Genomic DNA, 141,186 nt, shown 5'->3' with positions numbered 1-141,186 from the left:
ACTACCTGATGAGGCCATAGAAACCCTTTGTGCATCCCCAATCATTCACTACCTTCCTTGTCCCCTGGGGCAGTGGTTCTTCCAGATGGTGGCCCCATCTCTCCTCCCCACCCCACTCTTGGCCTTTGCTACCAACTGTTGGTCATTAGCTAAGCATCCTCATGTCCTGCATGTGTCTGAGCTGTGAGGGAACAGAACTCAGCTGTTTACAAACTGTATTGACTATGACCAGTCTGAACAGCCTCTCTCCTTCCCTGCCCACAAACCCACAGGGCAACAGGGGGCTCAAACCACAGCGATTCCCATGCCAGCCCATCAGGGAACCTTCTTCCCTAGAAATATTCTTACAACCAGAGATGTTTCCTCCCTTACTTCACTGCCAGTTTCACTCCCAGGTTACAGTCCCCAACATAAGGCTATCCCAGTTTGAATTTCTTAAGTCGCATTGACCCTGAGTACCTGGCATTTTCCTATGAGCACTCATAGAAATAGAACAGGGCCAGGCAGTGGCTGTGGGCCAGGTTCCTGGGTGAGGGGACTTGCTGGGCGCTTCAGGTTCTGTAGCCTGGCCCGAGCTTAGCTCCCAGCACGGCGTCTTCCCATCTGCCTGATTTCGGGCCAGGCTTCAACATTTCAGAGTTTCATTTTATCATCTGCAAACAGAATAATCCCCTGCTGCATATTTTAAGACTGTTATGTACCACAAAGTGTGCTTAGGGAATTCAGTGAGTCAATGCATGGAAGTCACACAACCTGGTCCTCAGGGAATGTTAGTTATCTTCATTATGCACCATCGATAAAATTGGCTCACAGACTTGGCCAGGTATCAAAGCTACAGGCACAAGAATTTGACAGTGTGTTACTGTCTGGATCATAGTCACAATTTTACACAGTAAAACAAGATACCTGGGACCACCCAGCTGTCAGCCCACCCGACTCCCCACCCCAGGATCCCTCAATTTATCTGATTTGCTTGCTACCCCTACTTTTTGGAAAAAGTTGGCAAATCACACACAGTCAATGACTGCTAGGTTATGTCCATTCCCATTCACTCAAATTTCCCCATTTTCAGTATCCACTGTGCTGCAAAACATAGACTAATGTTCATAAAAATGACAGCAAGGCCTTTCCCGTTACACAGTCAGAGAACTACGAATCTGTCATGTTTAATATGCCATGTGACACTAAGCAAAGCAGGAAAACAGGTTTCTGTGCTTTTAGAAAGTTTTTAACAATGACGTTTGAAACTAAAAGTGTTTTTGTTTGGCCTTCAGCTAACCAGAAAATTCAATTGACTCCTATTACCCATTACTCAGGTGTCCTGGTTTGATTGTATTAGGCACTTTTTCCTCATCTCCCCAGCATGGCTTTGCTCCATCAGCACAGATGGAGTGTCTCCAAGGCTGCTCCGTGTGCATAGGCGTGTGTATGCACACATGTGCACCCACTGATTGGTGCCACTGATTCATATCCAGGAGTTGTTCTGTCTTATAACTCAAGCATTGCTTTATTATATCCTAGAAAACTGCTTTTAGATCATTGATTGAAATATACACCATCCTTTTGCCCACATTAGGAAGTGACATTTTCCAAGACACAGGTCCTGTGTGCTTGTATATATGTATAAGTAAGAATTAAATATGTATGTCATCCCCTCACATATTTAATTTGTGCCTTCCCAATTGAATGTGCACAGTAAAATCTAACATCCCATAACAGGAGAACTTTTAGGAAGTAAGAAGAAGGAATTAGCCACCATGGAGAAGACAGGATATCAAGCAGGAGTTTGGTATAAAGTCATTTATTCTAAAGCTGCTCTGGCTCAATAAATAAGTGGAATTGACATTGTTGTATCATGGCAGAGCATCTGATATTGAAGACCGATTTTAATTTACTTTGATATAAGTGGAAAATTGTGTCAGAACAGCATGGGAAATGAAGAACACTGCATCTATCTGTACTCCTGAAGTGTGTTTCAGAGCTGCTCAATTTTGAGGAAAATTATCTTGTCTGGAGACAATAGAATTATTTTCATTGTTGGAATTTTTGTAGCTCCCAGAAGCACATCTGCAGGTGATTCTGTAAAAGTCTAGAGTTGACTTAAATAGCAGTAAATTTTAGCCTATTGAAATCAGGAGATGTGAAATATTTTTGCCTACCACCACCACCACCGCCACCGCCACCACCAGGCAAGCACTTGTACACCCAGAGAGATTTCACATCAGAGGGAATGACAAAGCTGGTTCTGTTACTGAGGCCAAACTTGCTCTGCTCACTGCACAACAGTGATAAAAAATAAATCAGGAGACAAGGTTTTGGGGCAAGGAATAGTAACTTTATTCAGAAAGCTGGCAGACCAAGAAGATGGGGGACTAATGTCCTGGAGAATCATCTTTCCCAAGTCAGAATTAAGGCTCCTTTTGAACTAAAAAGGGGAGGGGATGTGGTTGGTTGTGCAAATTTCTTGCTGCCGGCATTCTTTGTTCTTGCAGCCATCCATGTGGCTCAGGCTATTGTGTCCCTGTAAGCCTGCAACAAAACAAAGGTTATTCTCTATTTTGCAACTTGCCATCTCTTCGTAAGTGCAGAAGTGCTAACATCCTTAAAGGTCAGAGCCCCAAGAATAGGCTTTCCTGTAGGTTTTAGGCTAAAGGCAACGTTGTTTTACAAAAGGTGCAGAGCCAGCAAGATTAAGCCTGGAAAACAGGGCACAGTGATTCATACTGAAGGAACAGATCCAATATGGCGTCAGATTTGTTCTCAACTACAGTTTTAGTTAGGGGAAATTTTGCAGCACAAAATCCCCTCAGTTGTTTTTCTTGCTTTGCCTGAGATCTTGTTTGCTGGGTTGTGGTCTCATGGTGTCAAAACCGTATGTTCAGATGAATACTCTTAAAATCATATGGTGCACAAAACATATCTATTCTGCTTCAAAAAATGACTGAAACATTTAGCTTTGTTTATTCCCATAGAATTTGGATTGAATCTATTCTCGACTTTCTTCTTCTTCAAACCAGTTTTTTACTGGAGGATTTAAAGCCCAAATTAAAGAATTTTGGAGAAGACTCATGTAATTTATAAGACGTTTACATCCGAATTTAAGACTGACTCATATTTGTACTTTTAATCAAAGAACACATTAAACTTTGTTAGTCGATCATTTATGACGTTTTAAACTATGTCCATGTAATCTTTTGGAAGTTGAGAAGCTTAGACAATTGATATAACAAAACAGGTATCACTGCTTAACTGTGTGAATGAAAGAATCCCAGTATAGTTTCCTGAAAGTATATTTTATTAAAAATAATAACGAATTCTTGCTCTCTAATAAAGCAACAGACAGAAGCACATACTGAGTGTTTAAAAAGAATAATACTGTGGGAAAAATTATCTAAGCAACTCAAGATAGTATAGAGAAAAAAGTATGAACTTGAAGGAAAATACATATTGTGCAATTAATATCTTATTTTTAAGAAGCAAATGATTAAAAAAACCAATTTTTAAATGATTTCTCGAAAAAGGAGTTATACAAAGCCAACTTATTTTCATAAGTGTTACATAAAACAGGGCTATCTAAATCTATATTATTAAAGAATAAAATATATGAAATATATCTCCAAGGTTAATTGATTTTCATAATATTATAATTTTTGAAAATATAACTTACATATACATATCCAAGAAGCTCTTCAGATAAACACAGTAACCTAGTATACAGTTATACCTATTCCACATAAAAAATGAAAAGGCAAGGATAAGGCCCTTGCTTATGCACTGCCACTGGACTTCTGGATATTCCTTTAGGTTAAAGACCAAAAGCAAAGTAACTAGTCTACTTTGAAGTGGTCGCTCAAGATTTTAAGATATTCACTATCTATATCCAGTTACAGGAAAGACTTAAGATTTCTGAAGTTTAAAAAAAAGAAATCAACTCCTGAAAACGAAATTCTGTAATGTCTCATGGCCATAACTATAAAGGCTCTAAATTAAAGCCCCCTTAACTGTTTTTTTACAAGCACAGGTCATGATCATCACTTTCAAATTCCATTTATGCTAGATGAATGAACGTCTCCCCACATGCTAAATTCTGAGAGTTAAGTGTGTGTGAAAGCCATCAGTCACCTACCTTATTGAAAAAACACAGTTTCATTTAAGTGGGAAACAACACTACATACATACATATGGGGAGGAACAAGTTCCAACTGGGAATTAAAGTGAAAACTGCAGGAACTTAAAATCGGCAGAGGAAAAATACTGAGAATCCAGAGTAAGTGTTTTAACTGCAAACCATTTCCCTTAACCTAGATGAACGAACGTCTTTCCACATGATCAATTCTGAGATTTAAGTGTGAGTGAAAAAAGTCAATCACGTAGCTTGTTGGGAACACAGCTTCTTTTCAGTGGGAAACTACACTACATACATATATATGAGGAGGTTCTAGCTCCAAATCTGTTTTACAGTAAAAACTGCATGAACTTCCAACAAGCACTAGGAAACATACTGAAACCAGAGTAAGTGATTCTACTGAAACTCACTTCATTTGAGCTAGATGAACGAATGTCTCTCCACATTCTATGGTCTGAGATATAAGTGTGAGTGAAAGAAGACATTCACTTAGCTCGTTAGGAAAACAAATTTCTTTTCAGTTGGATTCTACACTTCATAAATATATATTTATTGTTACTACCTCGAACTCGGGTTTACAATGAAAACTGCATGAATTAAAACCCGGCATTTCGAAACAGAATGAGAAACAAGAGTAAGTGATCCTACAGCATCCAATTCCGTTTGTGCTACATGAAAGAACATCTCTCCAAATGCTCAGTTCTCAGGTATAAGTGTGTGTGGCCATCAATCATCTAGCTTCTTGGGAACATAAAGTTTCTTTAATTTGGAAGCTACAAGACATACATATATATGGGGAGGTACAAGCTCCAACTCGGTTTTACACTGAAAATTGCATGAACTTCAAAACGGTACTAGGAAAAATACTGAGAAACCAGAGTAAGTGTTTTTACAGCAACAAATTTCCTCTGTGTTAGATGAACGAACGTCTCTCCTCATACTCAGTTCTGAGAGATAATTGTGTGTGAAAGACGACATTCACATAGTTGGATGGAAAAAAAGGTTATTTTCAGTTGGAAAAAACAGAAAATATATATATGTGGGGAGGTACAAGCTCCAACAGGGTTTTAAGGTGAAAACAGCATTAATTCCAAACCATCACTAGGAAACATACTGAGAAAACAAAGTAAGTGTTTCTATGGCAACCCCTTCCATTTCTGCTAAATTATAGAACGTCTCTCCACAGGCTCAGTTCCGAAAGATAAATTTGTGTAAAAGCCTAACTTCACCTAGACTATAGGGAACATACAGATCCTTTTCAGTTGGAAATTACACTCCATACATATATATGGGGAGTTTCTAGCTCCAACACGGTATTAGAGTTAAAAATTTAAAGTTCAAACCGGAAATAGGAAAAAGACTGACTAACAAGAGTAAGTGTCTCACCTTCAATCCGTTCCCTCTGTGCTAAATGAACGAAAGTCTCTAAACAAGCTCAGTTCTGAGAGATAAGTGTGTGTGAAAGCCGAACTTCACCTAGATTGTTGGGAACACAAAGTTTCCTTTCACTTAGAAACAACACAGCATGGATATATATAGGGAGGTACTAGCTCCAACTCAGTTTTACAGTGAAAAATACAGGAACATCAAACCGGAACTAGGAAAGAGACAGAAAAACCAGAGTAATTGTTTCTCCTGCAACCCGTTCCCATTGTGCTAGATGAAAGAAAGTCTCTCAACATACTCAGTTCTAAGAGATAATTGTGTGGGGAAGCCGCCCATCACCTAGCTTGTTGGGAACACAAAGTTTCTTTTTAGTTGGAAACTACACTGCATAAATATATACGGGGAGGTACAAACTCCAACTTGGTTTTTCATTGAAAACTGCAGGAATTTCTTACCAGCACTAGGAAACAGACTGAGAATAGAGAGTAAGTGTTTATCTTGCAAACAGTTCCGTATGGACTACATGAGCCAACGTCTCTCAATATGCTCAGGTCTGAGGGATAAGTGTGTGTGAAAGCTATGCTTCACCTAGCTTGTTGGGAACACAAAGTTTCTTATCAGTTGGAAACAACACGGCATACATATTTATGGGGAGATACTAACTCCAAGTCGATTTTACAGTGAAAACGGCAGGAATTTGAAAACGGCACTACGAAAAAGACTGATAAACCAGAGTTAGTGTTCTACTGCAACATATTCCTTTTGTGCTAGATGAACGAAAGTCTCTCCACATGCTCAGTTCTGAGAGATAATTATGTGTGAAAGCCGTCCTTCACCTAGCGTGCTGGGTACACAAAGTTTCTTTTAAGTTGGAAACTGCACTATATACATATATATGGTGAGGTACAAGCGCCAATACGGTTTTTCAGTGAAAACTGCAGGGACTTCAAACAGGCCCTAGAAACAGACTGAGAAAACAGAGAAAAATATTTTCCCTGCAACCCGTTCCCTTTCTAATAGGTGAACGAATGACTCTCAACATGCTGAGTACTGAGAGATAATTTTGTGTGGAAACCGTCCTTCAACAAGCGTGTTGGGAACACAAGATTCTTTTCAGTTGGAAACTACACTACATACATATATATGGGGAGGCACTAGCTCCAACTCGTCTTTACAGTGAAAACGGCAGGAATTTGAAACCGGTACTAGGAAAAAGCATGAGAAACCAGAGTAAGTGTTCTCCTGCAAACCGTTCCTTTTGTGCTAGATAAATGAACGTCTCTCCACATGCTCAGTTCTGAGAGATAAGTGTGTGTGAAAGCCGTTCTTCACCTAGCTTTTTGGGAACACAAAGTTTCTTTTACTTTGGTATACACACTTCATACATATATATGGCTAGGTACTAATTCCAACTCAGTTTTACAGTGAAAAGGGCAGGAATTTGAAACCGGCACTAGGAAACAGAATGAGAAACCAGACTATGTGTTTCTCCTGCAAACTGTTCCCTTCATGCTAGATGAACAAACGTCTCTCCACATGGTCTTTTCGGAGAGAGAAGTGCGTGTGAAAGCCGTCCTTCACCTAGCTTGTTGGCAACACAAATTTTCTTTTCATTTTGAAACTACGCTACTTACACATATATGGGGAGGTACTAGTTCCAACTCGGTTTTACACTGAAAACTGTAGGAACTTCAAACCGACAGAAAGAAAAACACTTTGAAAGCAAAATGTTTCTCCTTTATCACGTTCCCTTCGTGCTAGAGGAACGAATATCTCTCAAAATGCTCAGTCTGAGAGATACGTATGTGTGAAATGCGTACTTTACCTAAGTTGTTGGGAAGACAAAGATTCTTTACAGTTAGAAATTTTACTACATACATATATATTTCGGGAGGTTCTAGCTCCAACTCTGTTTTCAGTGAAAATTGCATGAACTTGAAACGGGAACTGGGAAACAGACTGAGAATCCAGTGTAACTGTTTCTACTATTACACTTTCCCTTAGAGCTTGATGAACGAAATTCCTCCACTTGCTCAGTTCTGAGAGATACGTGTGTGGGAAAGCCACCCTTCACCTAGCTCTTTGGGAACACATGGTTTATTTTTAGTTCAAACTACACTGCATAAATATATAAAGGGAGGTACAATCTCCAACTCGTTTTTTCATTGAAAACTGCAGGAATTTCTAACCGGAACTAGGAAAGAGACTGAGAAAACAAAGTAAATGTTTCTCCTACAACCAGTTCCCTTTGGAATACATGACGGAACGTCTCTCCACATGCTCAGTTGAGAGAAAATTTTTTGTGAAAGCCGTCCTTCAACAAGCTTGCTGGGAACATATAATTTTTTATCAGTTAGAAAGTACACTATATGGATATATATGTTGAGGTAATAGCTCCAATAAAGTTTTACAGTGAAAACTGCTGGAACATCAAACCGGCACTAGGAAACAAACTGAGAAAGCAGAACAATAGTTTCCACTGCAAACCGTTTCCTTTGTGCTAGATGAACGAACGTCTGTCAACATGCTGTGTTCTGAGAGATGTTTGTGAGAAAGCCGTCTTTCATATATCTTGTTGAGAACACAAAGTTTTTTTCAGATGAAAAAAATTATCTACATATGTATGGGGAGGTAGAAGTTCCAACACGTTTTAAGTTTGAAAACTTCATAAACTTCACACAGGCACAAGGAAACAGACTGAGAAACAAGAGAAAGTGTTTTCCCTGCAACCCGTTCCCTTTGTGCTGGATGAACGAACGTCTATCCACATGCTCAGTTCTGAGAGATAATGTTTTGTGGAAACCGCCTTCACCAAGCTTGTTGTGAACACAAAGATTCATTTCCTTTGGAAACTACACTACATACATATATATGTAGAGGTACTAGTTCCAAATATTCATTACTGTGGCAACTGCAGGAGCTTCAAATCGGCACTAGGGAACAGACTGAGAACCAAAAGTAAGTGTTTCCCCTGCAAGCCGTTCCCTTTGTGCTAGTTGAACGACCGTCTATCCACAAGCTCTGTTCTGAGAGATAATTCTGTGTGAAAACCGAACTTCACAAGGTTTGTTGGGAACACAAATAATCTGTTCAGTTTGAAACTACAGTACATATGTATATATATGGAGGTACTATCTTCAACTCGGTTTTAGATTGAAAACTGCAGGCACTTCAAGCAGACACAAGGAAACAGAGTGCGAAAACTGAGTAAGTGATTTTCTTGTAAACGTTCCCTGTGTGCTAAATGAACGAACGTCTCTCCACATGCTCAGATCTGAGAGATAAGTGTATGTGAAAGCCGTCCTTCACCTAGCTTGTCGGTAACACAAAGGTTCTTTTCAGTTGGAAACTACACTACATACCTATAAAAGGGTAGTTAATAGCTCAAACTCGGATTTACACTGAAATCTGCAGGAACTTCAATCCGGCACTAGGAAACAGTCTGAGAAACCAGAGTAGGTTTTTCTCCTGCAATTCATCCCCTTTTTTCTAGATGAAAAACTTCTCTCCACATGCTCATTTCTCAGATAATGGTGTATGAAAGCTGTCCTTCCCCTAGCCTGTTGGAAACACAAAGATTGTTTTCAGTTGCAAACTATACTCGATACATATATATGGGGAGGTACTAGCTCCAACTCGGTTTTACATTGAAAACCGCATGAACTTCAAACAGGCACTAGGAGACAGACTGAGAAACCAGAGAATATTTCTTTTACTAGAAACCACTCCCTTTAAGCTAAATGAACGAACGTCTGTCTATATGTTTAATACTGAGTGTTAAGTGTGTGGGAATTCTTCTATCTTCTATCTTGTTTGGAACACATTTTCTTTTCAGTGGGTAACTACACTGCATACATATATATGTGGAATTACTAGCTCCAACTCGACTTTACAGAGTAAACTTCATGAATTTCTAAAGGGCACTAGGCAAAGATTCTGAGAAACCAATGAAATTTTTTCTACCTCAATCAGTTCCATTTTTGCTAGATGAAACATCGTCTCACCACATGCTCTATTCTGAGAGATAAATGATTTTGCAAGCCATCAAAAACCTTACTTGTTTGGAACACATTTTGTTTTCAGTGGGTAACTACACTACATGAATACATGTGGGGAGGTATTGCTCCAAATCGGTTTTACAGTGAAAACTGCATTAATTTCCAAGCGGCACTAGGAAACATACTGTGAGTCCAGGGTAAGTGTTTCTATTTCAACCCTTTACCTTTGTGTAGATGAACGAATGTCTCTCCAATTCCAATTGCTCAATTCTGAGAGTTAAGTGTGTGGGAAACCTTCAATCACCTAGCTTGTTGGGCTCACACAGTTTCGTTAGAGCCGGGAAATTCACTGCTTACATATATAATGGGAAGTAATATCTCCAAATCATTGTTACAGTGAAAACTTCATGAACTTCAATCTGGCACGAGGAAAACATACTGAAAACCCAGTAGAAGTCTTTCTAGTAGAAACCATTCCATTTAAGCTAGATGAACGAACTTCTCTCCACATGCTCATTTATCAGATTTAATTGTGAAGCCGTCAATCTCCTTGCTTGTTGGGAACACACAGTTTCTTTTATGTGGGGACTACACTACTTATATATGTATATGGATGTACTAGCTCAAACTCGGTTTTATCGTGAAAACTTCATGAACATCAAACCGGCAGTAGAAAACATACTGAGAAACCCGAGTACGTGTTTCTACAAACCCGAGTACGTGTTTCTACAAACCCATTCCCTTTATGCTAGATTATCGAACGTCTCTTCACATTTTCAATTCTGACTCTTAAATGCATATGAAAGCCGTCAATCACGTAGCTTGTTGGGAACACACAGTTTCTTTTGTGTGGAAAACTAAGCTAAATAAATATATTTTGGAAGGTACAAGCTCCAGCTCGGTTTTTCAGTTAGAACTGCATGAATCTCCAACCGGCACTAGGAAAACATACTGAGAAACCAGAGCAAGTGTTTCTACTGCAACCCATTATTTCATGCTAGATGAATGAACGTCTCTCCACTTGCACAATTCTGAGAGTTAAGTTGTGTGAAAGTCTTCAATCAGCTAGCTTGTTGGGAACACACAGTTTCTTATGAGTGGGTAAATTCACTACATTTGTGTAAATGTGAAGGTACTAGTTCCAACTGGGATTTACAATGAAAATTGCATGAAATTCAAACCAGCACTAGGAAGCATACTGAGAATCCAGTGTAGGTGTTTCTACTGCAAACCATTCCCTTTATTATAGACAAACGAATGTCTCTCTACATTCTCAATATTCAGAACTGAATGAGTGTTGAAACCATCCTTCACCTACCCTGTTGGAAACCCAGAGTTTCAGTCCAATGGAAACTACGCTTCTTTCATATATATGGGGACTTTCTAGCACGGACTCGGTTTTACACTGCAAACCGCTTTTATTTGAAACCGGCTTTGAGAAACATGCTGACAACTCAGAAAATGTGTTTCTGTATATCACTTAACCTTCAATGCTGGATGAAAAAACGCCTCTCCACAGGCTTACTTCTGACATCTGAATTTGTTTTGGAGACGTCCTATACCTATCTTTTTGGAAAACCAGAGTTTCTGGTATAGGGGAACTACGCTACTTACATATCTAACGGGAGGCACTTGCTCCAACGTGGTTTTCCACACTAAATCGCTTTTACATTGAAAACGGCGTTAGGAAACATGCTGAAATTTTAGAGAATGTTTGTCTATAATACCTCTGCATTTTATGCTGCATGAAGGAACTCCTCTCAACATGCTCAATTTTCATAACTGTATGAGTGTGGAAGCCGTATTTCACCTAGCTTGTTGTAAACCCAGAGTTTCAGTCCAAGGTAAACTACGCTCCATCCATATATATCGGGACGTACTAGTACGAACTCGATTTTACACTGCAAACCGCCTTTACTTGAAACCGGCTATGAGAAACATGCTTAGAAATCAGAGTAATTCTTTCTGTATGTCCCTTAACCTTCAATGCTGGATGAAGGAACGCCACTCCACAAGTTCACTTCGGATATCTGAATGTGTCTTGAAGCCATTCTTCAACTAACTTGTTGGAAATGCAGAGTTTGTGGTATAGAGGAATTAAGCTGCTTACATATCTAAGGGGAGGCACTTGCTCCAACTTGGTTTTCCACAGCAAACCGGTTTTACATTGAAAACGGCGGTAGGAAACCTGCTGAGATATCAGAGAGTGTGTGTGAAGAATACCTCTGCATTTTATGCTGCATGAAAGAACGTCTCTCCACATGCTCAATTTTCAGAGCTGTATGATTTTAGAAGCCGTACTTCACCTAGGTTGTTGGAAAACCTGAGTTACAGTTAAGGTAAACTAAGCTGCTTTCATATATATAGGGACGAACAAGCACGAACTCGGTTTTACACTGCAAACGGCTTTTAGTTGAAACCGGCCTTGAGAAGCATGCTGAGAATTCAGAGTAAATGTTTATGTATGTCACGTAACCTTTAATGCTGGATAAAAGAACGCCTCTTCACAAGCTCACTTCTGACATCTGTATTTGTGTTGGAGCCGTCCTTCACCTAACTAGTTGGAAACCCAAAGTTTCTTGTATAGGGGAACTACGCTTCTTACATATGGAAGGGGAGGCACTCGCTCTAAAGCGGTTTTCCACAGCAAACCGCTTTTACATTGAAAACGGTGTTAGCAAACATGGTGAGACATCACAGATTGTGCGTGTAGAGTACCTCTGCCTTTTATGCTGCATGAAGGAACGCCTCTCAACATGCTCAGTTTTCAGAAATGTATGAGTATGGAAGCCGTACTTCACCTAGCTTGTTGGAAACCCAGAGTTTCAGTCCAAGGTAAACTACGCTGCTTTCATATATATGGGGACGTACTGGCACCAACAAGGTTTTTCACTGTAAACCACTTTTATTTCAAACCGACTTTGAGAAACATGCTGAGAAATCAGAGTAATTATTTCTGTCACTTAACCTTCCATGCTGGATGAAAGAACGCCTCCCCACAAGCTAACTTCTGACATCTGAGTTTGTGTTGGAGCCGTCCTTCAGCTAACTTGTTGGAAACTCAGAGTTTCTGGTATAGGGGAACTACGCTACTTACATATCTAAGGGGAGGCACTCGCTCCTAAGTGGTTTTCCACAGCAAACTGGATTTACATTGAAAACGGCGTTAGGAAACATGTTTAGAAAACAGAGAATTTGTGTCTAGAATACCTCTGCCTTTTATGCTGCATGAAGGAACGCCTCTCAACATAATCAATTATCAGATCTGTATGAGTGTGAAAGCCGTTCTTCACCTAGCTTTTTGGAAACTCAGTGTTTCAGTCCAAGGTAAACTACGCTGCTTTCCAATATATGGGGATGTACTAGCACGAACTCGATTTTTTTTCACTGCAAACCGCTTTTACTTGAAACCGGGTTTAAGAAACATACTGAGAAATCAGAGAACGTGTTTGTACATCTCACTCTGCCTTTTATGTTTACTGTGAAATGCTGGTTTCAAGAAAAATTACTTTGTTTAGTAAACTGTTTTGAATCTTGTTCCTCTGCTTTGATATGTAAATTGGGTAGTTCCCGTATTCCAGAAACTCCGGTTTTCCAACATGTTAGGAGAAGGACGTCTCCAACACAAATTCAAATGTCAGAAGTGATCTTGTGGAGAGGCGTTCTTTCATCCAGCATTGAAGGTTAAGTGACATACAGAAATACTTATTCTGAATTCTCAGCATGTTTCCTAATGCCAGTTTCTAAGGAAGAGTGGTTTGCTGTGGAAAACCGCTTTGGAGTGAGAGCCTCTTCTTAGATATGTAAGCAGCGTAGTTCCCCTAGACCAGAAACCCTTGTTCTCGAAGAAGTAATGTGAAGAATGGCTCCAACTCACATTTAGATGTCAGATGTGAGCATGTTGGGAGGCGTTCCTTCTTCCACCATTGAAGGTTAAGTGACATACTGAAACACTCACTCTGATTTCTTAGCATGTTTCTGAAATCCGTTTCAAGTAAAAACGTTTTGCAGTGGAAATGCGAGTTGGTGCTAGGACGTCCCCAAATATAACAAAGCGTAGTTCCCCTAGTCCTGAAACTATGGTTCCCAACAAGTTAGGTGAAAGACGGCTTCCATTCATATACAGATTTGAAAATAGAGCATGTGGAGTGGCGTTCTTTCATCCATCATAAAAGGCAGAGTGACATGTAGAAACACATTCTCTGATTTCTCAGCGTGTTTACTAACGCTGGTTTCAAAGTAAAAGTGGTTTGCTTAGGAAAACCGCATTGGAGCGACTGCCTCCGGTTAGGTATGTAAGTAGCGTAGTTCCCCTAGACCAGAAACTCTGGGTTTCCAACAAGTTAGTTGAAGGACAGCTCCAACACACATTCAAATGTCAGAAGTGATCATGTGGAGAGGCGTTCTTTCATCCAGCATTGAAGGTTAAGTGACACACAGAAACACTTACTCTGATTTCTCAGTATGTTTTTCAGAGCCGGTTGCAAGTAAACGCGGTTTGCAGTGTAAAACCTTTTTGGTACTAGTGCATCCCCATAGATATGTATGTAGCGTAGTTTCCCTATCCCAGAAACTGTGGGTTCCCAATTAGCTAGTTGAAGGATGGCTTCCAAACTCATACATATCTAAAAATTGAGCATGTGGTGTGGAGTTCTTTCATACAGCATAAAAGATGGAGTGACATATAGAAACACTAACTCTGATTTCTCAGCATGATTCTGAAAGCCGGTTTCAAGTGAAAGCTCTCTGGAATGGAAAAGCCTCCTGGAGATTGTGCCTCCCCTTATATATGTAAGTACCGTTATTCCCCGAGGCCAGAAACTCTGGGTTCTCAAAAACCTAGGTGAAGGTTGGCTTCCACTCACATGTTTCCAAAATGGAACAAGTGTAGAAGCATTCCTTTATCTCACCTAAACAGCAAGGCTTCATCTCAAGCACTTACCATGATTTCTCTGCATGTTTACTTGAGTAGACTTAAAGCTAAAAGCATTTTTCACTCAGAAACCTAGTTAGAGCTTATTCCTGCTGTTATATATATCGGTCGGGCAGTGCCCCAACACCACAGTTCTGTGTTTCCATCAGTGTTGGTGAAGGATGGCTTCCACACATTTTCGGTTTTCTCTCCTCCTCACTCTTCTTCTTAGACATCAATGCAGGTTGTATATTGTGGAAGCCAAGGATATTTTTTTCATTTAGGATCAGCCTCGGAGAAAACTGAGACCTGCTTCTGCTTCTTTTCCCTGCTAGATTTCCTCTTGGTGCATTACCAATCCTCAAGAGTGAGTTCCTTTAACCAAGTAATTATTTCAAAAAAATGAGCAGGTTTCCATAGGGCCATTACTTCTTTTATATTCTTGCTTTTTAATACCTCTCTTCCATCTCTTTATCTCAGGTGTCTTATTTCTATGTCCTTTGGTTTGGGCTGATGGCTAATCAGCATTAGTGTAGAAATTGTTGCTTGATATTACTGATCTACATTCTTTCCATGGATATTTGATTTATCATTGGATTTTAGGGAAGATAGTTTCTTTAAAATATTCTGGTAAGTAACTTGTGGGGGACTCTGATTCTGTTGGTCTAGAACTATAATGCTTAATTTCTGAATAAGTGATACTTTCACAGAGCTCAAAATTCCAAAGGTTTGAGTGCCACCACTGTCCCGAAGACTTTCAAACTTTTCTTTGGGGGCACTCAGAACTGAGTGTGTGTGTGTGTGTGTGTGTGTGTGTGTGTGTGTGTGTGTGTGTGTCCTTCTGGACTTAGTTAAGCCTGAAATGAGCAAAGGCAAGTACCCCCCATTTTACACAATCAACAGACGACTTTCACAATTTGATACCTTTTAAAAATATATGAACTGTAATGTTGTAGAATTTTACAAGAGGCAGTGACCTTCAGGACTGTCAGCAATGGAGGCAGAAGAGTTGGAGGGACAACAGGTGCTCGTGCTCAGTGGCTGAAGTCACACAACATCCACGGCCACCTCTGGCTAATCTTATAGAGTGGGTGCTGTCTGCAGGCTTTCAGGGCTGGGCCCCCTCCCCACCAAACATATATATTAGGAAAAGTGGTGAGCCTCAGTATGAGAAACAATAAAGTATTAGTAGGGGAAATTGAGTTTATTGTTTTTAAAAGAAAAATTAGCATCCAGGTAGCTTAATTTCAGCTCCTAATAGACTGATGTGTTGACATTCACAAGGATGCGTAAACACCTGCAAGATCATGGGGCAGGACCGGAGACTCTGAAGCAGCAATCACCACACACAACTTCCACTGCTGTCCTTGACAGCCTTATAGAATTACTTGATTAAGAAAAGGCCATAGATATTAAATATCATCATTTTGAAAAACCAGTTCTTTTGAAATCTTATATAATAATGTAACTGAATTGGATAAAGTAATGCTAAATGTGTTATAAAGTATCCAAAGAGGTAATGATTACTGAAAACACCACAAATTGAAGAGGACCACAGCATAATGTGCATATATATTTTAATGATCTGGAAGAATCAGCTCAGCAGTGTATTCAAGACATCTAGAGATGATGTCAAAAGTGGGTGTCCTTGGATAGCTTTTTGTGAATGTTAGAGTGAAGTCAGGGTCAGGTACACAAATTTAGTTTAAAAACAAAAGGTGAACCAGATTTCTTTTCAAAAATCTATTGTGTCTTGTTAGAAATCATCAAATCCAGGGTCAAGGGAAGGAAAAAAATAACCTAGTGACCATGTGACTGTTTCAGGAGCTGGTAGTAAAATGACGGTTGACAATTGTGTAAATTAGATATGATCTTGATGTCCAACTGAACCAAAGATTTTTAGTCCATGTGCCAAAAATATTTCAAGGAATAAATAGTGATCTATGTTTTATCAGGTCTGTTATCCCCCCTTCAATCCTGCATTCTGATTGGGAAACTAAGGACTTCTACTGCAGGGAGGGGGATTTTCAAAAATGGAGTGCCCCCAACCAAGAAAATAAAGAAAATGTAGCCATACACTGTAGAGACACAGGGAGATCTGTTGAGCCAGATGACACTTGCTTTATTGTCAACTAGTGGAGGTGCAGCTTTTTGATGACTTGGGTACCACGTTGCTGCCTTTCTCAAGGTGTTGCCCACGGCTCTTGAGAAGCGATGAAGTGGGGCCAAGGAATTAGCCTCCGAATGCCCTTTGACATGGATGTTGTCTCTATTCTCCACTTTTAAGCTTTAGCTTAGACAAGTTGCCGTGCCTTGCCAAGTGAGCTACAGACAGTAAGTACATCTTGAAGCACACGGCTCTTTCCTCCTCACTGCAGCAGAGAACCTCTGCATTGGAGCATCCTGAGATGTCATCGATGGTCATTTTTCATGTTAGGAATCAGTAAGGATGCTATGTCCACATGGATGAGGAGGGTAAGATTTCAGTCTCTAAAGTGGCAATGATGGGTTTACCTTGTCACTTAAAGAGTCTCACATCAACAAATGCGTGTCTGTTCTGGACCAAGAAGAAACAAGTGTTTGAAAAAGAATAGCTTGAAAGGTCAGTGGGACATGTCAGGCATCTTCTTCATGTCCTCAAGTTCGGGTATCCAACATGGTTTTCCTATCCTGAGTGATACTGACAATTTGCCCTGCTCTGTGCCTCATGTATACCAAAGGCTTTCCTAGATAAAATGTCTATAAATGGTAACATTCTTGATATCTGTTAAACAGGGGAAGATGAAGGAATTAAATTTAGTCCCTAATGTGCATTGATTCTTTTAAAGACATCAATTTTATAGAAACTTTTGAAGAATTAAAGTGACAGAAAATTGTAAAGCACTTTCTCCTTCTGGTAGAAAACTATTCTGTTTTCGTTTTTTGAAGAATGTGACATAGAATCAGTACTAATATTATTTGTATTGTGCTTAGTGTTTATAGAGTGATTCACAGATATTCTCCTATTTCATCTGTGCAATGACCTCTGGAAGATAAGATTTCCTAGTTATGCTTTTTAATGTCTGTTTCCTAACTCTGTCTAAAAGCAGATTGATTGAGCTCCATTTGCTCAATTTAGAAGGCTGGACTGATTAACTGTGTCAGAACATTCCAGGAGGCAGAGGAAAGGAAGAGACAGGGGTTCTACACGATGGAAGCTGCTCCTGAAATGATTTGACCAGCAGCCTTATCCATTTTTCCCAAGGCTGGAAAGAAATGACAACCCAAGGCAAGGAAAACAGGGAGCCCATGAGACTCCAACCTTGGCACGTAGAGTCACGGCTGTCCTCCTGTGCCTTGGAGAAGAGGAGGCTTTGTGTCTCTGTTCTATAATCTCTGTTTTGCTTTTTCTCCACAGTGTCTTGTTTTACTAGCATATGCTGAAACTTGATTTACATTTCATAGCATTAAAACAAAAATCAGGAACTCTTTATCATTTATTAACTATTTGGTAAATAGTTTTTGGTGAATCTTTAACTTTATTATTAGGACTTACCGTGGCAATGTACAACACCTACTTCCCCAGATAACAGCGGTAGCTTACACATGCTAAACTTGTATTTCCCTCTTACATAAAGAAGTCAAGCAATCGGTACCACAGGGCTGGTTTGCATGAAGGTCCCAGGGTCAGAGAACCAGATGCCTCTTATTTTCAGCCCGTCAACTTGATGGCCCAAAGTGTCTGCCTGAGGGTCAAAAATCAGGCCCACATTCCAGGCAGCAGAAAGGAGGGAAGAAAGGTGCTTCAGTTCCCTTTTGGGTTGGTTCTGTAAAGTCCCAGGTAGCTTTCCTGCTTTTATCTTGCTTTAGACAGAGGGCTGAGAGACAGCTTGCTATGAGGTAAGCTCAGCTCAGGACCAGCCATCTCCATCGAGGGGAGGGGAGGGAGGGGGCGGGGAGGCACTGCTCATCCTGCACATGGTGTAAGACACCACGATGAGAAGCCGGGGGCCTCCGCAGTCCGTCCATTGCTTTGGGCTGCACTGATCGGTTGGTAACGGTTGAGATTTTCCCGTAGAAGTGCATGTATGCTCGAACAATTGCTCGGTTCATTTAAACTAGTGGCTACCAGAGCACGTTGGAGAACACATTTGTTCTCACCTTCTAGCCAGTGACTCTCCCGCCATGTTTCTGTCCTACTGTTCATTTCCACCTAATTTTCCAAGACTCCCGGAGGAAATGTAAGCAGCCTGATGCTCAAATGCTTTTCTGTGTGATTCCCCCCTTGTTCTTTGAAGGAAAAACAAATTGCCTAGAGAACAGTGGACGAAATGCCAACCCCCCATTTCTTTAAGGGTCTGAGATTTGGTGTTAGGAAATAGAAGAAATTTCCAGAAACACCCTTAAGAAACATTATTTCTTTCAAATGTGATTTGGAACAACAAAGGACAATATATTTTATAGCACAGCTTTTAAGACAAATGAATTGGCAGTAAGTTCGCGTAATGAAACTTCCAACGTCTTTATATTTCTCCTGGAATTTCCTTGGTTCTTGGTGTAAATTTTTAATAATTAATATCAGCTTTCTATTCTTTCTCTTCCTGTAGTTATAGAGTTAACGTGAAAATAGCTTGTTGTGTCACTGAGAAAGCCTCCTGGTCAGCCTTCTAGTTAAACAGCTTGTGTGCGTTTCAGTGGCAGGTGTGCCAAATAGTAGTTTTCAGGCACTTGAGGGATGCCCATCACACCAGCACTGCGGGAGCCTATTTCTCACCCACGACAATGTGAGACCCTCCTTTCCTCCGCTGCCTCGCCCAGGCCCCCGCATTCTGGTTCTTTCTCATGACCCATTTTCATAAAGTTCAGCCCTGCACCAGCAGAGCAAGTCTTGGTTTCTCAAAGACCAGGAACTTACTTCTAGGCTTTCTGTTAAAGGACAGTGTATAAAATCAGGCAAATTGATATGTCTTTTGAGGCCTCAGGATCTCTGCATTTAAAACAAGAACTTGAGTTACAATACTATTCTTTTCCACTTTTGAAATTCTAAAGCTCCACACAATAGCTTTTTTAATTGCTAAAAGTTTTTTCTAGACTATATTTTTCGAAGATTCACAAATATCTGTTAATTTATATTTAAAGATGTTATATTTAAGAAATGGAATAATTATTTACATTTAAATAGGAATTTAAGTCAAGAAATATTTGATACTGAATGTTTACTCTGAGTTCAAGCATGTAAGCTTAATTTTTGTGGTGCTGTCGATAAACCACAAAACGTGAGAGTTGTTGGTTAAAGTTTATCTGGGGCAAAATAAGGACCAGAGCCCAGGTGACAGCATCTCAGAGAGCTCGGAGGAACTGCTCTGAAGAGGAGGGGGAGCTCAGAATTTTATAAGATTTCTGTGAAGGGGGACGTGCGGTCCAATACAAGTTTAGGCAGAGGCTGCTGCTAGTCAAGAAGCAGGTGTCTCTGTTAATGATTTTAGTGCTTTTCTAGATAGGAGGGGATGCAAGAATTTGGGCGCATAAAATTTCCTGAAAATGTCTAACTATCTGAAGACTCTTCTGCCCATTTTCCCAGAGCACAGAGCGCCCCATTCCTGATCTCCACCCTGAACTACTTTCAGAGGGTTTTGAAGGTCAGCAGCTGCAGTGGCTCATGACTTAACCAAATTAGAGGCAGATGACAAGTGCCAATTTTTAGTTGACAATATGTATATATTGTAGGACAAAATGTTACTTTCCAACCCTACCCGTGTTCTAGTTTTAGTTAGAGATCAACGGATAACTGTGTTCGATGACTTAGGTCAGACGAGGGGGCGACGGGGTCGCCTCGTGAGCCGGCCAGTGCTCTATGTCAGCCTCCTTGATCACATTCAATTTTCTTTCTCTTCAAACAGTATGCTTCTGATTTTGTGAAGTTTGGAGACTGTCCTGAGCACATGGGGTCTGGAGGTGGCCCTGTTCCTGTGGTCTTTGTTTATTCTGTGAATTATGGTGTGAATCTTTATGTGCCCAAGCTTCATCATAATTTCAAACTTAAAGGATTTAAATATGGGAGATGGATGCCACGTTCTGGGAATAGATTTTCAGGATAACAGCCAGGATTTGTAAAAAGTAGGGAGAATGGATACGGCCTTCAAAAAAGAAATGCTATTTTACAATTTCTTGTAGATAAATTAAAGTGCTTGTTGGGATTCTATCAAGAATGTTTATTTGGGAGACTTGCCTCCCATTTTCATGAAACAAAATAATTTTATTATTTGTTTAGTGCCTACTGTCTGGCAATGAAGTAGCCCCTTTGCATACAGTTTTATCATTTAATCTCTACAAAGAGTCCCAGGAGAACACATGTGTCACCGGTGAGGGAACCAAGATCATCCAGGGTATGTGGCTGGAAGGCAGATGGGCTGGAGGGTTTACCCTCCTTCAGGCTGAGACAGAGACACCAAGGTTTATTGAAAAGCATGTTGCAGAATGGTTTACTTAATACTTTGCTTCCTTGATGAAGTGGATCTCTTGAAATTGTTTATGTCTGGCTTATATTCCCCTCTCTCCTCTGCCTCAGGACTTCTCGTAAGTAGAATGAATTCAGCCTGAACTGATTCAGGAAAATCAGAAAATATAAAATTAGCTCACACAAATGTCTGATTAGTCCTTGTAATTCAGTAATTCCTAAAACTCCTAGAAATGCAAGGAAGGTGTGTTACCTCGGGGACTGAGTGCATTTGAAGAGTGAGAAATTTAGTGTGATCTGGTAAAGGCACAGGCTCTATAGACAAAGAACCGGGTTTGGATCCTGGCTCCACCAAGTACTGGAAACATGGCCACACATAGCCTCAGTTTCTTCATGTGTTAAATGGGCTGATGGAGCTCACCTCTAAGCAGTCAGGTCAAAATAAGATGGTATGAGTGACTCTCACGCAGAATGCTTGGCAAAGTGCTAGTTGCTCTTGCTGCTTTATAATATCTTCTTAGGTAATTCTGTTGTGCATTGGCTTGTAAATATCTCCTCATTTGATTTAAGAAATATAGCATGCCTTAAGAATTTTAAAATAAGGAATGAAGATTTACTGATTAATGCTTGGTGTATTTTTATAGGTCATTTATTAAAAACAAGTAGTTCTCTAAACAGAATTTATTCAGTGTGCCTAGAATATGATTCAGTTAAAAAAGATTTTCCTTTAAATTCTTTTCAGAAATTTTCTGTGATATTTTTATCGAATAGTAGTTGAAGTTTTCTGAGGAGGGGTTACATTTTGAAAAGATTATTCTAGTAACAATTGATATATTAAATAAATGATTCATATCCCTGGACAGCGTAAAGCCCTGTTTTTTTTTTAAATATATATAATTTTGGGGGTTAGTTCTATGTCATTTTATTGGGCAGAAGTATTTCCCATTTCCATTTTACAAGCAGAGAAGATGAGTCATACGATACTCATTATACAAGAGCAGCAGAGGCTGATTAATTTGGGCAGAGGAGGAAAAGTGTGTGGAGAAAAAATCCTTGATTCTCAAACTGGACACATTCGGCAGTGCTGTGCAGCTGGAACGGTTTTGAATTTGCTTCTGGGTTGTCCTAGGTTTCGGCCCATGTGCCTGGAAAGGTCTCTCGGGCAAACATGCTAATTTAAGAAGTTTGTCATTCTAAATGCTCTTAAGAGGATTAAACAAAGTCCACACAAAATAAATGAACATGTTTGGAAGGTTTTCCACCCTCATGTAATTTCCAGAAAACAGACATGATTCACTTGCTAAACCAAACACACAGGTACAATAATGAGCCTGACTCACATGACTGGACAGCACGGAGGGAGCCTCATCTATTGGCGTGGGTTACGCTGCAGTAACTGCACCTGAAATTTTAATTAGAATTTATTTCCAGCGAGTGCTGCTTCCGCGTTTTTCTCCCCAAAGTAAGGAAGCGCCCTCCTTGCCTGGCCATTAGTCTGCAGAGCCCCGCGGCTCACACACTCCCCTGCTCATCAGGAGGCTGATGGAGCCAGTTTGTTTAGACACACTTAGCTACACTTGCAGCGGGGATCATCAGTCTTTTCTGTGTGTTGATCTCCACGTGCAGGGGAGAAAATCGACTTTTGCTGCCGACAAACGCTAATTGACTACCAGTTGTTTCAGAGGGACTGTGATGTTGAAAACTGGTGTCCCATTCATTTTTATATGTTGGATGCTGACAAATTTCACGGCAACACCTGCACGGTAAGTACACCCACCAGGGAGGGTGTCGGAGTTTGAATCTGTGTGTTTTAGTATTCAGATCCTGGCACTGGTCAGCTTTCAATGTTCTCGCTGGGTTTGGGAGACTGTTTCTGGAGCGATTTCTTCGGCTTCCAATAAATTTGCAAAGCCGTCTCCTTCAGTCGAGTTCTGATGAGTTCAGTTGGGAGGGGCATGTAAAATTGGGGCGGGCAGAGAGGTGCAATGAAAACTAGCCACCATCTGGTTACCTTTCATTTTTTGTGGGCCAAAAATGCTTGTCTTCTTTTCTTTACTCCTCCATCCCTTCAGGTCAGGGAGTCGTCTTCACGAATTTCTTCCTAAAATTTAAAGTAATGATGAAGGCAGTGTGTTTCTGTGGTTGATTTCATTTGATTTGCTTTCATTGTTAAAGATTTTCTGGTGAGGTTCTTATGAGCTCTTAAAACTGGAAGAGCAGCAATACCAAGGAGAGAAAGTCAGAGAAACGAGTCAGCGGCCCCTGTGAGGTCTGGGGGACGAAGGCAGGAGGTGGGGCAGAGGCAGCACCGTGGCCTCCCCTGCAGCCCTGAGGGCAACGTGTGCATGTAAAGCCAGCGTCTCTTGTCACCATGTGTTCTACCAGGACTTCCACTAAAGGAATGCGAGGAGATTTGGGGAGGCCTTACCTTTTACCCTCTTGCCAATCATTTTTAATGCTGACTGTATTTATTCAAGATGACACAGAGATCACCTGCAGAGAGTGAGGAAGCGGTGCTTACTTCCTGTCTTGCCCGCCCCAGGCTCACTCATCAGACACCTGATTCTTGCAGGCACTGCAGTGCCCTTGGGGGGAGCTCTGCTCCTGGGGGGGTCTCTGCTCCTGTGGGGGGAGCTCTGCTCCTCGGGGAGCTGGACACGGGAGTGAGCACATTGAAGCCGGCTGCACCATCGCTGATCCCACTCCAAATGGTGAGATGAGCCCTTTGTGTAAGTAGTAGAGGTGGGATCCAGAGTCTTCCTGTCTCTAAGGAGTTCTGCATTAAAGCCAACTTGGAGGAAAGAAAGAAAATGCCTACTGTCCCATGACTGTGTCCTAAGGGTTTAAAGCTCACTGTGGAGCAGACGTGAGATCTCATTCAGTAAATACTCTGGGGTCTTGACTCTGACTTGTCTTGAATTTGGCATTCTCATGTTATTTCTCTTAAAATATATCTAAGCAATCATTTTTCTGTGATGGTTATGTGTGCGTAAGGGTCCTGAAGAAACTGTTGTGGATGGAAGTGTGGGCATCAGTGGTACCAGAAGGCCTGGTGGCCCTGGGGGCTGCCCGAGCTCCACACCATTTGTTACCAGCAGTCTTTCAGATTGCATCTTATTCCAGAGCTCATCGGGGCTCCCATCTCTCACTAAGTGTCTTGAGAGAATATTTGTTCAGAGGGGAGGGGACGGGGTGCTTCCAAGTTTGGGTTCTGGGGTTCCCTGTCTAAAGGTGGCACTGGCACAAATCATTAATTCATGGAGTAATGAAGCCCCCCAGTCTCGTGGCTAATTGGGACTCCCTGTCCTTCTTCATGTTAGGAGCTGGAGGGCTTGGGTCAGGCCCCCAAAGCTGTTTTTTGGTGAGATTTCAGCCCTATCACACCACCTGGGTTGTCCCGTTTCAGTCACATGACTTTGATTTTTGCAGGTAGGTGTGAATCCTGGATAGTGCCTGGGACTTCCAGGTTTCCCCTACAGTAGGGACACTGAAGAAAGTTCACCCCATAAGGTGTGTTCGGGGGCCTCGAGGACAAGTAGGGACCCACAGACAGATGTCTGGATGGGTGGCGATCAGGCCCGAGTCTCGGAAGAACAGAGATTCCATTACTGTTTTAACAGTGAAATTGAAGGAGTAATTCTGGAAGCTCTGATGCAACTGAGATTAAAATTATTATATGGTTTTTATTGTTAGCAGGAGTGGTTTTTAACCCTTAGACCCAGTCCCCCCTATTTATAATAAATATTTTGTAACCTTTCTTTTCTGGTGCCCGGAAGTGAACGTCATAGACAATGTAACCTAACTATAAATATGATAAACAAATAGACAGGTAGATGGAAAGATGTGGTGTCTAAATTCTTATATTATGGGGTATTTTATATTCTATGCTAATTAGTGACCTCTCAGGACAAAAGGCACAAACAAAGGGAGTCACTTCTAATAAACTATTTTTCCAAGCCTTACCTAACTGGGAAACAAGTGGCTTCAGAATGTTAGAGCACCTCCCATGTCCCCGGGGAAATCTCCTTGTCAGAGTTACACTTGCTGATGGTGTCCTGTGCTAAGTGCAAGCAAATGCGGTTCGGAAGCTGCCCGGAGGCTGACTCCGGGGATTCCTTCTCTGTCGCAGCTGTGAGGGAGCCTTGTCTTTCCTGATCACAACCACAGAGGCGATTTTGTATCTCTTAAAACTGCCATACCAGTGTATATCACAACCCTCACAAGATACGTTGAATAAAGTAGAAAACTTTAAGTGTCTCCTTTAGGATAGAAATAGGGTATAAAAGAAATAAATTAAAAAATTCTAGTGCCCGAATAAGTGCTACATTACACTGGCTGCATTATAAGGTTAGAAAACTTCATTACCGCTTTACATACCACATCTTGTAGTTAGATTTTATTTATCTTTTTTTCCTAAAGAAAAAACAATCATTTGATGAGTTCTTGTGTCAGAGGTGACGAGCAGAGAGCAAGTGTAAAACCGGGAATCGTGGTGCTGGTTAGTCTAAGACCATCACCGTCACTGCGCAGATCATCTTTACTCATTTTACTGCACTTTTTGGAATCACTTTCTCACTTGGAAAAACCCCTGTGTCAGTTGGATTTGCTAGTAAAACAATTATTTTCTTACCTAGAACATCAGTGATGTTTTCAAGATGATAAAAAAAAAAAATTGCCCATGGCATTTAAACAGTTGCTTGTTCTCGTAACTCATGGCTCACGGTCTCGTATTTGTCACAATTGGAGAACTGTGTTTTCTTTGTGCAAATTCTCATTGCTTTGGTGACGCAGGGACACTTGTCCTTACTGGATGGAGTATGATAGTAGTTTTTTGTATTCTCTCCCTAAATCTGGAGTCCTGTGTTATGTTTCCTGTTAACTTAAAAAATAGGAATATTGTTATTTACCTAAATATCTAACCTCACACCAGTGGTGCATATCAAATTGGTCCAAATAGGAATTCCAATGTTAAATGAAACAGTAATTTCACAACCCACTTTTCCAAAAATTTGGATTGATGGTTCAATTATACCAGGGACATTAGCTGTTTTAATTGAATCAATCATTGCTTTCTTCAATAAAATTTTCCATTCCATCTGCTCTTTTGGTTTATTGTTCTTCAGTGTTTCATTTGCTTTCTTTCCCAAAAATATATGATTTTGGCTTTTGTCATTGAAAACCCTTACTGGTTTTGCTGCCTCATGCTGGAGAGGAAGGCTTGTGACTGTTTTATAGTCACTGGTTTCATGGTTGTATGAGTGCTTAATGCCACGTTGCAGGGGTGTGGAGACCTAATGAATTGTGTACATAAATGCTTAGTCTACACTGAGTTCAGGGTTAGTGTTCGCAGCCCATGTCATCAGTATCATTATTAATCCATTACAATCATCCTCTATTAATCAGTGTTTTCCTTCTAACATCTCCAGGAGAGGAAATGTAGTAGTCTAAATGCAAATCTTTGCCAAACTTTCAGTCAATTCAAAACCTTTAAAGCTTTGCTGTCAATAGGACTGTGTGCCTACTATCCCTAATTCTGGTCCTCCTGACCCAGGACGCGGTCTCCACAGCTGGTGATCCATGAGACACTGGGTTCTTGATCCCTTAGCTCTGTGTGTTCTGAGACATCTGGGGACTTCAGCACTGTTTTAGGGGCTTTGGGTCCCACCTCTTCATAGCATTGCTGAGATGAGATCTGTGGGTTCACCCTCATTCTTGAGTGTATGGTGCATTTTTTCTAGAACCAACACACGCCACCGTGGCAGCACTGCTTTGACCACGTGCTGGGGCAGCGTGTGCTTCAGTTCTTGGGTTTAAATTTTCTGTTCTAATTTCTATAATGGGGTATATTGACAGATACACTCCATGTAAACAGAAGCTCTGTGGGGTTTTCAGCAACTTCTAAGAACATAAATATTCCTGAAGCAGCTAATCTTCCTCCCAACAAGTGAGGAGCAAGCCGGCAAGTCCTGGGCGCCTGTGGCGGCCAAGCTGTGCAGCCCAGGCTGCTCACCGAGGAACAAGGAGAAAACCTTAAAAACCTACTTCCATGCTGTCTTTCACAGAATCTCAGAAATGAACATTCTAATATCTAAAGAGGGGTGATTTTTTAAAATAAATTTTTTATTTTATTCCTTTTTCAGTTTTATCAGGTAGAATTTTTACAGTTCAACGTCGCATACACATATTGCATGTAAATACATGTATAGAGCATACTGCATTTTTCAGTTTACATATATGTACTAATTATTGTTTCTAAGAACAGATTAGAGCTTTAGATTTTTAAAATTAGTTACCAGAGGAATAAGGACATCTACAAAAGAATAAACAGAATATGGTAATCCAATCACAAAGGACAGTCAGATGTGCTTGCATATATTCAAGAAATCAAAACAATATTTATTTCATTTGTGGTCTTATTATTATTGCTATTAATTTTAGATTCCCCATAAATGAAGTCATATGGCATTTTTCTTTCTCTTTCCACCCCACTTCACTTAGAATGACAGTCTTCATGTCCATCCATGTTGCTGCAAATGGCATCTTTTATGGCTGAGTAGTATTCCATTGTATATATGTATCACCTCGTCTTTATCCAGTCATGTGCTGATGGACATTTGTGTTGTTTACATGTTCCTTGTTCTATGTCCCTTCTGGCAACAATTACGGATTTTAAATATTTTCCACCTTAAAATCCTTCCTGAAGGAGATGTGGTAACTGGAATCAAAAACAGTTACAGCACAGGGTTGTTTGTGATGGGCCCTGGGGGCTTGGTAGAAAGGTTGGCAGAAAGGATTTCAGATTCTGATCAAATGAGTCCTCCTCTTGTAGCCCTGCTGACCGCCTCTCTCACGGCCTGCCCTACAAGTCTGACCAGTCCCTTTTGTGAATCCTACAGTATTGTGCACAAATTTTGTCCAATTAGTGTCATCCAGTAGGGACCTTAAGTGAGGCACCCAAGCTCCTGTGTTGGTTTCTTCCATCAGCCCTTAACTTCCTTGGGAGCCAGGACTGTCTCATTGCCCCAAGGATCCCTAATGCCTAGTGAGATGCCTGATAAAGCTGGTACTTAACGAGCACATGGGTCAAATGGAAAAACCTGATCAAAAAAAAGCCCTCATTTTTCAGACATGCCTACTTGAGCACAGAGGGTAAAATGACATGTCTTCTTGGATTTGCTGTCAAATACTTCAACAAAGGACAAATAAAAGAACAAAGGTCTGAATAAAGGAAATTTGGAAAAGTTTGTGAATTCCTTAATCTGGGTGATGGGCTGATTGTACTATACTTACTGATGTATACTTAAGTTAGTTTATAATTTTACTGTCATTAGCTGAATAGCAAGTATTAATACGTATTAATTGAAAACCTTAGAACTGAACAAACTTACCCCACACAAAATCCTTAATATCCTAGTAGTTTGTCTTTCAGAAATCTTTTCCCACAAAGACAAGAAAAAAGGGAAAGGCAGATCCGTGCAGTATTTCCACGTTGTCAAAAGACCAAAGGCCGATACAAAAGAAGAGATTGTAAAAAAGATAAAGAGGCTGAAATCAATGTCCGGAAAACCTAGCTAACAATCCTAAATGGCCCAACTTAACTAACCTCAGCACTGCTGCATCAAGAATGGGGCAAATAGCACCTAGTGGATTTTTTTTTAATAAATAAATAATAATCCAGTTCCTACCACAGGCAATTATGATAAGACTGAGTATAATTTCTAACACCAACTAGTGTAAAATCATAATTTCTACTTGATTCAAACTGCTTCTTCTATAAAATTTGAATCTTTTTATTCTTAAGACAGATTTGTGGCCTATGACCTAGTGATAAAATTTTCAACTCGCTTGTATTCAAAAAGTTCACCATAGTGAGAGTTTATTACATCAAGTATTCCTTTTTGGGAAACCCATGTGCCTTGTCACTCTCTTTCATAAGATTTCCTGTGGAAAATTCAATCCTTCATTCAGGAAAAGGCTGAGCAATATATCTCATGGAAAACCTTCATAAACTGCAACACAAGAAAATGAAAATGACAGTGAGCATCCCGTGAAGCCGGCAGACACACAGTGCACGGCTGTGTTCCCGCCTCAAATTTATGTAACCAGCAGAGAAAATGTGCATTTCAAGTAATAGACATAAACACTTTTCAGGACCTGAGCACACAATTTCCCTTTCAGGGTTTAGTGGGCTTCCATTTAATTCTATGAGAAATGTTTAAAACAACAGAACAACAGCTGAGATAGGGTTTAAAGTAACTTTTATGTCTTAGTGAAAATAAAGCCAACTGATAGTTTTCATTTTTACTTTATTTGATCTAATTCTCTTACTTTACCTCCCCAACCTCCTCCACAAAATGATGGTGAACATCCCCTCCTGGGTCAGAAGGCTAAGTAGAAAGTACCAATCAAATGGAGGTGTGCTTTGTTGTTTTATTTTTCAAAACAAACAAGTTTCATTCATATGATTTAATAATTAACATCAGAAACAAAGTCTACTCAATAAATGGTAGCCAAAATATGTCATCATAGCTGCTCATCAGGTTTGGCCCCACGTTACACACTTTTACATGGACATGTGCCATGTGCTGTCATGGGAAACGATGAGTGGGGACAGGGCCTCTGCTCTCACAGGGCACACAGCCTGGTGGGGGAGGTGGTGTTCAATCATTGCCCTTTTTTTTAATGTACTTACAAATTATGGGAAATGCTATTTAAAAAGAACAAAATGAGTCAATGAAAGTGAAAAATACAAGGACAGTATTTAGGCTGAGGGAAGACAGGAAACCTCTTTGAAGAGCTGACACTCCACTGAGACCCAAAGGACAACTCCGGTGCTGCAGGTGAAGGGCAGGGACACATTGATAAAGGGCTGATATCCAGAATATACCAAAAACTCTTTAAACTCAACAAGAAGGATGAACAACCTGATTAAAAAATGAGCAAAATGCCTGAACACAGACCTCATCAAAGAAGAAATCTAGATGCCAAAGAAGTCTATGGAAAGATGCTTCACAGCATCTGTCATCAAGGGGATGCAGACTGAAACAGCGAGGTACCACTGCACACCTGTCAGAACTGCCAAAACGCAGAACACTGACAGCACCGAATGCTGGTGAGGACGTGGAGCGTCAGGAATTCTCATGCATTGCTGGTGGGAATGTAAAATGGCCCAGATACTTTGGAAGACGGTCTGGCAATTTTTTACAAATCTAAACTTACTCCTAACATATGATCAGGCTACTGTGCTCCTTGATGTTTACTCGACAAAATGGAAACTTATGTCCACACACAAAACTGCATACAGACGTTAATAGCAGCTTTATTCATAATCACCAGAACTCAGAAGCAACTAAGCTGTTCTTCAGTAGGTGAATGGATAAACTGTGGTCCAGCCAGAAAATGGACTATTATTTGGTGCTAAAATGAAATGAGTTATCAAGGCATGGAAAGACATGGAGGAACCTTAAATGCATATTACTAAGTGAAAGAAGCCAATCTGGGAAGGTTCCGCAACTGTCTGATTCCAACTGTATGGTGTTCTGGGAAAGGGAAAACCACAGAGACTAAAAGATCAGTGGCTGTCAGAGGCTAGAGGGGAAGGAGCAATGAATGAGGTGCAGCACGGAGCATTTTAAGGTCACTAAGACAGATTACTCTGTATGATGCTGTGACGGTGGATACATGTCATTGGACATCTGTCCAAACCCACAGAGTGCACACCACCAAGTGTAAATCCTAGTGTCAAGTCTGGGCTCTGGGTGATGATGACGTGTCAGTGCAGGTTCACACATTGTCGCAAATGCAAGCTCTGGTGCAGGCGTCAATAGTGAGGAGGCTGTGGGGACAAAGTGCAGTTCATACACCAAATCCAGCCCCAGCCACCGCTGTTAATAATGCTCTGTGGGTGTGTGGAATGTCCGGCTGCTCTGGCGTCTGAACAGCAGAGCTGAGCAGCTGCACCAGAGATCAGGAGGTTTGCAGACCCTGAAATACTTACTCCCAAGTCCTTGACAGAAAAAGTCTGCTGAGCCCTGTTCTAAACGAATCAGAATTCACCCTGATGAGACAGGACAGCAGGGCCCAAACCAGGCATGGTTAAAGGGACTGAAGCAATGTTTTAGTTCCAACACCTTTGCTGAAGTCCTGCAGATCCAGCGACAGACTGTAGCCAGGAAGCGTCTGCAGAAGTAGTCGGTAGCAGGCCTTCCCGCCAGGCTCCGGGATGCTGGGGGCCACGCGCTGCACGGGGGCCACCCGCTTGAAGAAGGCGGACTTGCGGTGGAAGCCGATCAAATCATAGATCTCGGAGAGGATGCTGCACTGCTGAATTCTCTCCTAGGAATGCTGAATCACAGGGAGAAAAGCAACAAGCATCTGAACGAAACATGTAATTGAAAAAAGACCCGTAAATATTTTCCCTTAAAACAGAGACCCAACGACACAGGAAGGAAAAGAATGGCTGACTTCATGCACTGATGGGACCGGATGCAGAAATGCAGGGAAGCAGCGCTGTGCAGATGCTCCAGACCTCCTCTGGGCCCCACCTTTCCGAGTTCCGCCTCTCCTTTTACTAGAAAGGTCCGTATTCCCTGAAACAGAGGAATCTGCTACCTAAACATGGGACACAGAGATGGGAATGAGGAAAAGGAAGGGAAAGTAAAGGAACAACAGTTCATCTAGACCCTAGGGTTTGGGCGGGACTTTCACCAAACACACAACCTCTCAAAGCACAGAGCACATAGTGAGAGGCTGACAGAGTGTCTGCGACTTCTGCTCCTTAAACACCAGCTACCTGCCAGCACGCTGTGCCCGTTACTGAATCATTACAATCATTTCAGAAACTATTACTACCCCGGCTCTCAGGCAAGGAAATCTGAAACTCGGGGAGGAATTATTTTCATCCTGGACAAATTCCCACGGCGCAGAAGTGTCAGAGCCTCCGGCAGACCCTGGACTAAAATGCTCCTCATCACCACGGGCCCTGAGCCTCAGGCTGAGGCCACGTCAGGCCTGCACTGGCCCAGAGCACGAGTCTGTGTGACAGGGAGTGGTCCCACTTGAATTGCCAGGCCAAGGCACTCAGGAACCTATGTAATGAAACCAAATCCCCAAACTCATTTCCAACACACTGCCCTGTCCGGGAGGACTGCTCGGCACATCTGGCTTATGACCTGTGCACAGGCTGTGCAAGGGGCCCAGACATTGACGTGACGTCCCAATGGAAGTGGCTCAGAGAACGCTTCATCACAGGACAGACTCTCCCGGCTTCCAACGTTAACTCTCCATTCCATTTCCAACTGGAAAGTAAGTTTAGACTTGTTTTCCTCTCCAGAAACAAAGACAGTGGTAACATCAGAGGGAAACTCAAGACTGAGGAAGAGTCTCCTGGCCATTTGGAAGGATAGGCTGGGGAGGGAACACAGACAGGGATCAGAAAGACCCGTGTTTCAGTCCAAAGTCTGCACATCATTCGCTTTGACAGTTTCCTTATTAATACAGGTGATAAAATCTAATTATGATTGTTGGGAAAACTAAATGAAATAACGTATGCCACTAGCATAGGTGTAAAATCCTCAATGAGTGTTCCAGAAATGGACGTGACCATGGTTAGATACTGTCTGCCAAGTCTTGGGTGCTAAGTTCACATCAGCCAGCCAGAGATGTGCCAGAGAATGCCTCAACAGCCAGCAGCCTTCTCCAACTTGGAAACTCACAGTGTCCGAAGAACAGGCAGTGGTGGATGCTTTGGGACACTCTGGAGGTAGCACTCCAGTGATGACATTAAAAAGCTGGGGAGAATTTAGGGGACCATACAGTTCAAATACAGAAAACTCATTCCATGTCTACAAATATTCATCTCGAGCCATGATGTTTCAGATAGGAAATACATATTCAAACGTACATCATTTTCCCACATAAGTGCATCAAAACAATTTGGAAAGAATGTAACTTTCTTCTCTAGATCACACAGTGGGTATTACAAGGTTTGTACTGAAAGCCCTACGTGTAAATCATCTGCAAACGTAACTGGGTCCATTATCAGTCATCATCATTCTAAGGGAAGGATGGAAAAGAACAAAGCCAAGCTAATATGCTCTGGTATTTTGTTGGGTTACGATGTCACAGAGGAGACGGACAGGTCATCAAGAAACCACCCTGCCGTGATCACGGAGCCGGGGAGCGGGATGGGCGGCAAGATATATGGCGCAGCCATAGCTGTGCCCGCGCTTCTAGGCAGGTACCCAGTCACTTTGACAAGGTGTCAAAAGTGTATGCCCACGTCCTCATCACCTGTCATGCACTAAAGAGAAATGGAAACCGATAAACGGCCAATAACCTCGGTGGGTACACCGTCCAAAGAGCAAAGTCACAGTTTGACAACTGGCCATCCCGGTTCCCTGGGATTCATTCTTGGAGAACCTTAAAAACCACTCCTCTGTCCTCAAGAAGAGCTGGTACTTGTCCAATCTTTGGCTCAGGGATACAGCACGTTCACGTGGACTTTAATGTCTGCACAGATTTGACTGTCTTTCTCCAGGTTCACTTGTCCATTCTGAAGAGCCCTGAGTTAAGTCCAAATTCCATAAGATCAATTCCCTCCAGAGACAACTCAACGATTCTGCAATTACAAACCATCTGAACAGGACTGTCCTCAGCTAAAAATGTCACCCACCCTTCACTGTTTTCTTAATCTCCTCTCCTGGCTATTTGCAACAGACTAACACCACCCTCCACCAAGTTCCCCAACTATGTCAAATAGAAAGTAAGGTCCATAAAAGAGGAGACAACTCCATAGTCACCTCTGAATTCCTAGCATATATTAATGTCAATAAATAGAACTATGATTATGGCTTCTTTCCTTTAAAACTTTTCTGGTTATTTAAATGAGACCATGGAAGGGAGGTGTTTGGGTCCAGTATCTTGATCCAGAAGACTCTGGATACATTTTTCGGAATGGCTGCCCACTGATTCATTCAAAACACAACTTCTCTTTCCGGGAGGAGCTGTGATTTTCTGCCAGGAGTTTGTTGTCACTCTCATGCCAGAACAGATTTAAACTAAATGCTTACATTAGATATGTTATTTTTCCCCGCTTCCAAAAACATTGACTTTCCTTACTTCCTTGCCTTGAGGAATGCTTTTTTACTTTTCTTTCTAATTCACCCTTTTATAAAGCAGGATTCAGGATGTGCTTGGCCTTACATAAGAACAGCCATCCAACTCCCAGTATGAGAGGCCTGGGGCTCACCTCCTACCCTCCTGTCAAGGCAACTGAAACTCAGCTCAGGGGCCAACTGGCCCCCAGGGCTTCTAAGGCTCACGTATCTCCCAGAATCCTTGCTTTCTGGTTTGACTTGGATTCTGAGGATTTCCCCTCACTTTCTTGACAATTAGCTGTGCAGCTTGTAAGATGAAGAAGGAAGGTCTTATTTCTTAATCAGCATTTTAAGGAACTTATGTAATGAAGGTTTTCAAGAGTTTCTAGAACCCTCCATTGCCGAGACAGAAAACACACTAGATATTTTCTATGTTTAGCTATCATGTGTATTTTTTCTTTTGTTTTCTTAACTGCAAACAGACATCTTTTAATTAAAAAAAATTAAGGCCCCAAATAGGATAGAGAAAGGGCATACAAAATTAAAGGGCAAAGACAGAAAAATGATAAGTACTCTACAAGGTTAATATAATACTTACTCGATGGATCAGATCAGCAATTCTCAGTAACAGCTATTTGAATTATGACCATGAGGTAAAAGGTCTCCATTGTCAGGAGATAGCTAATAGAAAATAGAATTAAATCAACAAACTAAAATTCTAAGTCTGGCGAGGTACAGAAGGCTACCAGCAAAATGTGTCGTCTTCTGGAAAGGAGGGAGGCTCACCAGCTCTTTACTGTGGAGCCTGAGCCCATGGGAGGACGGTGAAGTGAGCTCTGTAAGTACCCAATTAGCAAAGTGGGTGATGAATAAAGAGACGTGAGCTTTGATGACAGAGATGATACTACTATTCACTTGTCCTGTAAAGTATGTCTTCACGTTCAGTGATCACTACCTCAGCGTCCTCAGGGATTAAGTTTATAGGAAAATTCACAGCCTGGGCCCAGACCTCCTCTTTGAGCTCGTGACGCTGCACTTAGATGTCGCAAAGGCAACTCCAACTCCACCTGCAAAGAGCTGACTCATGATGCTCCTCCCATAGCCATCCTGCCCCCAGGGGGCAAGGTCTCTCTGCCTCTCCGAGCTCAGGCCCATCACTCACAGATGTGACTGGACCCCTCCTTCAGGGCCCAGATTTCCTCAGTCACCGAGTCCAACCACCCACACCTATCCTACCAGATACTCACTGGCACTCACTCAGCACTGACTCTGTGCTGGGTACCATGCTGCACACTGTGCACACGTTATCTCACTGGATCTCCACAGCAGTCCTGGGAGGTCGGTACATCACTGCATTTATTGATTAGATAAATTGTTTCTCTTCCTTGAGTGCATCATCCAAAGTGACACGGCTACTGAGCCACAAAACTGGGACTGAAAACCACTTGAAAATTCTACACTCCTACACCTGGCAGCCACCCTAATCTGACTCATCACATCACCTCCAGCTGAGCCTTCTAAATGTTTCTAAGCATTCTACAAGACAAAAGTGATCTACGAGAGCACCCCACTCCCCTACTTAATATCTGTCAATGACTGTCCACTGCCCTTAGGAGAAAGCCCCACCGGGCCTGAGCACAGCCCAATGGCCCGGCATCTGCGTTCCCTGCGCGGCATCGCCGCCTCACCCACCACACAGCTCTACACTGGCTGTGTCCAGGACAGGGATGCTGACTCCGTACAACCCGGGGCTCGTCTCAATCGAACAATGATCACCTTCTTCAGTGTCCACCTTCTTCACTGCTGACTCTCAGAAAAATGTTTTCTCAGGATGAATCAGTATCTTTTTCCTTACAACTTCCCGTCATTGATAATGAGCTCCACCCAAAGAGAGAAGACTTAATTCTCAGTCTCCTTATCTGTAAAGTGAGAATAACAAGAAAATATGTGAGGTTTTAAGAGAAATAATATTCATGTGAGGCTGAGGGACAATTCCCAACATACAGTAAGCACTCAATATGTGCTTACTTATTATTAATAAGAATATAATGCTTTCCAGCAACCTTAACTCAATGTTTTATGGCTATGTCCAACAGACTACAGACACACTGTTGGACGAACCGCTTTGAGCAGATCAGCACAAGCATACTGGGAAAGGTAAGCGCTGACTCCGGTTACAGCTGCAGCCACCCAGCACTACGGGGCGGGGGCAGTTTCTCAGACTATTACATGTTGCTTGAGCATTTAATTGTCACTAATGAATAAAGACAGGTGTTCTTTAGTCAAAGCTCCTGAAACATAAATCTTCAAAGACTGATGCAAATTAGATTTCAAGTACAACACTCTCTCTAGAAATTATTTGATAATAGTCTTAGCTCCTCTGCACATCAAAAGGGCATGTTCTTAATATATCTGACTACACCGAAAGTGTTGTTTAAAAGAAATTAAGATGAAGCCATCTTAAATAAGCTCTCAGTATCATCTTCACAAAGCCCCACCCAAGGGTCTCATTTCTCACTTCCACATAGGTGTTCAGGTAGCTTAACCTGGGTCTTGGTTTCTTATGACACGGGGGTGGGAAGAGTTGTGGATAGATTTATGTTGCAAATATAAACCTAGGTTATTTGCTGCGTAGAAATCCTAGAAATAAACAAATTGATATATAGTCCTACCTCAAGAACCTCAGACTTTCCATTTACAACAGCATTAAAAATTAAATGAGAGATACATTTAACAAAAATTTACAAGATTTGTACATTGAATATTTTGAAGTATCACCAAAACATTTTAAAAGATCTACATATATGGAAGACATCTCATGTTAATGGAATGGTAGACAATATTGTTAAAAATGTTAAGACTTCCCAAAGTGATTTATAAATTCAGTGGAATCCCTATCAAAATTCCAGCTGACTTCTTTGCAAAAATTGAAAAACTTATCCCAAAATTCATATGGAAGTGCAAGGGGCCCAGGACAGCCAAAGCAATCTTGAAGAAGCAGAGCAAAGTGGGAGGACTCACTTTAAAGGGTACTAAAAAGCTATAGTACTAAGTCAGTATGGTACTGGCATAAGTTTGGATAAATAAATCTATGAGACACAATAAAATCCCAGGGGGAAAAATCTTACATTTACAGTCAGTTTTCCACAAGGGTGCCAACAACACTCCATGGAAAGAATTGTCTATTCAACAAATGGTGCAGGGAAAGCTGGGTATCTGCAGGCAAAAGAATGAATCTGGAATCTGGACCCCCATATTTATATAACAAATAAAAATTAATTCAAAATGGATCAGAGACAGAAATGTAAAAACTAAACCTATAAACTTTCTAAAAGAAGACACAGTATAAATCTTTGAGGTCCTAGGATAGGCTTTGGTTTCCTAGATACAATACGAAGAGCACAAGTGATAGAAGAAAAAAGCAGATAAACTGGACTTCATCAAATTTAAAACCTTTTTGTTACAGAGGACATCATCAAGAAAGGGAAATGACAGGGGAAGGGGGTATCTCAACTGATAGAGGGCGTGCTTAGCAAGAAAAATAAAATAAATCAATACATCTAATTACCTCACCTGTAAAGAAATTGTTTTAATGTTTAAAAGAACTAAAGTGAAAGCACAATCTGCAGAATAGGAGAAAAATTTTACAAAGCATGTATCTAATAAGAGACTAGTATTCAGGATATATAACAAATGCTTACACCTGAACAATACAAAGAAAATCGACCCAATTTTTAAATTTTCCAAGGATTTAAAAAAATACACAAATGGCCAATAAGCATATGAAAAGAAGCTCAGCATCACTAGCCAAATCAAAATGAAAATGAGATCTTATTTTACAACCACCAGGATGGTTATAATCAAAACATGCACAATAACAAGTGTTGTTCAGGTGGCAGAGATACCTCATATGCGGCCAGTGGAAAGGGACAATGGTGCAGCTTCTTTGGAGAAGTCTGTTGTTTCCTCAAAAGGTTAGAGTTATATGGCTCAGCAATTTCACTCCTACATGTAGAGTCATCCCTTAGTATCCTCGAGGGGTTGGTTTCAGGAACCCCCCATCCTGGATTCCATAATCCAAGGATGTTCGAGTCCCTTTACAATCAGCCATCTGGATCCATTAAGTGGAAACTACAGATATGGCTGGCCAACTGTACAGCCAACAGAATGAAAACATATTCTCACAAAAACTTGCACATCAATATTCATGGCAGTATCATTCAAAGTAGCCAAAGGTTACAAACAATATCCATCCATCAATGAACGGATAAACAAAATTACCAAGAATAGTCCCACAAACTTTTGGTCATTGAATCTTTGACAAAGGAGGTAAGAACATACAATGGAATAAAGACAGCCTCTTCAGAAAATGGTGTAGGGAAAACTGGACAGCTGCATGTAAATCAATGAAGTTAGACTACTCCCTCACAGCATACACAAAAATAAATTCAAAATGGCTTAAAGACTTAAACATGTAGACAAGACACTATAAACCTCGTAGAAGAAAACATAGGGAAAACATCTGGCATACATCTCAGCAATGTTCTCCTAGAGCAGTCTACTCAAGCAATAGAAATACAAGCAAAAATATACAAGTGGGATGTAATTAAACTTACAAGCTTTTTCACAGCAAAGGAAACAGTAAGCAAAACAAAAAGACAACCTATGGAATGAGAGAAAATATTTGCAATAAATGAGACTGACGAGGGCTTAATTCCCAGAATATATAAACAGCTTTTACACTTCATAAGAAAGAAAAACAAACAACTCAATCCAAAAATGGGCAGAAGACCTAAAGACACTTTTCTCCAATGAAGACATACAAATGGCCGATAGGCACATGAAAAAATGCTCAATATCGTTATCAGAGAAATGCAAATCAAAACTGCAATCAAATATCACATCTCACCAGTCCGAATAGCCATCATTCAGAAGTTCACAAACAATAAATGCTGGAGAGTCTGTGGAGAATAGGGAACCCTCCTACACTGTGGTGGGAATGCAGTTTGGTGGAGCCATTGTGGAAAACAGTATAGAGGTTCCTCAAAAGACAAAAAATTGACCTCCCATATGACCCAGCAATCCCACTCCTAGGCACATATCCAGAAGGAACCCTAATTCAAAAAGACACCTACACCCCAATGTTCACAGCAGCACTATTTACAATAGCAAGACATGGAAACAACCTAAATGTCCACTGACAGATGACTGGATAAAGAGGTTGTAGTATATTTGTACAATAGACTACTATTCACCATAAAAAAAAATAATAAAATAATGCCATTTGTAGCAACATGAATGGACATGGAGAATGTCATTCTAAGTGAAGTACCCCAGAAAGAGAGAGAAAAATACCATATGAGATCGCTCACATGTGGAATCTAAAAAAAAAAAAAAAAATGAAAAAACAACCAAACAAAAAGATAAACTTATCTACAGAACAGAAACAGACACAGAGACATCGAAACCAAACTATGGTTACCAGAGGGGAGAGGGTGTGGGAAGGAATAAATTGGGAGTTCAAGATTTGCAGATAGTATGTATAGAGTAAACAGCAAGTTTATACTGTATAGCACAGGAGAATATATTTAGTATCTTATAGTAACTTATGCTGAAAAAGAATATGAAAATGAATACAGGTATGTTTCTATATAAATGAAGTGTTGTGCTGTACACAAGAAACTGATGCAACATTATAAACTGACTAGAATTCAATGAAAATATTTTTAAATAGACAAAAACGAGAAAAAGAAAAAAGACATTATCAAATCAAAAGAATAAATTACTGATTGAGGCTACAACATGGATGGACCTTGAAAGTTTATACTAAAATAAGCCACACACAAAAGGGCAAATAGTGCCCTTTTAGGTGAAATGCTCTAAGCGTTTGTTGTACTATTCCAGTACATTTTCTGGAGGTTTGAAGTCTATCAAAATCAAAATAAAATGTATTATTCATTAAAAACATAAAATGATTCCTCACAGGAGGGCTTTAATTAATAAATGCAGAAATGCATGTAAAGATCCTGGAACAACAATTTGCATGTCCACAGAGTGTCACTGTTGTCACTGCCACTCAGAGGGTGGTGCCAGCGCTGATGAGGGCTGCCTCCACTCACTCCCCTGCAGAGAGGAGTGAGGGCCTGGGCTCTGACAGGAAGGGTGACCATGAACATGGGTTAGACAGAGCCACTCCCCAGACTCTGCGTTACCCAGCTTTCTTATACAAACTGCTCCATCTAACATAAACACGCTACAGGGATGGATCTTACAACACAGGGAATATAGCCAATGTTTTACAATAACTATAAATGGAACATAAAAATAAAAATTGTGCAACTATTGTACACCTGAAACTTATATCATATTGTAAATCAGCTATACCTTTATAAAAAATTAAAAAATAAATTACAAATTTTATCACTTTAGTATTCAATTCGGTTTTTAAGTAACTACTAAACAGCTTAGAAAGTATAAAATATTTAAGTGTGATAAGTTTGTTTACATATTTATTTACTTTCAGCCTCCTGCTAAAAGAGAAATTAAACAATTTTTTTAAACACAGCTTAACAACCATTCCAACAAAAAGACAAAAGTGAGAGTGAAGACAAAATGGAGATTGAATACTTAAATGAAACCAGGGGAAGGTAAAGTCATAAAAATGAATGCCATGAAGTTAGGGTAAGTGTTAAAGGCCGACTAGAAATTCAGCTGTAAGATTCTTGGCAGCTAAAGCAAAAAGTAAAAGATGATGTGATGGGTGGTAGAGCTCAGTGGTAGAGCGTGGGCTTAGCGTGCACGGGGTCCTGGGTTCAAGTGCCAGGGCCTCCACGAACAGATAAATACCCCTAATTACCTACCCCCTAAAGAGCCCCAAAGAAAAGAAAAAGAGAAATTTGTTTCCTAAAAAAACCTGATATTAAATTTAGATTAAATACTTGAAAACAAAAAAGTAAAATAGAAAAGATGAGTGACACAAGCGATAATGCCCGTGAGATCAATCTGCAGTGGCTGCTGGCACGTCCCCATGTCCCACGTGGGAAAATCTGAAACATCCTTCTCACCACTTAGAGTCATCCTCAGCCCACACCACCCCTCCCCCTGTTAAATGCAGGAGCACGGGTCGGGCCCGGCCTTGGCTCTCTCTGTGTCATCACAGTGAGACAGGATGGAAGGGGGCAGAGCACAGCCATTCAAGGAAGGCCACAACAATTAACATCAAAATGGTGAAGGATTCAATCCCCAATAGGCCTTGAGGCTCAAGATGAAGAGATATAACTTCTAGCAGAGCTTGAGCTTCATTATACACCCATTGTAATAGTAACATGGTGAATAACATGCCCCAAGGCACCATGGCAATCCCAAGGCTAGCCACAAAAGGTCACAGGGTGGGAAATGGCCAACTCCCTGGGAATCCCAGCCCCTTGCCCTTAGGCTGCTCAGTCTACTTATTAGCATATGAAACAACCAAGCCCAAGAAAACGAGCAACACAGCGCCACCTCGCGGTCACCACTCTCTCTCCCTCTTTCGAGAAGGCCCACACTCTGTCTGTGGAGTGTGTACCTACTTTTAATCTGAGCACCCGAACCCCACAACTCGTGGCCTTTCTCTTGCCTTTCAATGTGTCTCTGTGAATAAATCTACCATTACTCAACAGTGGCTTGCTTTTGAAATCTTTCCTGCATGAAGCCAAGGACCCACGTCTGGTGGGGCACATTCCAGGGTCTCAACCAAAGCCTGGGACACAGCCCTTCCCATGCCCCACATCTGTTTTCTTGTATCAACAGGACTGGGATATGAAGGGAGTTCTGAGGCCCCAGCTAAGGGACAGAAGCAGCCCCCAGGGCTCAAAATGGCGGGCAGCCCCTCCCCCAGCAGGGGCCCTGAGGTCGGCCCTGTTCTCTGTGTTTCCATGTTGTGCTGACCCCCTAGCCAGACAGCGTTCTCCTAGGCCTGTCCCCACAAAACCCTTCTCTCCAAAATACAAGCACATCATGTCACAGTCCTCTTATTCAACCAGGAAGTTTTCAGCGCACTTTTTCCTTCCCTAGTAAAGAATCTATCTGTCCTCCCTCCCATCCCACCCCTTCTTTCTTTGTGAGAACTCTGTACTCCTCACATACCATCCTGAACGCAGCTGCCTTGCTAGCTGGAACCGAGATGCTTCAGTCTCACACAGCTTGCGTCCTTTCACTTTCCCCTTTCTACCTTAAAAAGCCTTTCCTGAGTCTCCCACCCCTCTGATTCTGAACTTCACAAAGTGCTGAGGTTGCAGTCACTGTGTGCATACCTCCCAGGTTTTGGCTAGATTTCCTTCGAAAGATCTTCACTAAGGAGCTGCATCAAGAAGTATAAAGAGGCTATACTTACATCTGAGCTGAGGAGCCTGCATAAAATTTAAATGGCTTTGAAGAGAGAGTTAACCAGGGACAGAGAGGCCGCAGGTCCTAGTCAACAGTGTCATGAGGCAAAATGTTCTTCAAAGGCTCAGAGTGGCTTCTGAACACGGAGTCGGCAGGGAGGAGATGCCAGGCAGTGAGTGGGGTGAGTGACACTGGGTACGCTTCCCCAGCTGGGGAAGATTTGGATTTTGTTCTAGTTTTCCAAACAATTTCTGACTACCTTTTTCTCTTATTGTCACATACCATTTCCTACGAATTAAGAAAAATCAATGTCAGTCATTTGCACCACTTGGTAGAAGCTACACGATATCATTCACAGGGCTGGGATATAACAGCCACACCGGTCTAGGTTGAAAGACCAGTGGGGGTATTTCCAAAGTAATCACGGGCATGCAACAAACTCCCCAGCTTCAATTACCTCATCTCAAATGTGAGGCCAATAAAACTACAAAGCAAAGTGCGTTATGCTTATGGCCAAAATCTGTTTACTAGGTAAGTGCCCGTAAGAGCTGCCGCTGAATGGGGAATGAGTATGATCAACGAGGCCAAGTCAACCTGGTCACACGCGCCCTGCCTTCCTGCGTTGGTCCAGGACCGGAGTTTGTTTAGCTGAGATGAACGCCCCCAGAGCAGCCCCGAAGGGAAAGCTCCCAGCTCTGCTTGGCGAGGCGTGTTCCTTTCCTTCTCAGAGCTGATCACAATTTGCAGTTGTCTGTTTTTACATTTATCCCCTTAGTACCTGCCTCCCCTCCGGAGTTTTGCTTAAGCAGCACAGGTCCAGGTTTGTGTTGCTGCCTACTGGATATTCTGGGCTGGGAGACAGGCGACCCCACGTCTGGCTCTGGGGCTGAACGGAGAGGGCAGAAGGCCCAGGGGCCCATGCTGAACCGAGGCCCCAGCACCCAAAATTATGGTCTGACTTTGGGCAAATTACACAGTCTTCTTTACCCTGAGATTCCTCATCTGTCCATGAAAATAACTGCCCATGGCATATAGAGTTTCAAGGATTAAAGGAAATCACCAAATTCACAACCTATTCAAGGGGCTACCAGTGCATCCTCAACAGGCACATGCTACCTTTACGGCTGTGACACACGCTAAGCGGGGCGGACAGACACAGTGAACACTGCTAAGTGCCTGTTTGTTAAGTGTTTCATGAGTGTTATAATACTGTTTACAACTTACAACAAACCCAGGAAGAAACGAATATTATAATGCACATTTCACAGATTCACCAACAGATTAAGGGAGGTTACACTCTAGTCCAAGGCCCTTTGGTGAGGAAATGGCGATTTAAACCTGTATCTGAGCCCAGGCCTGGGCTACTTCTCTCTCCAATCCACCTGCCCAATACACAAGTTTGCACAGGCCAGCTCTTAAATGCAATGTGTGCCACCGTTTGTCAATGTTTGTTAGTTACCATAAACTGCTCTCAGAAACCGCTACAAAAAAGACAGGTGGACCCAAATCCCTGCCAACAAAGTAGAGGAATTCTGCCTTGCCTTCTCCTGTAATGTGCAGAAACCATTCCCTACACCACTAAATTCAAATGTATGCTTCATCCGTGTTTATGTTTGCACACGGAATATTAAAGTAGAAGGTACCTGCAGTAATTCTATCTCGGTTCCTTTCCAAGTTTCCAGATTATCCACAATCAGTCTGTGAATGAAAATACTACAATGTGAATGAAAATACTGCAACCATGTCAGTAAACAAATAATGCTGAAACCAAGTCATCAGCGGCTGCCGCCATCCCCCAGCGAGGACAGGCCTGAAGACCAGCCTCTACAGCCACTCACAACAGTGCCCTCTGAACAGAATGAGAATAAGAAAAGACAGAATACTTGCCCTAGATAGCTAGGTGCTTGTCTAAAGAATGAATCCAGTGAGCCCAAATGATACATAGAAAATCACTAAACTCTTTAACTTGACATACCTGGCTTTCTTTAGATAACAAACAATGTTTTATTGTTCCAACTACCTGGTCTTTGTTGTAAAGTTCCTATATATCCTGGCTCCTCCCCAACCTCTTGGGAGCAGTCCCTCAGAGTGATCTCAGAGGCTGTCATCCCGGCTTGAGTCCTCCCGCCAAATAAATCATAACTCTAAACTTTCAGGCTACACATTTCTTTCAGTCGACAAGTCCCAGAATAGACACAACTCATCAATTCTGTAATGGAACACACTGGATCAGGAACCAAAAGCATGTTCTAGTCCAGAAAATCTACGGGACCCTCTTTTTTCCTGTCATTATACAATCCCACCAGAACTCATTAATTTGATGTCTGCTCATCTGGCAACCAAACTCAGAGAAGAGTCAACTCAGCAGAGTGCCGTGCTGGGGAGAACACCCCACAGCAGCATGGCGAGCTGCCTGCCCTCCCGCAAGCTCTGCTGACGCCTAGTGTCCTCCGTGGAGACCAGGCCAACAGAGCTATTCCCAACAGCTGCAAAGTCCCACACATTAAATAAAAGCGTTTTATTTTATACGATATGTTACGTATATAACCATCTCTGAAGACAGCTTTGCAAGAAGCCCAAATCTTCAACATTAATCTGCAAAGGCAAATGCTGCCCCCAAGGGAAAACAAGTCTTAAAACGATGCTAAGGCCTCCAAAGTCCTCTCCAGGACCATCAATCAAACTGCCTGCAGGCCTGCAGCTGCAGGCAGCTACATGTCTGTTTTTAAAGCAACCCCTTCCTGCCGTCAGGTGCTACAATATCCTTCTACGCCCTCCCATCTGAGGGTAAGAGCAGCCAATGCAGAACCTTGCAGGGAAGCACTGACAAGACTGGACACAGAGGATCAGAGCTAAACTAAGCCTTCTGATGACACGAGCTTGTCACTGTGTCATTTTACAGATGAAGATATAGAGAGAGAGGTGGGGTGATCTTGTTCAGAGTCACACAGCTAATAAGTGGCAAAGTCTGTAACCCAGCTACACCCTCCAGTGTGACGCCCCCGCTGGGACTCCCACAGGGTTCTCTCGTGCCTGCCGGACCACTCCTTTACTGTCACTCATAACCCACCACAGTGTCTGAAACTAGCCTGCATTTTCAGCCTCTTCTCCCTCTAATTTCTCAGAAACAACGCTGCTCGGGACACTGTGTGACTTCCAGCTCCCCAAATCCTCCGTGCTCAGGGTGGTCTTGCCTGTGCATCCAGCACCCTGCTCAGAGGCTCTTCCTCCCCTGCAGGAGGACGTTTCCACTCTCCTCAGGGACACCCCCTCAGGGAAGCCCTCTTTTCGCCCTCAGCACAGAAGGTGTCCCAGGCCACATCCCAAGGTGTCCCAGGCCACATCCCGAGCTGCCCCATTAGGACTGCGTGTGCCCAGGTTTGCTAGTCAGACCAGCAGCCTCAGAGCCAGGGTTTATGCCCGGGTCACCCAGCAAACCTACTGCCCGCCACACAGCCCCCAGCCAGCAGGTCACCTGGAAGTCGCAGCAAGTGCCCCACCCAATCCCGAAGTCTCTTCATTTGCCAGCACCGCTGATGACTGGTCTCCAACCTTTGGTCAGTTTTGCACAAAACAGCAGCTTCCACTTTGAAGCAGGGGGTTTTCTCTTCTGCTCCCCATCCTTACTGGAAACGTCAAGGGAAACCAAAAGGCCTTTTCTCAACCCTTTACTGATGACACCCTCCCAACCACAATATTCACATGCTCAAGAGCTTTGGGTCCACGTGGTTTTGTTTCCCATACGCTAAGTGGCTCAAAACACTGCGGAATTCTTTCTCTTTTGAGAGTATTTGTTTGTACTGAGTTTATCGGCTTTAATCACTTTTTGTGTCTCCCTTCAGTGTCCCTAGCAGTTGCCACTTCTTATTCCCTTCAGCAGCCTCCCTCCCAACATCTAGTCTAGGAAATCAGCTGTGATGAGGAGCCCGGGGGCAGTCACAGAAGATGGAACTAAGGCACAGAGAGGCGACATAATTTGCCTGAGAAGATCAGCTTCAAGCCCCAACACTGTGTGTCACGTCCCTCTGTTTAACACTTATGCTAAACTAGTTAACTTTTTATAGATTATGGTTATAAACAGATGAGGTATCAAAATACATACAAGGACACACATCAACTCTATGATGTTCATTAACTCCACTATTTTGTTTCTATTTTTTTTATTTCTGTTAAAAAAAATTAGGAACCTCTGCAGTCAATATAGCAAAATGTTAATGGGTTTTAAATCCAGAATGTAGAGACGTAAGGGTATCATTAATCATAATTATTTGTATGCTCACAAAATGATTTGACAGTCTCTCTCCCCTCCCGCTACTCGCTACTGGCTCTCACCTGAGCTCCCAGACCACACATCGAACAGCCTTTCACTTTACCCACAGCTGAACTCATCAGTTTTCCCCCAGAGCTCCCTCTGCAGCTTTCCCTCCTCAGAGCACAGCAGGACCATCACTTACCTCATTAATCCACCCAGAAACCTGGGCCTAACTCCATCCTACCTTCACAGACATCATTCATCCTTTCCTTTTTACCATCTAAACATGCCTAAAGTCTGTTCATTTTTTCCCAGTGACTGTCCCACCGCTCAGGTGGAAGCCACCAACACTGCACACCTGGACTCACGAGTCTCACATGTGGCCCCACAGCCGCTCTCCAATACTAGACACAAAAGGGATATTGTCACTCCCGTGCTTTTATGACTCTTTTCAAACCTACTGTTCTTAGAAGAAACTCCAAGTTTTTCACCTGGTGAAGGTGTTTGCCATGAAACTTTGAGCTCAGGAACGGCAGGACACCCCTCCTTCTTGGCCCTCCCCTTTCCCCAAGGCCCAGCCCTCTCCCCCTCAACCCCACCCTCTGGCACGGAGCTGGATCAGGAGGACCTGCTGAGCTACACCAGCCTGTATTCTAACCCTGGTCTTGAGTTCTTACCAAACTGCATCACTTATCCATACAAATCCAAGGTAGATTAGAAAGATTTTAGATGTTGAGCTAGACTATTGATTTGGGGACTTTGCACTAGCAACCTGCAAGTACATGTTCTAATGATTCTGTCTTCTTAAAACCACACCCAGGTTTTAGTAGTATTTGTGGAATGTCTTCGGAGTAAAAGGGACTGTAATTTAACAGACTATATGTTTTATAACATGAACAACACGGAGAGGGTCACAAATGGAATCGCCTCACAAGTGACAGAAGACAGGTGAGAGGCACAAAGCAACAGTTCTCAAAGATGGTAAGAGCAAAGTTGTTTCGCCAACCCCCCAAAAATTCCTGAAAGAACCAAAAATTCTGAATTTTGAAAGTAAAAGGCTATCATATATAGAAATAAAATAAATGATCCTCTTCATCAGTGTTTCAAGATCTGACTCCAGATATTTTAGCAGGCCATACTGAATCCTAGCACAGAAAAATCAGATGGACTAGTGGTGAGTAAGTTCCAGGAAAACGGCAGTAATTCCTCCACTTGTGTAAAGACATACCGTCACCTGCCGAAGGTGAATGTAGAACGCATTCTGGAGAAATTTGGAAGCTTCCAGGGTCCGCTTCTTAATGGCAAGGACACGGACAGCTTGGGAGCATGCTTCTAACTCAGTCACTGGCATTCTTACACTGCAGGGGGAAAAGGAGGCCCTCAGTCGAGAGCAGAGATATTCCTGACGTGTCTCCCAGGCCGCGCCTCGGGGACTCAGTGCCCTGCAGCAGCCCGGCCCCAGGCGAGGACACGCAGCGTGGCCCACCCAAGCAGGAGGGGCACTGTGCTTGAGAAATCCCATCCCCGATGGGGGCAAGAGGGGCTGGTGGGGTTGAGTGAACCTATAAATGCCCACAGAAATATGCCTGCATTCATTCAAGTGATACAAGCAACAGTAGCAGGCTATTTAACAAAATTTCAATTTTCAGCGGAAATTTTGCCATTCCTTTCCACTTGTCCCCTGCACTCTGAGACAGGCTTAGGCTTTCTCACACCTGCAACTCTGAAGCAATAGTTGTGAAGTCATTTTAATTTGCTGCAAGTGTCCTCGCTCCTCGTGTCACTGTGTCTGTCCTCTCTTAACACAGTCGGATATCTTCCTGGATCTCTACCTGAGTTCCTTTCTCCTCCTCCTCAGATCCTGAGATAAAGGACAAGTGAAGACACATGACCAGGAAAGGCACTGTGGACTTGACCGAAATCCACAGTGACCCCCTAGGTGAGTGCTGCCCACCCCTTACCTTCGATTCTCAAGGTTCTGCCCAGGGTGACATCCAGCCCAGAGAGGTGGCCCAATTAAAAGCTATGTGGCTTGGGCACGGGGACAGGTGCAGGAGCTGGTTCCGGGGCCAGGCCCCTCCCCACGTCTGCTCCCCTCTCCACCGAAGCCACGCTGCCAAGCACTCAGGCTCCGTGATCTGATGTCCTTCTCTTCTACTCTACTCCAAACCCTTTTCCTTTCCCTTTTTTCCCTAATTATCCCCAGCTGGAGTGATTTATCAATCGCAGTATCTAAAAAATTTCCTGCAGCCGAAAATGAGGTCTCCAGATATCAATGCCCATATGCTGGCTCCTGAAGAGAGCCGCTGGCTAGGGGGACCCTCACCAACACTCACGGGGCATCAGACATGTTCCAGCGTCGGCCACCCCAACAAGAGTTTGCTGTGACCCCTATGCCCGCACAGCATCCCTGCTCACAAAAATATAGTTGGCCCACTTATCGGTTATTAAGGAGCAAAAATACAAAATTGCTCATGTTTCTTACTAAAATTATCTATGAAGCGGAAAAGGGAATTGTAATAGAAAAGAACAATTTTGACCCCATGTTAGGTCTGTTCTTTTGGCTTTAACCCTGTGCCCTGTTTTCTAGGCTCAGACTTGTTATCTCTGCACCATTTGTAAAAGAAAGTTGCCTTTAGACTGAAATATCCAGGACAGCCTCTACTCCTGGCCGTGATCTTGAAGGATGCTAACTAATCTGCACTTATGTAGAGATGGCAAGTTGCAAAATAGAGAATAACTTTGTTTTATTTTTGGAGGTTTTACAGGGGCAACATGATTTGATCCACATGGACAGCTGCAAGAACAGCGGATTCAAAGGACAAGCAATTCATACAACAAGAAGTTTCCAACAACCAACTGCAGCCCCGCCCCTTTTTAGTATAAAAGGAGACTCAATTCTGACTTGGGGAAGATGGTTCTCCAGGACATCAGTCTGCCATCTTTTGGGTCTGCCAGCTTTGCAAATAAAGTCACTATTCCTTGCTCCAACACCTCATCTCCCAGTTTATTGGCCTGTCATTTGGTGAGCAGAATGTGTTTGGACTCGGTAACAAAATGACTGCATTGGAGGTAGTATGTCTCCACTCTTTCCTCGTTTCCAATATGTAACATGCACATTATTTATGATCTAGTGCAAATAATTCATCAAAGACAACCACAAAAAGAAACTATACTCACCCAGCTATCAACACTGAAGTCAAAACCTGTCAATTTTATATGCTGTTTAAGAACACAACGGAAAAACCTAACATAGAGAGTCGATTCCACGGAAATATAATTATTTCTACTCCTTCAAAACTTTTTCTTTTCTTTCCTATTTTATTTTGTTTTGCTTATTGAAAAGAAAATAAAAGTCAAATCATTTTATTTCACGTATTTTTGTTATAGCTACATAATTTAAATACTACAAAAAGACTTAAATTGCAATAAAAAATTGTTCATATATTAGTATAAAGATATATACACAATCAATGGGGATTAGGAAAGGAATGGACATTTACTAAAAATCCACTGCAATCCAGTCTTTTACAAGCATATCATGGAATATAAGCTCTTTTATCCAGGGAGCCTCACCCACATTCTCACTACTGAGTCCCTTAGTAATCAACCACTAAGTCACCAGCATAGAACCATGTGATCAGTATTTTAGGAATAAATGAGGGAATTAGCTCATTCAATTCTAAAACAAAAACCCTAAAATAAATACTGAACTTATTTACAGATAAAGAAAATTTGTCCCCAAAAAAGTAAAGTTTCTTCCTCAAGGTCACAAAGCTAATAACTGGTAAAGGTAAGATTTGAACTCATCTGCCTGATTCTAAAAACTAAGGTGGAAATCCCATTCGACTGGGGAGTGTCCAGCTGCACAGCCTATCACCCTATCTTTGTTCAGAGCTGGCCTTAGACAGCCTGAGACAGTACCCCATTCCTGTGGAACTCGAGGGCAAATGATAACAATAAGGATTTTATATCCAGCAGTTTCTTAGATCTCATGTATATAAAGTGTCAGCAGGTCAGCAGAAAATCTCTGGGAAACATGAGTGGGTCCAGACCTTTTTGCTGATTAGAAACTCAATCTATCAGGATAGAGTGACCTTCCCATGAGAGGCCACATGGACATAAATTAAAGGCAGCTGAACAATGGAAACTAGCAAGACCCCGGAACTCAAGCAAGGATCCCTGCCATCCCCCACCCAGTTACCTCTTCATCCGCGTGGACATGAAGACAGAAGACCCGGGTTCTTGTCCAAGTTACACTATCATGGATTCTCACCCATAAAAAGGTACGACTCTATGCTGTCGTAAGTCCTTTCCAACTCAAATATGATGACACCAATATCTCAGCAGAATATCTATGTCTCCACTTCCCCTCTTCTAATAGGAGTCTATTTCTGTGGACACAAAGCAGAAATCCAATTTAAAAAACCATGCAAGAAGCCAGGCGAATTTCTGCTTAAGAGACTTTGCTCTCACGCTCAGTGAATGAAAACTCAGAAAAAGTGGTCCTTCTCCCTCAGCAAATGGGAGGTAGCCTGATTGTGTGTGTGTGTGTGTGTGTGTGTGTGTGAGTGTGTAAATCAAATATAATCATGTCTGGGACGTGTACAGATTATTTTTAATTTCACTGTAATTTCATGGGGATGAGCCAACATTTAAAGTAATTTGAATGTAGTGTCCTGAGACAGACTCAGCCTCTTTTGGTGGAGGAGGTGAAAGGGGAGAGTAAAGGAGGAAAGAGGTAAATGAAGCAAAGAAATAAGAATACTGCTAGGGAAAGGCAAGACGTTAATTTTGTTCCTCATTGCATCACATACAAATTAGGGACTGGCTTTCCCCCGATGTCTTATCGAGCACTGAGTTGCAGAAGAAGAGGCGACAGCCCATTTCTCACTGAGATTGTGACTGTACGTGGCATCTTATAGACACAAATCATTTACCCTGATCAAACACTCTAGCAGCAGGCTGTAATTCTCCTGTTTTGAGAGACAAGAAAACAGGAGTTCAAAGCGGGTAGATAACTTGACAAAAGTCAGAGGACCAGTAAACAAGAGAGGATGAATTCAAACTCAGATCTGAATGCAGAGTCTCATCTTCCCACTCCCAGGGCTGGAAAATCCTTAACACACAGGCTCCCCAGCTCCCCTGCAGTGTTCCTGGCGCCAAGCATTTCCCATGGTAATGGTCTCCAGTTCTCACAGACACAGTGCTCTGTGCAGCCAATGACCTTGATCAGACCTTGATCATCTACCTGCCACGCCCACCAGGCTTCACCATACAGGCAGGAAAGCTGGCTTTCAAGTGCATACAAAGCCACCCTTGGTCTAACCTGGGCTCTTCTGTGGCTTCTCCAGCCTATAGGCAGCCATGAAAGTGCTCACAGTTTGTTCGTGAGCCACACTTCCTCTCTCCATCTGTGTCCCCACCTATACTACTTAGCTATGAACATTTTGAGAATCTTGGAAACAAATTTTAAAAAACAGAAAAGAAAGGATTCTGGAACAAGTACTTAATACTTACAATTTTAAATGACAAGTTACAAAGTGAGTATTGACAAACCGAATCTTCCTTTCTAAATGTCAGTTTTAAACATTTAAAAATATAATAGCAAAAAATTCTCACTTACAAAATTAACAAAAACATAAACAATAATCTGGAATAAATTCAAAAATAATGCCCATATTCTAAATGGAGAAACTTCAGGACTGTACTGAGGGTTAAAGTAAGAGGTATGAATGTAGAGACATAAACATATTGCATGGAGAAAAGCAGTTTTGTAAAGATGTAAGTTCTCCTAAGAATAATTCAAAACTTACTAAAAAATCCCATGAAAATTCCAATCTGATTTTTTATAACTTGAACAAAATATTTTGGAATTCTTCAGGAATAATAAAGTCATAATACTTGACAAGAAAATTTGGGATGGAAGAAAAGAATCAAAAAAAATCAGACTGCCAGTTATTAAATAAATTTTTACAACATGTAAGATATGGTGCTGGAGTAAGGAAAGGAGATTGACAGAAGGGAACCATGAGCTCAAAAAAGACTCTAGTGTATGTAAGTATTTTGTACAGGTGGGATTTCAAATCAAAGAGAAAATTATGAATTCGATAATTGTCCTGGGACAGAGAATCACCTGGAAAGAATAAATTCTACTCCTGTCATAATGACCACAAGATAAATTGCAGATAGCGATGTAAATATTAAAAAGTACTAGTAACAGCAAATACAACTCTTTGCTCTTATTAACTCAACTTCTCCTCACTATAACATGTACTATTATAATCTCCATCTTAGAGATTAAAAAAAAACTACAGAAGAGATTTATTCCATTATAAGAGAGTATTTCTAAGAATAATGTCAAAGATAATACCCATAAGGAAGACATTTACTATCCTAAGAATAGTTTGAGTCACAACAAAAATCAAAAAACTTCCTGAACAAAATGAAAGGAAAGAAATGACAAGAAAAAGCTCTGTGATACATGTTGATGAATTCACGAAGTTAATTTTCATAACATACAAAAAGCTGTCACAAAGCAACAAGAAGCTCCCTCACTTAAATGTGGGAAAGGATAAAAAAGAATCATTCATTTTAAAAAAGTCAAATGGCTAATGAGTGAAAAATGCTCAAAACTTCACTGGTCATCAAATGCAAACAAAAACAATGAAAAAGCACTTTTGCTTATCATATTGGCAAATATTTTTAAGATATTCTAGCTAGTGTCCATCTGTGGGAGAACAAATCATGAGCGACTTTTTCAGAGGATGACATATCAATGGATTTGTAAGCTCTGAAAAACGTACATACACACTGACTCAACTCCACTTCTAGGAATCGTTTCCTTTAGGAAAAAAAAAATCAGTCCAAAAAGATGTACCCATCAGGGCATTTACACAGCACTGTTTACAAAGGTGGGAAGAAAAACTGAAGTGAAATCATATCCAGCGATAGAGAATTGGTTACATAAGTAATTGTGCATTTTTTCTTTCCCCAATGGAGAAGGAATTTCTAGTCACTTGAAAGGAGTCTGTGATGAATGTAAATGTCACATCCAGGGACTAAATTTCCAGAAGCCTTAACTAAAGGAATACACATACAAGATCACAGGAAGTTCTGTACAAGAAGGATGCAACTCAAACATTCTTTCTGACAGTGGAAAATGGAGAAAACTTAACTGTCCACCATCAAGACAATGATGCGGTAAATCAAGGCGAGCTGCGGGCGCTGAGGGAGCCGGCGTTTCGCCGTGGTCCAGGGCCTTGTCCACAGCACTCTCCCACCAAATGTGTCCGTGGACAAGAGACGACACCCACACATCAGGAGACCCCTCCAATCTATCTGAAAGGGCCGGGTGAGTCTGGAGTGGGAGGATGTCCATGATATACCCCTGAGTGAATAAAGCGAGCTGCAGAAAAACATATAGTATGGTCTCATTTTTAAATAAAGCATATATACACACACCTATACATTGATTTCTCATATGTGTATATATATGTATCTCATAGGCATAAAGGTCATGAAATATATATACCAAATTTTCAAAAGCTTTTACTCTCAGGAATTAATGGGAAGGGAGTTAGGGGCCTTCCTGTACCACCACAGTTCTCTTTTCAGTATTTCAGTTAAGTATACTTGGAATTTAAAAGTTTATTTAAGTCCGAAGTAAAATGGACCATGCCTCCATAAGACAGAATGCTACACTGGTCTTTAAAAATCATGCCAGGGGAGATAGAATATTGTAGAAAAACATGTAATAAGCCGAATGGAAAATGGAGGTCTCCGAACAGTAAACAGGGACGGAGTGCTCACTGGTTTTTATGACAGAGATGCTACACACTGACGAAAAGAACAGAAAATAAATGTTAAATTGTTAATTATTATCTCTGAGTAGCGGGACCAGGATAGAATTTTTGCCCCTTTTTTCAGACATATTATATTAAATGCACATTATTTTTCATCTGAAAAAAGCATTTTTAGACGTGTAGTACCACGCATTGGGGAATAATACATGAATACTTACAGAAACAAATAACTAGGAGACACCGCAGCAGCGCCACACAATGTAAAACGGGCAATCCTGATTGACACCGCTCAGTTACATAAGGATCCAGAAAGTGAGAGCACCTGCTGTAACAGGGCGTGGTCCCCTTCTATTTGTCAGTTGTGTCTTCAGGGCTGAGGCAGTTCTGAGCACGGCCAGTGTCAGTTCCGGTGTCTGGATGGATGCTACTGGAGGTGAGGGCACCTGCAAGCAGAAAGGAAGAACAGAAACCATCCTCTGCCTTTTCTGTCTTGTTTCTTTGTTACTTTAAAAGAGAGGCATAAATAAGATAAACTGTGTATCTCCCCTAGTGAAATTTCAGTAATGAAACCGTTTTTAAAGGCTTCAGAGCTTATATTCTGTCTATAACTGTCTTTACAACAAAGCATCATATTCATTAAATGTTAATTGACTCAGTTAATTAACTCCCTGTTGAAACATTCAAGTAAAGAACATGAAAGGCCTTACGTAAAAGAACCACACCTGCAGTGACTAGCTCAGCTGTCTTGACGGCAAAGCAGTCAGCCCCCACCATCCCGTGGCCCTGAGCTCCTGATGCTGCTAAGAGAGCACGCTGCCGCCTCAGATGGAGAGATACTGTGAAAGCATTTTTTGAACTCTACAGTACTGACAAAACATAACTGACAAATCCCAGGCTCCTTTGAAGCTGTCATTTTCGGTTTCTGGCCATCCCCAGTCAATGAGCAGAACCACCCCATTCCCGAGTCATGGGACTCACGTGGGAAGAAATTTTGTAGAAATTTCAAGGTACAGAATGTAACCAACTATATGTAGAACTCTGACAAAAGAAAAGATGAAATAATCTGATGTTGAAGACACTCAAATTATTCTCCTAAGCCTTAGTAGCTGGAAAGGCTGGGCTTCTCCTCAGCCACTTATTTATTTCACAGCCAGTGAGCATCTCCCACACACTCAGTTTCCCTGTGTCTGCTGGGAGCCTCAGGCACACTCTTGCTGTCGATCTTATAAGTCACAGGGCAGACGCGTGTCTCTCATGCCTGCCACCCTCACACAGGCTCGCCTCCTAGCCTCACTGTCTGAACTTGGCCCCACTTTCTCACCTGTTTATTTGGTATCTGTTCTTCTGTAAGCTGCCTGAAATGCTTTTTGGAACAAGTCAGAAGAATGAGTGGGTAGAGAAATGGACAGTTGGACAGGTGAGAGGTGGGCAGACAGACAGAGAGACTCCAAGAAAAGGGGAACAAAGAAAATTTCCTATGCAGAACCCTCTTCTAGTCAGGGAAGAAAACCGCCACGGAGACGTGTGAAGAGGCAGGTGGCTTAGGGCTTTTTCCTGGATTCCATGAAAAGTCCCACCAAGGGAGAGGGTTGAACTATAAATAATAAAAGAAAAAAGCATGCATGCTTGAAAAATATATCTACAATATGTACTTTCTAAAGAATAGATTCAAATCAGCAGGGCCCAATTACACAGTCCTTGGGTATTTACAGAAATGAGAATCCCATCTCCAAACCACAGGGCATCCCTTCGGAGCACTGAGAGTCTACACGGGGCTGTTATAAAGCCTTCACCATAAAAGCTATGCTCTCCTGCACTTACGAGGAACGAGCAGCTGTGCTCGGGCTGCCCACGCGCATTATTTGCACCCTACAGCACCTCTACGGGGGAGGGACGCCTAGCGAGCCCCATCTCTGCAGGACAGAAAACAAGCCCGAGAGAGGCTAAGCCGACCTACCAGTTCTCCATCTCACAGGATTGGTCACTCCAGAGCAGGACTCGAACTCGGACCCACGTTTGTAATCACGGTACTACCGTGCTTTGTGTGCTTTTTGTGTGTATAATACACTTGTTTCTGGCATGAAAGTATATTTAATAAATGATCGGTTGTCCTGTCTATCTCATTTGGTCACAATCAATCTTTATAGTGTTGAATTGTACTCTTTTTCCGTGGAGAAAGGAAAGGAACGAGCGGGTGTTAGAATGAGGTGGGGCTCCATTATTTATCTGGTACCTCATCTCATCCAAGTCCCCAACCAGGGAGAAGGAGCAAATGTTTTCTTCATCTTTTAAAGAGAGGGCTCCACTGATGGTGACTTAACTCCAAAACCAAGTCTGGGGAAAGGGCACATTCAGCAACCAGAGCTTTATCACATGTAGGAAGGCAAAAACAGCTCACGGGAGGGCTCAGGGGGTCACCCTGATTTAATTTCAATCGATAAAACAATAATGCACTCTAAAATTACTAGCATGCAATGGATTGGCTCTTTCTTGACATCTAGCAAGTTTCCACAGCCCACATGTAAAATTATCGTGAACCAGTGAAAGGAAGTGTCTACAGACAAGAAAAATCAATGCCACAGGTAAACTGAAACCCAGGCTGGAGGAAAGGAAGAGAAAGGGCATAGTAAAGAAGTGGGGAAAGGCTGGGGAAAAAAAATCATCACACGGACTCTCAAGCATCATCCAACAAGCATATAATCATTCGAGAGAGAGAGTTACTGAGGTCCTATTCTGTGCAAGATTGTAGAGCGGGTGAAGCAAGAGCGCAGCGACCATGGTGGCAGCAAGTGGCGGGGCTCAAATACACTTCTGATCCCGGTACCTGGCACACTTGTCCTCAGTATAAAGGCAAAAAAAAAAAAAAAGTAAAATAACTCTGTAAACTCAAAGCATTGTTAAAAAAAATATGAACAAAACCTAAATACCTGGACAGACAAACCAAGCACATTGCTGGATCAGAAGACAGCGCTCTTGGAATGGCAGTGCTCCCCAGAACGATCCGTATATTCAACGTGGTCTCGATCACAATCCCTGCGGGCTCCTCTGCAGAAACTGACTAGCTGCTGCTACAATTCATATGGGAATTCGAGGGTCTCAGTAACCAAAACGTACTTGAAAAAGAAGAACAATGTGAGAGGACCTGTAATTCTCAATTTCAAACCTTACAACTGTATGTCTAGGTGAGATTAGAGGCCATTTTAAGTTATTAATGTGTTTATCCGTATATTCTAAATTCTCTACAATGAATATAACTGTTACAATAAGAAAAATAAAAAGTAAGGTATCTTTTAAATCATGCACACCGATTCATTCATTGGGAAAAAAATATTTTAACTATAAAGAGGTAACCAAATATCTAGTGAAAAAGGACTACTTAAAAACAAGTGTGTATTTACATTTTTCATAAATTGAAAACTGAAAAGCACAAACACATCAAGTTTCTAGGGAGATCGATGCAACATATTAATAGTTATTTTCAAAAATTCTAATTGAACAATGAAAACTCAAGAAAGGGAAAATCGCGATTGACAGCCAACTGCAAACACATGGAGAGCAAAGGCCTAGAAATCACAGTTCCTTTAACTCTGATACTACCTCAATAGAAGAGGAAATTCCTCCCTGTGGGGACAGTGGAATCCCATGCATAAGACAGGATACACAGTACAAACTGCACTAGAATCTGGGGTGATTTTCTTAGAAGAATTCTAAAGTTACAACATTGCTGAAAAACTATAAAAACACTGAAAGACAGATTAAAACACACAGTCATATATATTATATAGAAACATATGAAGTCTGCTCCCTTGTTGCATAGAAATACAAACATATTTGTTCATTTATGGGCACTGAATATTTTATCCCAGGTAGAATATTTCAACTAAAACAAATAATCAATAATACACACCTCTTGTCAAATCTACTTGATAAGGTACTCTGCTATGTAACCATAATGTGTCTAAGATAGATCTAAAATTAGTGAAAAAGATCTTTGTATGGTTTCTTGAATTCTTCTCAAAATTCCAAGCTTAATTTTAAAATAGATCTGAGCAGTATTTCTATATTAACTTTTCCCTCGTGAAATGAACAGCACAGTCTGTTGTCAAAATTCTGTCCTTACAATGATTCACGAGCACTGTATCCTAACAAAACTGCTGGACAGCAAGGCACTATCCAGACACTGTGACCAAACAAATGGAACACAAGGAAGACAGTGACCCTATTCTGGAGGTCTTACCGTCTGTGTCAACTCTGGGGTTTTTATTTGATTGGTTTGATTGGGTAGCAAAATAAAATCAATCAAGTACTTTCTTCTTTAAGCATTCTGTAAGTCATGACTCTGTTGTTAGTGTCATGAGAAGGAAAGACTAAAGCAAGACTTCATTAGGTCAATTAGCAACAGCCATCACTGGGGAGTGAGTAATAAAGAAGTTAACTGATAGCAATGCTTCTGCCTACATGAGACCTAAAATAAACCTACACTGATCTCTTAAAGGAAAATGAGGAGATGAGGCCCCAATGAGAAAAACAAAAACTAACAAGAAATCAAAAAAGTAAAGACTTTTTCATTAACGATTCCAGGAAGGAGTGGAGCATGGTGGTGAAGAGCACAGATGCTGGGGACAAACATGAGGGTCTGAACTCCCACAGCACTGGGTAGCTTTGACACTGATAAGTCAGTGAAATTTTCTGCATCCCAGTCTCCTATCCATAGACTGGGGACAACAACAGCACCCGTCTCCTAGAACGGTCCCAATAATTAAGTTATTTTATATATAAAAGTTTAAATAAAATACCTCAGATATTAAATATTACCCCAAAAGGACAAGGAAAAAGAAAACAGAGATAAATTGGAGTTCATCAAATTTCAAAACTTTGCTTCAAAGACACCATCCAGAAAGTGAAAAAACAACACACAGCAGAAATTTTTTCAAATCATTTATCTGATAAGGAATTTGTATCTACCAAAAAACAAAAACAAAAACAAAACAAAAACAAAAAGAACCTCCTACAACTCAACAATAAAAAGGCAACTCAATTAAAAAATGAATAGAGGATCTGAAAAACATTTATCAAGGAAAATATACAAATGACCAATAAGCACAACGAAACGATGTTCAATATCATTAGCTGTAAGGGAAATCAAGTCAAAACCACTAGGAGAAACTGCTTCACACTCACTACAATAGGTTATAATCAAAAAAAGAGTAACAAGCACTAATGAGGACACAGAAGATGCAGAGGTCGCAGCCGTTGCTGGTGAGGATGTAACACAGCCTGGCCACTTTGGAAAAACGCCTGGCAGGTCCTTAGAGAGTTGAACATTTGGTTTCTGAATAACCAGGCAATTTTGCTTCCTGGGCACACACGTAAGAGAACTGAAAACAAATGTTCACATAAAAACTCCTACAGGAATATTCACGGTGCCATTACTCATCACAGCCAAAAAGCAGAAACAACACAAATGCCTATCACGTGATGAATGGGTAAACAGAGGGGCCCAGCCATACAGAGGAATATTATTCAGCAATAGCAAAGCATAGAGTACTGACCCAGGCCACAACGTGGACAAATATTGAAAACGTTACTCAGTGTGAAAGAAGTCAGTCACAATAGATGCTTCCACTTACATGAAGTAACTCGATTTACATGAAATTTCCAGCAGAGGCAAACCCACAGAGAGAGAAAAGTGGCTCCCTGGGGCTGTGGGAGGATGGGGAAGATGGGGATGTCTGCTTATGCGTAAGGAGCTTCCTGTTGAGGGGATGAAAATGTTCTAAGATTGAATGGGATGCACAATTCTGGGCATAGAGTAAAAACCACTGTACATTTTAATGGGTGAATTGTTATTAAAACTGTTAAGAACGAGAGCACCTCGGGCCAGTACCTTCCCATAGTAAATGCAAATTGCTAAATTTTATTACAGGAAGAAGAAACTGCCCTCAGCATGAAAGCAGGAGTTCAGCAAATGTGAGTTAACCGAAATTGGACAAGAGCATTTCACTTGAAACAGTTGCTGAGTGTACACAAAATATTAAGACATGACAAGGAAAATCAGTTTGACATCACGAAGAAGCATTCTGCTTCAAATGCAGATCAAGGATTCGGCAAGCCCAGCTGCTAGAAATGACCAGAGAAGAAACCTGGCTCTTTAAACAAGCACCAGAGCCAACAAGGAAATAGTGGTGAGGAAAGCAGGCGGCCGAAAATCTGGAAAAGTTTGTTACAAATAATTTCTCCAATGAAAATTCAAAAATAAAATGAAAGTGATGTAATACTGTGTTGACCTCACGTGAATGGGCTTCCTCCGGTTCTCAACAGTTTTGTAACCCCGAATGAGAGACTCAGGAGAATCAGAATGGCTCCTGGGAGTCCCCAAATGACGGCCCACCAGCACGCTGACCACCATCACATCTGCCAGGGTGGAATTGCAGAGAAGAGACCAACTCCTGAAAGGCACAGGAAATATTGACAAGGGAAAAAAAGGCTGATGTCAGTCTTGGGACAGAGGCCCTGAGAGCAGAGGCCAGAAGGCTGCAGGTGAACTGGAGTGGCCCTGGGGCAGGAAGGGACCACGGGGGAGCAGATCTCAATTCTCTTCTCTCTCTCCCTCGGGTAGGAGAGATAAAGTCTGCATCCTTCTCACCTGGAACTGTGGGTTCTGGCTGGCAGAAGTCTTACCGACATGGAATGAATGACTCAAGACTGTGGAAAAAGGAAAGAAAGCGAGAGGGAGTAGGGAGCCAACTCCAAGAGCCTCTCAAATGCTCCCATATTTATTGTGTATAATCAAAGAAAATAGTCTTTAACAGTTGTGTGATAGTAAACAGGAACTTGGGGAAAGACAGGATGAGACAGAGATTGTAGAATCCACAATGAGTAAAAAGGCTTAGTTTACCTTTAGGGGAGTCATGGGGAGAGGGGAACAAGATAAATTCTTTAGATATTCATTACAAAGCAGACCACCAGTCCAGCCAGGTCCGTGTTTTGGGGATAATAGACTATCTAACAGCACGCACGCCCAGCATTTATAGCTGAGGGCCTGGGTCATTGCTGTGCAATGAACAGAGTGCTATCTAAAACCTCAAATATGCAAGCAAGGCATTGTCTCTGCTTTTTATGGCAAGGAGACAGGAGTGAGGATGCACAGGTGCTTGCTTGAAAGCAGTTACTAAGCACACTTTTTCTTCTTAAGGTTCACATGCGTCTGGAGTCTGTTAAATTTGTTAACCCAATCATGGGCTATCACATGGAACCATTATGGAGGACACCCTAGGATGACAAATCCTGGCTCTGGGTCTTTTCCTGCCAGCTTCGGCCATTCCAGCAGGGTCTAGACACATCCCTGAATAACGATCCCACAGAACCACCCAGACTCATAACTCCTGGTGCTTGGAACTTAATTTTAGCTCTACACAACTTAACATAGAAAAGTTTCAGAAATAATAGATATTATATTCTTTTTATATCTCATCATAGAACTGATTTTTCTGATTGCTCTAAGCTGCTTCTACTTGGTAAATCACCTAATTCTGCAGGTGAATTCAGTACTTTCCATTGCGCATAACTAGACAGTCTGGGCCCTCTGACTTCTATTGGTCAAATAAATACCGATACACCTAATTGATTTCATTGTTCATCAATTTCAGCCTGGAGGTGAGGGAGTGTCACTCTGTTCCTCAGCCCACCCTCTACTCTATTCTCTTCAGCAACTCAGGCCTCCTGAATACAAAACATAGCATCTGTTTCCCTTCACCTACACTTTCCACAAACGCAACAGGAAACATCAGCCTAGAGAATGAATTCAACACAAATGTTAAAACAAAAATCTACAAACCTGAAGCAACTCCATCTCCGAATCATGATACACAATGACATGAAAGTAAGGGTGTCAGGTACAAAGCACGCGTGAGCCTGACCACCTCATTTCTATTCTTCAAAGGAAGGAAGTTTTTCATGTTTTTTATTATCATTCTTTGTCATTGTATCTGATTAAGCCAAAAAATAGTTTATGAAATAATTAAGCACTGCAATAACAGATTTTCGCTGTATCAATTACAGAAGGCATTCAGAGGGGATAGGAAAACCCACCAATGTAAAAAATGCAAAATTTCTTCCCCTGTTAAGAACACGTATACAAAATGCAACAGAGAATTCAAATTCATGTGGAGACGAGCAAAAGCCACAGAATCAAAGTCATTACTATGAGTCAATTCAAAATTCACTGGACAAACATGCTCAATGCATTCAAAGAATTTTAAAGGCACACTGCAAACCATTCACTTAATGATCTACAGGCTAGAGGAAGAATTTCCCTTTTTAACAGACAACAGAAATCAATAGGTTGCCCCACCAAACGAGGACCAAACAGCAATCAGGTTTTTAACAGTTCTGATAAATCAGCATGTTCTAAACATCAAAATCCAGAAATTTTAAACATTCATTCACACCACAATGAAACAAGCACTTAAAAAAAAAACAAAACAATAACCCGAAGAAACTAAGCACAATTATCATGTACCTGGATCAATGGGAACTTCTTGTAACGCTGGAAGAAAGAACAGGCTATAGCCTTTTAATTAAAAAATAAAACTACATTTAAAGATAATTGCTAAAACACATTTCATCATTCATGTTGCCTTGAAAAATCTGAGGCACTCGTATCTGATCAGAAAAGCAATTCTGAGTAATAGTATGTTACAATTCAGTGCCAGTTTGCTTTAGTAGAAAAAAGAAAAGCTACTGTTTCTCATCCTGCACAAAGTGTAAAGAACCTTCCTGCCTCTATCTCCTCCTATTTTCTAAGCTCATTCTCCCCAACCCTTCTGAAACAAGTATGAGAAACTTTTATACCCACCAATATGCCAAATGACAAAAGAGTATCAATTTATTTGTATAAATATATGCCTACACCTTGAACTGGAAGAGAGAGGTATCAGAGGGCTATATGGAACTTATTTCTACCTTCCTGAAATCACACACACACACACACACACGTTCACAGAGACACAGACATGTACACACTGAATTACTGGGCAATTCACAAGCTGAGGACTTCCAATTTATAGAAGATAACTTTGTAGTTAGTTTAAAATACAAAACTGTCAGCTTTTGAAAGCCTTCATCATCTGCTAAATCATCCAAATATCAACGAGACCCAATTAGCCTTCTCTATAGAATATAATTTCCCATGATGGCAAAACAGACCCTAAGTAGTGGATCTAAGACTCGTGTTTATCACTACCTATGATCGTTTTTAAACACATAAACAGATTCAGAAAGTATGTCCCAACAACATTTATTCTTATTGAAATAGCATATGTATTCAATTGTCTATACAGAAAATAGGTCCCATGATGGTGTTTAAGAGCTATTTTGTGTATTGAAATATTTATTTTTAAGTTCAGACAAGGAGGGTCTGTATTACTCAGTTGTAGAACACCTGCTTAGCATGCACAATGTGCTGGCTTCAGTCCCCAGTACCTTCATAAAAATAAATAAAAATAAGTGCTTATTTAAAAATAAGAATAAATTTATAAAAAGAGTAAATGCAGACTAAAAACCACTGCAATCTAGGAGCCATAATTTTAATAAAAAACAAGAGTTTCTATCAAATATTCACTATATGACTATCACAGGGACAACCACAAATCGCCCCTGACAACCATCACGTGTGATTCTCAGCAACCCTACTAAGTAGACAGCGAAGAGAAACCCAGCATTGCGGATGAAGAAACGGAGCTCGGAGGAGCCGGGGACGCTGACCGTCCTGCTCCCCGTGACACCACGTCAGCCCAGGATGAGCGCTGACAGAGCTGCACTGTGGGGACACCCAGCTGTAAGGAACCTTGGTGCACTGGGGAGTCCCAGAAAACACTCGAAACTGTTCAGTGAAGAACCAGCTCAAATAAATTACATTGTGCCACATCCTTTAAACAGGGAACATGACTGAGATCTCTTTGATGCCTCCGTGTCCTTTCTGCCATTATCAATTATTTGCCCTCTCAGCATGCCCAGTCATGAATTGGACCCCATATGAAGTGCACTCAGATGGCAGAGCTTTTAAAGCTGTTTTATGAAGTTTGTAAGACTCTGTCTATGCCTCACACAGGCAGTCATCCATCACTTCTCACCTGTGTGGATGTACCACATGAAATCACACCTTTCTGCTTTTTAAAATCCCTCTATGTAATCCAGACTTTTCAACAGCAAAGAAGCAGCTCAACCAGAAACAGTGGATAGCTTTTCACCAAATGGACTCAAACAGCCCATCGGACTACCTGGAAGCCCTTTTTTTCTATTAAACCCACTTCCAAGGACTTCATCATTTTCTGATTGGTGGACTTGGCCTCTGACTGGCCTACTCTGAGAGCTCCCAGCCTCACATTCGGGGGTGGGAGAGGACCCTGCTGTTCGGGGAAATCAGTGTGGAAGGCGGAAATCTTCCACCCAGGTCCACACGGGTAGAAGTGCCACAACATGCTCAGAAAATATACCGTCAGCAACCCTGGGCTCCCATGGACTGATGTCACATTAACCAAACTCATGAGAGACTGATGCAAAGAAACCAGAAATTGAATTTATTAATGTAACAGGAGATGTGAAACTACGAACCAGACTGAAATATCAGAGTTCAACTATGAGTACAGATTCTCCTCAACGGCCCAATCACGGGCAGGCAGTCACATGGCAACCATGGACAGAAGCAGAGCAGGAAGGGTTTCTAGATTAACTCAATGGACTAAATTTCTGTTATACGAACAGATCTGCTGCCCAGAAGACATTTAACGCCAATCACGGTGCACTGTCCTTTGACAGTGGCTGAGACACGACTGTGAGCACCTGTGTAACTCTCTTTCCCTGTACTTTCTGGGCTAAGTGATGCACAGAGGTACAGAGATCCAGGGATGCAGATACCTCTAAACACCCAAAGCCCATCCCTGGGAGCCTGGAAACCAGACAGCCAGGGTTTAAATACCAGCTCTGCCACTTACTAGCTCTGTGACCTTGGCCAACTTACTTACTCTCTCCGTGCCTCAATTTCCACATTGTAAACCTGGGATAACAATCAAATCTCCCTTACTCACTTGTTGTGAAGATTGAAGGATTCATTTCTGTAAAACGCTCAGAAAAGAATGTAGCACATTTTTGGTGCTCAACAAATGTGAATTTAATAAGAAAGTGATTTACAAGTCTCCCTACTAATCATCTTCTGTGTTTCATGGCTAGTCTGAGTCCCAAATGAAATCCTTATTTCCCCTCTTATAAACTCTTGGAGAGCACCCTTCTCTTGCATCTCACCACCTGTTTAAACTGAGAGAAGGGATGCCTCATCCACACTCCTCTGGTCCATGGAGAGTGCTTCCCCCTTCACACCCCTGACCCCTGGCCAACGGCTAGCACTCTTCACAATAACAGATTGAGGTGTGAGTCCGGAGAGACAAGCAGGGCATATGAAACCTTTCCTTTCCCTCCAGTGTTGGCCACCCTTGGGAAGCACCCGGGATGCTCAGCTCCATGGCAGGGCAGCCCTGTGCAGGATGGGGCAGATCATCTTAAGGGAAGGCTCGCTGTGGCCCAGAGTTACCTGGGACTGCGTGAGTCTCTAATTCTGGGACACAGTATCATGACACGCATTTTCCCACAGCCCTGAATTTCATGGAGAACGTGGCTTCATCAGTAATAAAGGAGACATTTATCGCCTGTCTGTTCTTCTGTGTCATCTCTCAGTTGGCTGCTGGAGAAAACATGTGTATAAGTATTGGGTCCACTTAAGCCCCAATATATATGAAGTACCAAAAAATTCTGTGGCTTAACATTGGTTCAGGGCGACTGTGTAACGGTCCTGACTTTGCTGATGCTAAATTATGGGTATAGGAACTATGGAACCTCCTCAAATATCTTTCATCATAAAACCAGATTTTCTTATTTTCCTGTTTCTTAGTAATTGCCAAAGACTCTAAAATGATGGCTTCATACAAAACAGGAGCTAAACTTTATGAGCCCTTTGACATTCCCACTGTGCTAAACAATTTACATAATTTCTAATTCTCACAATTCTGCAAAGCATATACGAGCATCCCCATCTCACAGACGAGGGAGAAACTCAGAACAAACTGACTCAGGCTCACGTGGCTCAGTGGCAGCGCGTGCACGCAAACCCAAGTCAAATCACTACACCCCTTCTTCTATGTACAAAATCACCTCCCACCAAATGACACACAGCGGCTGGGTCAATACTCAGGGAACTCAGTACACTTTTCAGCTTTAAGGTGCTCAAGAGGCCGCTTCTAGCTGCTTTATAAAATCCCGGCTCACTGGTTGCTAACACTGGAATAAAAGACCGATTTTGCCATTGTTTGCACAGCAACTCTGAAATGTTCACAGCGAGATGACAGAATAAAACAAAGACATAAGCAGAATAATTTTTCCAGGTAGACAGACATAATGGACATTGTGCTATTCTGAAGCACTAAGCAAAGGAATCAAAGCAAAAAAATATTTGTTAAGCCTTCTTTTACAAACAGGAAAATTAAGACTGTATGAAGGTGCAACAGCGCCTCCTATGGCTAAAAAGACCTTCCAGGTTGCCGGGAAAGATGCAACAAAAAAATTGCCTGTTGAATCAGAAACAAGAATCAGATAACTAAAAGCTTATGTACCACATACTGCAGTTTGCTTCGGGGAAGGGAGGGGTATTCAGTATTTAATCTGACATTGCTAATACTCTTGAATATAAACAAAAGACACAGGCTCATGGAAACTCATCTTAGAAGAGGAAAGAATCCAGTCCAGCCACTTCATTTTACAGGAGGGGAGACTGAGATCTGGGATCTGTCCTTCCGGCAATCAGCAGCAAAGTTCTCTCTCCTAGGCCTCATGTCATTCACTGTAGCAAAAACCAACAGATCTGTACTAGACCTCTATTCATAAAAGTCACGTCTGTATTTTTCCAACAGTAGGTAATCTAAGTATCTTGCAAAATACTTCTCAAAGAGCCAGGAAATCATACAAGTGTATTGAAATACAAAAACTTTTATTTGCACATTAAAACAGCATGAGCTTTATTCTATTAAAAAAAGTGACATGTCAAATCAATGTTTTGATATTTTAAAACCTATTAAGCATGCAGAAAAATAAATCAAAATTTCTTTAATCACAAAAGAAAGAAGCTTATTCCCTTAAAATGATCAATGTGGATTTTTCTAAACTTAATAGTTCTGGTCAGATTTCTACGAATTTAAATGTCTGAGTGGATGGTTACACGGCAACATGAATTTTGAGTTGTAACAACACACATTCTGTGTAAATAATTTTCAAGGCCGTCTGCTTAAGGTGATTTAACTAGTCCCTGTCTCACTAGAATGATACAGATTTCATTAAACCTTCATACTGCACACACACACAAAACCCTGAATCCTTGTTACTTTAAGCCATATTCATATATTCATATATATGCATATTGAATATGCATCAGAAACAAGCCACTCTCTTTAGTATTCAGAGTTGATCCTTCTAAACTATCTGTCCTTGTGACAGCATATTTTTACTAAGCAGCTCTTGGGTGCTTCGTATACAAGGCGTCTACTTCTCACAGTCAAACAAGGTAAACGGCATCACTCAAATTTCACAAATGAGGAAATGTACTTAAGCCATGAAAACAACTTACATATTCATCATCAGGAAAGAAAAGAGTAAAGATTTTACTTACTATATTCACTGACAAAACTTTCCTCCATACTAAGACTACATAGAACCAATTCAGTCTTTGTAAATTTTTCTGTCAATAAGCACCACTAGAGAAAAACAAGCAACATCATTAGCAATGGTTGGACTTTCAAAGCCCACTCCTATTTTGCACTATAATCATTTGTAATGTTTTGTTTTTAGTGTTTACAGAGCACTAAAATAAAAAAATATAAACTTTTTAAGTCATTGCCTGAGAATGCAACATTTGTGAAAATGTACAATTTCAATTTATGCCACTCTGTCTCACATTCTCACTGGTGTGTCTCCTTTGAAGGCTTCATCAAACTGAGACCGCTAAAATCGTTCATTTATGGACTCACAGGAGTTCGGGAAACCACTCAACACGGGGCTGATCAGAGGAGCCATTGAGAAAGCATCCTGTGCAGCCTGGGTTCCAGCCCTGAGTCTGCCAGCGCCAGCTGTGTGAGATTTTGGACAAGCTGCCCCACCTCTCAATCCCTCAGCTGCAAAAAAGGAGACACTGATACCTACCCTTAAACACCTGCTATGAGGTAAAACATGAGGAAAGCATTTTAGCCTTAGGGAGGTGTCCACTCAGAGCAAGCTTGGTCATTATGATGATGAGGATTACTTTTAATAAGTTAAGGCAGACAAAAAATTAGAAATCACCATAAAGGAGAAACATTTTATGTCAATGAGCATTTCCTTTTGAATGGATTGCAGAAAGTTTTATAGAATTTTTTCATAAACCAAATTTTGTCCACTAATTATAGATTTACAGGTTCATGGACATGTCTCCAGAAAAAGAATTAGAGGCCTCTAACCTCTGAATACTAAGAAAGAAAAGTTTAAAAAAAATCACGGGGGAGATTATACCTCACTTGAGAGAGTATGTGCTCAGCATGCATGAGACCCTCAGTTCAGACACCAGTAACTCCATTTAAAGACTTTTTTTTTCAAGAAATGGAGAATTAAATAAAAAAGATGGAGGAATACAGAAGTTTTTTAGAGACTCAACTCAGATTAAAGATGGGGGAAAAATATCCATTTCTCATAGGAAATCTTGAGAACTATGTAAACCGGATCTGAGTTGTCTAATCTTTTAACATTATTCATGAATTCCTATTACCAAGTCTTAAAACTGCCTGATAACCCACAGTGGTGATACTGATCATAACAGCTGCCAACACGGATCGAGCTCCGGCTAGGACTGCTCTGTTCGGCCATCTCGGCCCCTGAGGCCTCACCAGGCTGAGAGCACTAAATTTTGTCATTCATGAGCATCTCGTGTAAGTCCTCCCTTTGTGCTCCTCACTCTCCCCTCACCAGCCCCCCTGAGGGAAGCACTGTTATCATCTTCCCCACCCGCAGATAAGGCCACTGAGGCACAGAGACTAAACCTGCTCCAGGTCACATCGGCATTAAAGGACGTCTATATTTCTGCTGTTTTACTATTGACAAAGGAATCTGAGATATCAATTCAAGGGAGACTGTTAAATAATCAAGTCTGTCAGGTCTTCACCTCAAAGAGCATATAGTATAGATTCCTGATGTAGGATGAGGCTGCCGCCACAAACTGACTCAGCTTGAAATTAATATCCAAGATGAAGCAGCGGATACACGTAAATATTCACGATTGTCAACTCCGCTCACGGGTCTGGGCCCTTCACTGCCTGAACGGGGGTGAAATCCCCACCCCTGTCAGGGATGGAAGCGCGGCTCTTCCCAGTGTCACCCAGGCTTCACGGGCTGTTTCCCCCCACAGGCTGTCCTCAACGATTAAAAATCTCGCAAGATTTTTACACCATGCAAAACTGAAAGACATTTCTGCAGATGGAGCACTTTCTCAGGCTTAAAAATTTTTTGCTTACACTCCGCAAGGGGGAAAATAATACATGACTCTGCAAAGTCTAAGAGCCTCACCACTCACAGGAGTAGAATGGCCTCAGCACAAGATGACTCTTCACGGATGAGAACAAAATAAATCCGCCCCCAACCACAGGCACTCCCAGAGACAGCGCTCAGCAGTCTTCTGCACACTCACGGTTGTGCAGCCCTCACCACCATCTATTTCCAGAACACTTCATCACCCCAGAAGAACACCCCTGTCACTAGCAGTCAATCCCCAACCCCCCTCCACCCAGCCCCTTGCAACCATCACCTGCTCCCTGCCTCTGCATGTGCCTATTCTGAGCATTTCAGATCACTGAAGTCAACAATATGTGGCCGTTTGTGTCTGCTTCCTTTCACTTAACGTGCTGTTATGAAGGCTCGTCCATGTTGAAGTGGTATCAGCATCTCTTTTTTTTTTTTTGAAAGTGTTAAAGTTTATTAGAAGTTGGTAAGTACTATGAAAAATAGTAGAGAGGAGCATAAGTGATTGGGTTTCAAAGGGAAAAGGGCGGGTTGAGCAGTCAGGGTGGACTTCCCAGAGCAGGTGGCCTTTTTCATATTCCCCTTTATTTATTTTTTCTTTTTTATTCACTCTTACATCTGAATAATGTTCCACTACATGGAGATACTACATTCTATTCATCCATTCAGCAGCTATGTACGGACGAGGTCCAGAAGAATGAGTGTAAGAGGTGACTAGGCAGGGATGGCATTTAAGCAAAGGGCAAGATGTGCTTTGAAAAAAAAAAAGCCAACAAACAGAGGCACAAGGAAGTTCAGCGTGTTTCTGAGAAAGTGCATGCTTGCTTCAGCATGACTGCCGTGCAGGGCTGGGGGGGGTGGGGAGTGACAGGAGTCACAATGAGGGAGTCACCTGAGAATATTCCCCATGCAAGCAGCTCAGCCATTTCTCCTCCTTCATCCTGTATTTTAGAGCCATTTTTGATAGGTTTTCTATTTCAAGTAACAGTACTTTGTTACACATCTGATCATCTGCATCAGATCACCTTACCTCCAAGGCACAGAAAGTCATTCACTGACTGGAGCAGCTCCAAGACATAACGGTGATGGACCAGGGAGTCCTGCAGCATCCCGGCCTGCAGGCACAAACCCCCACATGTTCCATGGTGATGTCCGGAAAGTAAAATGCATGGAAATATCTCACTGCTTGTGCACGATATCTGCCCCCAAATTGCCCCAAAATCATGCTGGCAAAGCACTACTGAGCCATCTCACTACAAAAAAAAAAAAAAAAAAAAAAAAAAAGAAAAAAGATAGAGAGAGAGAGAACAGAAAAGAAAAGAATAAAGATAAGTAGGCAAATTTAGGGTCTTCCATTGAAAACCAGCAAGCATCACTGCCAGTATCTCAGCTGGAATGGTCCTGTCTTCAAAAACCACTGCGCAGTTACATTGCAAACGTGATAGACATATATGTATTCCACGTAGATGATATTACAGTAGGATTTTTCTTTTCGAAATTTCCAGTTGCAACATTAACACAAGAGAGTTTATGTTTCAGCTATAAAAATATAAATTATCTTCCACTTTCTTAATTTTGAACCTATTATTATTTTATAAAGGGTGCTATGCTGCAAATTATAAACCAACTGTTTGGCTTCTGCCAACAAGAACTTTATGACTTCACTATTTCAGAGCAAGATTTAATGATGCTTTGAGAAGTGGGGCCTGGGGCGCTCACTAACAGCTCTTTAAATACTGACAAGGATGTGCTATTTAAGTAATGCAAAGGCTCTAACTCTACATTAACTCAGAATCCAAAGAAACTACACCAAAGCCTTACTTTATCATTTTTAAATTTTGCTATTGTTTTGAATATTAAATTTCTTAAAAGATAAGATTTTTTTTTGAGAAAGACAGCAGCTGTATTAAATTTCCTCTCACCAAGAAAGCAATCTTTATCAAGAATAAATACCCCTATGGAAATCCAAAAGACGGGACGTTTCTAGCTAAGTGAACATGCAGATCTCAACACAAGCCTAAATCCTATCAGATCTCACTCGAACGAGCTCAACAAAGTCCTGGACTACCCTGAAACTTAGCTCTTCTGTTCCAAATGTTGGCTGAGCTAAGATCATCACACAAGGCATGGAAGAAGAGAAAAGTCCACCTGGCTGCATCCGTTTTCTTCCAGCCACAAGGTGCCGCTAGGGGGTCCCCGTTAATAAGCCCTCCCCATGAGGAAATCCAGCATCCACACTGCCCCTGCCGTCCCCAAGCATCCCCGACGCCCCTCTCCCACTGGTGGCCCCCCAGCCTGTCAATGGTCTTCTAATGACCCTCCCAGTTGGTGGCACTCTCCCCCTCTTCCCCGCTTCACACACACACACACACACACACACACACACACAGCCAGGACAGCCTTCCCAAAGCACAAATTTGATTACGTCACCCCCACTTCAAACCCTTCAGAGGTTCCCTGGTAGAGTTCTAGCCCCACCCCCGACCCTGCTTGCCCAGCCTCACCTCAGTACCCAGGTCCCCAATGACCTCAGGTGCCCCCTGACCTGCTGCTACTTCCCACTTGCCTCCAGGCTCATTTTGACGGTTTGTCAAGGAAGCCTTCCTTCCCTCGAACCTCTGCACTTTGGGTTAGGTGCCCCTGCTGTGTTCCTAGAACATTCTACGCTAAGACAACTTCTGACACTGCTAAGCTCTCAAGAAGCAATACATTTTGCTTACTACTGTGAGTCCACCCTCTCTCCCCTGGACACTCAGAATTGCATGTGTTATGAATAAATGAATGAAGGGGTGGGTCTCAAAGGGACGGGCAGAGCTGCTCTCGCCCACCCCGACCCCTTCTTTCTGTAGAACATCAGAAGCAAAACCAGGAGTACCTCTCCTGAGGGTCACTTTCTGCTGACACCCTTCACTGCCTCTTCTGTGTCAGTTCTAGTAAAAAACCAAGCTCCTCCAAAGCCCTCCATCCCTAGGCCCACTGCAGGGTCCTTCCAAGCAGGGGCACCCTCCACCCTGGACCACACAGTGCACTCTCCCCGAGTCCCCACCCCACAAGCCTCCAGGCCTCTACCCGGGCTGCTCCTGCCACCTGAGTCACCCTCTTGATTCCTCATCCTGGCTGACTCTTACTCTGTCCTCATAACTGAATGTAGAGCCCATTTCTTCAAGGAAGCCCTCTCTGATGATGTCCTTTAGCTCTTGGCTGGGCTCCCTCTACAGCAGGACTGCTTGGCGACCAACTGGTGTTTGTCCACCTGCTCCTCGGAGACCATGACCTCTTGGAGGCCACGTGAGAAAAAGGAGTGAGACAGCAAGAGGGGTGGGAAGAGCAAAAAGCAAAATCACAGCCCAAGTCCCAGATTCAAGGATTTTGTCTCAGAAGAAAAGAATAAAATGTTTCATACGTATGTCATTTGGCTATGAGTTTTGTGGCTCATGGAAAGCAAGAGGTTGGTGTTCTAGTCTAAAATCCAAGTTACATGCAAAGAAATGTACATATTCATATCCAAAGGAAACCAGAGCTGCTCAACAAGAGTTTGCAGTTAAAATCAAAGGAACTTTGATAAAGGCAATCTCTCTCACTCTCTCTCTCTCTCTTTTTTTTTTTTTTGTATCATATAGTTGTAGAAGTATTTGTGTAACTAAGTGATGGCTACAGCCTATGATTCTGCACTGGAGTGTTTGGGGCTGAGGAAGCCCAGATTACATGCACTGTGTAAATACAATCACACCAACACACTGACAGGCGCCCTAGTGGCTGAGCTGAAGTTCCAAAGCAGACAACCTTACGTTGCAAGACATCTCTCATTAGAAAGTAAGGAATGCAATATTCTGTATTCAATTACATACGTTATATGGGCCATTAAGCGATAGTGCATCTTGTCTAATGAAACCCCAAAATAAATTGTTAACGTCGATTTTCTCCATCTGACCCTTCTTTGCTAACTTTGGATATCAAACCCTCACTCCATACGGAAAGCTCAGATCTACGCTGCAGCAGGTTACATCCCGTGGAAGAAAGCCTATCAAGGGAGAACTGGAGAGTTTCCCTTCAGAAGCTGCTAAGTCTGGTTTTGCACCTGTACGTCATTTGCAACCACGTCAGCGTCAAAGGAGTAAGACCTTACCTCTGTGGGGCGAAAAGCACTGCGGTGCTTCTGAACCATCAAAGAACACTGAGCTTTGTGAAACAGTCCTGAGGCACTTAAATCGTACTTTTTGAGAAAGGCTCCAAAACTGACCCAATTCACGAATCCAGGTACAACAGGGAGGTACCGGAATTAGTAGATAGAACATGCCCTTGAAGTCTGACAAGGCCCTGCTTGAATCCTGCTACAGCATTGACTAGCCGCTAAACGGACCAATCCCTTAACCCCTCTGAGAAGGCTTCCCAATCTGCAAAAGGGGGCTGCCACCGCCCACCTGGGAGACATGGATGTGAATGCAACACGCAAGTAGTGCGGCCGACTGGTACCTGACACGAGGCCTGGCTAGTTTCCCTCCGCTGCCCTTCTCCCCCTTTAAACTTGCATTGTTCCCCCTGGTAAGGGTCAAGCCCCCGGACCAGACTGCCCGATTCTTCTGTGTATCCCCGGATACATGCCTTAACTTGAGGAGGCCAGAAAAAGAACTATCTCCTCCAACGTCACTATCAATGTTCTTAAGAGTCTGGGTTTTTTTAACTCTATTTTGCAGGGAGACTATTCCAGAACTGTCCAACCACCATTCTCCACTTTGGCTCCTCTCCCAGCGCCCGTCCCTTCTCACCTCAAATCTTCTGCCTGCTGGCCTTTTGTTCGTGGGAAAGAGAGTCCGCTAGGGTGGAGACTCCCTAGGCCTCTGTCCCTCCCTCAGAGGTGAGTGTGACTACCTTCTCCCCACTCCGACTCCAGCTTCCGAGGAGGTTCCCCTCCCGGACCATGCAGCCTCTGCATCATCCCAAGACGCGCACGCGTGGCCACAACCCTCCCTTCAGATTTCTTCCTGGGTGGCCCTGCCCACCCCCAGGACCCTTAAGGATAAATGCCATTGCTCTGAAAATCCCAAACGCCACTGACTGACACACCAAAGCTGCATGGTCTGGGCTTTCCTCCAACCCAGGCACAGCCCTGCCCCGCCTCAGCCTCAGTCTGCACCTCTCGAGATGAGCTCATCCACCTGCACGGCTGTGAACACCAGCTAAGAATGACGACTCCCAACGTGTATCTGTGGTCCGGCTCCTTCACCTGAGCCCCAGGGCCATAGACCAGAGTGCCTCTTTGAAGTCCTAACTTGGATGACAAATGGAATCTTAAAAATGCCTCATGTCCACCATTTACTCTAGAGTTCGATTCCTGGCAGGTACCTCCCAGGCTCCCGATTTTAGTAACAGACCCAGAACCCACCTAGGTGTTTGAGGTCACATTCAATTTCCCCTATTCCTCCCCCCGGCCCTGCCCTGGAATCAGTCCTGTCATTTCTATCGCTAAGCCAGTCTCAAGTCTGGTTCTGCAAGGACCACGGATGGAACCCCACAAGCTCATAGCAAGGTACAGTGCGTCACAGTCCTCCGAAGAGAGCTCCCTGGAGGGGGAGGTATCTCCTGCCGCTGGTCACCTCAGAAGGCACTGGATTCTCACAAAGGAGGCCCAGGAGAAGGGACTCAAGGTTCTCCTGTGGTCTGAACTTTGAAGGGCCCGAGGTTTGGGGCAGTTCCGAGTTAGCAGACACACCTGCCAGTGAGCAGATGAGGATGGGGGAACCCAGGCAAGGCTGTTCTCACTCCGACCCCTGGGCTATCAGGAACCACGGAAAAGGCCTGTGTCCAAGGCACAGCCCAGCCTTCACAGATCCCAGCCTGCATTTGCCAACCCAGATAGCCTAGACACCTACTTGCTACTCTTACTTCTGTTCTGTTCCCCCCCAGAATGTGATGGACTCTTTCAGAAAGTCTGGCCTGTCTCAAGCGAGACCAAGTCAGTGAAGGATGAAGTGTCCACAATTGGACCAGGGCATGAAAGGAGAAACAAGGTCTCATGGCCAGCATGACGGTGGTGGCCAAACCCTTTCCCCGGGTGAGATGAACCAGGGTGTGGGTGAGAATGCAAGGTCACTTCACGGCTGACTGGGGTGTTGGAGACTCACTACCGCAAACTAACGACACGGCCGTCAGTGGTGGACGTCAGCTGCAAAAGACACGGAGTCAGCTATTTACTGCCAACATGGGTTAATAGTAAAGGCTGGTACAGGGAGGCCTGCATGGCTGCTGAGGCAAACCACAGACCCGGCTCTGAATGCCCACTGGCTGGAGCAGAGAGGAAGCTACGGTCCCCTTTAGCGGTCCCTGTGTCCACCAGATCCAAGTGAGCCAGCTACTTAGGAGAAGGCCATGTTGTTCTGATACGCAGAAAAACCAGCCTCGTAAAGGGAAAATAAGAGTGGCATGGAGTTTAGACCCGCTCCTGCCTCTCTATGAAGGCAAAGTAAAGTAAATGGCACGGGGAAGGTGAATGCAAAAACAAAAAACAAAAAAACATAAAACCGGTGACTGCTTCCTCCAACAGCATCCCCTGCAGCTGCTCATCTCCGAGCCTGCCACTTTCTCACCAGTGACCACCGGCCTGGAAGCTCCGTCACGCACGTCACACAGCAACAGCCCGGAACCGCGTGCAAAGCACGTTTGTGTGAAAGCCAGAATCAAGGAAGATGCTGTAGATTTTGACTTTCCAAGTTTAAATACTCCATGAAAAAAATCCCTCAGCAGCCACCTAAATCAATTCGCATCTCACTTCTTCAAAACAATCAAACAAATTTAATAAGGGCGCATTTGTCACCAAACATAAGGAGGACCAAACTCGTTCCTCAAAGCAAGGATTTTAACAGGTATCAAACACCAGTGGGTGATGTGCTAACAAAAACAAAAATTCCAAAAAACTAGAAAATAAAAAGATGACTAGGATAATATATGGATCAAGGCAACTGTTAAGGTTTTTGCTTTTTAAAGCGATGGGGACAGCACGGAGGACAATCTGGCTATTTCCAATGCAGGGTGTGCACAGTCCACTTTTCAGACGCAACAACATGCTCACAGGGCGGTACAAGATAGAAAGGGAAATAGAAAAAGGAAAAGAGGAACAGCGAAAATTAGAAACACATGAGAACAAAAATAACTGACAGCAATTACAAGAATTTAGGTGAGTTTGGTGAGGACAGGGACGAGGGGACGGTGAGACCCACCCTCACCTATTTTTCCAGGGAAGGCAGGGGCCTGAGGCGAGCGGCGCTGCCGGGGGACCCCAACGTGGTCAGCGCCCCAAACCTAAACTTCACCTAGATGCGTGTAGACAGCTTTTGAGCTACAAAATGTGGTCGCATTTCAAGCTGGACAATTTTACTCACTCCCACCAAGAGTAACAGGAGAGAATTAGGCTCTGTTCCTGCACCAAAGCATTGTTTAAAAAAGTAATGACTGTGGAATAGTAAAAGCAACAATGGAGTAAAAGTGACTGGAGGAGAGCGTACTTGACCCGAGCTCACTGGCCGCGTTATCTCACTGACGTTCAGATGCTGGCTGAGCCCTTATGGTACCAAAACAGACAGACCCACCAGGAGGGAGGTTTAATGCGCTGCTGTATTTTGATGCCGAGAGCCATGCCTGGTACACGAGGTTCTGGGTAAACAATGGTGACAGTGTCAACCACTATGGGCTAAGCACACAACCAGCTACTCCGCCAAATCCCAAGGACACACTTCAAAAGGCAAAAACAAGCTGGCATTCTCTGGTGTGTCTGCATACTCAGAGCCAAGCAGTTGCTGAGCAAACATATCACCAGTGCCTCCTGTGACAAAAGAGGAGGCACTGGCCAGGGGGCTGGGGCAGGGCTCCAGGCTTCCACTGCTCACCCACCATTCTGTCCAGGGGGAGAAGGTGGTCCCTGCTTACGTTGCACCGATGCACCTACATTCACTGACGCCTGGGGACTGAGCAGGAGGTGACAGGTGACGGGAATGGAGCCAGCCTGGGAGTGGCACGGTGCTGGCATCTGTGCCCTCAGCTTTGCCCAGACCACTACATCTGCCAGCTCATCTACAAGAAGCAGAAGGGGAGAAAGCCGTGTAGATCACAGGGCCCTGCGAGGACAAGTACAGGTCATGGCCACGATATGCCTCGCCCCTTCCTTAAGCCATAGAGGTATGTCCGGGGAGGAAGTGAAAATTCATCCAGAGCCCGCCAGGCACCACAAGCAGGTGGGACTCGGGTCCCCTGTGCCTGTCACTCACAGGACTGGTCTGGACTATCTTTTTATCAATTCTCTGGCATCTTCTCCTCCAACTTACCAACAACCAGAAAGTAGAATCTGATTTTAGACTCACAGAGAATCGCAGAACACCTCCTCCACTTCGGGCCCGGCAGCACGTGCCAGGTCCTCCGACCGTCACCTGTGGGACCACCATGAGCCCTCTCCAGAGTCAAGGCCCGAGGCCGTAGGCCGGGGGGACACAGATTCCCACAATCTCCCCAGCAAAGGGGGACCACCTCTCGGCAAAGGCATCTCACCCTCTTCTTCTCGAGGGATATCTCAATAGATACACAGGGAAACAGAGCAGAAGGTGGGGGGGTAGGCAGCCCAGAAGAACTCGTCTGCACTTCCAAGGCAAAGTGGGTCCGTTGACCTAATCACAGGGACAAAGTGAGGACGAATCTTTCCCTGCTGTGCCCCATACTCCGTGACACGCCTTTCCCTGCGTAAGGAGCTCATTTGGAAGCCCCTGGCAGTGTTTCTGTTGTCCTAAATTGGCATGGTGGTTGTCAGGCAGGGAGAGAGGGCCTGAGCCGTGCAGGTGCTGGACCTGGGAAGCAGGAGACACTGGCTCCACCCCCAGCTCAACCAGCGCCTCATTCTGCATCTCAGGATTCAGCATGACATCTATATGCACAGGGATGAGACTGTCCCAGGAGAGGCTGTCCAACAGGAATGAAATGTGAGCCATGTAAAGAAAGTTTCCCAGTTGCCACATTTAAAGAGGTAACCCCCACCAAATAAAACCCCTAGAAACTGATTTTAAGAACATATCTTACTTATTCTACTGTATGTAAAATACTATCATTTTGACATGTAATCAATAAAGAAAGTAACAAGATAGTTTACATTCTTTTTACTAGACAAGTCTCAGCATCTGATGTGCATTTGACCTAGAGCACATCTCAGCTCAGAGCAGCCTCCTCCCCAGCTCTCCTAGCATCAGTGGCTTTGGCTACTCTATTGGACAGCAACTCCAGGGGTCACACCAGGGTAATTGGCTGAAAAGCGGGAGTAAGTGTCCATAATAACCCTAAAAGAATCTCTCCGAAACAAAGGCGGATTCACTTTTAAACGTCTGAAAACCGGCGGGTTGCTCCTCCCTCACGCCTTGGCTACAAGACAGCCCTCCTCCTTGCTGATCCCTTTCTGGATGTAGGGAAGCAACCCTTCACATAGCCAGGGTGGCCGGGCATCCAGGTAGACTTTCCTGCTCTCTGTGTCCAGTCCCACGAAGTCCTCATTCTCAAACAGGATGTAGAGCAGGAGGATCTTGTCCCCAGACTTGTCGGATGCACCGTCCAGCCACTTGGACTTGAGCATGATGAAGAGAGACTCAGTGAAGTCCTCGATCCTCTTCTCCACCACCCTGCAGTCCTCGTAAATTGAAGGCCACGTCGGTGCGCGGCTGCTCGGCCACCTCCCCATGCAGCACAAAGACAAAGAGCCGAGAGTCATAGAGCGTGGTGCCATACAGCTCCTCTGCACGTGGAGCTTCTCGAAGGTCTTGGCCAAGAGGCAGTCGGTAATGGTGACAAGGCCCACGACCTTGTGGTGGGTCTGGAAGTCGCTCCACCCATTCTCGGGCGCATAGTGGTGACTTTAGTGGATACAGAGTGCCCACTGCGAGCCGCACGGGCTGATCTGCCTCACCAAGGAGATTCGCTTATAGATGCACAACAAATTCTGCTCTGAGATGATCCCCACGGGTTGGACCACCACGGGGAGAGTCTGGTGGTCCTCAGCACACTGCACGTAGTCAGGGATGTTCATGTTGCAGGCCCTGACGAGAGGGAAGAGGAGACCGTGGTACATACTGTGCTGCGGGCTGCGGGCCTCACTGGGTTGCGGTGACCTGGTGTGTACCAGTCAGAAGGCAGGGGAAGCCCAAGCAAAGCCGGGGGTACAGTTTGTCCTCAGCGTCTGCACATGGCTACCGCAGCTCAGATCACATTACGCAGCTTTTGGTCTAGGCCTCCGCCCTCTGCAGAAAAGGGTCATTTCTTGTTTTCTATTTCCAAGCACCTAGCCAGGCCCTGATGCAAAGTCAGTGCTCAAAATTGCTGAATAAAGGAATGAATAAAGGAACTGCTTTCACACCCCTCAGCAGGATATAATGCAAAGAAACACAGTAGGATCAAAAGACCTGGATTTCAACTCCAATTTATTTGAACTCCTAAGCTGCAGAATACTTGATAAGAAAACTTGCTTTGGGGAGGAGGGTACAGTTCAGTGGTAGAGCACATGCTTAGCATGTATGAGGTCCTGGGTTGAATCCTCAGTACCTCATTTTAAAAAAAATGAAACAAATAAATAAACCTATTTACCCCCCTCAAAAAATATTTTTTGAATTCCAAATTCAAGAAAAAAAAAAACACCTTGCAATTGACACAACATTGTAAACATGAGTATACTTCAATTAAAAACAAATCCTTGCCTTACAAGAATATATCTGGATTATGGAAGTTTACAAATGTAAAATGCCTAGGGTCCCACCTGCATAAGAAGAAGGAACTGTACAAATTTACTATCCCTCATTTATGAGCCATATTTCCTTTGGGGGGTTTATAACCTCTCAGAGCTAATTTTCTCAGATTAAAAAAAAAGAAGGAAACATTACCGGATTCTCCATACTGCTGAAGAATCAGATAAACCTATGATAGCATCTGACCCACAGAGTTTACTCAATAAATGCTTGTTGAATGAATGAATAAACAAGCAAAGTGAATGCTGCTCCCTGCCACAGAGCATCATGATGGTACTGCCTGGAAATCCCAAGCCCACGTTTCACCCGACTCTACACTAAACATGGGTGACCTGGGCAGGCCTGTGTGCTCCTCTTAACCCCAGTTTAATCATGAATAGAAATGAGGGCAATAACACAAACCTCAAAGTGTTAGTGAGTCATTACTGAATTGTATCCCAACTTTGCAAGATGGAACCTTTAAAGAAACTTGGGCAAAAAGTCCGTAGGCCCTCTCCATATTATCTCTTACAACTACATGGGAATCTACATTATATCTCAAAATAAAAAGTCTAATTTATTAAAGAGGCTATTGAGGTTAAATGAGCTCACTGTCTCAAATAAGGAACACACAGTACAAATAGGTCAATGCCCAGCCCATGAGATACACTCAGTAAACATTCCCACTGAGCCCACTGGTCCCTCCAACTTCAGAGCACGATGATGTGTCCTCATGGCCAGAGGCCCCTGCACCTGAAACTAACAAAGCTAATGGTCCCAACTTTCAAGAGCCCCTGCCACCACCGTAGGTCTAATTTTGTACTTGTAATTTTTTTTTCTTTTTATTAAATAGAAAAACGTAATTGCATAGCCTTCAGGTCACCAAAAGCTGACTACAGAGATCATGATGGCAGCCCTTCTTCGTGAAACAATAAAATGAAAAGCCATTTCCACAAGATCTCTGTGTAAATCTACTAGGGAACTTCATCCAGGACTGAGAGGAAGAGGACTGGGGAGGAGGGGGCAATCTGCGGCACACAGACCCATGGGCCACCTGTCTCACGATGGACTTTAGACCCAACACTCACCCTCAAGGAACTTCAAAATAGACACAGACAGAGTGCTGTGGACAAGATTTTTTTTTTTAAAGAAATCCCAGATTCTCTCGCAGGTTTTGTTTCTACCGAGAAACAAATGTCTTATGTGTATAATGTTTCACAAAAGACTTAAATTATTATCACCCCAACTTGACGCATTAAGAAACTGAGGGAGAGAGGTTTATCACATTGTGCATGATTAGAGAGAGGCAAAAAAAAAAAAAAGATTAGAGAGAGGCCACGTCGGACACTGTATTTAAACCCAAGCCCCTGTTCCAGTGCTCACACTAGAAAGTGGGATATACTGCCCCTTTCCTGCCCTCTCCCTGCAATAAATGTCTGAAGAGTCTTTTCTGTGCCACCTGGAATCACAATCACTTCAATTTTCCACAAAGAGCTATGTCACTCCTTGGAGGATGTGTCAAAATCTGTATGTTGAATGGGAGGAGAGATTTGTATATTCGGTTTCTCAAAGGAAACATGGCTTAAAAGAAACTGAAAAGCACTTTTCTAGTCTAAGTCTTCATTGTGCAGAGAAGGAAACGGAGGCTCAGAAGAGATGAGGAAAGGGCCTTATTAACAAATATTGCCTCAGCGCAGCACCAAGCCAGCCTTGGGCACTTCTGGGGGAGGATCTGGAAGGCCCAGGAGAATGAGTCTTAGAAAACGGAAAGAGAAGAAGCATACAAGGCCCCGTCTCTACACCACCATACCATGAAGTTCCACCAAATTACCCAGTATGGGTGCAGCCAACATTAAGGTGGGCTAAACAGGTTATGGAAACCTGGAAGTCTCAACCATAGTGGAAATTCCAACGTTTACTATGTTTTTTTTCCCAGTTCAAGCATCAGCTCAGTGGGCACTCTGTACCAGGCACTACATGAGGCCTGGAGTTCTCCCAAATACACAACTCTTATATCACGTGTGCAAACCACACACAGGCCCACCAGAAGTAAAATGCCCACAGATAAGGTGGAATTACTGAAACTGAAAGCAGCCAACCAGCATATATTACTAGCAAATACGGTGCTGCTAGAAATAGACTCATGGACATACAAAGCAAACTGTGGTTAGCAGGCAGGAAAAGGGGGATTAACAGATACACATTAATAAATATAAAATAAATGACAAGGACCTACTATATAGCACAGGGAACTATATTCAATTTCTTGTAATGAGTTGTACTAAAAACAATCTAAAACATATGTAGATACATATGCATATGTTTATAACTGAATCTCTGCTGTACATCTGAAACTAACATTCTAAATTGACTACACTTCAATAAAAAGTATTTTTAAAAAATAAGTAAAAATAAAAGCAACGCCATTTAGAAAAAATAAAAGAATACTCTGATCCCCTTAGCTGTAGGTGCTGGAGAATTCTGGTTACAAACACCAAGTCCACTGGATCACTCCAGCACTGGCTGTCACTCTTTCTGACCATCAGAGAGTCACTTGGCTTCAGTGAGTTTACTTTTCTCTTCTGTGAAAGGCTACAGTTGCAACTAACGATGTATAGAATCTCATCATTCACAAACCCAACAATTAAAGAGGACTTCCCATGGGCCAGGCTCTGGAAATATGAAAATATAGGGTCCGAGATATATTCATGGGTATGAAGAAATTTATGCCATAAAGACATTAATTCTTCTTGCTTTGATAGACAGATTCAATACAATTCTGTTTAGATTTCCTACCAGATTTTTTATGGGTAACAGGATAATTTATGGTCAGGAACAGCCAAGAAACTTCTTTAGAACCAGCACTGGGAAGGGGTGGATAGGTCATTCATTTCCACTGGTCTTTCTGAAGTGATGAAAACGTTCTGGAATATTAATGGTTGCACCACTGTGAATATGCTAAAGCTGCTGAATTGTAGCATTTAAGTGGGTGGACTTCATGGTGTGTGAACAATATCACAATAAAGATGTTAAATGAAAAAATATTTCTTGACAATTATTTTTCCCTCTATACTACTAGTCTGCCCCACAATTTAAGAAGAACAAAAAAACCAAAACAAACCAAATTTTGCCAGGAGCTCTTTAGGACTGCAAAGTCCCTGAGTCTCCAACGCCTCTGGTGGTGCTGTTCCTGTTAACACACCCTAGCTGGGCTGGGCTAGTTAGGGACTGTAACTATCTTTTTAAGATCGACGGCCACACGTTTCACCCTGGGAGAGGGAAGGATGGAGGATGTCACAGCCTCATGCCTTCAGCTCATTTTTAACTGAACCAAGCCTTGCTTTCAACATTGTAATCCCTCTCACTATAAAAACAGTGACATCATCAAGCACCGCCATCAAAACACGTGAAAGTGTTCAAGGTACTTACCTGGGGCAGAAACACTGAGGGAGGAGACGGAAGCTCGCTCAGCACTGACGCTCCCTTTTCCCGACTCCACCAGGAGAAGCTGGGGTTCACAGCCGGAGGCTCTCAGCCCGGGGAGCAGCGCCCACACCACTGAGCTGGTCCCCAGGGAGCGGGAAAGGGAGAGGAGGGCAGCCCCGGGGTCGCGGGGCAGGGAAAGCGGGGGGGGGGGGGTGACGAGGTCTGTAGCCCCGCTCGGAGGCCAGCCCCAGCCCCAGCCGCCCGCCCCCGTCCGGGTCCGCAGAACCCGCCCGCCCGGGACACAGCCCGCCCAGGGGCGGGGACGGGCCGGCGCCCGAGGAGAGGCAGCCCGGGAGGAGAGGACTCGCGGGCGGGAGAGGGGAAGGGGACGCCAGCCGCGGACTGAGGGGAGCCCGGCTGGGGCGAGAGGCGGCAGGTGCACACTTGGCCCTGGACAGCTGTGGCCGGGGCGCCAGGGCAGGAGCCAAAGTCCTACCGGGCGAAAGAGCTGAGAAGCCTTTGGGGCCGATCCCCGGCTCGGAGTTGCAGCTTCCAACCCTCGGTCCAGCTGGCACAGCCTGCGCATGCGCAGGAGGGCCAGCGATCCTCTCTGGGTTCTGCAAGAGAAGGTGGGGAAGCGAGGGACGGAGAAGATGGGAGGAGGAAGGGAGAAGGGGAAAAGTGGAGGGAGAGACATGGACAGGAGGAGCAGAGAGAAGGCAGGGATCTGGAGGGTGGAGGAGAGTAGCAGAGATGGAGAGAAATAGTTTTAACTCTGGGGGCATCCTGAAGGAGGCAGCAGTCCTGCCTCTGCACACTTCTCTAACCCTTCAAGGCCCGCAGCTCATATTTTACCTCCCTGGCCCAGCCCTCCACCCAAGGCCTCTGCAGGACCCCTACGGGGATCACACCCATTGCCCCCAAGCGGAGCTGGGTTTCCTTTTGCTCTGGGAACCAAGCACCCGCAGGTGTTGTCGCTCAGAACTACCTTGGAAAGAGTACATATTCCCCTTTTACACGCTGGGACACAGGCAGGCAAGATCTCTGCCTTACCTCCACTGTCCCAGGTGTTGTGCTGGCGGGGAGCGGGAGGTACAAGGTCAGATCCCAAAAGGAGCATACTGCCTGAGTTTTGGTGCATAGTCCCCATCCTTCCTGGGTAAACCACTCCCCACCCTCGGGGAACCATCAAGGGCACACAGTATGTCCCTGGGTGTGGGATAGCTGCCCTCAATTCCAGTGCCCAGCTTGCTAGGAAGATAGGAGTGTTACTGAGTCCAAATTCATTCTCCTTAATGCAGGACAGGCCAGTAAGTTGGGAGACCAGGTGTTGGGGCATGAAATAGCAACTTTCTGTAGACCTAGATGGCAAACTAATGTCCTGGAAAACCATCTCCCCAAGTCAGAATTCAGGCTCCTTTCCTACGAGCTTGGTTTTTGCAATCTTCTTGATGTAGTAATTCTTTGTTGTTAGAATCCTTTGTTCTTGCAGCTATCTGCCTGGGTCAGATCCCTGTAAACCTCCAACAAAACAAACGTTATTTTCTATTATGTAACTTGTTATCTTTATATGAATGGAAAAGTGTTAAATATCCTTAAAGGTCAGAGCATTCAAAATAGGCTCTCCTGTATATTTTAGGCTCTAGGCAACATTGTTTTACAAGCAAGATGAAGCCTAGGAAACAGAGCACAGGGTTTAGTCAAAGGAACAGATCTAATATGGAGTCAGATTTGTTCTTTTCTATTACCAGGGCAGAAGACACTTGAGGATTTAAATCCCTTTAAGTTAAAAATAAGTAATACTTTAACTTTAAAGGAATTTACATACATAGGTCGGAATGTGCATGGCATATCTGGAAAACACACAAAGGATTGTAAACAGTGGCATCTCCAGGGAGGGCTGAAAGAAGAGAGGATGAGGGAAAACTTCTTTCACTTGTGTATTTTTGTGCTCTGTTTGAAATTTTTTAACCACATGCATGTATTTCTTTTTCAGTTAAAAAAAATGTGTAATGGAGCAAAGGAGTAGGAAGCTCAGCAAATACAGCAGCCATGGAATCACTGAGCCATCACTTTTGATTTCAGCCAGGAAGCATTTATTGACTCTCTCCTATGTGCCCAGTGCTGTTTTAAGACTTCTTTTATTTTTTTTCATAAAATAATAAAGTGCTATTCCTCACCCCTGCCCATGGCTGGTGGAAAACCAACTGAGTTTTTATTGAGTTGTTTTCCAAGAAGTAGAGATCAGTTATAAACAGAACACATCTTCAGGGCAAAACAGGCGGAGTGGTTTTCCAGCAGGCCAGATAGCTATGAAGGGTTTTCAACAGAGGCACACAGAGGCTGAGAAAGCCTCCAGGACCCTACAAAAAGCTGCCCAAACTGCCTTCTCCATGGCACTACTGAAATAGGAAAGAAAAAATCTGACTCCATATTAGATCTGTTCCTTTGACTTTAACCCTGTGCCCTGTTTCCTAGGCTTAGTCTTGTTGGTCCTGCACCTTTTGTAAAACAATGTTGCCTAGAGCCTGAAATATACAGGAGACCCTATTCTCAAGGCTCTGACTTTGAAGGATATTAACACTTTTCTATTCACATAAAGATAACAAGTTACAGAATAGAAAACAACATTTGTTTGTTGGAGGTTTACACGGATGTGACCCAGGTGAAGAGCTGCAAGAACAAAGGATTCTAACAACAAAGAATTCATACACCAAGTTTGCAACAACCAAGCATTCCCACTTCCCATTTTTAATATAAGAAGAGCCTGAAATCTGACTTGGGGTGATGGTTCCCCAGGACATTATTCTACCATTTCTCAGCTGGCTTTCCAAATTAAAGTCGCTATTTCTTGCCCCCAAAACCTGGTCTCCTGATTTATTGGCCTGTAATGCACGAGCAGAACAAGCCTGGACTCGGAAACACAGACATTGAAAGTACCCATTTGGTATATTAAATGACCTGCTTCTACTCATCTTCCTGACGTTTTATTCTCTTGACCACTCCTGCTATGTTTATGAAAAACCTGTCATGTGGACACATTTCCACCTCTAGCCACTACCCTTCCAGGTAAGAACTGATGCCAAGAAGGCAATGGAAGTTGCTAGAAGGTATTACCTGGACAAAATAGAGCAGAAGTGGGTTCTGGCTGATGTTCAGGGGCAGGCTGGAACACCTGACAAGATGTTATAAGTACGGATAGACAGCTGGGCACCAAAGGAGAAGCTTCTAAACTTCCATGAGGGACTTGTTGGATAGGAAGGAAAAGTCCCAGACTATAGCTCGGACCCCACCACGAGCTTCCTGGGCGAGTCTGGGCAAGTAATTTAAAATCTCTAAGCCCGTGCTGTCCAACATGGGAGCCACCAGCAACATGCAGGATTATGAAGTTATTCTGTAGCCAGACAGAATTATAAAAAGACATTTTATTGCAAAGGCCCAGCAGGTATAATATTTAAAAACGTTATTGGTTATCTTGACCTAACGAGTTATTTTTGTATGTGTAGGTTTCTGTGGTTTGTAAGGCCTGTGACTAATGATTCCGTTACAGTGAAGTATTTTGAAATTATAAGTTACTGGACACAGTACCCTCATATCACAGTTGAAAAAAACTGATCCACATAAGCAAGGTGATCTGACTTATTAGTTATGAGCAGGGGCTCTGGGGCCAGCCTGCCTGAGTATAAATTCTCACTCTGCCTCCAGGGGGTTCTGTGTGAATCTTGGACAAATTATTGTTGTTTCTGTTGTCGTTGTTATTATTTGTGCCTCTTTTTCCTTACCTTTTAAGTAGCGAGGAATATGTAGACTCTATCTCCTACTGTGTTGGCAGGATTAAATGAGTAAACGTCTGTGCTGCCCACTTCCCTGGGTTTCAGCATTCTCCAGGCAATCAGTGCCAAACTCAGAGGCATTCTCCACTGTCTTCGTCAGTCTGGGATGCTGTAACAAATTACCGTGGGTCGGGTGGCTTAAACAACCAGCATATTCCTTATGGTTTGGAGGCTGAGACTTTCAAGGTCAATGTATCCTTGAGAGGATTGCCAGCTCGAAGATGGCTGTCTTCCCAATATCTTCATATCCCAGAGAGCAGAGAGAAGCAAGCACTCTGGGGGCTTGTAATCCCATTCATGAGGGCTCTACTCTCATGACCTCATTTTATCCTACTAATCACCTCCCAAAGGCCCCACCTCCCAATACCATCACCCTGGGAGATGGGGTTTCGACATATGGATTTTGAGGGGATGCAAACATTCAGTCCACACATCGGCTAAGTCTCCCCAACATGCAGTCATCTAACCTGTAGCTAATTTCAAAGTAATATTTATGTCTCTCTGCCCATTTCCATTCCTACATCCACTATCACTGAAGCCCTGTTACATTTTATTCCTTATTTTTCTGGTAGAGATTTAATTGATTCCTCTAACTCCAATGATCCCCTCGCTCCAGTCTGCTTAACAGCCCTGCCAGGTAGGTCTTCCTTAAAACACCTTCCCACTTCACCTGGTTGTTTTTTAGTTGTAAATGTCAGAATCCTCTCCACACCCCATCCTATACCTTTAATCCGTTACACTACGGCTCACTATGTTATTTTCCTCTTACCAATGTAAGAAATTTCCATAAGCTTAAGAGCTTAAACCAGCACGGATTTATCAGCTTATGGCTGTGGAGGTCAGAGATCCAACACAGTTCTCATTGGGCTAAATTCAAGGTAGCAGCAGGGTTCCTTCCTTCTAGAGGGTCTAGAAGAGAATGTTTCCTTGTTGTTGTTGTTTTTTTCAAGTTTCCAGAGGTCACCCACCTTCCTTAGCTTGTGCCCCACGACTTCCTCCATTTTCATGGTCAGCAGCCTTTCTGAACATTGCTCTATGGCTACACCTCCCTCTGATTTTAAACTCAGCTGGGAAATGTCCTCCATTTCAAGGACCCCTGTGATTACATTCGGCCCACCTGGACAATCCAGGCTACTCACCCTATTGTCTCATCTCAGGATCCCCTTGTCCCATCCCATTCAGGCATTATGAATGTGGCTGTGACACTCACCTTGTGTAACATTTCCTCTCATGAGCATTTTATGGTTCAAGGCACATATGAATGACTTTTTGTTTTTCTTCCTTAGCCTTTCTACATTCAGTATGTCTGGTGAGATTATATGAATCCTTTTTATTTGTCCCCCTGCACTAATCTTTAATAATGTATCATGGGTTTAAAATGCTAACTGATAGACAATTTAGAAGACAGAAATCCTCTAAGATTTTTGTCCTAAAATATCTGTCATGCATTTTGCCATGTACAGTAACATGTCACAGGTGGCTACCCTGTGGCCGGGGAGGGACATGATTCTGCCATCACACTCCCCTCATTCTCACCAATGTGCTGATCACCTAACCAAGGACCTATGCTCCCCGCTTCGCTCACTTCCTCCTCCTTTCCATTGACTACCCTGTTCCCATCACTTACTTCATTCAGCACATCAGGATTTCATGACCACATTCTTCTCTAAATGGAATGGGTATCTTGAATCTAATGTCTGACAACTGTTCTTACTGTATATGCACACACTGACCTGCACATAACCCCGTCCAGCTCTTTATTTTCCTAGAATCTCCCAGAGGAATCAGTTCCATGATGATGGTGATGATGATGATGATACTGACAATGATGACAGGGACCTCTCAAGGATTCTGATAAAGAGGGAATCAATAAAGGGAGGGAATCATTGCAAAATTGCCCCAGAGACAGGCTTAAAAGTAAATAACTGCTATAGTGTTTAATGAAATTGACTAATATTTAACTATTTTTAAAACTTTATATCACTGAATTTAAAATTTTAACGGGAATTCTCATTCACCAGTAACCAAGATTCAACTCTAGGACCAAAGTCTAAGGATTTCAATCTTCTAACAAATTGTCCACTAGCCTTTTAAACACGTGATCCTTTTAAAAAGCTTAGTGCTGGGCTGAAAATAAGCAGGATTCATATAATCTCACCAGACACAGTGAATGTGGAAAGACTAAGGAAGAAAAACAAAAAGCCATTCATAACGTCTTGAACTTCACGTTGCTCACAGGAGAAAATGTTAGCCAAGGTGAGCGTCACATCAACATGACGCCTGAGTGGGATGGGGAAGCTGATCTTCCTCATCAGACATTTATCCTGATTTGTTAGATGCCAACACAGTTTCCTCATTGGATTTACTTCTAACAAGTATGGAAGAATTTACCAAAAGCAGTCTAAACATTTTCCCCTGCTGTCAGGTCTCTGGACTGAATGTCCCCTCAAGAAGGACATGAATATGTTTCATAGGGAATTCTTCCTGAGAAGCAACAGGGTTTTCGAGGGAAGAACTGCAGGCCCCCCCCATGGAGGGCTGGAGGAGGGTTAGAGGGGGCACTGGAAAAACAGCAGGAGTGAGTTCAGATACTACCGCTCAGGTTGCCAAAGACAGCATTGCTATCTCTGAGGATATGACATTCTCCCAAAAGTTCCATGAGTGAAGGTACCTGTGAACACTAAGCAGGTTGTTAAGAAACAGCAGCACATAATTTGCGTCACAGCTCAATTACAGTATGTTTTGATATTTGGAAAATAATTAGCCCATTTTCCTTTGAAACTGCAGCAGTAGCAATAGAAATAAAAAAGGCTGAGCCGTCTTGGAGACAACAATCAATAAACAATTCTAAATCTGCAGGATTCCTTGACGATATGCAAGCAATGAGCTAGATGTGTGCTGCAGATACCTCTTACTGCAGGGCTCACTCCTGCAAAGCATAGAACTAGTTTTCTCAGCAGACAGAGGGAACCAAGTCAAGATTCCAAATCTTGAGAGATTTACTATATGGCAGGAAAGATCACACAAGTACATCCAGCCAAATATGAATAAATGTAATCAAATATTATCAAATGTGATTGGAGCACAGATGAAACAGAAATTCCTTTCACCTGGGATCTAGAGAGACTTCTTCAGAAAATGTGGCTTTGGAGATGGCCAAAGACATGGGTGGAAATTTGGCATAACAGGATGTAAGGAATTTTAAAACTGATTCTAAAATTCATATAAAAATTCAAAGGATCCCAAATATCCAAAACAATTTTGAACAAGAAAAACAAAGTTGGAAGACTTGCACTATCTGATTTTCAGCCTTTTTTTTTTTTTTTTAAACTACAGTAATCAGAAAGTATGGTGTTGGTGTAAAACAGGAAAATAGAATAATGGAGCAGAATAGAATGTTCAGAACTAAACCAACACTTATATAGACAATTGATTCTCAAAAAGGATGCAGTGGAGAAAGGATCTTTTCAACAAGTAGTGCTGGAAGAATTAGATAGTGATATGCAAAAAAAAAAAAAATGAACTTTGATCCACACCTCACAATATATACAAAAATTAAGTCACAATGGATCATAGATCTTAATAGGAAATCTAAAACTCTAAAACAGCTAGGAGAAAAAGCATAGGCTCAAGCTTTATGACCTTGGGTTTGGCAAATATTTCTTTGCTATGACACCAAAAGTATAATCTATTTTAAAAAGAAACTGATAGAGTGAACTTTATCAAAATGAAGACTCTTCAAAGCTGTTCTAAACACTGCGAAGCAAATGAAAAGACAAGCCATAGACAGAAGCTATTTGCAGATCATATATCTGATAAAGGTCTCTCTTTGTATCTGATCCAGAATAAAGAGGTCTCAAAACTCAATAATAATGCAAACACCTGAATGAATGAATGAGGCCAGAAAACACACTTCAGTAAAGATATCCAGATGGATAATAAGCATATGAAAAGATGCTGATTAAAGATGCCATTAGTCATTAGAGAAATGCTTTTAAAAACCACAGTGAGATACTAGTACACATACATACAAGAATGAATACGATTAGAAAGACCGACCTTACAAAGTGCTGGTAAGGAAGTAGAGCAACCAGAGCTGATACACACCACAAGGAATTTACAATAGTACAACCATTTTGGAAAAGTCTTTAACAGTTTCTTTAAAAAAGGTAAATACCTATCTACCATATAACCCAGATATTCCTCATCTGGTTCTTTAGAAAAGAAAAGCATATGTCCATATAAAGACTTGTAACCAAATATTCACTGCAATTTTATTTATAATAGCTCAAGTTGTAAATAACCCATGCATCCATCAAGAAGTAAATGGAGAAACAAATGATGGTCTATCCAAACACTGCTCACAGCAAACTCTTCAGTAAAAACTCAGCACTAAACAATACTCTGCTATAAGAAAAATAAGCTATTAATACAGCAACACAGATGACTCTCAAAATAATTACACTGAATGAAAGAAGTCAGACAACATAGAATAGATACTGCATTAATCCATTCATACAAGGATCTTGAAAATGCAGACCAATATGTTGTGATGGAAAGCAGATCAGTGGTTTCCAGGGGGAGAGATGGGGAGGGAGGGAGGGACAACAAATGGCAGGAGAGAAGCTTTGTGGGTGATGGGTATGTTCACTCTCTTGAATGTGGTCATGGTTTCTTGGGGATATACTTATGTCAAAACGTATTAGCTGTACACTTTATACGTGTGAAAATTACTTTGCCAAGTATACCTCAAAGCTGTTTTAAGAAAAAAGGCACTTCAGTCCTGATCCACCTCAGCGCCTGATTGGAGCGACATGATCAGTCCCTCACCCTGTTTGCCTAACAGGAAGGTAGAAAACCTCTCACGGAAAATAACATATGGATTTTTCATTTGCAATGTCTGCCATGTAATAAAGAATTTCAAGACATGCAACATGTCAAGACTATATAACGGATAATATGAGAATAAGAAACATTAGACAAAGGATGCAAACCCCCAGGTGATGTAGGCATCAGAGTTACCAATAAAGGCTATAAAATACTTTTAATATATTCAAGAAAATAAGGAAATTATGGGAGAATAGACAACAGGGTAAAGACTTTCACCAGAGAAATATACTGGAATGTATTTTTAAGAGAAATCAAACAGATACTCTAGAACTGAAGCTTTCAGCTCTGGAAACAGGTAAACAGAGCTAATTAGGATCCCTTTTAAGTAAAACTTTCAGTAATGCCGGGTAAAATACAACAACAAATGTAACACAGAGCTAACTATGGAAAGAGAAGTTCCCAGGTGACAATACAAAGAGGACACTTAAAGCCCAGAGTGGTAATCTTGTGAGCTGATGCCACCACACCCTGGAGGGAAGGGGTTTTAATCTGCACATAAATAGAGATACAATGTCCATTTAGGAAAAAGGGTCCATACCAGATGTAGAAGACTCTTCCTTTATATCTATATAGTCAGAGACAGAGATGTAAAGTGGCAGCAGAGGTCACAGTGACACAGGGCCCTGGGCCAAGGAGTGTGAACACCTCTGCAAGCTGGGAAAGGTAGGAAGACGAATCCCTCCCTAGAGCCTCGGTGTGGAACGTAGCCTTGGCCACACGTTGGTTTTAGCCCACTGACAATGACTTTGCACTTCTGCACAATAGAACAGTGAGATGATGAATGTGTATTGCTTTAAGCCACTGAGTCTGTGGTCCTTTGTTACAACAGCAAAAGGAAAGAAACTCAGGAACCAACATGAACATGAACCCCAAGCTGCCTGCTGTGCTGGCAGGAAGTTCTTTGTCTCTGAACCTGGGGGAGTCTCCTGTCTTCTGGCAGCATCCACAAACTACCTCATGCTAACTTGACAGCTTGCAGAGGGTTAAATCTTAACCCTGCACAGTTCTTGATATTAAGTTAATAAAAATGATGGTGTCATCATGGGTATTTTTCCATCTTTTAAATACCCTTCAGTCTTCTAATAAAACTACCTCTAATTGAGAGACAGTGTAAATAGTTTTCAAACTTCATAATAAATAACTGTGGTTTTATTTGGTTACTTAAATTATGAGTAATAATATTCACATTAGTAAAAGTTATTAAAATCAACATTGTTTAATGAAAATATCATTTCTTTTTGCATGAACATGTATTAACTACAATAAATGTTCCATGCTTTGTTCTACGATTTACTGTTAGAGCCTTAAAGAATAATATTTTCCTCAAAAGATATTATGGCAAAGGGATTTCTTTTGGTGGAACAGTTCCTACATCAAATCTGGTGCATGGCTCAGGCCACTGGGAACCTAGAGATGATAGATATTAGGAGGCATTATAAACACAAAATGATTTTTAAAGGAATTAAACAACTGGATGTGTGAAAACAAAGAATCTGAGAATATTCTAGTGAAATAAATGTATTTTTCAGCTTAAGCAAGACACTGGGTGAATAAATCTAAAATGAAAAAACCACCCAGAGATCAGCAGTGAGTCATGCATGCAGTGTGACTGATCAAAACCAAGTTGTTTCCAAACCAGTGTGCAGGCTTGATGCCTTCATGAATCAAGTCTGTGTGGCACCAGGCCATCTCGAATACATGTTGATGAGGTATTTATAAGCCCTTCACCATCCCAGCACAAAGCCCACACATGAGCCACAAGATCATCACCTACACATCTGCAAAACACACAGCATGGTGAATAGCACTTTTCTTGTTCAGTAGCCGGTGGCAGGGCACTGTGAGCAGACAGAGATACAGGGACACAGAGAAACAGAGGCACTTCCCCTCACTCAGCTGATAACCTTCCGTGCATTCCTGGGGACAGGATTGTCATAAAATGCACCATGGGTTGATCCTCCTCCTAGGAAAGGAACGGTAGGTCTGTCCTCAGGTTGGAGCAAGGGTGGCCGGAGGATCTCAGAAGAGCTGTTTCAGCACAACCAATAGAAATGTCTGCCACCGTGACCACGAGAGACAGGTCTCCTGCCATCCCGGTAGGCACTTGGGCTCCTGACAAAAGCTGGGCTCAGTAAAGGCTTGAGTAGAAGGCACAGACCTGAGGGATGCCCCAGCAAGAGACAGGAGGTAGGGCCTGGTTTATACTGCTCTGGGTGTATCCCAGCCTCATCCGAATACGAAATCAGAAATTTGCAAAACAGCAGAGCTGGGATGGATCATCTACTCCAGACTCCTCACCTTACAGTTTAAAGGGTGGCAGCCCTGGGAGGCAAAGCAACGTGCTAAAGGCAGAGCGTGGAAGTGGCAGCGCCAGATGAAAAGCACCATGGCAACCCCCGTTCAAGGCCGCTGACACTGAGGACGGGGCCAAGGTTTCCAACGAGGAGAATGAGACAGTGTAAATACTTTGTTCCCCCCAAAACCCCAAATGTTTACTAAGGCACAAAAACTCACCTTAACTAGCTCTCTTCTGAGGGGGCTCTCTTCTGTCTCCGTCTTTCTGTCTGTCTCCATTTCTCTCTCTCAGACACAAACACATACAATTTTGTGAAAGGGGACTTCCTGCCATACAAAGACAGACTTCACATCTTCAGAGAAATACTTGACAAAGCACATTTCCAATTCAAGTCTTTGTGTGAGGTCTGGGCAACTGGCTTATTTTCTAGAACAATAGGTGGTTCCAAAATCAGGAGATCATCTTCCCCAAAGGAAGAGTTCTGGTCCGTGTTGATGAAGCTGGGGGTGTCACATTTCATGAGCCCGTTCGGCTCCTCCTCTGGCCACCTGCTGCATCTGATGGCTTCCTGGAGCCGAACATCACTGTCAAGGGCTATGGTTGGGATACCAGCTTTGGCCTTGTCCAAGCGGTCCACTTCATTGACGTAGCAGTGAAAGAGGGACCTAGATTCGTCATTGTGCTGCCAGAGAACCCCTTGGGCACCAGCGGTCTTCCAAAGTCCGACACAAAGCTGTTCAGTCTGAATCTCTTCTCGGGAGACTCCGCATTGCAATAAAGAAAACCAAAATAAAAGATCGCTCACACTCTAGCTCGGTGACCTGAAGACTTATAGTTTTTGATATCTGCTGAGAGCAAATCCCTGCACAGAGCATGCTGACAAGCACTGGAAGTGAGAGACATCACTTTCGAACACATACAATTACACCCAAGGCAAAAGTCTCGTGAGGGCCCTTGGACCATCCTGAAAAGACATCGCTCCCTGAGAATCCTCAATACTGGTGCATCGCACACCAGTGTTTCTCAGTGGGACACTCAGATCATCTTCATCAGAATTAGTTAAAGTGCTTCTTAAAATGCAGAATTCTGGGGTGCACACCCTCAGAGTCTCCAGAAGTAGGGACCGGCAGTCTGTATTTTCATAGCCACCAAGATCACTAAACATGCTCAGGTTTAGCACCGCGGTCTACATCGGGTCACCTGAGCATCGACAATGCTGTCTCATGGGGTGGGGGGGTGCCATATGTGTCAGTGTGCTGTCCTACCCACGTGTCTCCCCTGATTCTGAGAACTGACAGTGCAGTCCCATTGGGCAAGAAATACCACCATTTCACAATGCATACGCAGGGCGCCTGACTGACAGATACAATCAGTGCTAGGAAAGGGGACAAAACTCAGGTTCCTCATCGCTTGTTTCACTTACTGTGGGACAAATGATCAATTCAAGGGTAATAAATCAGTGTATGAGTGAATAACATGACTCTCGTTTGGCCCACGAGTGCCTGGAAGAGCGAGCCTGGGCACACTGAGAATCATAACAGCCCATCTACTTAATTGTCATCCTCCCCAGATTTATGTAAAGGTTACTTCCACCCAGGCAGTGACCCCTGAAGGGCAAGAATCATGTCTGAACACACTCTCAAATCCAGAACAGAACCTGACAACAATTAGGCTCTGGGGTCTGTGTTTAGCGAGTGTGGAATCTCAGTGATGCCAGCTCTTAGACCTTGCCTTCCCATCCCACCCCTCACGATATGGCCCTTATGACCAGCTCTCCCGGGGCTGGGGCCACGGAACCCATTTACAGGACTGGAAGAATCTGATCATGTAAACCATCCCCCAGATTATCATCAAGAGTCACCTGCATTTCAGGGATCAGTAATCCCAGAAGCTTTGCAGTTCAGGCAGGTGAGGGATTTTTATATCAGCTCTGTCTTCTACTGTGACTGCCTGGGTGACATCAGACAAGGAATTCTCAAAAGCCTGAGCTTTTCCTTTCAGGAATAATCTAAATAACAAATCTCGTTGACCACTCAACAAGTGTGATGTGAAGATCAATGATTTACACAGGAGTACAACATTCACTAGGTCATGGATTTAGAATCAGAGAAAAATCATTTGAGAAAGATTGACAGAATGTAGCTTTAATGCAAATTTAATTATTCTTACCTTTCAGTAAATCATCTTCTTCCCCAACTTATCACTTCACCCAAGTTTAAAAGATGTTTGAGAACAGGGATGAGTGTGCCAGCAATCTGGGACCCAATAACCTAAAATGTCACCTAGGAAAAAGAGGGGAGTAACACATTTGTAAAAAGCATGGTGAGGATGGCGGGGCCATCCCCCAACTCCAGACTAAGAAGCTCTAAGCAGTAGATTTCCTGCCTGCCTGGGGCATCAGCTGATGTGAAAACCCACCCAGAAACCTCACTGTCCAGCAGCTCCTCCGTAACACAGGCTACACTTTCTCAGAATTAAGAATTGGGGCCAGTAACCACTTTGCTGAAGAATAAAGACAAAGAAGAAGAAGAGAGTTCTGCCCCTCCCCAGGGGAGAGCCCAGACCTTGGGCTGCATGCACTGAGCCTACCTCCCAGGAGAAGGATAAACTGGAGAAGGGCGTCCTGCGAAACTGGGACAGCAAATGTTGAGGTGGGAACAAATTGACCGGCTGGCCAGGGACAGCCCCCTCCGTCGCTGCCTTGGCGGCTGCCTCCGCCCCCTCAGCACATCCTGCCCACTTCCGGTGGTTAAGCTGTCAGGGAAACAGTGCTTTGCGACCTGGGGCAACAGAGGCTGCCCCCAGGCCAAGCTGCGGGGGAAATGGGATCTAAACCACCAGCTCCCAAGCGGCAAGCTCCATACCCCCGCCAACAACCCGCCGCCCCCGCAGCCTACAGCACCCCCGGGGCAATATGTCCTGGAGAAGGGTGACCCGGGAATGAGGGGCAGCAGAGGCCACCCCCACGTCAGGCCTCCAGAGAGATGGGAGCTTATCCTCCAGCCCGCCAGGGGCAGAACCCCCTCCTCTCCAACCCCTGATGTCACCGCGCCCACCTCCCAGGAGCAACCTGACCGGGTGTGGGGTTTCAGGCTAATCTTGGGCGGGAGAGGCCGTCCCCAGGCCAGGTCAGGGGAGAGGAGAAGAAGTGGCCCCATTAGGCGGGGCAGCCGGCCGTCGCAGCTGCCTCTGCCCCTCGACAGCATCGCGCCCGCCTCCCAGGAGCAAGCTGACCTGGAGACGGGCATCCGGCTTCTTGGGCAGCAGAGTACGCCCCCAGGTTTGGCCGTGGGGAAGAGGAGAGCAAATTGACAGGCTCCGCGCTGCAGGTCCTCTACCCCTGCCGTCGCCTCCCCCACACTTTAAAGGCACTTCCCAGGGCGCCCCTCCCCCAGCAGGCTAAATGGGACAGGTGTGTCTGGTGATCTGAGGCAGGAGAGGCCACTCCCACACCAGGCCATCGGGGAGACGGGAGCCAATCCACCAGCTCCCCAAGGCAGCCCCCTACCCCCACAGCAGCCACCGCTCCTGAGCCCTGACCTAACGGTGGCCGCCTCTAGGGAGCAGGCTGACCTGGAGATGGACGTCCGGCGAACTAGGGACAACAGGGACCGCCCCCAGGGCAAAAAATGGGGAGAAATGGGAGCAAATGGACCGGCTCCATGGGAAAACCTGCCGCTGCTGCCACCACCCCCAACGTAACACGCCCGCCTCCTGGGGCCAGGCTGACTAGGATACACGTGTCTCTTAACCCAGGGCAAGAGACACCTCCCCCAGGACAAGCCGCGGGGAAGATGGGAGCAAATGTGCCCGCTCCCCCGCTGCAGGCCCCCGACCCCCGCCACCCGTGCACCCTGACTACCCTGCCTCCCGCCCCCAGCAGGCAAAGTGGGAAAGGGTTGTCCCGGGACCTGGCGCAGCAGAGGCCGCCTGCAGGCCACGCGGCACAGACATGGGAGCTAATCCTCAAGCTCCCCCGGGGCAGCCTCCCTATCCCCGCAGCCACCACCTTCCCAGCCCCCTGACTGCACCGCACCCATCTCCCAGGAGCAAGCTCACCTGGAGTCGGACCTCAGGCAAATCTCTGGCGACAGAGGTCGCCCCCAGGCCAGGCCGCGGGGGAGAGAAGAAATGGAGCAGCTCCCTGGAACGGACCCCAACCCCCAGCCGCCGCCGCCGCCGCCGCCTCCCAGGACCAAGCTCACCTGGAGACCGGCGTCCCGCCTCTACAGCAGCAGAAGCCGCCCCTGGCTCCGCCGCGGGGGAGAGCGGAGCGAATTGACCGGCTTCTGTGCGGCAGCCCCCCTATCCCCGTGGGCCCTGCACCTTAACGACACCGCCTCCACTCCCCACTCAGCTTGCTGAGTGGGACAGGTGTGTGCAGCGACCTGGGGCAGCAGAGGCCGCTCCCAGGCCCGGCAGCCGGGAGAAGGCAGCTATTCCAACAGTTCGCCAGGGGCAGCCCCGCTCCGCCCCCTTGCCGCTGCCACCGCCCCCTGACCTAACCGCCCCACCACCCAGGAGCAAGCTTACCTGGAGTCCAACATCTGGCGAATCTCCGGCGGCCAACGCCCCCCCAGGCCAGGCTGCAGGGAAGAGAAGAAATCGACCGGCTTGCCCGGGCAGCCTCCCACCCACCGCCGCCGCCGCCGCCGCCGCCGCCCCCTCCGCCACCCCAGACCATTGCACTAATCTCCCGGGGTCAGGCTGACTGCGAGGATGTGCACTTGCCTTCTGACCCTGGCCACGTGCCTGAGCACCTTCCTGCACCCCTACACTCCCTGTACCTCTGCACCCCTGACACTCTCTGCCCTTCCGCACTGCCTGCACCCCCGCATCCCCTGAACTGCCTGCACCCTCCACAGCCCCTGCACCCCTGCCACCACTTACACCTTTGCACTGCGTACACTCCTGCACCCCTGCTTGTCCCACACACCACCTCTTGGGGCTGTGGCAGAGTCTCTGCTGTTAGACCAATGCACAGGAACTCACATCTTTGCCAGTATATGATGCATCAGTGGACGTCTGGGGTTGGTTGCAGGAAGGTACATGTTCCCGGTCACTAGCCTGGGCCACTAGGGTGATCTCTGTGAGGTCACCCAGGACGGGCTCAGAGATGCTGTTCTCTGGGAAGAGAGGAGTTGAAACCGGTCTTGAGGGCAGAGCTGTGCTCACCAGGTCGTCCACGCTTCATGTTTTACACAGGGTTTCGGAGAAGTGAAATTGATCCGGCCAAGAAAGACCGGCCTGCTGTGCTCCCACCTCAGTCCTGGGCTCTGAGGCAGACCGACTGGCTCCCACCATCAGGACACAGTTTGGGCACCTGAATGGTCCCTTGGAGGCATCCTATCACTTCTCAGGAAGAAGTCTGGCTGCTTCCACCCTATGGCCCTCCCTCCCACTGTGCTGGCCTCAGGAAGGTTCCTTATTTGGGGAAGAAGGCAGCCCACCCCCTACCCCACCCCTCACCTTTCTCTAACCCAGGCTGGTGCTTTCTCTGCCCTTCAGAGTCTGGAAAGCCATTTCTCTTCAGGTATGTCCCTTCTGAGATGGACTTGCTTCCACTCAATTCTAGGCGAGGATGCACCATGGAATGCACTGGCTAAGAGAACCAAAATAAATAGTTTCTTCTGTGAGGTTTTCTGTTTATCTACTGGGGCTGGGCTGTGTGTAGTTTGCTACAGCTATTCGTGCGAGAGGCTAAAGCCACCCGTGTGTCCTTGTTTTCATCTCCCCGCTGCCTTTGGGTTTTCCCTAGACACTCCTGAGACATTTACTTCTTTTAATTTTATTCCTGTTATTACACAGGGGCCCTACTGACATGGAGGTAAGGTGTTGGGGGAGCGGGACAGAGCAGGGCATCTGTAGTCCTGTGATTAGTTCTCATTGAGCCTGTGCCCTGAGCTGTGACCTCCACAAGTGTGTCTCTTTCCCCCACCCCAATTTGGGTGACACAGAAGGTATTTCCCTTCCCCCAGGTAGGTTAGGCTCTGGGAAAATAATTTCTCATAAAAAAAAAAAAAACACAACCCCCCACAATGGAAGAGAATGTTCTGGGTGTATTTCAATAGAGCTATTTTTTCCTTTCCTGGCAGGAACCATGAGGAGTTTTCCTATGATCTTCACTCTGAGAACAGGATACGGTCCTGGAGGTAAAATGCATGAAAAAGAGCAGGGGGCCCCTCTGACTGGCCCCCTGGAGTTGTCACACTCGGACTTCCCCACGCTGAGCCTCCAGCTGGCCTCAGGGACCTGTTAAATCTGCCTGCCCCCGGGGTTCTTACAAAAGCGGGTTCTGCCCTGGGAGCTGTGACTCTCCAAGCCTGCCCGGCTGCCTCTCTGTGTTGGGAGCAGCTTTCCCCCTCAGTTTTCTTGTGGATCTAAGAAGAGCAGTGGGTTTGCAGCTCCCTCAGCTCTGGTGTTGTTTTCAGGACAGAAGGAGCAACTTCTGAGCTCCACACGAGCTGGACCAGAGGCTGGAAGCCTCCCCTCCTCTGCCTCCATGCAGACAATCAGTGGCTGTGGTTCTGGCCGAGTTTCTGAAGATGTGGATTTAAACACACACATCCCAGCCCCCACAGGAGCACACAGTCCCATAAATCCCTACAACTTCCACTGGTAACTACGGAACTGATGAGGACACGGGTTTCGGGGCTGCAGAGGCCTGACTGCATGACTTTCTCCGTGGCCTATTAATGTGGTTGTTATGGGCCTTGTCTGAAGTGGCTTGCTTACCGCACCTGGTACATGGGAAATATAAAATAAGTACTAGAACCTCCACTTTTTCTCCCTCTTGGGCCTTCCAACCTAAAAAGTAATACGTGAACTCAGACGGCCTAGTCACCACAATGAGGTCCGACCAGCCCGGCTCTCCTGAGTGATGGACACTGACTTGCGCATTAACTTGGAACAGTAGGGGAACCGCCTTCCTCTAACTGGGCCTCTCCCCACACCAGGCACGCCCTCAGCTGAGAAGGGGCCAACTCCCCCATTGAGGTGTGTGCTGGTGGCTTCAGTGTGAGCTGGCCCTGCCGGGACATGAACCTGCAGTGAGGTGGAGTGTCAGGAGGAGGGGGGGTCCCTGCTGGGGCAGCAGGGGGCCCGGTAGCACCCTGCGCAGCCTGGTGCCTGGGGCTCCCCAACATCTCCTACGGCCCCCGGGTCGGCTCTGGTCTGGGCCACTCCATGCACCCTCCCAGTATCTTTTCATTAAGTCCCTTTTTTGCTTTTATCAGCCAGAGGTGGCTTCTGTTGCTTGTTCAGTGAAACAGTGCATCAGGAAAGCAGACTATTTCTAAGATCAGTAAAATACGAACTTTGGTCAGCTCGCCGGGCAGACCGTGCAGCACGAATTCCCGCACAGGGCTGTGCAAATGCCTTACGTGAAGGGTCCTCATCATCTGTCTTCAGAGATACAGAAGCTCGTGGTTCAGGTAAAACCTCAGGGAGGGATTGAGGAATCCAAAGCTGGTTGGTTTCAAAGACTAACCGGTCAGACCAGACCCCTGAGCTGTGGTCAGAAGCCTGGCTCAATGTCACGCAGACTCAGCATCCTAAGTGTCCGGTGGGGCCGGTGCTGTTTCCTTTACAGGCTCTCGTTGGGGAGTCACTGTAGCCCCTTACACTCAGCAGGGAATCCAGCCCTCTTAGCCCCCACCCTGAGTGTTCCATGACACAAATCTCGGGAGTGTTTAATTTTCATCTTTGTTTAGGAGGATGAAGGTGGGGCAAGAGGAGAGATAAATTCACACTTAGTGACACCAAGTCACAGCCAGTACCTCCTCCTCGGAGAGCTATGTGCTCCCACAGTGGTGGCTGGGGGGCTGGGCAGAGCCCCTCCTCTGGTCACAGAGGGACTCACTCCTCTGACTGCAACTGATGGGTCGGACAACCAATCCAGAGGGGACAGAGCATCTTTCCCGGGAATTTGGAACTGACACACAGAAATTAATTTCACTCATCTGGGGATTGGGAGGAGGGTGGGAATCAAATGAAACCAGAGCAGGAGAGAAAGTTACAAGTGAATGAGAGAGAGACAGAGAGACTGAACTTGTGAGAGTAAATAGTGTGAAGGAAGGATTACAATCAGGGCACAGAGGAATTCCAGCTCCTGGCAGTCTAGTGTGTCCCAGCCCATCAACAAACCTGCGGGATGGTTAACATCATTCCAGTTTTGCAGATTAGGAAACAGGCTGAAAGAGACGGGGGTTGGCTTTGGGTGCACAGTTAATTTAATTGCCACTGGACCCCTCACTTCCCACTGCCTGAAGGCACCATGATCCTCACAGGGACCCTGCAGTGCTGACAGCCTAGCACCCTGATCAAAGGGACCCTGCGGGAGTGGGAACCTCTCTGAGTTTGGAGAGTTCCCTGCACCGAGATTCCATGCATCAGCCGGCTCCCGCTCACCCCAGGTTAACGTCTCCCCAGCTGTGTAGTCCCCCGACCCGCTTCCCTCCCTGCCAGGCACCCCCGTTCTTACCACCGAGTGTACTGCAGGAATTCAGGCACAGGGATGCCCAAAGAAACACGAGCCCACCGGCTGTACAAACAGCAGACTCCCAGCCCCACCTGGGCTCCATGGGGATAGTAGGTGTCCTCACCTTTCATGTACCTAAGGCAATCTGTTTCTTCAGCTGGAGGCTATAGAGAAAAATAAAAGGTCCAAAACATTGTTCAGTGAGGAATTCCTCCAAGGACCTGACTTCAGAGTCTACAAACAGTTGTGCTGGCCGCTCTTACCCCCGGACTTTGGGTGAGGTGGATTATTGATCAGCACAATCGCCGCTGGCCCAGCTCCTGGGCTTGGCTGCCCAGAGGGGGCTGGGGGAATGGGTAAGGCCAGGGCACTCAGGAAGAGCACAGAGGACCTGACATCTCGCCTCCGCAGTTGTAAACCCTTCCCCAAATCTCAAGGCATCGGACAGAGTGCAGCCACCACAATTATGAGATGTTCCCATCTCTTCACTCACTCCTGTTGGTTCACTTACGTGCTGAGCATCCACTGGGTCACAGGACATGACACACAGGATGGCCGATGGGACAGGCTTGGTACTTCCCCCTGGATCCTGTTCAATCTGATGGAAGGATGATCACTCATAAACGGTTTCTCAAAAGGATACATAGACAGGAGACAAACTGCAGAGTGAATCAAATTTTAAAATATAAATGAAGATCCCCCAGTCTCCCCGCCTAAGGTTAACAGCATAAAGAAAATAGATCTTGCCTTTGATCACCAAGGAAGTGGTCACCCTCTCTCAGGAGGAAAGGAGAGTTAATCTTTGAGCAGGACACAGAAGTGCTCCATCGAATTGGACCAGGACCTCTGCATTCATTCAGCAAATCTGTATAAGCTCCTACTACTTATGGGAATCTAGTAACTATACCCATTCCCAAGGCTCTTGGGCTTTATTAGTCAACAAAATAGACACGACTCCCCATCACTGGGGGCTCAGAGTTTTAGCAGAGAAAACAGGCAACATGATGGGGGTAGCAAGAGCTTGGGGAAAAATAAGAGTGATATGAGCAAACTCAGGTGATGGTGGTGGGGTGGGAGGCAGGCAGGAGGGAATAAGGCAATCCTGGCAGATCTCAAGGAGTAATGAACTTGAAGCAGAACAGATCCGGAGGAAGAAGGAAGAGCCGGAGCCAGAGGCCCCCAGAGTGATGGGGAGAGTGTGGGCGGAGAGCAGAGCAGGCCGTGTCCTCGAAGACTTTGGGACGACTTTGGCTCCTAATGGAATGGTGACCCTTTTAGTGAGTTTTGATGGGATGGGTGATGTCCAATTTATGCTTTTGTTTTGGGTTTTCTTGGGAGGAGGTTAATTTATTTATTTTAGTGAAGGTGCTGTAGTTTGAACCCAGGATCTCATGCATGCTAAGCATGCACTGTATCACTGAGCTACACCCACCCCCTCAATGTATGCTTTTATAGGCTCCCTCTGACTCTGTGTGGATGAGATTGTAGAAAAGCAAAGATGGAAGAAGTAGGCTAATTGGTGTCCAACAAGGGGTTGAAGGTGGCTCCTAGGAGGGTGGGGAACAGGGAGTACGTGGTTAATGAATTCAGAGTAGCCAGAATTTTCTAACAAGCTGGATTTGCTGTCTGTGTGTGTGTAAGAGAAAGAGAGAGAGAGAACATGGTTCCAACATCTGGACCTGGAAAATGGGATGGATGTCCTCTCCATCCACAGGGGATGGGACAAGATGGGGCTGAGCAGGTGGAAAGGGGCTGGAATCAGCTCAGTTCTTCAATGTCATGATTAAGGAGTCTATTAGATATTGCCACAGAAATGCCTAATAGGTAGAGGAGTCTGGGGTTTATTTTCTTTCTTTTTAACATTAAAAAATATAATTTAAATGTATTAATTTTATTATGTGAGTGGATTTGGAATTTCATTTCATGCCAAGGTATATGTTATAATAGCCAAATGGAAAATATATCAGAAAAGGGGAGAAATGAGGGCTTTCACATAAACTGACTGTCCATAACGTAGGTAAAATTTCAATGAAACAGTCTTCAGTGCAAAAACCTCATCTTGGTGTTACATAAAATTAAATGAAAAAGGACTATGTTGATGTATCATTATTTCATGTTACATAGTAGCCCCAAACAAACACACTGTTTAACTATGAGGCTTGTAGAAATACTATTCACTTTATTGACATAAATACAGAAATGCAGAAAGGTTCTAAGGTAGAATAAGCATCTTAGTGGAAATAATAGAGATCTGAGCATTTCACATGATATGTATGGACTGATTCAAAATTTGGAAAAGTAATTTACACAGTAGAACATATGTATGAATGTGAAAGCAAGATGAATGAAAGAAAAAGAATATGAGTATCAGGGAGAGAGTTCCAAATGGAAAAGCCCAATCAGGGAGTTTTGGACAAATCGAGAAATTGATGGCATGTCAATTTCCAATTCTGGTTGCTTCCACCAAAAGTATAGCAGTGAGATAGAGGAGAGACCCAGGACCCAACTCCGAGGCACATTCGCAGTAAATATTTGGAAAAAAGAGGAGACGTTGGCAAAAGACCAGCCAGTGGATCGAAAGCAGAGCGATGGGCTGGAGGCCAAGTGAAGCAGGAACACGGGGGAGGAGAAATGGAAGAGCTGGGTCAAATGCTGCCAAAGGGCCACGCATGATGAAGACTAAAAACTGACCACTATATTTAGCAACGTGGGGTCACTGATGGCCTTGACAGAGCAGTTTCCATAGAGCGAGGGATCAGGGGAAAAGCCAGAGTGGGTGCAAAAGGGAATGGCTCAAGAGAATATGCAGACAGTGAGTTTAAACGACTCATTAAAGATTTGCTGCAAAGACATGGGGTGGCAATTGGTGGGGGCCAATTAGAGTCAAGGAGTGCTGTTTGTTTCTTTTAAGAGGATGGACTTTTATATACTGATAGGAGCCAACTAGCAGGAGAACAAAATAGATGAGGTAGTGACAGAGAGGATGGATGTGGGAGTGACAGCCCGGAGAAGATTGTATGGATGGGCCCCCTGGTGACTTTTGGATGATCTGGCTTTCGATGTCACCTGTAATAAGAGGTGGGGCAGCGAGAGTGAGGTCACAGACATCAGAAGGCGAGCGGATGTGCTGGGAGTTGCTGGTGAAAGTTCTCTTCTGTTGGCTTCAGTTTGCTTGGTCAAAGTAGAAAAGTAAACTTACCAGCTGAGGGACGAGAAGGAAGAGTTACTGGAGTCATGAGCAGAAGATACAAAAGAGCCTTCAGGGACAATGGGACAGTGAAAAGAGCAGAGGGAGACGGGGGGAGTGTGCTCCCAGAAAGTTACGTTTTATCTTTGAGGTCCCCAAGTGTTGGATGTGTGATTGCCCTTCCTGCTGTCTACGAAATAAAAATTGAGTATGGTTCAGGGAAAATGCTATTTCATTCTAAGAGGCTGCCTGTTTCTCAGGAACGGTCATCTTAAACTGCAAACACTACAAAAATGTTGAAAAGAAGAACTTGTGTACCCAATGACCCACTATTTTCTATAAATTTGGTTGCTATTTAGTTCCCCTATCAATACCACAGAACCGATACTGCCTAGGATGGAGATACATCGATGCCTAAATGGAAATGAAATCTGTATCTTTTTCCTAAACTCCATGGCTTCCTTAACATCCCATTCCCCTTGGAATTTAGGGGTGTCCGGTATAAGAAATAAGAAACAGTTTGAGAAAATCCCGGCTCAGAATTACACAGCACAACCTCAGCTCAGAAGTATACAGCCATAAAAATGTTTAGAAGCAAAACTCCATAACTACTCTTAAAGAATTTTGCAAACCTGGGCCTGCCCAGATGTTTCCAAACTGGAAAGGTACTCCAATCAGTTGACTGGTACGGGAACCAGAGGCTGGTCAGCCTTTTCTGTAAAAGCCAGAGAGTAAATATTTTCAGTTTTGCAGATCATTTTGTTGTAACCATGCAGGTCTGCAATAAGAAAGCGAAGAGCACTGGGAGACACGAAACAAATGGGCATGCCCACACCCTCCCTTCCACTCAGGGCAGCTTCTCTGTGGTGGGGAGCTTTGCCACAATGACTTGTTTCTTTGTTTCCATTGGTTTCTTTGTTTCCACCTTACTGCTCAAACTCAGAACTTCAAGTGAGCCTGGTCCTTCAGCATCCATGCAGAAAGAAGGCTGAGCGGGGGTGGGGATCCCACCTGACAGAGAAGAGAGATGGCTTGTCACCATGACATGAGACAATCACACCTTCCGGGGTGAAAGGGAACAAAGATAAGGGAGGGGCACAGCAGTGGGACCCCTGGGTCACCTGCCAGGCTTGCTCTCCCTCCACGGCCACCCTGGGGGCCTGGGTGGTGTTGGAACTCAGCTACAGTGATTAGGCTGAGGGGACTCAGGATAAAGGACCCTCCGTCTCCACACCGGGTTCCAAACGCAGCCTCTCTAAGTCTACCCTCTGAATTTCTGGAACTCAGCTGGAAGAATACATGATCAGGCCAGACCCAGAGCCCAAGCCAAACACGACAAGGGTCACGTGGGGTTGTAACCCGGTGCTCAGCGGTCGGGGTCTCCTTGCAAATCTGCAGAAATCCCTGTTCTGCCTCATTCCTGGGAGAAACCCCACATCTCTTCCTGCTCTGTCTGTTCTCCTCTTGAGGCTATTGTCCTGGAGGGATGCAGTGTCCTTGAACCTGGCCCTCCAAACGTACATAAGCAGCCTGTTCTATAAAACAAATTATGCACTTTTTCACATTTGCCAGTTTTTTGATTCCAGAAAGGCCGCGGGACTCTTTCTCACTGTCTCCTGTGCCCCCACCACTTGGTGGCCCTCTCCTCATGGAAACACGATTTCCCACAACTGCACCCTGCCTCCCAGCTTGTCAGAGGGGAGTGACCCACAAAGACACAGGTGTTTGTGAGGATCCTGTCCCCCAGCAGAAAGCCTACTCCTGGAGCCACGGACAGGGATCTGGCCTCCTGAGACGCTCAGCTCTAATTGAAAGCCTAAACTGGGGACCCCGAACATTGCTGACTGACTTTCTGAGTCACCTGGGCTGGAAGGGCCTGATTTTTCTTTCCAAGAATGGATGTAGCGCAGCCTCCATTTTCAGGGCTGACATTCATGACGTATCTAGTTCCCCCAAATGCACCCCAGGAAGGAAAGGCCCTTCCATCCCACTGGTTAGAAACCCAGCCCAGGGGAGTTCCGAAGCACTGCATTGCTGTCAGGTCCAGCATCCCTGCAGAGTGGCCCCTGCCCCTGAATGAGCCCCTTCCCTGGGCCTTCCCTGCCTCGACATGACCACACCCCAGGTGGTGCTGGGGAAGGCAGGGAGTGCAGTGAGGGGAGGGGGGAAGCAGAGCCCCTTGCTCTGGAGTGAGGAGACCACAGAGAAAGGCACACACCACCCCGACCCTATACCCCAAACTCTTAGCCCCGCCAACACAGGGGCCGCTCTGCGCCCTCTCACCGTGGCTCTCCTGTGAGACTGCACCCAACCCGACATCTGGCACCCAAGCCCTACCTCCCCTCTTATGACAGATCCCGTCTTCTTGGAAACTGCCTAGCAGCGCGTATTCAAGGCCGGCAGTGGGCCTGGCGGATCTGAACTTCAGGTGCCCTACCTGGCCAGCCGTGCGTGCCTGGGCTCAGTCCTCTATCTTGCCCACCGATAGCCTGGGTCCACGTCCGGTGCAAGCGGAGGCCACGGAGCCCAGGCTGATCCCCACACACGGACAGGTGAGGGTGCCCCCGCCCCGCTGCCCCGCTGCCCCGCCCACTGGTGGCAGCAACGCCCCAGCCTCCGGCCGGCGCCACCTGCAGGTCAGGACTTCCGCGCGGCCCTGCCCTCCCCGGCCCCGCCCAGCTGTCCCATAAGCCTCCCCCCACCCCCGTCCTGGCTGCGCCCTGGCTCCCATTGGCTCCGCAAGTTCTGCCCTCGCACAACTAGACTCGGGAGGACGCACGACGCAAGCGCTAGGGGAGGGCCCCGCGGAGTTGCCATGGTTACAGGCGCCACGCTCTGCGCGGGCCGGCGTGCGCTTCTGGGGCGGGTAGCGGGCTCCGGAAGTGTGCAGCTGCCCGGGACCATGGCGGTGCTTGCTGCTGGGGATGGCGGCTTGCTCGGCCGGGCGACTAGTTCTGGCCTGGTCAGTCGGCGGCCGACATCCTGTCTGGGGCGGCGTCCCACAGACGGTAAACGTACGTCCGCGCCGTCGGCGGGGCCGGCGGACATGAACCGGGGTGGGATCGGGGTTGGGGCGGTGGCCGGGGAGGGCTGTGGTGCCGGGGAGCGTGTTGGGGCGGGGCGGGGCAGGGCTTGGGCACAGCCTCAAGCTTTCCTCCCCCTCAGGCCCTGGGGCTGGGGCCGCGAGTCTGGGTCGCCCTTGGTGGCCGCGGCCTCCCAGAACCCCCCGGGAAGGGCAGGCGGAGGACCCATCTTAGATGAAGCGGGGCCTTACCCGGGTTTTGAAGAGCCCCAGAATCAGATGTTGGAATGGGGTGGCTTATCAGCCTTGTTTATCTGCAGGGAAATTTCAGTTCCATCCAGATGTTGGTTCCTTCAGTCAACCTCAGGAAAAAGACACAAGGGTCAGTGCCGATAAGCAGTTATCTAGGGCTTGACTCAAAATAAACTATGCGGGGTGTAGGGATGGTAGATGGGACCCTCCCTCTTGAAGTTAGCAGTCTTCTGGGATTAGAGGCCCCAGTTGAGGATTACATCCTCATCTGCAGTAATGGAGCTTGTGAGAAACACACAGAGAAGGGAGGGGTGTGGTGGCGGTAACTCATTACAGAATCCAGGACCCTTGCCTGGCTCTTGTGTAGAAGAGTCTCGCCTTGGATAGGGCAACAGTTATCAAAGTGTATCCAAGGCCCCTGAGGTGCAAGACCATTTTCATAGAAACGCCGGGATGTCACCTGCCTTTTGCACACTCTTGCTCTCCCGAGTTCCTGCGGGGTTTTCCAGGGAAAACCTGGCCTGCGATATCACAAAACAGGGAATGCAGAGGCAGATAGGAGAATTCAGCTCTCACCAGTCCAAAAGAGATTTGCAGAAATTAAAATCACTGCTATTCTTCTCACTAATGATTTTTCTTTTGAAAAATAGAATTATATTTTGTTTAAGAGTATTAATGGTAACATACAGTAGATTGTTAATATTTTTAAGTGAATTCATACACTTTTTCTAACTTCTTATTTAACTTCTAACACAGGAAATAGTGATAGATTAAACTCACATAAATAGCAGCCTTTTGGAGTTCTCAGTAATTGTTAAGAGTGTATAGGGTTCTGTAGAACAAGAAGTTTGAGAGCCCCTGGAGAACGGGTGCTCAGATGCTAGTCGGGTGCTTAGTGGTGTTAGACGGATGCCAAGATGTCTTCCGCAACTGCTCCCGGACTTGAAGTAATTGGCCACATGGAGATGGGTGGGCAGTGCCTCCACTTTACAAACCAGAAGCTGCTGAATGTGTCTGGAGTCTAGGCCATGGGCTGTGCAGGGATTCCCGTTGTATCTGTTCTATCTAAGCCGGGATTCCTGTGCAGAGGCCTGGCCCTGAAGACCCGCTCTCCTTTGCTCCCAGCCAGGTAACTTCTGTGTGACTTCAACCCTCCAGAGGGCTTCAACCTCCGTAGGAACGTCTGCATCCACATTGCCTTCCTCCTGAAGACCCTGCTGAAGATGGAGGAGACGGTACTGGTGCTATTCCCTTGGGGCCACCTCTACCACTGGCAGAGCCCCGATCCCTGGTCCGACTCCCTTGACCTCCCAAGTCTCAACAGAAACATCCCTGACATTGAGTACGAGCAGTTCATTGCAGGTGAGGTGGTGGTCATTTAACTGGGGCCAGGTGGTCTTTGTTCTGGTTCCGATCTGAACATCGGGCCATCTTACTTTGGGCTTGTCGGTCTGCTTAGGGGCCCTGCTCATGTTTCCTACACTGCAGGTGAATTTGGTTTTTCCATAGTTTTTTCGGGAAGTCAATTTGAAGTGTATGAGCTCTATGTCCCCTCCCCTCTGAAAACCCTGGCCTCCTGGTGAGATGCAGCGGTGACAAGGAGGCCACTGCCACAGAGGCCCTTGTCCCAGAAAGAGTCGCTCGCTGTGCAGTCAGGGCTGTTCTTACCTGTAGGAAAACACGATGTGTGTGTAGCATGGGCCACGTGCTGGAGATGATATGTAACTGCCCATCCAGTAAAATTTGGCCCTGCTCAAGCTACCCATTTTAAATTTTGTAAGAGGGAAGAGTTCAAGATTTTCTTTGAATAAAGGTATTTAGAGCTTATCAATTTTTTTTAAATTGAAATGTGTTTGATTTACAATGTTTTGCTAGTTTCAGTTATACAGCTGTTTTGTTAGTTTCAGGTATGCAGCATAGTGATTCAGTTGTACATATACATAGTCTATTCTTTTTCAGGTTCTTTTCCATTATAGGTTGCAAGATACTGAATATTCTTCCCTGTGTTCTACAGTGAATCCTTGTCGTTTGTCTGTTTTACATATAGTAATTTGTATCTGTTAATCCCGAACTCCTAAGTTTGTTTTATAAGTCTGTGAGTCTGTTTTTTGTTTTATAGATAAGTCCATTTGTATCATTTTTTTAAAAATTCCACATATAAATGATATCATATGATACTTGTCTTTGTCTAACTTATTTCACTTAGTGAGATAATCTCCAGTTCCATCCATGTTGCTGTAAATGGCCTTATTTCCTTCTTTGTTATGACTGGGTAATATTCTGTTATATCTAAATACCGCATCTTTATCCAGTCATCTGTCAGTGAATGTTTAGGTTGCTTCTATGTCTTGGCCATTGTAAACAGTGCTCCTGTGAAAATTGGGGTGCAGGTATCTTTTGGAATGAAGGTTCCCTCTGGATATATGCCCAGGAGTGGGATTGCTGGATTAGGTGATAAGCCTTTTTTTTTTTTTTTTTTTTTTTTTTTTTGTCTTTTGAGGAATCTCCATACTGTTTTCCACAGTGGCTGCAACAAACTACATTCCCACCAACAATGTAGGAGGGTTTCCTTTTCTCCACAGCCTCTCCGGCATTTATGGTTTGTGGACTTTTGAATGATGGCCATTCTGACTGGTGTGAGATGATAACATTGTAGTTTTGAGTTGCATTTCTCTGATAATTGAACGATATTAAGCATTTTTTATATGCCTATTGGCCATCTGTGTGTCTTCATTGGAGAATTGCTTGTTTAGTTGTTCTGCCCATTTTTGGATTTGGTTGTTTATTTTTTTCTTATTAAGTTGTATGGACTATTTATATAGTCTAGAAATTAAGCCATGGTCAGTCTCATCTTTTGCAAATATTTTCTCCCATTCCATAGGTTGTCTTTTAGTTTTACTTATGGTTTCTATTGCTGTGCAAAAGTTTATAAGTTTAATTAGGTCTCATTTATTTATTTTGGCTTTTATTTCTGTTGCTTGGGTTGCTTAGATTGCCCTACGAAAACATTGCTGAGATGTATGTCAAATAATGTTTTGCCTATGTTTTCTTGTGAGAAGTTTATAGTGTCGTGTGTAATATTTAAGTCTTTAAGCCATTTTGAGTTTGTTTCTTTTTGGTTTTTTTGCGACTCTATTGTATGCTTTTGACTTGTGGTTACCTTATTCTTCAAATATATCAGCCCATTACTATATCTATTTCCTTTAGACTGATAATCACGTAGGCTCCAACACATCCTAAGAATAACGAAGAAAAAAAAGAAAGAAAAAAAATCTACATTTTCTTGCTCCCCTCTCCCATTCCCAACTTTTTTTATTTTGATGTCCTTTTTCATTTTTACATCTTTATGTTTATTCTCTTGCAACTCGTTATTGCATTTCCAACTATGGTTTTCCTGTTTCTATAACATCCTGCTTCCTTTCTGTTTAGAATAGAACTTTTAATGTCTCTGTTAGGTTCAATATTGCTGAGTTATCTCACCTCCCCCTCCCCCCTTCCCCCCAGGCCTCTGAATCCTCAGTCCAGGGAAGCTAAACCATTCTAGCCTTCATCGGTTCTGGGAAAGCAATCTTCAGAGTGGGAAAAGACATTGAAAAATAATATTCTGTGAGTTGCATTCTACCCTTGCCCAGAGATGAGAAACATCTGAAGGTGGAGGAAAACAGTTGGAGGTGGGGAACACAAAGTCTTTTCTCCTTTTGCTACTGAAGAAATGATTGCTTTTGTAATTAGTGATGATGCCCTTTAAATTGGTGAGATCGAGATTCCACAGCTTCAGCGCCTGTGAATAACCAGCTGGGAGAAAGCTCTCTAGGGCCCCTGCAGTGGGAAAGGCAGCCCCTCTGAGCACCTGTTGTTCTGTATTCTTCCTGCCTCCACACGGGTTCCCTAGGCACCGTGCAGGACGATGCAGTTACCCAAGGTGGAGGACGGGGAGACCCCTGCTGTGTGGCGAGCCACAGAAGCCCACACTTGAAGGACAAAATGTAGAGTAGTGGGGCGGTCATAGGAACAGGGGATGGTTGAGACCCAGGATGGTGTCCTGGAGTCCAGCAGCCAAGGCTGGTGGGGCAGATGGGGCCCTGGGGCATGGGCAGTCCTTGAGGGATCTGAAGCAAAGATAGGAACCAAGAGACTGGATTCGTGTGGGGGTACGGCACCCCTTGGAGGCTGCGGGGCAGCTCAGTGGGCCCAGGGGGAGCGGGCACTTCCCCAAAGCTGGGTTGACAGGTCACAACCAACTCACTGGGGACCGAGAGGCACTGAGTCATTTTTAACTTTTTGTCCCTCTTCCTGGAAAAGAAACTGCTGCCTGTTAAATAGCCTGTGTCGTTAGTGAGAATTAAAGACATGAAGCAAGATTGCCTCAAAAGTCATCCATTGTTTAGGTGTTAATAAGGGTCAAATGAAAACTTGAATAGATGAAATGAAGCATTCATCAGAGGATTTGAAACTCCTTTAAAATAAAAATTCTTGCTGCCTTTGTTCTTCATTTCAGGGTTCACTTGGTGATAATAATCATAACCAAAGCAACAGCAAACCCTTACAGAACTCTGTCCTGCTGTTCCAGGAACGCTGTGTTCATGACAACCCAATGAGTTGGCACCACTATGAGTTCCACTTTAAAGGTAAGGACATTCATTAATCACACGGCTAATAAATGGCAGAGCTGGGACTTGAACCCGAGCTCTCTGGCCCCAGAGACCCCTCTCAGCCCCTTCACTGCAGCTCATCACTTGGCATGCCCGACACAGGCCAGCATTTACGAGCAGCGTGACCTTGGCCAAGGCTGCTTCACTGCTTGGTCTCTGATTCCTCATCTGTAGAATGGGGGTGTGGGCAGTGAACTCTGTGAGCTCAGTGGTCACTTCCTCCAGCTCTGCAATTCTACTGCTTTGAGTTAGTATAGTAAGTATCCGAGCCCCTACATGGCCCACACATGGGCTGGCGCTTTTCTAGGCCCTGGGTTACGGAGCAAAGTAAGATCCGCCTGCTCCTCCGAGGAGCCTGTGTCCCTCCACGGCAAACAGCTGCGAGGCCCAGGCTCCCTCGCTGGCTGTCGGGGGCTGGGCAGGAAAGTCTGATAAGAGAAGATGGAGGCAGAGCCCCTCCGGGAACAGTGGTGGCCACACAGCTCTCAGGAGCGAGAGCCTCTGTCCAGGCTGCTGAGAGGGGGATCCTCATGAGGCCAGTAGTCCCCCCAACCTAAGCCCTCAGGACAAAGATCCAGCCATCCCTGCACTGTCACCATAGAGCCAGTCCATCCTCATCACTGTGCCTCTGTGCTCCTTTGTCCTGGGGCCTCTCTTCCCCCTACACCCAGAAGACTCTTCTCCCTCTCTTCTCTGAGTGCCCCCTCACTTCACCCGTGGTCCCTGCTTCCTGGGCCACCATCACTGGAGTTGACGCTTTGCACCTTCACAACCCCCGTTTGATCAGGAGCCTGGGTTGGCCTCCTTGTGCTCACTTTCCACCTTCAGATGATTGCTCCTCCCCTCGTGGGAGCACATGGAAAACCCAGATCCTTTCCTAGCAGTGCCTGCCACCCTGGCCTCCCTGCTCATCTGCCTCAGTCAGGAGCACCTGGACCACCAGCTCTGTATTGCCTCGCCTCCTACCATCAAGACGTCAAAGTTCATTCTCCTTCCACCACCCAGTATGGTCATTGTAGGGTCTTCTTCTCTGTCAGCCTGAGCCAGCCACCCCCCATTCACCCTACCCCCGGGCTCATACCCGGGCGTGTCTCCACCCCAGGTCCAGCCTCTCTCCTTTAAGTGCCCACCTCTAGCCGTCCAGCTTCTTCTCCACCAGCCTCCCTGGCCCTCCTTCACCCTCACTGGGGCATCATGTGCTGACTCCTCTGCTTTCCTGCCTGTCCACGTTCCTCTTACTTCCACTTCCCCACCTTCCAGCTCTGCATCCACAGTCAGCACTCTCTTTATGACAGACAAAACCCCCTTGAGCCTTGACTTTTTCAGTTCCTCACCAGGCCGACTTCCATCTCGGTTCACCCAGCTCTACTTGTTCTGAGCCTGCAGGCAGCAGGCTCTCCCAGCACAGATTTCCAAGACTACAAATCAATGCCCACCATGTTGCCGCTGCCAGGCAATCCTCCAGGATTTCTCTAGTGAGCACATTTCCCCACTTATCACTCAGTGGTGTCAACATTCTCTGCTCTCTGCACACCTCTAACCTTCCCTCTGTCTCTTCCCTGACTCCCAGCAGATGGCCTTGCCTCCTGCTTCAGAGAGAATGACATGTCACTGGAAAGGAACTCGCTCACCTGCAGCAAACCTGCTCACCTCACCTTTTATCTGTCCCTCTCCCACCTGGACTCTAGCTGTAGTTGTTCTTAATTCAGTGAGTTTAGTTGACATATATATACACAGTTAAAAGCATAGCACACTATCGGCTACCTTCTAGGGGTTACTTTTTCAATTTAACATGGAGTGTGCGATTCATCCACTTCATTGCATGTACCTGCAGTTCATTTGTTTTAACTGATCTTAAATGTTGTGTGTGTGAAAGTAACACAAGGCAAGGGTAAGCCAGGATTCAGGATGCTGGTTACTTCCTGTGAGAAAAGGCCAAGAGCAGGATAGGGAAAGAGGACACAGTATGTCACTGTCAATATTCCTGTTATGATGCTGGGTGATAGGTTCATAACTGTGTCTTATAATATTAATTTTAATATATAAATACCTCTGACAGGCACCTAAGATGAGAATGTGTCATGAACCAAGACATACAATGGGTAATATTACATCATTATTGTTATGTAATCTTGTTATATTATATATTAATCATAATCTTACATTATTTGTTATGGGTTATATATTATATAGATGCATGAATTATATATTATGTGTATAAACACCTACATATGTATTATATACTATCTGCTAATAAATAAACAGAAGATAATATGCTAGTATATCTTCTATTATATATTATTTAATAAATAATAACATACTCTATCCTGTTATATGACATGGAACATAATCTTTAATAAAATAAGAAATCTGTCAATATATATTGGTAATTAATAAAATTTAAAAAAACAGCCCGCAGCTTTTAACGCCGACACCGCTCCAGCTGTCACTGTGATTTCTCTTCCCTTTCATGGCCGAGGCCCTCACAGTGCTGTCCGTTCCCCCTTTCATCTCCTTATCCTGAACCTTCCTCCTCCTCCCATCCCATGCTGCCTTCTGCCCCGTGGCCTCTCTAGTCACCAGCGGCCTCTGGGGCACTGATCTGCGGGCACGGTCTCAGGCCCCAGCTCACCTGCCTGTCCGCTGCCTCTGCCACCGCTGGTGGGGGCGGGGCGGGGGTCAGAGTGCACCCCTTGTCCTGGAAGAGAACACAGCACAGACTGTGACCAGCAGCAGGTGTGGCCGGGAACTGCAGGACTTGGGGGAGAGCCAGACTGTCTGCATCCAGACCTGGGGCACTTGGAGTGTGAAGAAGCCCCGTCCTCACTGCCCCTGAAGTGAGGAAAACACCCTCAGGTGAGTTAAAGTGCTTATGACCTAGGTCTGTTGGCTGGAAAGGACAAACGGGCCCCTAAGGGGAGGGTAGTTGATGTTCCAGGCCCCACCAAAGCCCTAAGGGCTGGCGGGGAACCAGGCTGGACGCTCCACTGGACCCAGTGCCCCCTCGGGGGTGGGGCCTTCGGGAACAAGCAGAAAGCCCTCTGTCTCTGGAGGGGAACGGGGCAGTGTGGGAGCATCCCTGCAGCGAGTCAAGTGAAGTCAGGGCCTGTGGGATCCATTTGTATGGCCACATCGAGCCTCAGCAGAAGCCACAGCAGGAGTGGATTCCTGTCTCTCCAGCTGTCATCCTCGTGTCTGAGTGCCAGGCTTCAGACCCGATCCCCTGGGGCGCTAGGACAGTTATAGACAGAGGCGGCTCGGGGAGGCCTCAAGAGGGTGGTACTGGCCTTCCTGCCAACACGATTACATGAAGATCAAACAGTCCATCGATGGGAAGAAAATAAGAACCATGGTCACCTCTGGACCCCAAGCTTAGACGTGGTGCATGGGGGACATTTATCGACAATTCAGCGAGGTTCTGGCCAGAGCTAGAGGCCAGGGCAGCAAGCCGGGAGTGACACTGAGGAGCATCATTGTGCAGAGGCTGGACTGGGTGTCTGCAGGCTCCTCCCAGGAGAAGCCTCAGAGTTTGGGAGGTGGCTAACATGGTTCCTTCATGTCACCAGCAAGTGGTGCCACCTGTGGAAAATCAGCTGTGATCCTGAGATGGGTCAGCCCTGGGTGATGTGATAAAGGCTCCTACAAGAGGGGGCGCCAGATGGACAGTGAACCAACCAACAGGCTGATGAGATTCCCACCTGTGTTTATCGTGCTTTCGTAGCCAAGAATGAGGAGAGAGTTGAATGGCTCACCATGAATATTTTAACAACTTTAGAGAGTTCCATGTCTCACTGCATTTAAGTGTCACCTGGAAGAATTCAAGCAGTGTCTAGACCCAGGGGAGGCAAACGGCCTCTCGGTTCCTCTTCAACCTGGCAAACCCAGCAGCCCTCTATGGCCAGACCTTGGCAAGTGCCTTCCCTTGTTATAACAAAACCCTTCCCCCGCACGCCTGTGGTAAGCTTTTGTTTTTTTTTAATTAATGGGAATGAAGGTACCTTACAGCCTCCACAGACTTTTCCTTAGGGCTTCTCTCCTTAGACCCGGGCCCCCCGCTGCCCTGGGTCCTGCACTGCAGAAGGTTCCCCTGGCCCTGACACTTCCTCTGGCCACGCCCTCCATCGGGTGGAGTCAGCAAGGCCAAGGGGACATGGTCATTGGCTCCATCCCATGTTCTAGAAACCCAGGACGCCGAATGCCCTGCCTCAGCAGCCCCTGACCCATTTCTAGTGCCTGCACCGGCTCTCCCCGGAGTTCAGATTCCCAGGACTCACAGAGAGGCCAAAGGGCAGCTGTTTGCATGGAGGTTATAGGCAGAGCCCGGACGTGAAATCTGAGTGTCCCCCTGTGCACATCCAAGGCCACTTATGGCAAGGGATGGACCCAGCATTGGGAAGAAAAGGGTCAGGCTAGTGATCAGAGTCTGGGAATCAGCTCTCCCCACACACTCACTTTCTTTGCAGGACTCCCCTGAGTCTGGTTGTTCTAATTTTGAACCTGGCCTTCCAGGTTCAAATGAATGTATATTTGTAAAGGCAGGACTTTAGAACCTACTGCACTTAAAATGTTTAGATATATAGAATGTGAGCTCCCAGGTATGCTCTGGCCCTGCACTTCCAAGGGTCCAGAGCATTTATGTTGGCTCTACTGAGACTGTAAGTGGCAAAGACCATCTCCAGAGAGGAGGGGCTCCTGCTTCACAGTCCGAAGTCAGGATCTTCTGAGCGGATAAAACAATGGACACTGAGACCCTCAATTGTAAATTGATTTAGAATAACGCCAAAGGTGTGTATGACGTGTGTGTGCGCACGCACGCACCTGGGGAATTGTGTGGTACATGACTGTGAGTGTGTGTGTGGCTGTGCGCGCACGCGCCTGGGGATGTGTGTGGTTGTGTGTATGCTATGTGTGTGTGTGGTACATGAGTCCATGTACTTGTGTGTGTAGGGAATGTATGTGGGCCAGAGTCAGTGCGTCTGCACGTGTGTTTGTGTGTATGTGCATGCATTAGTATTAACAGTAGAAGCTGTCCTTTAGAATTATGAAGTAGTAAAATTTGTATGATGTCTTTTGCTGTATAATTCAAAATTAAAAAAATCTTCAGTCACTAGAAATTTATTCCCCCCCGATTCTGACTTTATTTTTCCATATTGATATGTCTTCATTTTACTGATGAAGAAACTTAGCTTAGAGATGTTAACTGACTCAACCAAGGACATGGAGCTCGCGCACCCAGGGCCAGGACGCAGTCCAAGCCACGCTGCTCCAGAGGCCTGGAGCCCTACTCAAGATCACGCGTTGCCTCTTGGCGGGGGAACAGATTCTGATGGGCTGTGGCCAGCGTGCAGGCTGCCCAAACTGGGGACACGGGAAGCCGGGCAGAGAGTACCAGACAGCAGAGAAGAGTGAAGCCCTGCTCAGAAATTAGATAGGTTCCTAGGTCTTGGATGAGTAAGGAGGCTCCCTGCTCATCCTTGATCCCTTTGCTGGTGGCCAAAAGGGACCAAGGTCCACGAGAGCACTTCTGGGAGCTGCCTGCCAAAACCTGAAAAGGACTGCTCAGGACTGGCTCTGCAGTAGGAGCAGAGGAAGGAAATGTCACCTCTTGGTGGACATTATTGGTGATGGCAGTAGGAGGCCTAGCAGCCTCGGTATAGTGGTGGCAGGACAGGGTCCTAGTGGATGATCGTTTTCACCTCTCTTAAAAATCATTGCTTCATATATTGTATCCATTTTGTGGTTTATTTTAGGGTGGTAAATATGGTCTCTGTTACTCCATATTAGCTGGATTGATTAATTTTTTTATTGTTAATTTTCTCCTCAATGATTTGGAAGCTATATTGCCTTTTAATGAAAATTCTCTCTAAATTTTTATAAATCATCTCTAAGTTCATAACTTTATATGTAATTGGACCAGTATTCCTATAACACTATCAAAACTGAAATAACCTATTAGATCCTGTTCCTCAATAATGATAAATTTAGCATATTTTACCTCTCTGCTGTTCCAGATTGTGTGTGTGTGCGTTTGTGTGTGTGTGTGTGTGTGTGTGTGTGTGTGTGTGTGTGTGTGTGTGTCTGTGTCCTCCAGTTACTATGTTTAGACAGTTGCTTCCAGTTTGTTATATTAACAATGAAATATAGCTATAAACTTCCTGGATTTCATTGCTCACTACCATGTCTTTCCCACTTTTGAGTTATTTACTTATCGGGATTTTCAAATCAACTGGACACATGATTGGCTAAGTTTTTTCGAGAAGTGGACTTGGAACACTTTCATGTCTATATGAAGCTTTATGTTTTCCTCCTCAACAACTCTCAGGGTGTTGTTGATGGCCCAAGCCTTGTTTTAAAATATGGCATTGTTTTTCATCACCAAAAAAACAAAAAAGTTTTCTTGATTTAAATTGCTGTCTTTTTATGACTGGCTAGTCTTTTCTGGTGGATAGAGATTTACTTAACCTTCCCCCTTCTTTTCGCCATAACTCGGATTCATTGAGATGCATGTTTTTACCATTTCTCAGATGGGCTTCCGCTTTGACTTCCACTTTAAACCATCACCCCACTCTTTTTCTCCATGCTTATTCCTGAAAAAGTGAGCTCTCTATCGGATTAAAGGTGGTTCCCGTCAGAGATGTGTGGCTCCCTGTCCAAAGGTCCAAATGAAGAGAAAAGGAAAGATTCCTGTTTCTGGTGGTTACATTTTGTCAGCTTAGAGATCTAGTTATCCGTGTGGCTGCGGTGGAATCTGCAATATCTTGGCTCAGAGTTTCCTTTTTCTGGCTTACTAGGGGAGCCGCAATAGCTGGGGTCACGGCGCTGTGGCCGTTGTCAGGATCCCGGGACTGAGGCAGCCCCTCTCCCCCCTTGTTATTTTGATCTTGCAAACTGGGCCCCAGCTATGCGAACCCTGCATCTGGCGGCCAGGATCGCCCCCCACGTGACGTGTCCCCAGTTCCTCGGCGTCCCTCACTGCTATCAGCTAGCTCCAGTAAGGGTGCGAGCTGGCTTCCACTGCGGTCTTTCCTCCTTCCTCTCCAGGCAGGCCGTCCTTTCCCACTAGATGTCCCTATACTTTCTCTCCTGTGCTACATAAGCTGAAGGAATTCCTCAGGGTTTCCAGCAGGTACATGGCGCTCTTCTATGTTTGGACCCCTTCAGTGCTTGTAGTGGAAATTTAGGAGGTGGAAAGGAAGAGCTTGGGGGTTCTCCGTATCTAGGGGCTCCCTATCCAGCAGATTCAACTAACTGTGGTTTGAAAATATTCGTGAAAAAACAGTTTCAAAAAGCAACACTTGAATTTGCCATCATTGACAACTACTTACATAGCATTCATGTTGTATTAGATACAGTGAGTAATCCAGAGATGATTTGAAGATATATATAAAGTACATGGGAGGGTGCACATCAGTTCCATGCAAGTCCTATGCCATTTTATACAAGAGGCGTCAGCATCCATGGATGTTGACTTCAGGGGGGAGTCCTGGAACCAGTGCCCCATGGTTACCAAGGGATGACTAGAAGTCCAGGCTCCTTATCCCAGCCTGTCAGGTCCCCATGTGGTCTGAAACCTACCTGTACCACACTTCCCTTGTCACTCTCCTCCAGCCCTGGCAGACTGTCCTTTGATTTTTGAACAGGCCACACTCACTGTGCTTCATATCTGGCCCCTAGAAATACCCGTTACTTTCTGAGCATGGCTCTGCTTTCACAAAAAGGGCTGCATTGTCACTAGAGAAGACACTGTGGAATTTCCTTTAAAAACTGAAAATAGACTTAACTCATGATCCAGCCTTCCCACTCCCGGGCATATGTCAGAAGAAAACTCTAATTCAAAAAGTCACATGCACCTCAATGCTCACAGCAGCACTATTTATAATAGCCAGGACATGGCAAAAACGCAAATGTCCATCGACAGCTGACTAGATAAAGATGTAGTAGTATATTTATACAAAGGAATACTACTCAAACATTAAGAAGAACAAAATAATGTCATTTGCAGCAACATAGATGGATGTAGAGATAGTCATTCTAAGTGAAGTAAGCCAGAAAAAGAGAAGAATGCCATATAATATCACTTATATGTGGAATCTAAAAAATGACACAAGTGAACTTAACTACAAAAGTGAAACAGACCCACAGACATAGAGAAACAAACTTACGGTTACCAGGGAGAGAAGGGGATGGGAAGGGATAAATATGGTAATTGGAAAAGTGTCCCTCTTGGAGAGTTATGGAAATGTTAGCTATCTTGATTGCGATGATGGTTTTCTGGGTGTAGACATCTATCAAATTCATCAAATAGTACATGTGAAATATGTGTAATTTACTATACAGGAATCGTACCACAATAAATATGCCTGTAAAAAAAAAAAAAAAACAAGAAAATATTGGCGGCATTGTGTCCTACGTTTTTATGTGTCTTTAGTGAGTGGGTCTTCAATTTTCCGGTCTGCCATATTTTCTGAACCAGAAGTGCCCTCCTTCCCTTTTCTTTGATAAACTGTAAGTGGGTGGCATTTATTCCCGTGGCTTCAACTGCTCTCTGTCCACTGATTAACTGTCAAATCTTTTCCAGCAAGGACATTTCATTTCAGTCCCAGAAATATACTTATAATTGACAAGTAGACATGCCATTGTTTGAAGAAGTAAACCTAGTTCTGAGCGAGTGTAAATTCAAACACACAGAGCTTAAGATATTTATGGGATATTCAAGTGGGAATGTCTACTTGTCAATTATAAGTATATTTCTGGGACTGAAATGAAATGTCCTTGCTGGAAAAGATTTGACAGTTAATCAGTGGACAGAGAGCAGTTGAAGCCACGGGAATAAATGCCACCCACTTACAGTTTATCAAAGAAAAGGGAAGGAGGGCACTTCTGGTTCAGAAAATATGGCAGACCGGAAAATTGAAGACCCACTCACTAAAGACACATAAAAACGTAGGACACAATGCCGCCAATATTTTCTTGTTTTTTTTTTTTTTTTACAGGCATATTTATTGTGGTACGATTCCTGTATAGTAAATTACACATATTTCACATGTACTATTTGATGAATTTGATAGATGTCTACACCCAGAAAACCATCATCGCAATCAAGATAGCTAACATTTCCATAACTCTCCAAGAGGGACACTTTTCCAATTACCATATTTATCCCTTCCCATCCCCTTCTCTCCCTGGTAACCGTAAGTTTGTTTCTCTATGTCTGTGGGTCTGTTTCACTTTTGTAGTTAAGTTCACTTGTGTCATTTTTTAGATTCCACATATAAGTGATATTATATGGCATTCTTCTCTTTTTCTGGCTTACTTCACTTAGAATGACTATCTCTACATCCATCTATGTTGCTGCAAATGACATTATTTTGTTCTTCTTAATGTTTGAGTAGTATTCCTTTGTATAAATATACTACTACATCTTTATCTAGTCAGCTGTCGATGGACATTTGCGTTTTTGCCATGTCCTGGCTATTATAAATAGTGCTGCTGTGAGCATTGAGGTGCATGTGACTTTTTGAATTAGAGTTTTCTTCTGACATATGCCCGGGAGTGGGAAGGCTGGATCATGAGTTAAGTCTATTTTCAGTTTTTAAAGGAAATTCCACAGTGTCTTCTCTAGTGACAATGCAGCCCTTTTTGTGAAAGCAGAGCCATGCTCAGAAAGTAACGGGTATTTCTAGGGGCCAGATATGAAGCACAGTGAGTGTGGCCTGTTCAAAAATCAAAGGACAGTCTGCCAGGGCTGGAGGAGAGTGACAAGGGAAGTGTGGTACAGGTAGGTTTCAGACCACATGGGGACCTGACAGGCTGGGATAAGGAGCCTGGACTTCTAGTCATCCCTTGGTAACCATGGGGCACTGGTTCCAGGACTCCCCCCTGAAGTCAACATCCATGGATGCTGACGCCTCTTGTATAAAATGGCATAGGACTTGCATGGAACTGATGTGCACCCTCCCATGTACTTTATATATATCTTCAAATCATCTCTGGATTACTCACTGTATCTAATACAACATGAATGCTATGTAAGTAGTTGTCAATGATGGCAAATTCAAGTGTTGCTTTTTGAAACTGTTTTTTCACGAATATTTTCAAACCACAGTTAGTTGAATCTGCTGGATAGGGAGCCCCTAGATACGGAGAACCCCCAAGCTCTTCCTTTCCACCTCCTAAATTTCCACTACAAGCACTGAAGGGGTCCAAACATAGAAGAGCGCCATGTACCTGCTGGAAACCCTGAGGAATTCCTTCAGCTTATGTAGCACAGGAGAGAAAGTATAGGGACATCTAGTGGGAAAGGACGGCCTGCCTGGAGAGGAAGGAGGAAAGACCGCAGTGGAAGCCAGCTCGCACCCTTACTGGAGCTAGCTGATAGCAGTGAGGGACGCCGAGGAACTGGGGACACGTCACGTGGGGGGCGATCCTGGCCGCCAGATGCAGGGTTCGCATAGCTGGGGCCCAGTTTGCAAGATCAAAATAACAAGGGGGGAGAGGGGCTGCCTCAGTCCCGGGATCCTGACAACGGCCACAGCGCCGTGACCCCAGCTATTGCGGCTCCCCTAGTAAGCCAGAAAAAGGAAACTCTGAGCCAAGATATTGCAGATTCCACCGCAGCCACACGGATAACTAGATCTCTAAGCTGACAAAATGTAACCACCAGAAACAGGAATCTTTCCTTTTCTCTTCATTTGGACCTTTGGACAGGGAGCCACACATCTCTGACGGGAACCACCTTTAATCCGATAGAGAGCTCACTTTTTCAGGAATAAGCATGGAGAAAAAGAGTGGGGTGATGGTTTAAAGTGGAAGTCAAAGCGGAAGCCCATCTGAGAAATGGTAAAAACATGCATCTCAATGAATCCGAGTTATGGCGAAAAGAAGGGGGAAGGTTAAGTAAATCTCTATCCACCAGAAAAGACTAGCCAGTCATAAAAAGACAGCAATTTAAATCAAGAAAACTTTTTTGTTTTTTTGGTGATGAAAAACAATGCCATATTTTAAAACAAGGCTTGGGCCATCAACAACACCCTGAGAGTTGTTGAGGAGGAAAACATAAAGCTTCATATAGACATGAAAGTGTTCCAAGTCCACTTCTCGAAAAAACTTAGCCAATCATGTGTCCAGTTGATTTGAAAATCCCGATAAGTAAATAACTCAAAAGTGGGAAAGACATGGTAGTGAGCAATGAAATCCAGGAAGTTTATAGCTATATTTCATTGTTAATATAACAAACTGGAAGCAACTGTCTAAACATAGTAACTGGAGGACACAGACACACACACACACACACACACACACACACACACACACACACACACACAAACGCACACACACACAATCTGGAACAGCAGAGAGGTAAAATATGCTAAATTTATCATTATTGAGGAACAGGATCTAATAGGTTATTTCAGTTTTGATAGTGTTATAGGAATACTGGTCCAATTACATATAAAGTTATGAACTTAGAGATGATTTATAAAAATTTAGAGAGAATTTTCATTAAAAGGCAATATAGCTTCCAAATCATTGAGGAGAAAATTAACAATAAAAAAATTAATCAATCCAGCTAATATGGAGTAACAGAGACCATATTTACCACCCTAAAATAAACCACAAAATGGATACAATATATGAAGCAATGATTTTTAAGAGAGGTGAAAACGATCATCCACTAGGACCCTGTCCTGCCACCACTATACCGAGGCTGCTAGGCCTCCTACTGCCATCACCAATAATGTCCACCAAGAGGTGACATTTCCTTCCTCTGCTCCTACTGCAGAGCCAGTCCTGAGCAGTCCTTTTCAGGTTTTGGCAGGCAGCTCCCAGAAGTGCTCTCGTGGACCTTGGTCCCTTTTGGCCACCAGCAAAGGGATCAAGGATGAGCAGGGAGCCTCCTTACTCATCCAAGACCTAGGAACCTATCTAATTTCTGAGCAGGGCTTCACTCTTCTCTGCTGTCTGGTACTCTCTGCCCGGCTTCCCGTGTCCCCAGTTTGGGCAGCCTGCACGCTGGCCACAGCCCATCAGAATCTGTTCCCCCGCCAAGAGGCAACGCGTGATCTTGAGTAGGGCTCCAGGCCTCTGGAGCAGCGTGGCTTGGACTGCGTCCTGGCCCTGGGTGCGCGAGCTCCATGTCCTTGGTTGAGTCAGTTAACATCTCTAAGCTAAGTTTCTTCATCAGTAAAATGAAGACATATCAATATGGAAAAATAAAGTCAGAATCGGGGGGGAATAAATTTCTAGTGACTGAAGATTTTTTTAATTTTGAATTATACAGCAAAAGACATCATACAAATTTTACTACTTCATAATTCTAAAGGACAGCTTCTACTGTTAATACTAATGCATGCACATACACACAAACACACGTGCAGACGCACTGACTCTGGCCCACATACATTCCCTACACACACACGTACATGGACTCATGTACCACACACACACATAGCATACACACAACCACACACATCCCCAGGCGCGTGCGCGCACAGCCACACACACACTCACAGTCATGTACCACACAATTCCCCAGGTGCGTGCGTGCGCACACACACGTCATACACACCTTTGGCGTTATTCTAAATCAATTTACAATTGAGGGTCTCAGTGTCCATTGTTTTATCCGCTCAGAAGATCCTGACTTCGGACTGTGAAGCAGGAGCCCCTCCTCTCTGGAGATGGTCTTTGCCACTTACAGTCTCAGTAGAGCCAACATAAATGCTCTGGACCCTTGGAAGTGCAGGGCCAGAGCATACCTGGGAGCTCACATTCTATATATCTAAACATTTTAAGTGCAGTAGGTTCTAAAGTCCTGCCTTTACAAATATACATTCATTTGAACCTGGAAGGCCAGGTTCAAAATTAGAACAACCAGACTCAGGGGAGTCCTGCAAAGAAAGTGAGTGTGTGGGGAGAGCTGATTCCCAGACTCTGATCACTAGCCTGACCCTTTTCTTCCCAATGCTGGGTCCATCCCTTGCCATAAGTGGCCTTGGATGTGCACAGGGGGACACTCAGATTTCACGTCCGGGCTCTGCCTATAACCTCCATGCAAACAGCTGCCCTTTGGCCTCTCTGTGAGTCCTGGGAATCTGAACTCCGGGGAGAGCCGGTGCAGGCACTAGAAATGGGTCAGGGGCTGCTGAGGCAGGGCATTCGGCGTCCTGGGTTTCTAGAACATGGGATGGAGCCAATGACCATGTCCCCTTGGCCTTGCTGACTCCACCCGATGGAGGGCGTGGCCAGAGGAAGTGTCAGGGCCAGGGGAACCTTCTGCAGTGCAGGACCCAGGGCAGCGGGGGGCCCGGGTCTAAGGAGAGAAGCCCTAAGGAAAAGTCTGTGGAGGCTGTAAGGTACCTTCATTCCCATTAATTAAAAAAAAACAAAAGCTTACCACAGGCGTGCGGGGGAAGGGTTTTGTTATAACAAGGGAAGGCACTTGCCAAGGTCTGGCCATAGAGGGCTGCTGGGTTTGCCAGGTTGAAGAGGAACCGAGAGGCCGTTTGCCTCCCCTGGGTCTAGACACTGCTTGAATTCTTCCAGGTGACACTTAAATGCAGTGAGACATGGAACTCTCTAAAGTTGTTAAAATATTCATGGTGAGCCATTCAACTCTCTCCTCATTCTTGGCTACGAAAGCACGATAAACACAGGTGGGAATCTCATCAGCCTGTTGGTTGGTTCACTGTCCATCTGGCGCCCCCTCTTGTAGGAGCCTTTATCACATCACCCAGGGCTGACCCATCTCAGGATCACAGCTGATTTTCCACAGGTGGCACCACTTGCTGGTGACATGAAGGAACCATGTTAGCCACCTCCCAAACTCTGAGGCTTCTCCTGGGAGGAGCCTGCAGACACCCAGTCCAGCCTCTGCACAATGATGCTCCTCAGTGTCACTCCCGGCTTGCTGCCCTGGCCTCTAGCTCTGGCCAGAACCTCGCTGAATTGTCGATAAATGTCCCCCATGCACCACGTCTAAGCTTGGGGTCCAGAGGTGACCATGGTTCTTATTTTCTTCCCATCGATGGACTGTTTGATCTTCATGTAATCGTGTTGGCAGGAAGGCCAGTACCACCCTCTTGAGGCCTCCCCGAGCCGCCTCTGTCTATAACTGTCCTAGCGCCCCAGGGGATCGGGTCTGAAGCCTGGCACTCAGACACGAGGATGACAGCTGGAGAGACAGGAATCCACTCCTGCTGTGGCTTCTGCTGAGGCTCGATGTGGCCATACAAATGGATCCCACAGGCCCTGACTTCACTTGACTCGCTGCAGGGATGCTCCCACACTGCCCCGTTCCCCTCCAGAGACAGAGGGCTTTCTGCTTGTTCCCGAAGGCCCCACCCCCGAGGGGGCACTGGGTCCAGTGGAGCGTCCAGCCTGGTTCCCCGCCAGCCCTTAGGGCTTTGGTGGGGCCTGGAACATCAACTACCCTCCCCTTAGGGGCCCGTTTGTCCTTTCCAGCCAACAGACCTAGGTCATAAGCACTTTAACTCACCTGAGGGTGTTTTCCTCACTTCAGGGGCAGTGAGGACGGGGCTTCTTCACACTCCAAGTGCCCCAGGTCTGGATGCAGACAGTCTGGCTCTCCCCCAAGTCCTGCAGTTCCCGGCCACACCTGCTGCTGGTCACAGTCTGTGCTGTGTTCTCTTCCAGGACAAGGGGTGCACTCTGACCCCCGCCCCGCCCCCACCAGCGGTGGCAGAGGCAGCGGACAGGCAGGTGAGCTGGGGCCTGAGACCGTGCCCGCAGATCAGTGCCCCAGAGGCCGCTGGTGACTAGAGGGGCCACGGGGCAGAAGGCAGCATGGGATGGGAGGAGGAGGAAGGTTCAGGATAAGGAGATGAAAGGGGGAACGGACAGCACTGTGAGGGCCTCGGCCATGAAAGGGAAGAGAAATCACAGTGACAGCTGGAGCGGTGTCGGCGTTAAAAGCTGCGGGCTGTTTTTTTAAATTTTATTAATTACCAATATATATTGACAGATTTCTTATTTTATTAAAGATTATGTTCCATGTCATATAACAGGATAGAGTATGTTATTATTTATTAAATAATATATAATAGAAGATATACTAGCATATTATCTTCTGTTTATTTATTAGCAGATAGTATATAATACATATGTAGGTGTTTATACACATAATATATAATTCATGCATCTATATAATATATAACCCATAACAAATAATGTAAGATTATGATTAATATATAATATAACAAGATTACATAACAATAATGATGTAATATTACCCATTGTATGTCTTGGTTCATGACACATTCTCATCTTAGGTGCCTGTCAGAGGTATTTATATATTAAAATTAATATTATAAGACACAGTTATGAACCTATCACCCAGCATCATAACAGGAATATTGACAGTGACATACTGTGTCCTCTTTCCCTATCCTGCTCTTGGCCTTTTCTCACAGGAAGTAACCAGCATCCTGAATCCTGGCTTACCCTTGCCTTGTGTTACTTTCACACACACAACATTTAAGATCAGTTAAAACAAATGAACTGCAGGTACATGCAATGAAGTGGATGAATCGCACACTCCATGTTAAATTGAAAAAGTAACCCCTAGAAGGTAGCCGATAGTGTGCTATGCTTTTAACTGTGTATATATATGTCAACTAAACTCACTGAATTAAGAACAACTACAGCTAGAGTCCAGGTGGGAGAGGGACAGATAAAAGGTGAGGTGAGCAGGTTTGCTGCAGGTGAGCGAGTTCCTTTCCAGTGACATGTCATTCTCTCTGAAGCAGGAGGCAAGGCCATCTGCTGGGAGTCAGGGAAGAGACAGAGGGAAGGTTAGAGGTGTGCAGAGAGCAGAGAATGTTGACACCACTGAGTGATAAGTGGGGAAATGTGCTCACTAGAGAAATCCTGGAGGATTGCCTGGCAGCGGCAACATGGTGGGCATTGATTTGTAGTCTTGGAAATCTGTGCTGGGAGAGCCTGCTGCCTGCAGGCTCAGAACAAGTAGAGCTGGGTGAACCGAGATGGAAGTCGGCCTGGTGAGGAACTGAAAAAGTCAAGGCTCAAGGGGGTTTTGTCTGTCATAAAGAGAGTGCTGACTGTGGATGCAGAGCTGGAAGGTGGGGAAGTGGAAGTAAGAGGAACGTGGACAGGCAGGAAAGCAGAGGAGTCAGCACATGATGCCCCAGTGAGGGTGAAGGAGGGCCAGGGAGGCTGGTGGAGAAGAAGCTGGACGGCTAGAGGTGGGCACTTAAAGGAGAGAGGCTGGACCTGGGGTGGAGACACGCCCGGGTATGAGCCCGGGGGTAGGGTGAATGGGGGGTGGCTGGCTCAGGCTGACAGAGAAGAAGACCCTACAATGACCATACTGGGTGGTGGAAGGAGAATGAACTTTGACGTCTTGATGGTAGGAGGCGAGGCAATACAGAGCTGGTGGTCCAGGTGCTCCTGACTGAGGCAGATGAGCAGGGAGGCCAGGGTGGCAGGCACTGCTAGGAAAGGATCTGGGTTTTCCATGTGCTCCCACGAGGGGAGGAGCAATCATCTGAAGGTGGAAAGTGAGCACAAGGAGGCCAACCCAGGCTCCTGATCAAACGGGGGTTGTGAAGGTGCAAAGCGTCAACTCCAGTGATGGTGGCCCAGGAAGCAGGGACCACGGGTGAAGTGAGGGGGCACTCAGAGAAGAGAGGGAGAAGAGTCTTCTGGGTGTAGGGGGAAGAGAGGCCCCAGGACAAAGGAGCACAGAGGCACAGTGATGAGGATGGACTGGCTCTATGGTGACAGTGCAGGGATGGCTGGATCTTTGTCCTGAGGGCTTAGGTTGGGGGGACTACTGGCCTCATGAGGATCCCCCTCTCAGCAGCCTGGACAGAGGCTCTCGCTCCTGAGAGCTGTGTGGCCACCACTGTTCCCGGAGGGGCTCTGCCTCCATCTTCTCTTATCAGACTTTCCTGCCCAGCCCCCGACAGCCAGCGAGGGAGCCTGGGCCTCGCAGCTGTTTGCCGTGGAGGGACACAGGCTCCTCGGAGGAGCAGGCGGATCTTACTTTGCTCCGTAACCCAGGGCCTAGAAAAGCGCCAGCCCATGTGTGGGCCATGTAGGGGCTCGGATACTTACTATACTAACTCAAAGCAGTAGAATTGCAGAGCTGGAGGAAGTGACCACTGAGCTCACAGAGTTCACTGCCCACACCCCCATTCTACAGATGAGGAATCAGAGACCAAGCAGTGAAGCAGCCTTGGCCAAGGTCACGCTGCTCGTAAATGCTGGCCTGTGTCGGGCATGCCAAGTGATGAGCTGCAGTGAAGGGGCTGAGAGGGGTCTCTGGGGCCAGAGAGCTCGGGTTCAAGTCCCAGCTCTGCCATTTATTAGCCGTGTGATTAATGAATGTCCTTACCTTTAAAGTGGAACTCATAGTGGTGCCAACTCATTGGGTTGTCATGAACACAGCGTTCCTGGAACAGCAGGACAGAGTTCTGTAAGGGTTTGCTGTTGCTTTGGTTATGATTATTATCACCAAGTGAACCCTGAAATGAAGAACAAAGGCAGCAAGAATTTTTATTTTAAAGGAGTTTCAAATCCTCTGATGAATGCTTCATTTCATCTATTCAAGTTTTCATTTGACCCTTATTAACACCTAAACAATGGATGACTTTTGAGGCAATCTTGCTTCATGTCTTTAATTCTCACTAACGACACAGGCTATTTAACAGGCAGCAGTTTCTTTTCCAGGAAGAGGGACAAAAAGTTAAAAATGACTCAGTGCCTCTCGGTCCCCAGTGAGTTGGTTGTGACCTGTCAACCCAGCTTTGGGGAAGTGCCCGCTCCCCCTGGGCCCACTGAGCTGCCCCGCAGCCTCCAAGGGGTGCCGTACCCCCACACGAATCCAGTCTCTTGGTTCCTATCTTTGCTTCAGATCCCTCAAGGACTGCCCATGCCCCAGGGCCCCATCTGCCCCACCAGCCTTGGCTGCTGGACTCCAGGACACCATCCTGGGTCTCAACCATCCCCTGTTCCTATGACCGCCCCACTACTCTACATTTTGTCCTTCAAGTGTGGGCTTCTGTGGCTCGCCACACAGCAGGGGTCTCCCCGTCCTCCACCTTGGGTAACTGCATCGTCCTGCACGGTGCCTAGGGAACCCGTGTGGAGGCAGGAAGAATACAGAACAACAGGTGCTCAGAGGGGCTGCCTTTCCCACTGCAGGGGCCCTAGAGAGCTTTCTCCCAGCTGGTTATTCACAGGCGCTGAAGCTGTGGAATCTCGATCTCACCAATTTAAAGGGCATCATCACTAATTACAAAAGCAATCATTTCTTCAGTAGCAAAAGGAGAAAAGACTTTGTGTTCCCCACCTCCAACTGTTTTCCTCCACCTTCAGATGTTTCTCATCTCTGGGCAAGGGTAGAATGCAACTCACAGAATATTATTTTTCAATGTCTTTTCCCACTCTGAAGATTGCTTTCCCAGAACCGATGAAGGCTAGAATGGTTTAGCTTCCCTGGACTGAGGATTCAGAGGCCTGGGGGGAAGGGGGGAGGGGGAGGTGAGATAACTCAGCAATATTGAACCTAACAGAGACATTAAAAGTTCTATTCTAAACAGAAAGGAAGCAGGATGTTATAGAAACAGGAAAACCATAGTTGGAAATGCAATAACGAGTTGCAAGAGAATAAACATAAAGATGTAAAAATGAAAAAGGACATCAAAATAAAAAAAGTTGGGAATGGGAGAGGGGAGCAAGAAAATGTAGATTTTTTTTCTTTCTTTTTTTTCTTCGTTATTCTTAGGATGTGTTGGAGCCTACGTGATTATCAGTCTAAAGGAAATAGATATAGTAATGGGCTGATATATTTGAAGAATAAGGTAACCACAAGTCAAAAGCATACAATAGAGTCGCAAAAAAACCAAAAAGAAACAAACTCAAAATGGCTTAAAGACTTAAATATTACACACGACACTATAAACTTCTCACAAGAAAACATAGGCAAAACATTATTTGACATACATCTCAGCAATGTTTTCGTAGGGCAATCTAAGCAACCCAAGCAACAGAAATAAAAGCCAAAATAAATAAATGAGACCTAATTAAACTTATAAACTTTTGCACAGCAATAGAAACCATAAGTAAAACTAAAAGACAACCTATGGAATGGGAGAAAATATTTGCAAAAGATGAGACTGACCATGGCTTAATTTCTAGACTATATAAATAGTCCATACAACTTAATAAGAAAAAAATAAACAACCAAATCCAAAAATGGGCAGAACAACTAAACAAGCAATTCTCCAATGAAGACACACAGATGGCCAATAGGCATATAAAAAATGCTTAATATCGTTCAATTATCAGAGAAATGCAACTCAAAACTACAATGTTATCATCTCACACCAGTCAGAATGGCCATCATTCAAAAGTCCACAAACCATAAATGCCGGAGAGGCTGTGGAGAAAAGGAAACCCTCCTACATTGTTGGTGGGAATGTAGTTTGTTGCAGCCACTGTGGAAAACAGTATGGAGATTCCTCAAAAGACAAAAAAAAAAAAAAAAAAAAAAAAAAAAAGGCTTATCACCTAATCCAGCAATCCCACTCCTGGGCATATATCCAGAGGGAACCTTCATTCCAAAAGATACCTGCACCCCAATTTTCACAGGAGCACTGTTTACAATGGCCAAGACATAGAAGCAACCTAAACATTCACTGACAGATGACTGGATAAAGATGCGGTATTTAGATATAACAGAATATTACCCAGTCATAACAAAGAAGGAAATAAGGCCATTTACAGCAACATGGATGGAACTGGAGATTATCTCACTAAGTGAAATAAGTTAGACAAAGACAAGTATCATATGATATCATTTATATGTGGAATTTTTAAAAAAATGATACAAATGGACTTATCTATAAAACAAAAAACAGACTCACAGACTTATAAAACAAACTTAGGAGTTCGGGATTAACAGATACAAATTACTATATGTAAAACAGACAAACGACAAGGATTCACTGTAGAACACAGGGAAGAATATTCAGTATCTTGCAACCTATAATGGAAAAGAACCTGAAAAAGAATAGACTATGTATATGTACAACTGAATCACTATGCTGCATACCTGAAACTAACAAAACAGCTGTATAACTGAAACTAGCAAAACATTGTAAATCAAACACATTTCAATTTAAAAAAAATTGATAAGCTCTAAATACCTTTATTCAAAGAAAATCTTGAACTCTTCCCTCTTACAAAATTTAAAATGGGTAGCTTGAGCAGGGCCAAATTTTACTGGATGGGCAGTTACATATCATCTCCAGCACGTGGCCCATGCTACACACACATCGTGTTTTCCTACAGGTAAGAACAGCCCTGACTGCACAGCGAGCGACTCTTTCTGGGACAAGGGCCTCTGTGGCAGTGGCCTCCTTGTCACCGCTGCATCTCACCAGGAGGCCAGGGTTTTCAGAGGGGAGGGGACATAGAGCTCATACACTTCAAATTGACTTCCCGAAAAAACTATGGAAAAACCAAATTCACCTGCAGTGTAGGAAACATGAGCAGGGCCCCTAAGCAGACCGACAAGCCCAAAGTAAGATGGCCCGATGTTCAGATCGGAACCAGAACAAAGACCACCTGGCCCCAGTTAAATGACCACCACCTCACCTGCAATGAACTGCTCGTACTCAATGTCAGGGATGTTTCTGTTGAGACTTGGGAGGTCAAAGGAGTCGGACCAGGGATCGGGGCTCTGCCAGTGGTAGAGGTGGCCCCAAGGGAATAGCACCAGTACCGTCTCCTCCATCTTCAGCAGGGTCTTCAGGAGGAAGGCAATGTGGATGCAGACGTTCCTACGGAGGTTGAAGCCCTCTGGAGGGTTGAAGTCACACAGAAGTTACCTGGCTGGGAGCAAAGGAGAGCGGGTCTTCAGGGCCAGGCCTCTGCACAGGAATCCCGGCTTAGATAGAACAGATACAACGGGAATCCCTGCACAGCCCATGGCCTAGACTCCAGACACATTCAGCAGCTTCTGGTTTGTAAAGTGGAGGCACTGCCCACCCATCTCCATGTGGCCAATTACTTCAAGTCCGGGAGCAGTTGCGGAAGACATCTTGGCATCCGTCTAACACCACTAAGCACCCGACTAGCATCTGAGCACCCGTTCTCCAGGGGCTCTCAAACTTCTTGTTCTACAGAACCCTATACACTCTTAACAATTACTGAGAACTCCAAAAGGCTGCTATTTATGTGAGTTTAATCTATCACTATTTCCTGTGTTAGAAGTTAAATAAGAAGTTAGAAAAAGTGTATGAATTCACTTAAAAATATTAACAATCTACTGTATGTTACCATTAATACTCTTAAACAAAATATAATTCTATTTTTCAAAAGAAAAATCATTAGTGAGAAGAATAGCAGTGATTTTAATTTCTGCAAATCTCTTTTGGACTGGTGAGAGCTGAATTCTCCTATCTGCCTCTGCATTCCCTGTTTTGTGATATCGCAGGCCAGGTTTTCCCTGGAAAACCCCGCAGGAACTCGGGAGAGCAAGAGTGTGCAAAAGGCAGGTGACATCCCGGCGTTTCTATGAAAATGGTCTTGCACCTCAGGGGCCTTGGATACACTTTGATAACTGTTGCCCTATCCAAGGCGAGACTCTTCTACACAAGAGCCAGGCAAGGGTCCTGGATTCTGTAATGAGTTACCGCCACCACACCCCTCCCTTCTCTGTGTGTTTCTCACAAGCTCCATTACTGCAGATGAGGATGTAATCCTCAACTGGGGCCTCTAATCCCAGAAGACTGCTAACTTCAAGAGGGAGGGTCCCATCTACCATCCCTACACCCCGCATAGTTTATTTTGAGTCAAGCCCTAGATAACTGCTTATCGGCACTGACCCTTGTGTCTTTTTCCTGAGGTTGACTGAAGGAACCAACATCTGGATGGAACTGAAATTTCCCTGCAGATAAACAAGGCTGATAAGCCACCCCATTCCAACATCTGATTCTGGGGCTCTTCAAAACCCGGGTAAGGCCCCGCTTCATCTAAGATGGGTCCTCCGCCTGCCCTTCCCGGGGGGTTCTGGGAGGCCGCGGCCACCAAGGGCGACCCAGACTCGCGGCCCCAGCCCCAGGGCCTGAGGGGGAGGAAAGCTTGAGGCTGTGCCCAAGCCCTGCCCCGCCCCGCCCCAACACGCTCCCCGGCACCACAGCCCTCCCCGGCCACCGCCCCAACCCCGATCCCACCCCGGTTCATGTCCGCCGGCCCCGCCGACGGCGCGGACGTACGTTTACCGTCTGTGGGACGCCGCCCCAGACAGGATGTCGGCCGCCGACTGACCAGGCCAGAACTAGTCGCCCGGCCGAGCAAGCCGCCATCCCCAGCAGCAAGCACCGCCATGGTCCCGGGCAGCTGCACACTTCCGGAGCCCGCTACCCGCCCCAGAAGCGCACGCCGGCCCGCGCAGAGCGTGGCGCCTGTAACCATGGCAACTCCGCGGGGCCCTCCCCTAGCGCTTGCGTCGTGCGTCCTCCCGAGTCTAGTTGTGCGAGGGCAGAACTTGCGGAGCCAATGGGAGCCAGGGCGCAGCCAGGACGGGGGTGGGGGGAGGCTTATGGGACAGCTGGGCGGGGCCGGGGAGGGCAGGGCCGCGCGGAAGTCCTGACCTGCAGGTGGCGCCGGCCGGAGGCTGGGGCGTTGCTGCCACCAGTGGGCGGGGCAGCGGGGCAGCGGGGCGGGGGCACCCTCACCTGTCCGTGTGTGGGGATCAGCCTGGGCTCCGTGGCCTCCGCTTGCACCGGACGTGGACCCAGGCTATCGGTGGGCAAGATAGAGGACTGAGCCCAGGCACGCACGGCTGGCCAGGTAGGGCACCTGAAGTTCAGATCCGCCAGGCCCACTGCCGGCCTTGAATACGCGCTGCTAGGCAGTTTCCAAGAAGACGGGATCTGTCATAAGAGGGGAGGTAGGGCTTGGGTGCCAGATGTCGGGTTGGGTGCAGTCTCACAGGAGAGCCACGGTGAGAGGGCGCAGAGCGGCCCCTGTGTTGGCGGGGCTAAGAGTTTGGGGTATAGGGTCGGGGTGGTGTGTGCCTTTCTCTGTGGTCTCCTCACTCCAGAGCAAGGGGCTCTGCTTCCCCCCTCCCCTCACTGCACTCCCTGCCTTCCCCAGCACCACCTGGGGTGTGGTCATGTCGAGGCAGGGAAGGCCCAGGGAAGGGGCTCATTCAGGGGCAGGGGCCACTCTGCAGGGATGCTGGACCTGACAGCAATGCAGTGCTTCGGAACTCCCCTGGGCTGGGTTTCTAACCAGTGGGATGGAAGGGCCTTTCCTTCCTGGGGTGCATTTGGGGGAACTAGATACGTCATGAATGTCAGCCCTGAAAATGGAGGCTGCGCTACATCCATTCTTGGAAAGAAAAATCAGGCCCTTCCAGCCCAGGTGACTCAGAAAGTCAGTCAGCAATGTTCGGGGTCCCCAGTTTAGGCTTTCAATTAGAGCTGAGCGTCTCAGGAGGCCAGATCCCTGTCCGTGGCTCCAGGAGTAGGCTTTCTGCTGGGGGACAGGATCCTCACAAACACCTGTGTCTTTGTGGGTCACTCCCCTCTGACAAGCTGGGAGGCAGGGTGCAGTTGTGGGAAATCGTGTTTCCATGAGGAGAGGGCCACCAAGTGGTGGGGGCACAGGAGACAGTGAGAAAGAGTCCCGCGGCCTTTCTGGAATCAAAAAACTGGCAAATGTGAAAAAGTGCATAATTTGTTTTATAGAACAGGCTGCTTATGTACGTTTGGAGGGCCAGGTTCAAGGACACTGCATCCCTCCAGGACAATAGCCTCAAGAGGAGAACAGACAGAGCAGGAAGAGATGTGGGGTTTCTCCCAGGAATGAGGCAGAACAGGGATTTCTGCAGATTTGCAAGGAGACCCCGACCGCTGAGCACCGGGTTACAACCCCACGTGACCCTTGTCGTGTTTGGCTTGGGCTCTGGGTCTGGCCTGATCATGTATTCTTCCAGCTGAGTTCCAGAAATTCAGAGGGTAGACTTAGAGAGGCTGCGTTTGGAACCCGGTGTGGAGACGGAGGGTCCTTTATCCTGAGTCCCCTCAGCCTAATCACTGTAGCTGAGTTCCAACACCACCCAGGCCCCCAGGGTGGCCGTGGAGGGAGAGCAAGCCTGGCAGGTGACCCAGGGGTCCCACTGCTGTGCCCCTCCCTTATCTTTGTTCCCTTTCACCCCGGAAGGTGTGATTGTCTCATGTCATGGTGACAAGCCATCTCTCTTCTCTGTCAGGTGGGATCCCCACCCCCGCTCAGCCTTCTTTCTGCATGGATGCTGAAGGACCAGGCTCACTTGAAGTTCTGAGTTTGAGCAGTAAGGTGGAAACAAAGAAACCAATGGAAACAAAGAAACAAGTCATTGTGGCAAAGCTCCCCACCACAGAGAAGCTGCCCTGAGTGGAAGGGAGGGTGTGGGCATGCCCATTTGTTTCGTGTCTCCCAGTGCTCTTCGCTTTCTTATTGCAGACCTGCATGGTTACAACAAAATGATCTGCAAAACTGAAAATATTTACTCTCTGGCTTTTACAGAAAAGGCTGACCAGCCTCTGGTTCCCGTACCAGTCAACTGATTGGAGTACCTTTCCAGTTTGGAAACATCTGGGCAGGCCCAGGTTTGCAAAATTCTTTAAGAGTAGTTATGGAGTTTTGCTTCTAAACATTTTTATGGCTGTATACTTCTGAGCTGAGGTTGTGCTGTGTAATTCTGAGCCGGGATTTTCTCAAACTGTTTCTTATTTCTTATACCGGACACCCCTAAATTCCAAGGGGAATGGGATGTTAAGGAAGCCATGGAGTTTAGGAAAAAGATACAGATTTCATTTCCATTTAGGCATCGATGTATCTCCATCCTAGGCAGTATCGGTTCTGTGGTATTGATAGGGGAACTAAATAGCAACCAAATTTATAGAAAATAGTGGGTCATTGGGTACACAAGTTCTTCTTTTCAACATTTTTGTAGTGTTTGCAGTTTAAGATGACCGTTCCTGAGAAACAGGCAGCCTCTTAGAATGAAATAGCATTTTCCCTGAACCATACTCAATTTTTATTTCGTAGACAGCAGGAAGGGCAATCACACATCCAACACTTGGGGACCTCAAAGATAAAACGTAACTTTCTGGGAGCACACTCCCCCCGTCTCCCTCTGCTCTTTTCACTGTCCCATTGTCCCTGAAGGCTCTTTTGTATCTTCTGCTCATGACTCCAGTAACTCTTCCTTCTCGTCCCTCAGCTGGTAAGTTTACTTTTCTACTTTGACCAAGCAAACTGAAGCCAACAGAAGAGAACTTTCACCAGCAACTCCCAGCACATCCGCTCGCCTTCTGATGTCTGTGACCTCACTCTCGCTGCCCCACCTCTTATTACAGGTGACATCGAAAGCCAGATCATCCAAAAGTCACCAGGGGGCCCATCCATACAATCTTCTCCGGGCTGTCACTCCCACATCCATCCTCTCTGTCACTACCTCATCTATTTTGTTCTCCTGCTAGTTGGCTCCTATCAGTATATAAAAGTCCATCCTCTTAAAAGAAACAAACAGCACTCCTTGACTCTAATTGGCCCCCACCAATTGCCACCCCATGTCTTTGCAGCAAATCTTTAATGAGTCGTTTAAACTCACTGTCTGCATATTCTCTTGAGCCATTCCCTTTTGCACCCACTCTGGCTTTTCCCCTGATCCCTCGCTCTATGGAAACTGCTCTGTCAAGGCCATCAGTGACCCCACGTTGCTAAATATAGTGGTCAGTTTTTAGTCTTCATCATGCGTGGCCCTTTGGCAGCATTTGACCCAGCTCTTCCATTTCTCCTCCCCCGTGTTCCTGCTTCACTTGGCCTCCAGCCCATCGCTCTGCTTTCGATCCACTGGCTGGTCTTTTGCCAACGTCTCCTCTTTTTTCCAAATATTTACTGCGAATGTGCCTCGGAGTTGGGTCCTGGGTCTCTCCTCTATCTCACTGCTATACTTTTGGTGGAAGCAACCAGAATTGGAAATTGACATGCCATCAATTTCTCGATTTGTCCAAAACTCCCTGATTGGGCTTTTCCATTTGGAACTCTCTCCCTGATACTCATATTCTTTTTCTTTCATTCATCTTGCTTTCACATTCATACATATGTTCTACTGTGTAAATTACTTTTCCAAATTTTGAATCAGTCCATACATATCATGTGAAATGCTCAGATCTCTATTATTTCCACTAAGATGCTTATTCTACCTTAGAACCTTTCTGCATTTCTGTATTTATGTCAATAAAGTGAATAGTATTTCTACAAGCCTCATAGTTAAACAGTGTGTTTGTTTGGGGCTACTATGTAACATGAAATAATGATACATCAACATAGTCCTTTTTCATTTAATTTTATGTAACACCAAGATGAGGTTTTTGCACTGAAGACTGTTTCATTGAAATTT

General features: G+C 44.8%; 1 protein-coding gene and 2 long non-coding RNA genes across 20 annotated transcripts; 1 reads left to right on the top strand and 2 right to left on the bottom strand.

The window, feature by feature from the left end:
* Nucleotides 1-29,147: 29,147 nt before the first annotated feature.
* On the bottom strand, nucleotides 29,148-109,496 carry LOC135320495 (uncharacterized). 14 transcript variants are annotated; one of them, XM_064483611.1, is made up of 22 exons: nucleotides 106,694-107,504; nucleotides 104,139-104,225; nucleotides 103,631-103,791; nucleotides 103,294-103,340; nucleotides 100,618-100,746; nucleotides 100,141-100,274; nucleotides 99,682-99,734; nucleotides 97,738-97,902; nucleotides 97,318-97,430; nucleotides 95,367-95,910; nucleotides 87,912-88,071; nucleotides 84,626-84,856; nucleotides 84,133-84,266; nucleotides 70,992-71,214; nucleotides 57,304-57,489; nucleotides 54,595-54,819; nucleotides 50,776-50,965; nucleotides 47,800-47,929; nucleotides 37,084-37,171; nucleotides 35,732-35,874; nucleotides 31,323-31,469; nucleotides 29,148-31,202 (listed from the first exon to the last, which is right to left on the bottom strand). In XM_064483611.1, exons 1-9 carry the CDS (start codon nucleotides 106,733-106,735, stop codon nucleotides 97,427-97,429), a joined length of 822 nt encoding a protein of 273 aa, XP_064339681.1. In that variant the 5' UTR covers nucleotides 106,736-107,504; the 3' UTR covers nucleotides 29,148-31,202; nucleotides 31,323-31,469; nucleotides 35,732-35,874; nucleotides 37,084-37,171; nucleotides 47,800-47,929; nucleotides 50,776-50,965; nucleotides 54,595-54,819; nucleotides 57,304-57,489; nucleotides 70,992-71,214; nucleotides 84,133-84,266; nucleotides 84,626-84,856; nucleotides 87,912-88,071; nucleotides 95,367-95,910; nucleotides 97,318-97,426. The 14 variants fall into 14 exon arrangements, 10 of the variants coding, with proteins under 10 accessions (XP_064339681.1, XP_064339686.1, XP_064339685.1 ...); XR_010379647.1 differs by lacking the exons at nucleotides 29,148-31,202; nucleotides 31,323-31,469; nucleotides 97,738-97,902; ... (5 more) ...; nucleotides 104,139-104,225; nucleotides 106,694-107,504 and adding an exon at nucleotides 99,208-99,234 and having other exon boundaries at nucleotides 34,642-35,874; XR_010379649.1 differs by lacking the exons at nucleotides 29,148-31,202; nucleotides 31,323-31,469; nucleotides 97,738-97,902; ... (5 more) ...; nucleotides 104,139-104,225; nucleotides 106,694-107,504 and adding an exon at nucleotides 98,722-99,200 and having other exon boundaries at nucleotides 34,642-35,874.
* An 81-nt stretch (nucleotides 109,497-109,577) lies between these two features.
* Nucleotides 109,578-117,121, top strand: LOC135320496 (uncharacterized). 3 transcript variants are annotated; one of them, XR_010379652.1, is made up of 5 exons: nucleotides 109,578-109,828; nucleotides 111,214-111,450; nucleotides 113,593-113,759; nucleotides 114,587-114,716; nucleotides 116,314-117,121. It is a non-coding gene; the product is annotated as an uncharacterized LOC135320496 (long non-coding RNA). The 3 variants fall into 3 exon arrangements; XR_010379650.1 differs by having other exon boundaries at nucleotides 115,625-117,121; XR_010379651.1 differs by having other exon boundaries at nucleotides 115,622-117,121.
* Nucleotides 117,122-129,712: 12,591 nt separating this feature from the next.
* On the bottom strand, nucleotides 129,713-137,256 carry LOC135320486 (uncharacterized). Of its 3 annotated transcripts, none has more exons than XR_010379629.1 (5): nucleotides 137,006-137,256; nucleotides 135,384-135,620; nucleotides 133,075-133,241; nucleotides 132,118-132,247; nucleotides 129,713-131,212 (listed from the first exon to the last, which is right to left on the bottom strand). It is a non-coding gene; the product is annotated as an uncharacterized LOC135320486 (long non-coding RNA). The 3 variants fall into 3 exon arrangements; XR_010379628.1 differs by having other exon boundaries at nucleotides 129,713-131,209; XR_010379630.1 differs by having other exon boundaries at nucleotides 129,713-130,520.
* Between the last annotated feature and the right edge of the window lie 3,930 nt (nucleotides 137,257-141,186).

This window comes from Camelus dromedarius, unplaced genomic scaffold, assembly GCF_036321535.1.
Source record: "Camelus dromedarius isolate mCamDro1 unplaced genomic scaffold, mCamDro1.pat HAP1_SCAFFOLD_117, whole genome shotgun sequence".
In the NCBI taxonomy this organism is placed as follows: Eukaryota; Metazoa; Chordata; class Mammalia; order Artiodactyla; family Camelidae; genus Camelus; species Camelus dromedarius.
This window is presented reverse-complemented; position numbering and strand designations above follow the sequence as displayed.

Bases quoted from the DNA above. Each gene is read 5' to 3' on its own strand.
- LOC135320495 (XM_064483611.1), bottom strand. From the start codon at position 106,735: ATGTCTGTGACCTCACTCTCGCTGCCCCACCTCTTATTACAG. The intron at 103,341-103,630 runs GTAAGAACGGGG...CGTCTCTTTCAG, and splicing joins TTCCTGCAGTACACTCGGTG to CCTGTTTCCTAATCTGCAAA. The intron at 97,903-99,681 runs GTAAGCTTGCTC...TTTCCCTGACAG, and splicing joins CGCCAGATGTTGGACTCCAG to CTTAACCACCGGAAGTGGGC.